The sequence below is a fragment of the Rhamphochromis sp. 'chilingali' genome (assembly GCF_963969265.1).
Source record: "Rhamphochromis sp. 'chilingali' genome assembly, chromosome: 2".
Lineage (NCBI taxonomy): Eukaryota > Metazoa > Chordata > Actinopteri > Cichliformes > Cichlidae > Rhamphochromis > Rhamphochromis sp. 'chilingali'.
In genome coordinates, this window is record NC_137930.1 from 39684070 (window position 1) to 39800773 (window position 116704).

Sequence of the window (116704 nt, forward strand, 5' to 3'; positions counted from 1 at the left end):
CTTGAAATTTGTATTTCATTTGTGAATAAATGGAAACTGTTTCTCAGAGACTTTTCCGTCAGTTTCTGAATTTATTGTCAGGCTTTTGCTTGTATGTCGCAGCACTCTGCAAATTACTTTTGAATAAAGTTACACAGATCAATAACGAGTTTGTTCCTGTTCCATGTGAACTATCCAGATAAAGCTGGAGGTTAAGAATAAAGCATTGGTGATGTTTTCCTCTCATCTCCTTAGTCCTGTTTAGAAATAAAGAGAATCTCAGACAGACGCTTATTTTCACCCCAGTTAAAGTATCTGTATTAAAAGTCAATCCACATGTTTTCTCTGTATTACTGCTTTTAGGAAACTTATATAAATATAATCGAACTGAACTAAGGGCTCTACAGGGAAATGCTTTACCTTACTGTAAACAGCTTCACCTTGTGGAAGAACACAGTTATTACAACCAGTAACGCTGCAGTCTCCACCGGTCAGGTTATTATCTGCAGCTGAAAACATTGAAGCAGACTTTAGAAAGTACCCCTGCTACCTGTGACACGTACAGGATCCTCTGTGATGGTTTTTCTCACGTCTCAAATGTCTGTCCTCCACCTCTGAGCAAGAAACCCTTATCATGCTGAGGGAGATCTCTGCTCCTGACATAAGGAGAGAAGAGGCTGCAGGAGTTTTTACCTTCACAGTGCTTTGACACAGATGCAGTCACATTTTTAAAACTTTCAAAATAAGTCAGAAAAGTTTGAAATTTCTTCTATGAAACTTAAAAGGCTGAATTTCAAAATAATCCAAATGAATCCATTTAAAAAAGTTTCAAAAAGAAGAAAAATGTCAAATTAACATTGATTTATTTCACATTTAAACATTTACAGACGCCATTACACCTTACACCAGCTTAAACAGACACTTATTTTGAAAAGCCAGGCTCATCTCATCCAAGTATCGATTTAGAGACCAATCGATCAGAAATAATTTAGTCTAAATCTACACTGAACTTTTTTTTATTTTTTTACAACTTTATACAAAAACATCTGTTTACATGTTTGTTTGTATATCAGTAGTGGGTGACCAATCAGCTGTCAGAGCTGAACAAAAACACAGGAAGTGATGCTCAGTTTACATGAAGGAAAACAACTGCCACCACTGTTTGTCCAAACATAAGCAGGAAGTGACATCATTGGGGAGGAGGTGACACAATCTGGTGATTCTTAGTGGTTGCTAGGTAACAGGACTCAAGTGCTGATGTCGTCACATGAGCAGGTCTTTTTCGTCTCATTTACAAGATGAGAAATGTCCTGTTGTCATGACAACAGTCTCTGTAGTAACAACCTAGCTGGCCTTGGCATCCAGCAGCAGCACCCTCATCAGCGTCCTGGCGGCGGCCAGCAGCGCTCCGTGCAAAGCATACTGGGCTACCAGCACGCCGAAACCTCGGTAGAAGCCAGCACCACCTTCCTTGCGGCTGATGGCGTGCAGGCAGTCAGAGAAGCCATCATACTGCGTGTTTACGGGCACTACCAGCGGGCTCCCGCCATTTCCCACCGCGACCACTCCATCGGTGGCATCAATGATGGTGCGCGTACCCTGCAGAGCCAGGCGATGTAGCACCGTCTCAAGAGGAAACAACACCACGTCAGCCACCAGAGAACCCGCCCAAGATGCCGCCAGCTCGGGGAAGTAGGCATCCAGTGGATTGGATGGTTCTGCCCGCTGCTTCTTGCTACGCTGGTGCAGCCACAGCACCACCCGCTGGATGGAGGTAGCCACGGCATAGCGCAGGATGGCATGCAGCGCAGCGGGAAGCAGCAGGCATCTGAGAGGAAGCAGGCGACGACTGTGAGGTGCACCGACACCCAGCAGTCGAGCAACACCCTCACGGACGCAGTCCAGCAGGCCAGAGGACGACTCATCCCGCACAATCTCGCTCTGAAGATGGAGAGAGGAACACAGGTCCGATCAAATGATCAATTTAAAACAAACCAAAAAAAGCCCAAAAAAAAAAACCCACACACACACACACACACACACACACACACACATCCAGCTAATCATTGCTCTAAATCAGCGGTCCCCAACCCCCGGGCCTCGGACCGGTACCGGTCCATGAGTCGTTTGGTACCGGGCCACGAGAGTTGAGGCTCAGGTGTGAAATGTATGATTTTCAGGGTTTTTATCGGTTTTCAGCGTTATTTTGTTATCGTTTTTATCGTTAACTCGTTTTCCTTGGTCTCTTCACGTGTGTTATGAATAAATCTTCTTTTTTTCGGTACCGGTACTAGTTTTATTTTATTGTATTTATCCGCGACACCTTAAAGGCCGGTCCATGAAGATATTGTCGGGCATAAACCGGTCCGTGGCGCAAAAAAGGTTGGAGACCGCTGCTCTAAATGACTGAACAGCAGGTCATCTAACAGCTGCTCCTCAGCTTCCTGTTTGTGTGACATCATCATGCTCTCGTTGTTTCAAACAGGAACCGTGTGGCTGATGGCATCATCAATCTCACACAACGCTGGTAAGGTGTTGGAGAGATTATGCACCACTTTATGTGATCTCATGGCAGTGAAGGCATAAACCAACATCAAAAAGCCGCAACAACACCTCACTCTCATTGGTTGCTCTGTGAGTGATGTCATGAACAGAGAAAGAGGTTCTGATCTAGACCACTAGTTGGTAAACCTCATCATGTGATAAAAGGAAAGCTAATGAGCTGCTGCTAACTGACTGCTGTCATAAAAGAGGCATCGCTATTCAATAAACAATAATCAGTGACCTGCACGGTCTCAATGAGGCTGGCACAATAAAATGGAAGAGCGACGACTGCCGTTAATCTGCAAGAGAGAGAGAGAGAGAGAGGAGGCGGGGTCAGTTTGTATCTCAGTCTCTGTTTAACAGCAAAAAAAAAAAGAACTGACAGGTAAGAAGATAAAGAAGAAGAAGAAAAACTGACCCTTTAAGCAGCAAATGCCCAGCCACCTGTTTCCAGCTGCACCTGTGAGGAAGCTCCCTACACACACACACACACACACACACACACACACACACACACACACGTCAGAGTGACGTTGTACAATACTGTATCCATGTGCTAGTGGGAGCAGGTGGTTACCGTGGCAGTGGCGTGAACTCGCTGATGATGCCCTCGGCTCCGAGCGTAACACCATGAACGATGAATGTGCTGCCCATCCCCTTCCACAGAGCCTTCACACCCTGATCAACACAACATATTAATCACCGACAACATAATAACACAATTTATATCCTGAAGTATAAATGCGTGTGGACAGGCCGACTCAGGTTAGTGGGAGGAAGCCGGAGTAGATCAGTAGAAGTCCTCCTTCCTGTGAGGCAACATCACAGTGCCCCCTCCATCATCAATAATTAAGTCTCTATTTTTATTCTTTTAATATTTATCTATGAGTTTTCATATTGTATTTATAATAAATACATTATACTGTATTATTATTTATTTAGATTATTCTGATCAGTTGTAAACCTCCATATTGTATCTGCATTTACTATTTTGCAATATTTAAATTTTTTAAACTTATTTGTAAATAATGTTAAAATACTTTCATTTTCCATTTTAATTTTAATATATTTAACTTTGTATTATTAAAAGAAATATTCTAAATGTCATTATGTCCAAATACATTTAGATTTTCCTATTTGATTAATATTTTTATACTGCTTTTTATACAAATATAATTATCATAATTTATAAGAAACAATCAAACATATTCAAAATGATCTTTTTACATATATTTTTATTCATCTTTGGGTTTTAGTGTGTCCCGTTACCTGAGCTTTGGTGATGCTGTACATTACAGCGACAGCGCTGAATGGAGTCAGGTGATAACACCGGGCGTGGTAGTTCACCTGATGTAAACAGCCAATCAGAGTGCAGCAACAGAAAGAGGAAAATAAAACATTTAATGTCTCAAAACGCACAAAACTGAAATAAAAAAAGTTTCTCCCACGGCGTTAATAAAAGTATTTTAATCCATAGCCATCATTATTTATGGATCATTTATTGATAAGAAGGTGAGGTCATACCTGGCACTGTCTGCGGAACACGATGCAGGGGTGAGAGAGGACGTTCTCTGTGAACAGACTGAGTGCACACACACACACACACACACACACACACACACACACATACGTTTTAGTTAGAAACCCCCTGACTTCTCACACTTCAGCCTGTTTTTGGGATGAAAGTGTCAAAAAGTAAAACATCTCGCTTTTTGGTTGTCACTAATGGCGAGCACTGACACAGTCTCGTCCCTTTTTTGCTCTCATAAATGAAGCTTCAGCTTCAGTGGAAACACTGAGAACAGAAAGATGTGTGATTGTTCCCAACCATGGAGTCCAAACAGTTCAGACTGAATAAACTCATTCAAGCTGAATATTGGTCCACATGCAGTGACTCGGTCCGAGCCTCTGCTCATCTTGAAACCATGAGAAACGATTTCCTCACCTGACGAATCCAACCCCGAAGCCAGCGAATCGATTCAGCTGCTCTGCAACGACAAAAGCAAACACGATAAACTCGCACAGTGCAGGACGTCCATAAATAAAATCAATAACGGCTTTATTCACATAAGCTACCAAACAGTCTGCTGTCTAGTTCATTCATCACCGAGGATGATTCCACTGTTTTAATAACTTTTAACTCCAATAAAGTTAGTTAATAAGTAGTAAACTAAACATAGCACAACAAACACAAATTACAGAAAGCTGCCTTTGAGAGTTCAGGCGGTGCTGCAGAATAAAGCTGCTCATACCAGATATTTACTGTCAAGCTCGTTGGAGTTAGACTCTGTTTTGCGTTACTTACTGTATTTCCAGGTATGTTTGCATGTTTTAACACATCTTTGCATTTTGCGTTTCCCATTTTGGGAAATGATGGGCGAGTCAAAATTTTACTATATTACTGTATTTACTATTTGTGCATTTTGTTAGCCAACTGGCTAATATAATTAGCCTTCTAGTTAACTAGCCGCTAGCCCAGTCCGTTTATTACATAATTACTCTGAGCTTGATTAGCTTGTGCGCTAGCTTCCGGTTAGCATGCATGCTGACAGGTCATCGGCGCCTATCAGACCATTATCTCTTTAGTTGGCCAGCTCTGGCTCCATCCTGTCATTAGCCAGCTAGGCTAGGTGACTCTGAACCTGCACAACAACCTACCAGCGGGGGGCCTGCTGGGATTTGGAGCTTCCCAGCCGCTTGCAGAACCTGCGATCTCTCCCGGGGCGTCATCGAACAGAGGTGTCCGCTCTCCAGGGTGCAGGTTGCGGCTGCCGGGGATGTCGGGCGGCGTGGTGACCCAGTGGTGGAGCTGCGGTTCGGCGGGGGCTCCGGCGCTCCGAACCGGGTAGCCCGCTCCGTACAGCGGGTCATCCCGGCCACGGTACCCGAGCCCGTCGAAGCTGTCCGGCCGCCTGGAGGCCATGTCAGGGTCGGAGCGAGTGAGGGGGGCGACACTGATATCCGGCTAGCAGAGCTCAGGGGAGCGCATCAAAGTGTGCACGGACAGAAGACACGGTTTAATGGAGAACCTGTAACGACCTAATCAACCCGACCCACACCAAAACATCCACCTGCCACCCGGAAACACTTCTTTTTCTATACTTTGTATACCGGCTGACTGCTCGTGCTGCCTCCTACAGGCCATCAGAGAGTGGTGAACCCTAGCTGGGTTATGTCTTTCTGCACGCTCAAACGTTTGTGCTGGTTTGTGTTGCACAAACTTTCGGTTCAAGTGACTTCTTTAGTCTCAGCTGACTGCAGGTTTTCACAACCTTATGGAACTGTCCTCACAGCCCATTGTTCATTTAGTAGGCTAGTTTCACTAATTGGAAATTATTTCACTTGTAGCACATAAGCACAGTGTGTATAAGGAAAGAACACAAACACACAACAAGAGTTGAGCAGATTTGTGAAAATGTGAAATACCTGCAGTGGTGTCAAAATGGAACCTGAAATTTTCCCTTTAAAAAAAATCCTCAGAGAGCTGCAGGAGCTGTACCGTTGTATCTAAAGCTGACAGATTATCATATCCAGGTAAAATAGTTTGATTAATCTGTAAGTTTTTAGCTAGTTTTATGGTTAATTTCAGGAACTGAATCATTGGTGATCAAATATACACATTTATTATAGCTAGAAAAACTAAATATATCTTTCAAATTTAAAATAGAGCATTTTCTAATATTCAGTTGATCTTCTTGTGTGTGTGGAAAAATGTCACAAAACTGAAAACAGACTCTTTAATGTTTGAGTTCACAACAAACCTGATTTGCACAGGTAAGGCGTACAACATTGGAGTCTTTTCACTGTGCGTTAGTATGTTTAATTAAGTGTAAAATTCTGAATGCTTTGATCTCTGAAGATAGCCCATATCGTACCTTAATAGTAAAACTGTTTATGTTGTTCTTTAGCTTTTCCTTAACCAGAGCAGACCTCTGTACTGCAGTGTCCCAGTGCTGGACAGTGTCTTTAACCATGAGGACACCAAGCCTGAATTTCAGCTGAGCTGGTAGTTTCTGGCAGTGCTGCTTAATCCACTGAACCAGAATCGGAAGCATGGATGGGGTGCCCCAATTGAGACTTTTTCTTTGCTAGTTGGCAAGTGGAGCATCCCACAGGCTGCTCTCAGGTGTTAGGGATGCCTCATTCTAGAGTCTTCTACAGTCCACAGACTCACAGAGGAGGTCGTGGACACCAGGTCTTCCAGATCCCCAAGACCGTCAAAGACATGGAGGTAGTGTCCCATACGTTTGCAGGGCTAGTATGCCTCAGAGTTTTTCTGAAAGCAGCTGGTGCAATCGATTGCTGCCACATCTACATTAAGCCTCTGAGGGCCCATCATCTTACAGGCGGCTTGTGACCATCAGGGCTTTATTGACGCGTACCTGACCAGCCTCAGGTCAGTGTACGAGTCCAGACTGCTCCGCCACAGCCCACTGTGCAGGCAGTCAGTCAGTCTACCCTCCTCAAGGGCATTTTATCTTGGCAGATGGAGTGTACCCATGACTCCAATGTCCATTACCCCTCATCACTCCCTACAAAAGGCAAGTACAAGCTGTGGGAGCCCAGCGCGTCAACAGCCAATATTCCAGGGCACATTCTATTATGAAGACCAGATTCTGAGCCATCTTCCTGCAAGTGCTGGAGGTCATAACAGCATATGCTTCTTCTGCTTCCGTGCTGGTGACATCATGGCCCCGCAGAATGAGCCTGAGAAATATGCAGGAGTGGTTGAGAGGATGACTGGTTTGGAGGCAGTCAGGGGTTCTCTCTGTCAGAGCAAACTCTCTGCTGTCCTGGAGGAGGTACACCAGAACATGACTACTTTTAACAGGCAAGCTAAAAATTTTAAGTATAGGTTCCTGTCGCGGGCTCCTTCTCCTAAACTTCCTCCGAACAAATACAGGCGTAGTCGGAAAGCATTCAGTGTGGATAATTTATTTATTTTGCCGGCCTCCCAGGTGCACAAAAAGTTATTTACAAAGAAATAGAACTGACTTAAGTCAGCACAAACAAATATCTATATACAAAACACAGTCTGCATGTTACCCTCTCTGTAACAGCTCACTGGAAAGAAAGCAAAAGCAACAGGTGGGCCCTGACCGCCTTCTCTTATACCCCATAGCCCCTCCCACTAGGCGTAATAGTCATCTCTTTATTATTATCAAACCGTCTTTCCCCCTCAGCTTATTTCCTGCTGTAGTCCTACAATACATATATGTATATACAGACATTTATGGCCACTTCCCGGCAGCCTACAGTGTTTCACAATAACACCAAACAAACCAAAAGAATAATGCAGTTCACGTGACTCTTCAAGCGCGCGCGAACCCACTATTTAAACCCCGGAACCCCATACCATCGGCTTGCATAACCCCCGTATAATTCGGCGATCATAGCGAGTCTCCGCGACCGGCTTTATGGAAGGTAAGTGGGAAAATACGTTGGCCACCTTCTGCGCTGCTCAAACTATACCTCTCACCCCTTTTTGTTTATCTGCCCGGTCGCCGAAAAGCCGCGCAGCCCCGGTAATTGTAAAAACTAATGGTGGTGGTGCGTGTATGCGCCCAGATCAGCAATGTCCATAGCTATCCTACGGAAGGGGGTGGAGATGACTGGAAGTGGCTGTAGCAGAGCCCTGTCAGACTTGCGAGCTGGACATGTTTTCTGGCAGATAGGGCATGTACGGCAATATTTCTGTATATCTGTGTACATTGACGGCCAAAAGAAACGTGAGCTAACTCGCATATAGGTTTTTTGGCGACCCAAATGACCTGCCCAGGGGAGGGTATGTGCTAGGTGCATAATGAGGGGTCTACAACTAGAAGGTATCACAAGCCGTTGGTGGTCACCGTCAACTGCATACAATACATTTTTGTCAACAATGAACTTCTCTTTCCCTCCCCATTTCCCAGTTCCCCCTTCAGTCACATTAGCAAACAAAACTTTCAACGTTTCATCCTCCCTTTGCAACAAAGTGATATTTTCTGGCACATCCCATTTCATGTTCTTAGTGTCCGGCCCCTTTGACCATAGCTGCTTTTCAAAGCGGCGTTGGCGGCGGGATTTTCTTGGCCCCTTAGTGCCACCCTCGCACAGACTACCGTCAAAGTCTGGCAAGGGTTGGCATCCAGCCTTCGCCTGGGCTCTAGTGACCACTGGGCCAGACACATTTAATTTAGCATTCCCCTTATCCCCCATATCAGTCTCGGTCCACTGTTCTTCTTTTTCTTGCAGCAAATCCATGAGTACAGGCAAGTCCATCCCCAGAATAACCTCTACAGGCAAGTTCTGGACCACCCCAACTGATAACAGGTATGGCTGTTCATTAATAGTCACTGTTACCTCCACTTTTGGGTATGGATGTTTATCACCATGCACACATAAAACTTCTTCCTGTCTGCTATAGTCCACACTGTTCACTGGTACCAAACTATGCTTAATTAAAGACATAAAACTACCAGTGTCCAGCAAAGCAGTAGCCTGCTGACCATTGACCTTCACTTTTTTATAGCGTTGCACATCCACTGGCTGGACCCTTGTGGGCTCCATTTCCAGCCGGGGTGCATAGCAGGCACCAGTGACTTTAGCCTTCCGGATAGGGCATACCGAGGCTTTATGACCTGGCTGCTGGCAATAATAACAAAGAAAGTCCTTACCCGGCCCTCGTACGTTGAATACCTTGGGGTTCCCGGGTGGCTCTGGGTTGCTCTCCCTCTTCAGAAGACCCGATGATGGGAGTGGTGGTCGCTGTGGCGTCCCAGATGAGCGTGCAGGTGGTGCTCCTTTACGCGCATTGAAGTACTGTGACACCAGCTTAGCGGCGGTCAGTCCATCTGCTGGCTCATGCTCCCTCACCCAGGTCCTCACCTCCCCTGGAAGTACGCGGATTAACTGCTCCATGATGATAGCTTCTCCCATCTCTTCTTTCGTATGCTGCTCTGGTCGGATCCAGCGCCGATAGAGGCCCTTCAGGCGATAATAGGTCTCTGTGGGGCTCTCACCAGGTGGAACAGTATTGGACCGAAACCTCTGCCGATACGTCTCAGGGGAAATGTCAAATTTGGTTAGCAACGCAGCTTTTAAATCTTCATAACGATGGGCTCTTTCTTCATCCATTGAAGTGTAGGCCTCCAACGCCTTCCCTGATAGCAGTGGAACTAGACGACAGGCCCATTCACTCTCTGGCCATCTCCAGGTTTTGGCAACTCGCTCAAAACGCAACAAATAGTTCTCAATGTCTTCCCCCATCTGATAGGGTGGAATTTTTGGCCCAGCAGATCGCATCCACTCTGGGACTGACTGGTCGAGGCTGTTGGTCACTGCTTGTGACTGACGAGAGGGAACCTCCTCTGGGGAATCCCGGTATCCTCTTTGACGTGCAGGTGTAGGCAGAACCATTCTGGGGCTGCTTGCTGTTGCCGTGCTTGGTGTGGCCGTTGCTGCTGTGGTGCTTGCTCCGGCTGGTGCTTGGACTGGACTTTGCTGACCAGCAAAACCTGAATGCGGCTGAGCATTGGGAGGGGAAACAGTCCTCAGCCCCCTGAGTTCTGCCAAAAAAACCTCCTCTCTCCTTTGCTGTCCCGCCAGGAAGTCCCTCATCATCGCAATCAGCTCTCCATTTGGGTCACGTGCTGCGGTCGCAGCAGTCGGCAATTCTGGACCAATTCTGCCCGAAACCTCCTCCTCCTCCTCTGCTGAAGAAGATGACGGCACTGTGTCCCATGCCAGCTCCTCTGCTGTCTTCCCCGCCGGAAGCTCATGCTGCTGGGACCGCAGCCCTGTGCGCTTAACTGGGAGGCACGTTTTCCTCTTCCGACTAGCCATCCCACTCCTGACACCATATGTCGCGGGCTCCTTCTCCTAAACTTCCTCCGAACAAATACAGGCGTAGTCGGAAAGCATTCAGTGTGGATAATTTATTTATTTTGCCGGCCTCCCAGGTGCACAAAAAGTTATTTACAAAGAAATAGAACTGACTTAAGTCAGCACAAACAAATATCTATATACAAAACACAGTCTGCATGTTACCCTCTCTGTAACAGCTCACTGGAAAGAAAGCAAAAGCAACAGGTGGGCCCTGACCGCCTTCTCTTATACCCCATAGCCCCTCCCACTAGGCGTAATAGTCATCTCTTTATTATTATCAAACCGTCTTTCCCCCTCAGCTTATTTCCTGCTGTAGTCCTACAATACATATATGTATATACAGACATTTATGGCCACTTCCCGGCAGCCTACAGTGTTTCACAATAACACCAAACAAACCAAAAGAATAATGCAGTTCACGTGACTCTTCAAGCGCGCGCGAACCCACTATTTAAACCCCGGAACCCCATACCATCGGCTTGCATAACCCCCGTATAATTCGGCGATCATAGCAAGTCTCCGCGACCGGCTTTATGGAAGGTAAGTGGGAAAATACGTTGGCCACCTTCTGCGCTGCTCAAACTATACCTCTCACCCCTTTTTGTTTATCTGCCCGGTCGCCGAAAAGCCGCGCAGCCCCGGTAATTGTAAAAACTAATGGTGGTGGTGCGTGTATGCGCTCAGATCAGCTGTCGGCGGCTCGGGACGGGGTGACTCCGTCACAGTTCCTCTTATGTTTTTTTTTAGTGCTTTGTTAACCTGTTTTGTTTGTTGAAGAGTGACTAGTATCCACATTTTTTTTGTTTCATCTTAGTGGCAGCCACCGATGGACAATGGAAGGAAGCATCCAAAGCACTCTCTACAGACCACCCGACCAGAAAAGACAAGATACGGGTCTCAGGAGCAGTACAACATCCCTCTCTCTGATCTAGCTTCAGCAGAAACTGCCAGAGACTTCCTGTCCAGGCAAACATCGGGCCTGCTGTGCTATTAAAGTTCAAAGAAACAATCCAGGTACAGGTCAGTCAGATTAATCCTGTGGTCTGCACTATAAATACCTGTACATAGTTGTTTTCTTATCCTGTAAATATTCTTGATTTCTTGTATATATTCTCGTTTTGTTGTTACCTTTTCATTTTCTTCTATTTTATTAATCAGACATTTAAAATGTTCCAAATTATCTTTATGTTATAGATGTAAAAAAAAAAATTAAATAAAATATGCTGATGACAGTTATCTATGCATCCATCCAAATTCATATTATTGATAACACATATACATGTTTTGTATTTGATTTTTTTAAATTGTCCCACTTCTTTTTAGCATGTAAGGGGTGACCTACCCCCATAGGCCCATCTTTTCCAGAATAATAGATAATTTTTTTGACAGCCTGGTAGAAAGAGAAACGATACTGTCCCATATACTGGCTCTCTTGATATCATAAGTTCTGTACAGCATGATAGTTCATAAAATTGTACAAGATATTTAAATGGAAAGATTTATTCTTGTTTATAGATAAATGTAAATCCATGAATTTATCATTTCATCTCAAAGAGGGCTTAAGGATAGAGTAGTCAGGCTCAGAATATTGCGCTATAATTTTGTCCAAAGTCTCCACACGTGTATCAAATGTTTTTTGAATCTACAGTCACTTTCATATTTATATAATTTAAGAGTTAAATATCTCCAACTTTGCAAATGTGTGAAATTTTGTCAAATTTTCCATTTTGTCAGTTTAATCGTTCAATTAACCGTAAAGATATGTGTAATATTGTTTTATTTTATTCAGTTAGTTAAATTTAAGAAACAGCGGAAACAGAGAGAGGAGAAACAGTGGAGAGGACATAAGTTACTAATACAAAAATAAGAATACTAATAGTAAGAAGGTTAATATGAAGAAAAGTTCTTAACGTCTATTAAACAAAAATTTTAAAAATGTAATGTGTAACTATAAAGCTTTTGATAACAATAATTTTAACTGTAATGGAGACATCTATGTTGTCTTTTGGATTTGGCGTCAAACGCATACATGTAACTTTTAAATTAGATAAAGATTTTAAGATAGGTTAATATTTTCCTAATTTTACATTGGTCGTACCACCTGATGTGGAAGGTGTCATGGTCCTAGGTCTTTGACCCAGTGTTTTTGAGTTTGTTGTGGACTCAGGATTTGTTCCTTTGGATTTAACTAGTGGTTTATATTAAAGTTATTTGTCTTTAGAATAGATTATCTATTCCTAGTGCTCCTGAGATTATCTTCCAGTATGTTCCAGTCCTTGGTCCCTTGTTTCATTATATTAGTTCCCTTTCGCGCCTGTCCTGGTCTCATTTTTGTTTTTGTCTCCTGTATGAAGTAATTTGTCTCTCTGTGCTTTTTGTCTCTTTCTGTCTTTGTGTAAAAGTCCGCATGCCCATATTCTGGTATTACCTCTTCTATTTTCATGGTCTCTTGTATTGTGTGTGTTATGTTCAGATGTCTCTTTAGTTAGATTCAGTTCAGCTATCTGCTAGTCTAAGGAGCTTGGAAAGAAAAGTGTCTGGACTTCTTTAGGTTGCTTGAAGACGTTTCACCTCTCATCCGAGAAGCTTCTTCAGTTCTAAGGTCAAATGAAGGAGAGTCCCAGATTTAAACCCTGTGGGAGTTTCCCCCCAAAGAGGGACAAAGGACCCCCTGATGATCCTCTACCTAATCACATGAGCCGAGGTGTGAAAACGGGTGTGGGTCACAATCAGCCAGCTCATTGTGAAACCTGGCCCCACCCTATTATGTGATTTCCTGAGGTCCGATGGCCCAGGATGCGAGTGGGCGTTAAGGCATCTGGGAAGGGTTCTTAAAACTGGATTATAGATGGCAGACAGTTGGTGTCGTAAACCACCGCCTCTGTTCAAAGATGGTCGCTCACTGCTATCTGCTATTCTCTGGCAGGTAGCTCAATGGCCTCCTGGGTTTTAAATGCACCTTAGAACGCACATCCATCAACACTACATATGAGCGGGCGGAGGGAGGTTTGGAGTCTTCACCCCCCACTCTGTTCTCTGTTGCCTGTTGGGACGGAGGGGCTGGGAGGAGGAGTCAGCTGTCCGATTGGGGTCTGGAATGTGGGGCCTCCCTGCTTCTGCGGAGTCGGGGCGGTCTGCTTGTCTCCACCCCACAGAAAAGGGTAACTCCTCCTGGGTCTGGGTGCAGTTTCCCCCTCCAGGGGCAGGGGGACCTAGACCTGGGGTATAGAATACACTTGTGGAGTGTGATTGTGTGTACAGTGTCTATTTATGTCTGTCTCCACGTTGGGTGAGTGCTGAATAATTGCATATGAAAGCATGAGGGTGGGAATGGATGTTCGTATCTGTGTGTGCCTGTTTGTCTGTGTCTGTATGTCACCTCTCTGGGGACATCTCAGGCCCTCCAAGGTATGGAGGCCTATCTCCCACCACCACTTCACCTGCTGGTAGCTGACGCCCTCAGACATCGGTGCATTGGTGGTTCTTGGTGTCCGGGTCTAGGCACTCAGGTATGCACCGGCTCAGTCCCAGTGGCTGCTTGTCGGGGCCTGGCACCTGTTGCTCAGTCGGGCCCCTTCGGGGGGTTGGGTGCCCTTGGCCCCTGGGCCTAGGGCTCAGTCACTCTGGCACAGCTGGCTGCCGTCGGAGCTCACGGGCACGTCACTGCAACCCCATCTGGCTTCTGCTCCGTGGCTGCTGGGTGAGCCCTCATCTGGGACTCTCCTCAGCTCTTTCCGGGATAGTGGCGCGGCTGCCCCTCTGTTAGTCTTCCTTGGACTCTTGTACTCTGAGGGTCTCTGGATGTCTGGAGCCTGGATCTCCTCCATACCTGCTTCATGCCCTGGAGGACGGGGCTATGGCCCCCCACACCCTCTAGCAGATCATTACATGAAGGAACCTTTTGAATACAAGCGCGCTCACGCTCACAGGTGTGCACACGGGTGCTCACACACACAAACTACACCTTTTTTGGCTGCTACCTCAAAGCACACTGTGCGCTGTCGATCCTACGTGCTGCACAATAATATTCCATATTATATATTATATACACATAGATTATCGTGATGATGTTGTTTATTATATCGCTCTCTTTTTTGCTTGTTTTCTCTTCTTTCTTTTTTTTCTCTCTCAACAGGTGATCCAGGTGATATATATATATATATATATATATATATATATATATATATATATATATGTATTTTTTTGTCCCCCCACCTCATTTTCTGTTTTGTGCCCTTTATCACTGTTCCTCTTCCCTGCTGTTTCTTTCTTTCTCCCTTTCCCTTCCACCAGCCATGTATGTCCCATATGTAACACCTGAAAATAAAAAAAAATAGTAAATAGTAAAAAATAGTTTTATTTTACTTTTATTCTTTTTTTTTTTTTTTACCTCATAATGGTATCCTGTCAACGTCACTTTCTTAACACAATGCCTACTAATTTTAATTATTGCAACAACTTGATAATTATTGGTATTTGTACGTTGTTTTTAAGAGAAGTTATTTATTATTCAATGATACTATAAACACATACCTTGTTTTTAATGCTCACAGCTTTGCTCCATATTTAGAGTATGTGGCGCTGTATACTTGACTCACTCCGCAAACAAAACGAAATGTTGGGGCAGCATCGAGGTAAATCCTCTATTGAGCTGCCATGTAACACTAATGTAAAAACAGCTGCAGCAACATTTAGTTTCAAAAAAGAAAATCACATTTGTTAAAAAACCTTTTGATAATTTTGGTTTCTAACATCACTCTTACATTAACAATATATTGTTTTACTATTTTCCTTTTCTTCTTTGTCCAGTCTTTGTTAATGCCTGATTTTGTTCACCTGATCCTTATTAATTTGCTTCTCTCTGAGCATTTGCTGTCTGTAAACTTGGTCTTTCTCTAATTGTTACATACCCCTTTTTTTTTTTAATCAAAAGGCTGTCAGAATCCCCCCTTTTTTCTTTTCTTATATTCGTTTTGCTTTGTCTTCAACTACATCTGAGATATTTCAATTTATTTACAATTTTTCTGTGAAGAACTCTGTTGAAAACATCTTAAATAAATCCAACCAGCACAAACCCGTCTTTTGGTATTAAAAGATTTATTTATTTTTTTGCTAAAAAAAAAGAAAAAAAGAAGAAGCCCGGGGTCAATATTTCCAAATAAAAGGTGTGGTTACACTCATTTTTTACGTTATTGGATATGTAGGTGTTTCCCTCAAAATGCAAATGTTTTGGTATATTAGAGTAGTTAAATTGCACCACATTCAATGCTCAAGAACAGCATGTCTTTTTGTGCACCCCATCAATAAATGTAAATTTGTCTTAATTTATTTGAAATACCACAGGAGATGTTACCAGAAAATGCTGGAAACATGTTCCCAAACTTTGGTTCTTTGCTGTCCTCAACCTGAGATATTTTTGATACTAGAGCTCTGTAACATGTACTGATAACATTACCCGAAAACCTCAGTGCAACACACTTTTTTTTTTTTTACTCTACACAGGAACTGCATTGCCCTAATTAAAATATAAATTATTGCTGATGCCTGCTTATATAGGAAAATATTTATTTTGTACACACAGACACAAATCAGTGTTTTGAGATGACCGTATCACAAACTGCCATGATCCTGTGTTAGATGGATTCTCACACCAATGGGGCAAAAATTTCTGCTGCTGCTTGAGTAATTTTATCATTTCTGTGTGTTTTGAGTTTGAGTTTCACCTTAATATCTTTCTTATTGTCGTATTTATTTGGGTGTGCTGAGTGCATTTTGAGCCTTCACAGGAGAGCACGGTCCATTACAAGAAGCTGTTAAGCAAAGTAACAGGTGGTTTCTGGCTGTATGTTGACTTTTTTTAAAGCAGACACGTCTGGATTGTGTGTGTGAGGAAAAACACTCTCTAAAGGTTTGCTTTAACGACATTAAGTGCTGCTGCAGCACGAGCCTGTGAAGGTGAGTAACTGAAGACTGAAGTCTGTTAGGAGGCACGGAAGAGAGGGAGCCCAGAGGCCAGGACGTGGACGTGGACCCAAACACAGATTTGATCATAGGAAACAGCAGTAAGGTAAACAAGGTAAACGTAGTTTAGAAACAACGAACACGAAGCAGAGGCGACTTGTAACTAATGTGAGGTTAGCTGACGAACGGAGAAGACAGTGAGGGCTCCGACCTATAACGCCACAGTCGCTGGATTCTTGGCTCCCGTGAAGAGATGTTCATTTTCACATCGGAGTTTATTGAAGATTAATGTTGTTGTTTTTTTTTAAGTTTTTGGTTTTTTTAAGTTTGATTCTGTCAGTTATGCCGTGCTGTGATTAAATTAGAACTGGCCTGGTGTGTAAAGTATGCCATGAACACTTTTATGCCTGAGATCATTAAAAGCGATTGAATGATTTATGAAAATATTTTTGTTCCAGCTGTTGCTTCAATTTGACCTTAACACTTAAGCTCACATCTGTGATGGGACACGAGGAGAGGATGTAAAAGTGTGTGCATATGAATGGAGCTCGCTAACTAAGCTAGCTAACATTAGCAGATCTGATGACTCCACTAAATATAATTTTTTTTTTTTTAAATGAATAAATAAATAAACTAAATGGCTTTTCAGGTGATAACTTCTAGACTGCAAACTGCAGTCTAGAAGTTATCACTTGGTTGGTCTAGATTTTACTCAGGTTCAGTGATGATTTCTTTGCTTTGAACTGATTCCAGCTCTGTTTAATTACAACTATTTAAATGTTGAAGATGAATTTTAACTTTTACAGCCAAGGACAACAAAAGACTAGACTGACTTACAAAAAGTGATGCAGACATTTATTAGCAGTACACAAACTCATGCTACACAATCTGTAGTGAGAGTACCAACAGGAAGAGGCGTAGACAAGACTCCCCCATCTGAAATTGGAGGTCATTCAGCTGTAATCAACCAGTAGGTCCTGCACCATTAAACAGCTTAGTAACAACTGTTGGTTTATAATCTACAGTAATACACAGTGTATTTGTTGTCAGTCAGCTCAGTGTCTGTAAGATCTAACGTAGATTAGTTTAGCATGTTCTGTCTGAGAGATTTCTAAAAAATTCAAACGTACAGCTGTGCTATCACTTCCAGCATAAATGAAGACAGAAAATTAAACAGCAGTGACGTTTGCAGGGTTACTGAAGTTGGACTAGCTGGTATATAATTATGTGCTATGTGATCGCTAGCGACACAGCTATGTTAGCATAACATAAACACAGTGAAGCTGGAGGATGAACGCTAACCTTTTTCAACTAAATAAACGATAACACGAGGGTTCCCGATGGTTGGGGGAAAATGCAATCGCATGGCAGGATGCTGTAAACGGACCAAACTTCGGTCAGGAGAACAACTGAGATAATCCATCCACAATACGAGGTTAGTCATTAATATACTGCAACAACATGGGAATAGAGCAGCTGCGAGAGAATTCAACATTATGAATCAATGGTACGGAAGTGAAGGAAGCAAGAAAAATTACATGAATAAAGTCTGACTTATCTGACTGTTTTGTTTTGCTTATTGCGCCTTTTAATTCAGTGCACCTTGTGGTCCGAAAAATACAGTAATGAAAACCCAAAGAAAGTACTGCAGGTGTATAAACACTGAGGATAATAAGAGGCATGTAAAAATCAAACCAAATACTGAGCGTTCAGTCAAGTCTTCAATGTCAACACTGGAAACGGCACCAGGAGGCTTGCACTTCATCCTGTTGTTGCTGCTGAGCCGTGATTCTGTTGCCTTTTAAGTTTTCTGTAAATCAATAGACCACTGACAACAACCACTGTTGTAGAAAAAACTAGCACACCAACTATCAGTCCAACAGATCCATCTTCCTCCCATCTGTCCTCTCTGTGTCCTCCTGGTGGATCTGTAGGTGAGAAATAGGTGTGAGGGACAGGAACGTGATCACTGAAGCACAGACCAGAATCAATTTCCTCTTCAAACTGCACACACTGAACTCAAACTCACCTGAAGGAACAACACTCAGGTTGATGATATTTATGGGGTCAGTCGTCAGCCAAGTTCTCTTCATTCGAGTTGTTCCTGTCCTCTGGATGATACGACACTCATATGTTCCAGCATCACTAATCGTCACATCCTTCAGCACCAATGAGACGTCTCCATCTTTCATCTGGTTATCCTGCAGGTCCACCCGGCCCTTAAAGGATGGATCCTGGTAATCTGGATGAAGTTGGTTGTCCCGGTATAAGATCACATACTCGTCTCTCTTCAGGTCAGGCCTGCTCCACTCTACAACTGAGATCAGGATGTTATTGTTTGGAGCTCGACATGGCAGAGTGACGTTCAGTCCAGACTCAGCTGTGATGTTTTTCAGCTCTAAAAGAGGAAACAACACAAAGTAGAGGGGTTAGAGCAACCATTGTATAACTGCTTGCTTCTACAACAGCCAATCACAGGAGTGAGAGAGACCACTGTTGGGTCAGTGTACCGTGCCTCTGAGACTGTGCTGAGACACAGCAAACTTTGTGGCAGTGGCACATAATGATGAGACATTCTGGACGAGTTGGTTATTGTGGGGTCCAGGTATCGCCTCATGCTACAGGTAATGAAACTGACACTAGCCAAAAGCAAAACTAGTGGGAAAAAACCCAGAAAGGATGAAGAGGGAAAAATGTCCACCTTGTGGTTGCTTCATTGCCTCTCATTCTGTAACAGTCAACCGCAGCAAAACAATACCCGGTGGTTTACGTAAATTATGCATGATGAAGTGTTAAAATTTTGATAGATCAGTCCATAGCACCTTCTTCCAGTCTTCAGTAGTCTATCGGTGGTGTTTCATGCCACAGGCATGTCTCGTTTTCTTATTCTGATGACTTACCAATGGTTTCTTGTTGTAACTCGCTGTGCTTGAAGTTGGGAAGTTGTGTGAGCCGTCTGTCACATAAGCTGTTGACTCCCAGAAACTTGTCTGTTGATTTTTATTGTGGTCTGCCAGACCTCTTCCTGTCTGAGATTCCCCAGGTTCTGAGTGCCCTTTGATGGTGAAGGGAACTGTACCAACTAACACAGTGACTTTCTTTGCAAATTCACTGTAGGAAAGACTTTTAAACCTTATGATGAGTTGTCTGCCATCCATTGTTAATTGCTTTTTTCTTTCTTTTTCTATAGCAACATATAAATTTCTTCAGTACATTACTGCAGTACAACTGAGTACATTAAGGGTATGGTACCTCATTGTGTTCCAACACTGCATTTACAACCCCCTGCCCCCAGCAGACAGAGCAGTTTGTAAGTAATCAAGAAAAATTGGGACACCTGTAGCAATTGGTAGCATCGACTTTGAAGGCTTGATCAATCTCTACTGTTGCAGAACAGCTTTAAGTTGTTAAGCTATTTCTTGTTCCCTGAAAAAGGCTTTTTTGTAGGATTCTGAAATAAAAATTTAAAAACTAGAAGAATTTGTGTTCTAAAACATTTTACTAGTAGTGTAAATCAGTGCATACAGATTACAGAACAAAACCATGCCATGGTACAATTAAATATGCAGTCCCCTCATTATAGGTTACTGTGTCTATTCAGTGCAGCCACTGCTGGCCTTTATTCTTTGAACAAAAAGCTTTATTCAATGGAGACTCATTCTGAAAACTACAGATGCTGCAGGCAGTAAAGTTCTTTGGTCTCTGTGGTCAGACATGGAGTCAAAACGTTACAAGGCCACAGACACCACCCAGCCTCGTGTTGCCTTAGCGTAGCGTAGCCTTGCTTTGTGTGTATAACAACCACCACCAGCCTCGTGTCAACACACAAAGAAACTCAGTCATTATGAAAATAATTCTTCAAGAAACAGTATTTATATGTAAAATGGGCGGATACTACTACTTCTATAAACCAAATGTGAATGTTTAAGAAATAACGCTCACCTGCAGAGACAAGCATGACAATGCTGAAAAACCACAAGAACCAGCGGAACAACGCAGATGACTCGGCAGCCATTCTTGTGCTTTCTAGATCAGCTGACTGTATTTTGTTTTATGAGTATGTTATTGTTTTCTGTTAATGCCACAGGCTACTTTAAAAACTAAAGGAATGCCAAAGTCACAAACCACGTTTTCAGCAGTGCGCCGCCATTACTGTTCAGGAAGAAACTTAGCTGAAAACGTCATCACATGGAATTTAATTTTTTTTATAGACAGCACAAGTTTAGAGCTGATGTATTTCACGTGAAAGGGTGTTTTGGGTGAGAGAAATAGCAGCCCTGAGACCTAAACTATTTTTAATTTTCTCCTAACTATTTGTAATGAGTTTATATTCCTGTCTGGCCCAACTAAGCTTCCTTTATTAACTGGAAGATGTAACACAGTTGTTACTTACTTAAAAAAATAAAAATCCTGAGTTTCAGGAGCTTAAATATTATTCACAGCTCACCTACTTTTCCATCCAGTTTTCAGAAACTGCACTAGCCTTGCATGTTTTCATATTTCTTGTTGTATTCTAATAAGTTAAATAAAAAACAACCTGGCAGGGCAAAAGCTGCTGATAACAATTTGAACCTCTGTAAATGTGAATTCTTACCTTTTTTTAAAAATGTGTATTGTGTTAGTTTGTTCTTTATCTGAAGCTCAGGTGGTCACAACAGGAAAGTATTATCCTGATTAAGCCGGAGTCATGTTAATATATTCATTTAGTGATGGTCACAGAGCGGTCAGTTTACTGAAAATATTGTTTACAGAGATACAGAAGGTTGTTTCAAAACACTAACTGTTGCTCTGAAGAGATCTTCTTAGCTCTTCTAAATGTCACGGTGGAAAAAAACACGGAAAAACCAAAAATCTACAAGAGAATAAATCATTTGGTCATAAAATAAAGCTCATAAAATCAAGACTATAGAACTTGACTACATGCTGAAGTGGCTATTCAGCCATCTGATTCATGTTACAGCAGCTCATGAGTGAATGAACATGGTGCAATAAAAGTACTTTTAAAACTATATTTTTCCAAAAACTTGCATTTACTTGAGTGCAGTTAGGGGTTGGAAGGGTGTGCAGTGGTTTTTGGAGTGTAATCATGGGGTTAGAGTGAGCAGTAATTTTACTAGTGCTCCACACTGTGCTACAACCGCTCTGTCCCCTTGTTTCTTAACTGAACCTTTAGTCTGCCTGGCTCTTGAACAACAAAATATTTTATAAATGTCGCAAGTTTATGTGGTGATATTCTCATGCATGAGGCAACTACGAAAACAGCAAATAAATAGACATCTGCGTCTTTTCTCCGGAAATGAACATTTTGATCCAATATAGGTAATTCATCAACATGGCTGGAGAGAGTTTGTAGTTATATACAGTCTGTATAAATTTGGTTAATTTAACAAACATTTGTAGGGAGATGGTTGTTACTGTGAATTTACAGCAGTTACACAGTGATTAGTAATAAACAGAGCCAGTGAGATTGAGTCGAGCTTGAGTAGATTTAAGAAAGTGAGTGACCTACGTGTGTCAGTTGGTTTGTGGTGTGGTTTTGATTTTTTCGGTGAGTTAGAATTTTTTGGTTTTAAAGCCAAGTTAAGAATATTCATAGTTTAATTTCCAAAACTTGCATATGATCTTCAGTCTGTAGCAGATCTACTGACTATCACCTAGCAGCTGGAGCACTCTCAAATGGAGCTCAGTCCACTACTGCCACCTGTGGCCAGGTGCCATAGCTTACGACCAGATTAACTTGAGACACACATCTGTACCTGGTTCTATCACCACATTGAGTAGAGGCTGAGTGGCTGCACTTGCATCTGGCATGTGAGTGAAGTTGGCCCCCCACCTTCGTCAAATCTAACAAAAGTGGTATCAAACGTTTGTGCTACGTTTGTGCTGCAAAATTTTTCGTTTGGGGGCCAACTTCACTCACATAAATCATGTGCATTCAAATCTACCCACAAGCATGTTGAAATATGCAATGCCAGCAATGTGGATTGTCAAGAATTAAACCAATCATTAAGCAAAGACAACAGCGATCATTTCTTCTGTTTATTTAGCATGCATAACATTTGTAGTAGCCTTCTGTACAGTCCACGCTCACTGTGTGGTATCACTTTCCGTAGCTGTTGCATTCAATCTGAAAGAAAAACTAGATTGTCAGAGTCATTCGTCTAAAGTCAGGCTGTTGAGTGAAGGAACTAAACATATCTGAATGTGCAGGTACTGCAGATTTCTGTGCAAAAGTCTTATCTGTGGATTGCTCGATGTTTTCATGTGTCCTTTAGGTGCTCCGTGTGTTTAAAGTGCAAAGGCATGCAGGTCACCTGAACTATAAGTTTTCTGTTGGTGCATCAAAGTGACATTTTACCCAGTGATGTTGAAGTAAACCATTTAAGGTGCTTCAGTCTTAGGTATTGATTTGGTTATCTTACCCACTGATCTGTTTCTGCACCCGAGCTTCTCTCACCACAGGCATGACAACTTTCTGTGGACCCCTGCCAAACTGATGTCATTAAACATTAGTCCATAATTAATGCAGCATTTTTTCGCCCCACCATTGTCAAATAGGCACAAACATTACACCGTCATTCCCTTCCAATAAGGTGACCACTAATTTGGAAAAGGTTTACATACCTCACTTTACCTCACTTTTCATACAAGTTTCACAAAAGACAGATACAAACTTTATAAGATTTATATACATCCTTTCCATATGGGATAATATTGCCCTGGTTACATTGGCATTGTGGACACTGAGCAACCTAGTGACAAATAGAGTAACATTAAATTCTTAAAAACAGTCTAAATTTCTCCTTGCTTTTCATAATAATCAGCACAATGACTTATAGCTGTAGATAATATGTGTTTGACAAAACCAACAGAGTACAAACAAAGAAAAGCACAGTAAAACACACACCTTTGTTCATGCTCATCTTGAAGAACTGTACTCACACATTTTTGAATGTCCCCTTCCATGCCAGGGAAGTAATAGTGTGCCATGATAGTCTGAGTCTTCTTCCATCCACAGTGTCCACCAAAGTGGCTGTAATGAAATATCCTTAAGCATTTCACTTGCCTCTTTGGCAGAGCAGACCACTTTCGCCAAGTGCTCAGTTTTAGTTTTCTTTCCATCTAGATTAAGCGTGTAAAGGCGAAAAAAAACAAAACAAATGATCACATGAAAGCAGAATAGTACATTCTGATAGTTTACATGAAATAATCAATTGTACTCATCATTTTTCCTGAAGGTCTCAACTCTTCTCTTAATTGTACATCTTTCTCTGCTTCTTGACCCTTCAGCAATTGTGGAGTTTGAACTCCAGAAGCTCCCTCACAAGTTTGGGCTCCATTTCCCCCCACCTACGCCTGTCCATGTATCTATTACACCTGATAACTTACCTACTCCACTGTACCACAAACACACAGAGTCAGAAAGAAAAGAAAGCAAATCAAATGAAACACCCCAGTCACTCACTTTCTTAAATCCACTCACTTTCACAAGCGCTTCTCAATCACCACCTTGGCTATAATTGCTTTCTAACCACTGTAAATTCACTGTAACTACTCTCTCCTCATAAACCCCCAAAGGTTTGTTTTACTCCACTATGTGTGCTCGTATGGGTCTGACCCTTTCACTCCTTTGATTTTTTTCCTCGTACTTTTTTTTTTTGCATTTTCGTCATGTCTGTCTTTGTACGGACCTGCCGTGTTCGCCGTCGTTTTGTATGTAACTGTTTTTGGGGCAAATAAAATGCAAGTAGGGATTAAAACCACAGAATGAATGATTACCGGTGCTGGAAATGCTAGTGCTTGATGCAGTGTTTTGATTCTGTTGACACTCGTACCAAGACTACCCACAATACAATGCGCAAAAGGCGAGTGAAGGTTATCGGGGATGGGAGGGTTGTTGAGTCGGCTTTTGTTCTGCTGCCTTCAGCCGTCCAATCAGCACCGTCTGAGTACAACCGATTTGTGTATATTACCCACAATGCCTCAGTGTGTCTCACGGGCTCAAAGTGAAAGCAGAGAATGAGGAACAGACTCAGACTGGCGCTCTCTGAGCCTCTGTGTCTTCTTACAGATGTATAACCGACCCAGCAGCACCCAGACGTGTTTCTGCTGCAGTTTCCCATCAGTTTAAACGCAGTTTAAGCCTCTTCCTCCTGTAACCGTGACTCAGACAGCTTCCGTGACGGAGGGCTTTAAATAGCTCCCGGGTCCTTGGAGCTGTCGTGTTACTTCGGTAGCACATATACTAAAATTGGAACGATACAGAGAAGATTAGCATGGCCCCTGCGCAAGGATGACACGCAAATTCGTGAAGCGTTCCTCATTTTCCCTTTTAAAAACACGCACAAAATCTGTGTTTAATCATTCTTTAGCTGACTGACTGTAAAGTTAAATCATGCAGGAAGTGCCTCTGACTCCGCCCCCTGGTGGTAGAGAGTCTAATTAGTGTGTGTTATCTGGCTTCATGGATTGATAAAGTTGGGTGTCATCTGCAGATCAGTGAAAATGTATTCTGTACCTTCTAATGATTCTGCCTAAGGGAAGTTTGTCTAAGGCAAAAATTAAAAACATCACAGGAGGCGCCGCTGGAGGTCACACATTAGCTGGACCAACCTGGAGAGTCAGCACTTGCTCCTTTTGTTGGACGTTTTTAGCTCATAATGGATGTCATATTGACAAATGGAGGCTATTCTGAGAGTTGTCAAAGGAGCTTGCAAAGAAAAGCGTCTGGACTTCTTTAAGTTGCTTGAAGACGTTTCACCTCTCATCCGAGAAGCTTCTTCAGTTCTAAGGTCAAATGGTGGAGAGTCCCAGATATAAACCTAGTGGGAGTGACCCCCCACAGAGGGACAAAAGGACCCCCTGATGATCCTCTAAACTACGATGACCTGGATGACTGAGAACCTTCACAGACATATTCTGAGAGTTCACGTGTTTGTCCTGCTACAGCCCTTAATAATGAAAAGTTTATTTCAATTAATGTAATTGTGACACACTGTAATGTGTGGTCACATTATGTGATTTAATTTTTGTATATTGTATAGGTGTAGCCCTGGCTATATAAGTAGCTCATTATTTCAATTTGTTCATTAATATTGATAGTTAATTGCAAATGTTTAATGTGTTCAAGAATGTATACAAATGCCTGCAAAGTATGTGATGTGTGTCAGTTAAATGCACAACCTTTTTATTTGTATTTTGAGGTTTATGTCATTATTTTTGATATGGTATTGATATGTACTACAGCTCCAGTGAACCCTGAAGTAGTCTCAGGTAGAGGGGTGGGAGTAAGTGGGGAGCCGTGTGCACTCTGCAGGAAGCGAGAGAGACGAGAGCTGAACAGTGTCGAGTGAACGCAGAGTTCATAGAAGGGCGACAGACGCATTTTCGGGTTAACGGATAGTTAACTGGAGTCGAGAACTGTTGTACCCTACTGTGAGGTAAAGGTGGATTTTGTCTGACACTTGTACCCAATGTTATTGTGTAAAACGGATTAGCGCTAACACAGCCGCTAGCACAACTGCTAACATAGCCGCTAGCGTAGCCTAGCATATTCGCTAAGCTCTTGTTCTGCTCTGTTTTTATTTATTAAGCTAATGCTGAGATTGAATGTTATCGCATGTGAACTGGCATTTAGCGGAGTTGTGTGATTCAGTAGGAGGAGACGGACGTCTTGCTGGTGGTCAGAGAGGTCCCTTCTGCTGGTGTGCTGAAGTTACCGTAATTGTCGGGCTATAAGCCGCTACTTTTTGCACAAGCTTTGAACCCTGCGGCTTTTAGTCAGGTGCGGCTTTTCTATGGATTGTCCATGATTTTTGTCATATCGTAAGACGATTTGTTTTGTTTGTTCCGCTGTTGTACGGCACTACGTTGCCTGGCGGAAGGATCGGGGTTCAAGAGTGGTATGTTAGTCACATGTCCATCCGCCAGGCAACGTAGTGCCGTACGAAGTAGCGCGAAAAACAAACTTCAAAGTAGCGCTACGCGTTCAGCGGGAGTCGTGGATGATGAGCGGCGATAAACTTGCGAAAAGCAAGTTATGCCCAACTCCACCGGTGGATTCTGACAGCGTGGAAAAGTGTGAAAACATCCACGATCACCAACGGATTTTGAAGGGCTGGACTGCTGCATGATGGAGAGGAGGACTCTGACACTGACAATGAGGATTTCTTTGGTTTTGAAAGTGACAACGAAGGAGAGAAGCGGAGAGTGGATGACGAAGCCATCCTGAGCCTGTTTGTATCCGACACTGGAGAAGAGGACTTTGGTGGTTTTAGTGCGCAGGAAGAAGAGAAAGATGGTGGTGAATGACTGACTTTTCTTCTTGTTAAAGCCGTGTCACTGCACCTGAGCCTAAAAGGTAGTCCGAATCTATTTTTCTGGTGTGCTGTAGGTTACTGTTATGTACTACATGTGCAAATATGTACCCATAACTTGTTTTTCAAGTTATGGGTACAAACAGCCATCTCTTTCCTGACAATTCGCTTTGTGCATATTCTCTTACATATGATAAGTCAACATTGAAACACCTGCGGCTTTTAGTCAGGTGCGGCTAATGTATGTACAAAACAGGATTTTCCCCTGATTTTAGCTTGTGCGGCTAATATTCAGGTGCGCTTTGTAGTCCGGGAAATACGGTATGTGTTCACGTGGGAGCACGTGGAAAGGACGACTGTGAGTGCTGCTGCCGCGGCCTGCTGGTAGCCGTGACCCAGTTTCCCCGCTATCCCCTTGAACTGCCTGGAGGTGTGAGTACTGTTGTTTGCACGTGCTTTTTATTTTTACTGCTTGGCAACAAGTGAAGCGACCATATTGTTTTAGGTCCCAACGCACCCGAGCCACGACTCAGGCCTGCAACGAGGGGTTTGCTAGCAGAAAGACTGTAGCACTTGAGGTGTGTGTGTGTGTGTGTGTGTGTTTGGTGAGAGTGCGTGTGGGCCCACAATATTATTTGATTGTTTTGTTTCTGTTGAGGTAGATACCTTATCATTGTTTAACAAACTTCATTGATAAGATAAGATAAGATAACCTTTATTAGTCCCACACGTGGGAAATTTGTTTTGTCACAGCAGGAAGTGGACAGTGCAAAAGTTATGACGCAAAAATTAGAATACAATAAGAATAAATACAGTACAGTGTTACTTATTTTCTTTGTGTTGTTAATTCAGCATTCACTAAAGTGGAGTTAACTTTATAATTGACCTGCTTGTGTGTGATTTATTTCCACATATTGTAGTTTTATTGCATATTTAATACCATAAGCATTAAAAAGGGAGTATCAATAGGAAAGTAACAACAGGAACCCAGGGCCCCTCTCAATAGAACGTGGGACGTGTGTTACATAAGCTTTTAGGTGTAGTTTTGTTAAGGAAGGGCCTTAATCTTGTGATTTTTGTTGGAGATCCAACATGTGATGTGATCCCTATTTACGCCACAAGGGGGCACTTCCGCCCCAGGGAGATGGTTTAGTGTGACGCTACTGCTCGTCTTCAGATCTGGCAGAAGCGAGAGAGGAAACACACTACCTGTCGTCCATCTCATGATTTATCTGTTTTTTTCAGAACCAGACATGGCCTGGCCTGTATTTATATAGCGCTTTTACTAGTCCCTAAGGACCCCAAAGCGCTTTACATATCCAGTCATCCACCCATTCACACACACATTCACACACTGGTGATGGCAAGCTACATTGTAGCCACAGCCACCCTGGGGCGCACTGACAGAGGCGAGGCTGCCGGACACTGGCGCCACCGGGCCCTCTGACCACCACCAGTAGGCAACGGGTGAAGTGTCTTGCCCAAGGACACAACGACCGAGACTGTCCGAGCCGGGGCTCGAACCGGCAACCTTCCGATTACAAGGCGAACTCCTAACTCTTGAGCCACGATCGCCCCAGACATAATCTGTCAGCCGCCCTCTTGCTTGGGGTGTGTTACAGATTCTTGGGGGCTCGTCCGGGATTGGCTCTCCACATTGCCATGAGCTAATCCCACAACCTACAACACCTCGTGCTGGTAAAGCTGACAGCGTGATGCCGGCTACCCCAATTTGAGACAAGCTGAGACCAAGTGAGGAAGAGGGCTGGACCCAAAAGCAACCTACTACGAGAGACTGGGGAAGACGTCATCATGGCAGACCAGGAGAGGAAAAGCCTGGTATGGGACATCAGGAAAAGCCTACTGTCGCTGTCATTCAACAAACTTTTCCAGATTGCTGCTACAGTTGGCCCTGTTCCAGGCAAAGATGCTGCAGAGCTTTCCAGCGGAGACGCAGAGGGATGTTTCAAGTACATCCACACCTTTATGTACAGTAAGAACTTGTTAGATGCTGAGGATAGGGGCATGGGAGAACTACTAGCCCTAAAAGATGTTGTCGATGAGGTTGTTCAGTCTCAAAGTAGTGTAATTTTACCTGCTGGGTCAAGTGTAAATACAAAGCCAATGTCCCCACTTATCACTGTCCCACTTACTGCATCAGCCCAACCAGCTAACACTGATGTACTATTTTCTGATGTAACAAATGTAACCACTCCTGTAACAGCAAACGCCAAGCTAATCACTGAGACAACTAATGAACTCAGTTGTGACGTTTCACCAGAGAATGTCCAAAAGATGCTGTTAGACTATGAGGATTTGAGCCAAAAGCTTGGTAGGCTGATGCACATTCCCACACCGCAAGCTACAGCACAACCTACACTCTCAGTCCCACCTCACTCTGAGACACAGATGGACGTTTCCAGACACAGAGGACCCGAACAAGTAGTATCATTGAAGGATCTGTCCTACATTCATCGCCGTGAATTCAAAGTTCAAGGAGGCCAAATTGGAGATCACTCATCTGATATCAGCTTTAACAGTGTTTGCAGACAGATAGAGGAGGGGATAAAGGACAATTTCACTGAGTCTGCGATCGTGAGAGGTGTGCTAAGGATAATAAAGCCAGGAGATTTCAAGGACATGCTGGTCAATAAAGAAGACATGACTGTGGCTGAGCTCAAGAGGTTCCTCCAGTCGCACTTAGGTGAGAGGAATGGCACAGAACTATTCCAAGAACTAATGTGTGCCAAACAAAATGAGCATGAAACCCCTCAGCAGTTCCTCTGCCGTGTTATTGGACTGAAGCAAAGAATATTGTTTGGGTCAAAACAGCGAGGGACTGATATCAGGTATCCGGTTGTTCAGTCTGACGTCACTAGCCGTGTCTGGGTCTAAACTCCGCTGCAGGTCCATATATCAAACGATCACTATGGCATTACTGAGAGTTGAAAAACGGTCTAAAGTCTTTCATCTTTAATAAAATGATCAGCGTTCTGCTCTACCAGGTGTAACAATTGAGTTTAACATCCAGGCATCCATGAAAACGGAATTTATGACATTTAACGGAGTTAGAAGTTAGCAGGGAGTTAGCTCGCTAGCTTCTATCTAAATACAATATAGCATGTCCTGACTGCGGGGTTTTGGAAACAAATTAAAACGTACAGCTCTGTTATCACTTCCAGCATAAATGAAGACAGAAAACTAAACAGCAGTGACGTTTGTAGGGTTACTGAAGTTGGGCTAGCTGGTATATAATGATGTGCTACGTGACCGCTAGCGACACAGCTATGTTAGCTTAATATAAACAAGCTAACCTTTTTTCCACTCGATAAAAGTTACCGTGAGTGTTCTCGGTGGTCAGGAACAAATGTAATCGCATGGCAGGATGCTGTAAAAGGACCAAACTTCAGCCAGGAGAACAACTGAGATAATCCATCCACAATACGAGGTTAGTCATTCATATACTGCTGCATGGGCTGGGCTGTAGTTACATGCTAAGGTTTTAAAAACTGAGCTTAAATAAATGATTAGCGGTAATAAAAGACGAGGGAGGTCAACAGTGATCACTGACTGTTTTAGGAGCTTTTTGAGATCAAATAGAAGAAAATACATAACATTAAACATGTTAACAACACAAGCCATATTAAACGCAGACTACTTTAGACCCGGAAGTAGGATTCATCGCGTCATCACTGAACAACCGGATAGCCCAGATACAGTACAAGATGTCTTCCTACACACAGTGTATCAGGGAATACGACACAAGTACAACGATATTCGCAGGGAGCTTAAACCTTTACTTTCAGACAACACAGTTACAGATGAGACAATCCTAAAGCATGTCATGAGGGTAACAAGTGATGAAAGTGAACGACAAAGGCGTTTGGGGTCAACACAACGCTCAAGACAAGCTGCTGCACATAGTCTACAGGTTGAGGGAGAACAGGTTAAGCAGGCAAATATAAAGAAAGACATGACAGAGCATAGAGCTAAATCAGATGAAGTACAGAAGCTTGCAGAGAAAATAGATGTGCTCACCAAATTAGTAGACACCCTAGCAGAGAAAGTGGAGAGGAGCCAGTCATACAGCTGTCTACCCCCCAAGCCACAAGCAACCAGAAGAGGAAGCCGTTATGGTTGTCCAAAATGTGTGCAGGAGGGGTTACAAGATTGTAAACACTGCTTCTCTTGTGGCGAACAGGGGCACAGAGCTGTGGGTTGCCTAAAAAACCCTAAGCAGCAGGGAAACGTGAACCGGTTGCTGTGGGGGGACAAACAGTAACCGGAGTTCTTCCCAAGTCCCAATTCACAGACAGAGGAGCTGAAACAGGCACCACCCACAATGTGACGGGGAACAGCAGGTTCAAAACAACTATCGAAACAGCTGCTGTTAACAAAAAGCATAGCCGTGAGAGAACTGCTGCTGACCCCCTAAAAGATACGACGCCTACCAATGAACCTGTTGCCAAATTAATAGGTAGGAAAGCTTTGACTAAGTGTATTCTCAATGGCCTCGCAGTCGATGCTCTCTTGGACACTGGGGCCCAAGTCAGCATAATAGACCCCCATTGGAGAGACAAGTACCTACCTGATCTTGACATTCGTCCCCTGACTGAACTAATTGAGCTCATGGAGGATAAAAAGACACTGGAAGTGTATGCAGTCAATGGAGGGCTAATCCCCTTTGATGGCTGGGTGATCATAACCCTGAACTTACCAGGAAATGAGGACCCAGATTTATCAGTCAGTGTACCCTTCCTGGTGAGCTCGTTGCCTTTAGAAATGCCACTTTTGGGATTCAATGTGGTTGAAGTAGTGATTCAGGGAAAACCAGAAAGGCTAGCTTCCACTTTAAGTCGCCTCCTAGGTGGGGCAATGTCCATCCCTGATGACACAGCAAAGACCATTGTCCATTTTGTGCGGATAAAAAAACCTGTTTCTGCTCAGTGGCGCCTGTCAACAGGTCCGAAAGACAAAGTCATCCCAGCTGGTAGCGTAACCTGGGTAAAATGTAAACTACCACCACAGTTTGACTCTGGCAACCCACTAGTGCTGTTCGAACCTGAGGAAAATTGCCCACAGTTACAACAGCTAGATGTGGGTGAGGGCCTCTTAGAAGTTCAGATGGGCAGAACTCCACATGTAAATTTGCCTTTAGGAAACCAGACAAAACATGACATTATTCTACCTCGAAAAGCTTTGATTGGCAGTATCCAGCCTATCAAGAAAATTGTTGAGACTGACTCACTCCCAAACAGAGACCTGGAGATTCAGAGTCCTACCACTGCACCACCTACTGCAAGTTGTTCCACTCTATTGTGGCATCCACCCGTTGATGTACATCACCTCACAGAAGAGCAGCAGGGAGTTGTAAAGAAAATGCTGTTTGAGGAGTCAGCTGCTTTTGCAAAGGATGCTAATGATATAGGCTGTATTACAAGTCTAGAGCTGTCACTAAATCTTAAAGATGACATCCCTGTGCAAAAAGCCTACAGCTCAGTTCCAAAGCCATTATTCAGCGAAGTAAAGGAGCACATCCAGGACCTTTTAGCAAAGGGCTGGATAATCAAATCAAAATCTCCTTATGCTGCCCCTGTTGTATGTGTCCGCAAAAAGGATGGCACATTACGCCTGTGCATCGACTACCGGTTACTAAACTAGAAAACCATACCTGATAGGCACCCACTGCCCCGTATCCAAGATCTGATCGATACACTGGGGGGCCACTGCTGGTTCAGTATTCTTGACCAAGGAAAGGCGTACCACCAGGGATTTATGGCAGAGGGCTCAAGGCATCTCACAGCCTTTGTAACTCCCTGGGGGTTGTATGAGTGGGTCAGAATACCCTTCGGCCTCTCCAATGCGCCTGCAGCCTTTCAGAGGAGTATGGAGGAGATGCTGGATGCATTTAGGGATGAATGTTGCATTCCCTACCTAGATGACATCCTCTGCTATGCCAAAACCTTTGAGGAGCATGTTGAGGGCGTCCGCAAAGTTTTGAAAGCACTTCAGCATCACGGTGTGAAGCTAAGGCCTGAAAAGTGTGAACTCTTTCGCAGACAAGTAAGATATTTGGGTCGCCTTGTATCAGCAGAGGGTGTGCAAATTGACCCAAAGGATCTAGAGGCTGTGCAGTCACTCAGGGCCAAAACACCGCAGACTGTTGGCGATGTGAGGCGGCTCCTGGGCTTCCTCAGCTACTACCGTAGCTATATTCAGGACTTCTCACGTATCGCAAAGCCTGTGTATGAGCTTCTCCAAGCCAAGTCTGACATGTCACGAGCACCACCTCACCAGAGGAAACCCAAAGGCAGTCAGCTGTCTTCCAATACTCCTGTGGTGTGGACTGGTGAACACCAGGGGGCACTGGAGCAACTCATTGACATGCTCACTCACCCTCCAGTCCTGGCCTACCCAGACTTCCACTTACCTTTCTTGCTACACACAGATGCCTCAGAGCAAGGCCTTGGCGCTGTACTCTATCAGCAGCAAGATGGTAAGCTAAGGGTTATTGGGTATGGCTCCAGAACGCTGTCTCCAGCCGAGAAAAACTATTGCCTGCACAGTGGGAAATTAGAATTTCTGGCGCTTAAATGGGCGGTGTGTGTGAAAAGTTTAGAGACTACCTCTATTATGCCCCACACTTCACCATCTACAGTGGGGCAAAAAAGTATTTAGTCAGCCACCGATTGTGCAAGTTCCCCCACTTAAAATGATGACAGAGGTCAGTAATTTGCACCAGAGGTACACTTCAACTGTGAGAGACAGAATGTGAAAAAAAAAAAATCCATGAATTCACATGGTAGGATTTGTAAAGAATTTATTCGTAAATCAGGGTGGAAAATAAGTATTTGGTCAATAACAAAAATACAACTCAATACTTTGTAACATAACCTTTGTTGGCAATAACAGAGGTCAAACGTTTACTATAGGTCTTTACCAGGTTTGCACACACAGTAGCTGGTATTTTGGCCCATTCCTCCACGCAGATCAGATTAATTCCACCAGGACCAATTCATTTAAGCACACTTGATATGTTAGGGTACATAATCCCATGTTCAAGAAAATTGCAAACACTGGTTCTTAATATATCTTAATATCTAAAATAATGATAGACAATATTGGAAAAAACACATCTGCGTCTATACGTCACAAAAAGCTGCTTCCCCTTGGCAATTCTTCCTTTTCTCAATGATTAAGTTAAAAATGAGGATAATAAAAAAAATCAACCTCTACATTAAATTTATCTTGATTTCCTGATCCCAACATTTGCAGTGATCTTACCTGTGTTATTTCAGGATGGTCAGTGATGCTGAGGATGCAGAAAGGGGGGTGAGGGGGAGAAACAGCTTTATACCCAAGAGACAATTCAAAACCAAACAGGATAAAAGAAAGTTAAGACAGAAGAGAACATCTCACAGTAACACAAATTGTCACCATAACTTGTTTTAACAACATAAAGCTGTTAAAACAGAATAAGTAAAATGATGATCAATGTTCAGTCTAAATCTCACTGGAGTTTAACCTGCTGTTGCACATCATGATACTTCCTGTGGATACTGTGTGACATAAAACCGCCATGAACTGTCATTCGTCATGTAAAAGGTAAATGGACTGATTGTTATATTTCTACTCTCCCAGAGCACTCAAAGTGCTTTGTACAACATGTGGCACATTAATCAGATTATTTCTGTGTATTTCTGGACTCTAGCTTTTGTTTCCTTTTGTATTTTGGTTTGCATGTTTTTCTTTGGCCAAATAAAAATTTCTCTTTTACTTTAAATCGGCAGCCTTGTTGTCCCAAATTTCAATTCCCTTCACACTCCTTTCCATGCTTCTGCAATTTACATTCAGTATAGACAATGCAGAGCATACAAAAGACAGAGTACAGCTAAAGTGAGAGCAGAAAAGGTACAAAGTTTCTGAGAATAACAAAGAAGTGTAACAGAATAGAGCTTCAGGAGCAGCAGCATCACTTGGTCTCAATAATCTGTTTTCTTCTGCTTTGAGTCTCTCTGCTCTTCTTCCCTCTTGCGTTTCTGGACTTGCTGTGATCCCTTCTCATTAGAGGGAGCTGCACTCATCAAGGACTGAGAGGATCCCTCTCCAGAAGATGGATTACAAGCAGTCTTTAGATTCTCATATAATTCCTTCTTTTCTCCTCTCAGTGTTTTCTGTACTTCTTCAATCTCGTCTTCATCTGCCAGCCGATGAAGGAGAGGTCCACAGTAAAGCCTGACAAAGCAGAAAATCTCAGTTAAAGTTGATGAAGTGTGTTAAACATCTGTGGAGCGCATCATTGGTCTGGTGTTTACCGGGCACACTGAGGTTCTGGTAGAGGGGAACACAGCAGCTGGTTCAGGTGGAGGCTCTGCCTCATGCAGCACAGCCATTGGCTGAAAGCATGAGCCACACGGGGCTGCCAGTTACTCACACCTTCATCCTTTAAAGCTTTCCTCTTCCTCTCAAACTCGTCCTCTACAGACAACATAAGACAAAGTTTCAGTGACACAGAACCAGAGACCAGCAGCAGTTTGTCTTCTTGATCAGGCTGATGTGGAAGCATCAGTGCTGCTGCTGAAGCATCAGTGCTGCTGCTGTCACAGAAACTCTGACTACAGTCCATCTGCTGACTGCTTTCAGAGAGACTAACCTGCTGACAGCTGACCGTGAATAATAAACCGAATAATCAACTTTATGGAGCTGAAACTGTAGAGCTGTCACAAGTGTTCCTAATTAAGTGACTTGTAACTATGCATTTCGTTGTAAATATCCATCATGTTACCCAGTGAGACTCACCTGGACCATGTTGGTCAAACACAAACCCCAACAGGAGGGCGTGGAGGCAGTGGACAGTTTCAGGTTTTGGGTGGTGTTGTAGCCTCTTGAACCAGAAAACAGTCACACAGACTGGCAGCTTCAGCTGGTCGGGGATGTTTTCTAAGGCTGAAGTCTGAACCTGCAGAGCTTCTTCAAACACTCTGCGACGCAAACCCTCAGGAGCCTGCACAGAGAGGTACCACACAGACAAGATGCTCACGTGTACCACGGAAACACATCTATGACCTGTCAGAGTAATTAAACACATATTTCATGATTAACCTCAGTACCTTAGGCAGATGCTCTAGTTGCAGTTGTTTCTGTTCATCACTGCTGAGGAGTATTGATGGGACACGCTTGTCTTTGATCTCTTCTCTATGAAGATGTGCACTGAATATGACTCTATCCCTGTCATATTCAGTGCACATCTTATCTCCAATTAACAGTCCATAGAAGTACTGTCTGATACGGTAAGCAGCTGTGTAACTACTGTGCTGTGAAAAGTCCTCCACAACTGGAGTCAGCATCATTGTCTTCTGATCCACAACACTTGTGACGAAAGTGGTGAGTTCTCCAGACATCATATTTTCATGCATCCACGAAGGCAGATTAGAACTTGTTTTTTCTGGTTGAACATATTTTTGAATGGCAAGTTTGAATGTTTTGTTCTCTTTTTCACCAACATGATTTAAAGCTTGACTCAGAGCACGTTCTCTCTTCTGTGAGTCGTTCAAACCATCCAGATTCACTTTACTTAAAAACCTGAGCATACCATCCAGTCTTTTAATGCTGTACTCACCAGATGAAGATGATTCATTTGCAAAGGTATCTTTGTCTTTTAATATTGAATAATCATTTCCTGCTATTGAAGCAAAGACTGGCATGAGAGCAGGGTCCAATTTAAAATGCTCACAAAACTTTGAACGTGTGTAGAGCTTAGCAGGAATATTTCCATCCTTCTTTCTTTTCCATTCAAAGTTGTCGAGATGAAGGAAACCTTTGTTCACATCATAGATGCAGAAATCTGCGTCATGGGACAGCACAGCACATTGTTTCTGATTTGCAGCAGAAACAACTTCAGGGTCTGCCTCTCCTAAACACTGTTTAAACTCTATGTCTTTCTCCTTCAAGATTTCTATGAAGACATCTTTGACCAGAGGTGGTAAGACGTTACATCCTTTTGGCACAGCGTCAGGCTCACTCTCTGCTATTGTCTTTGCTTTTTTTAGTTTATTTCCAAGGCGAGACACAAGTGTTTTGTGCTTGTCAGGATCTGAGCCTCCATCCAAGATGACGTACGGAGTGACTTCACAGTCCTGCAGAGTCTTAAAAAAGTTACAGACCTCATCTTTGAATCCAGGATAATCTCCTCCACAGCGCTGGTCCAGCTTTGGATCAGAGTTATAATACAAACAATAGTACAGAGCTGCACCATCAATGATGAGACCTGTTTTTTCTACTTTAACCTCTTCACAGAGACACAAATCATCTAGCATTTTCTTTAACTTTGAAACCCCCATGATTCCTTACGGTGTGGTGAAGGTGAGCGGTGGTTATTGTGCTAATGCCTTTGTGTCTGGTGATTAGTCGATGCTAGCAGTGATGTCAGCAGAGGGTGAGGGTGCACCACCAGATGTTCTAATACTATTCAAAGCAGTGGAAAAATGTTGAATCGACCTCCTGACTGATCAACTGGAAACTTTGCAGAAATTTCTACAAAAAAAAGAAAAGATTACTGCCGTTTACAATAGTTCAGTCTGACTAACAAGAAAATGTAACAAAGCATTCAGAGGACAAAGCAAAATGTATTATTAACAGGTGATATACATGGTCTTACAAAAAGTGCCAACAGACGCCATGAAAAACAAAGTAATTCTGAATTCAGGATGATTTGTTAGTTTCCATATAAGATGGGAAATGGAGATGAGCGGGTTATGATGATGTGAGGGGACGATGGAGGTGAAACATTTGTGTGCCCAGACAATATTTCTATTTCTTTGTTTGGTTCAGACGGCACTTTATTAAGACCTGTTATCTGAAAAATTTTCTGCAGGGATTTCTTCATCCTCTTATTGTCTTCACCATCATCACTTCTAACAGAATTGCAACCAAGGAACTTGGCTATGCTTGCTATGCTTTACAGGATCTGAACTTTCAGGGAAATTCTTAGAAAAAAAATCAGTTTTCAGGGCAGCAAAAATTATTACAGCAAAGATCTGTGAATACAGAGCCTGAACATGTTTCTCTTTGTGTACCAGCTCTGAGGTTTCTAACTCTCCTCAGGGCTCGCAAAATTTCAAAATCCCTGGTAGCCCTTCGGGCAGGGACTCTTCAGTTTTTTGTAGCCCAAAATAAATTTAAGTAGCCCGAATAAAAAAGAGCAATTTTTTGATTGATGTTTTGTTTCCTGTTTTGTTTCCTTTACAATATTATACATTAAAGTATAATATTGTAAAGGAAACAAAACATTAATCAAAAAATTGTTGAAAAACAAATTACAACATTGTATAAAAATTACAATCATCAATTCAAATACTTGGTTCTAATTGAACAGAAATTTCTATGAACTTGTAAGAACTGTGTAGGACATGAATCAGTCTGTGTCAGATCCTGAATTTGAAATTTCCACTGAAATCACAGGTAAGAGACAAGTGGAACCAAGATCGAGGCCATTTGCTTTTTGAAGTTTGCAAAGACTGCTAAATTGTGCCAGTGGTAGTTCACTCTTTGCAACATAGTACGCTGTTTTAGACTGATTTTCAGGTTTATTTTTAGTATGTTATTTGCAACTGGTGTTTGTTCTGGGAAAGACATTGCAGACTGAGCAATAATGCATTTCTTGCATTTCTCATGGGTTCTAATGGGGGCCTTTCTTAAAATGACTGGTCCCAGTAACAAAGATGCTTGTCGACTCAGAAATCGAGGGAAAACCAACAACACACCCGGCAGAACATCATGTTATTTACACGGGTGCACATAAGTGGTCTGCATGTGCGCAGCGCATTCGCTGTCAAAATAAAAGATGCGCACCAGATAAGAAGTTGCAACACGCGTTTGCGTCCATATAAAAAGCACTGTTTTTGTCCGCTAGAGTGGGATTTTCACGGCACATTCTGCACCACATCTTTGTGCGTTCATCATTTGTTTGAAGCCAGCTCACCTCCTGCAACTACTTTTTCGAGAATACGTGCTTCTTTTGTGGTTCGGACTCCTTCTGACATTTGTTTGGAGGTGGAGGAAAACCAAAGTAATTGCTTAAAGGAGCTTGCTTCTTCGACATCTTTAAGAGTGCTAAACAAATGTCTGTCCTCCTCCAGAAAATCTTATGTACGCAAACGCGTGTTGCAACTATTTTGACAGCAAATGCGCACCTGCGGACCACTTATGTGCACCACTGGTTATTATATAGCTTGTCATATTGCAGCCACAGAAATTCTTTTGTCCATGAAACCATAAAGCTGCACTTTCTTTTTGCCTTATAGTCTGATTTGTCATAACTTCTCCGTTTTGTGGTAAGCTTTTCTTTGGCTGTCACTTCTTCACCCTGACCTGTCTTATTTGGCTCAGCAGAACTAAAATATAAATCCTGCTGCTTTTACACGCGCACTCACATAACGCTCAGCGATTCTCTGCGCGATCAACCTCTCACATGTTTAAGCTGCGGGAGATTTCACTTGTCATGTTTGCATAGTAAGCTAACGATTAATAAGACGATGTCAGAGGAATTGGTGTGCAAATTATCATCACTCACCAATCAGTACTGTCCCTATCTATACACAGTTCGCGCGATTGCAAAGTGAAAGCAAAAAACAAGCGCGAATTCAATATGTCACATATTGACAGTGGCTCACCGATGCCAATGACATAATTACCCAGCTACATTTCCGAAAGAATGCAAAAGCATTGACATATATTTTTCCTTCCTACATTAGCCCGACAGGCAGGGCAGAGATGGTAGCCCGACTGGAAAAATCGCTAGCCCCGGGACGTCGGGCTAGCGATTTTGCAAGCCCTGCTCCTGCTGTGATGACGCAGATCAAACTCAGATCCCGTACAGATGAATACATCTGTTATGAAACTATTTTCAGTCTCTGAAAACTCTTCAGGAAAAACGTTTTTAAAAAAACTAAAATACTCAAAAAAAAAACACTTGTTGATGCTTAGTTTCACTTTCACTTCGCCACGAACTCCAAACAGAGTTTATCTGAACATTATCTGAGTCCTCCTTCCTTCTTTGGCTCTCTGTCTCTCCAGCCTCTCTCTCCTACCTGCACAATCACTATGACATAACGAGCGGATTCTCACCTTTTTAGTCTGCAGAAGCTGAGAGTCCGAGCAGCTCCGACGAGTCACTCTTCAAAATGTCTGAGCAGTAGTGATGTTCGATTCGTGAACGAATCGTTCAATACTCGAGAATCACTTTACTGACTTGTGAATCATGATTCACAAGCCCAACTGACTCACTGACTCATCCCTGTTGCTGTTAGCAAACTAATTCCATTAGTAGAAATATATCTAGCTTATAATTAAAATTGTGGGGGGAAAAACAACAGCCAGTTTCGTAACAAAAGCATTTCTGCTCTGAACTGAAAGAAAACCCCCTGAGTAGAAGCTCACATCAAGAAAATAGCTCCTCGGTTCACAGTAGCATTGCGCTGCTAACATGCTAACAGCACATTTGAGCTACTCACCCCCTCCCTTCCTGTGCTGAATCGTAAGCATAAGCGAATCACTCAGGACTCACTAACCCGAGAAGGGTCTGGCTGCAGCCACTGTGGAGCTCCATAGTAACCGGATACACGTGACCTCCACACTAACCGGAAACACGTGACCTCCACACTAGCCGTAAACACACATGGATACCATGGAAGTCTTGCAAGTTGATCACAAAGGTTGGTTAAGTCTTTCTTAAATAAATTTGCCGTTAGTGATTTTATAATTCTAGGAATCGTCTAGTTTTCTTACAATGATCATGTTGCCACTTATTTAGCGTTACAATTTATTTTAATGTTTTTTCATCGTGCTCCATGGCAGAGAAACACACAAATATGCTTTTTCCTGGGCCTGATTTAAGTAAGAGAGCTGGATTAATGGCTTCTGTGGGCGAGAAGAAGCAAAAACCACATTTTGCATTAGAGTATGATTTATTGTTGGCGTCAGAGATGCAAAATAACGAATACTTCAATACTGTACTTAAGTAGAATTTTCTGGTATCTTTACTGCTGTACTTTTTTGTGCCTACTGTATACTTCTTTATACTTCTACTTCTCACATTTTAGCACGCGTATCTGTACTTTGTAATCCATACATTTGTAAATCAGCCCCCCGCGCGCATGCTTTGGACGCAAGATTACTTCAAAATTTTGTACATAAATTATATTTTAGACCCTGTACTTCTTACTTCGACTTGACTAAAAAGTCGAGTCAGTGCTTTCTAAACAGAGGTATCTAAACTGTAGTAAGGAACGTGTGTACTTGTGACACCTTTGGTTAGCGTCAACACTGTAAATTTCGTCACAAACAGATTTATATATTTATCAATACTTCTATTCGTTATTCTTTTCTGTACAGCTTTTTTTATTGCCCAGATTTTAGTTAGCCCCTGTTCAATTGACTGTTATATGTCAATAGAAACATGTCTCACAAATTAAAGTGTCTTGTAAAATATTTGTGGGGTTTTTTTCAAGAATTTTCTTCCCAAATCTATTACATGCCAACTGTAAATTGTTATTTCTGCTAAAACCTTAACTTAAATGTGTATATGGTGTTTATCTGTTTCTCTCTCTGTTTTAGATGCACTTATCAATCTGGAATTCGGGCTTAAAGCCAGAATTGCAGGAATGCAACACGTGTTGCAGAGGACTCTTTCACTGCCCTCTGTGCCCCACTTTCAGCCCAACTGTCAGGGCAAAGATTGAGGAGCATCTAAGTGTGCATATAAAAAAATGCTTTGCCTTTCAAAGGTATGTTTGTATTAAATATACGTTATAGTTATAAATATGCACTTTTTTAAGCACTTCTGCAGTATCTTTGTTGACTTAAAAGTTGCTGTTGATATTGTACAGTTCAGTGCATTCATCTGCAACAAAAATAGTGTTTTTATAAAATATATTTTTATTTACTTTTCACAATTTTTCTTGACATAAGTTTTGTGATCCATACCATTTTGCTTTCATTATTGAGGTTGGCTTGGATGTTTTTGTTAACATGTACAATCTGATTGTTAGACAAATTGATTGCATTCTATACAACTACATTTAAATTACATCTGTTTGTTTGTTTGTTTTTTTCTCTTACAGATAAAATGATATGCCGGTGCAGGCTGCCTTGTAGGACAACAGGACACTTTCACTGCCCTGTCTGTAAGATTACAATCATACGGCGTGGGGATATGGCAAGGCATTTATTGTCTTGTCAGCATTCTTCAATACCAAGTCAGCCACCATTATCAGGACTGCTCCCCGCTGAACTCTCCGAGGAGACCCGTATTCCTCCGGCAGTACTCTTCGAGGAGCCCCGTTTCCCCCCCAAGGTTTTGTCTTCGGTATCTGAACCATTTTCTGAGTCTTTGTTAGAACATTCATTGGCTCTACCCTCTGTGTTCAATAAAACTGCAGCTGATGGAAAGTCCTTGAAAATGACATGCCCTCACTGTGGCCTTACTCTTCATAGCTCTGGCAAGCTATTTGCACACTGGAGAGAGGAAGCCAAAGCTGTGCTTGAAGGACAACACGTGCCCATTTTCAGACTGAAAAAGCACAAGTTCCAGGAAGTCAGTCAAGTCAGTATTCACTTTAAACAGTAGTGTAATTACATGGTTAGTGAAATTTGAATAACTGTTAAAAAACTGTTCTGCAACAGAGAAATAACTGTTTTCATCCCCATTTGCCTGACACAGGAGCCAGCAGTTGTTGAAGATCTGCGTCCTGCTGTGCAGTGGGTTGTCCAAAATAAGGCACTTTTCTGTGGACATGTAACAATGCCCAAATATCTGTCCTTAAATCAAGGGGACCAGCAGAGGGTCTTAATAGACATGTCAGAGGAAGAAGACACTGGAGCAAGGGACTTGTTCCTCTTTGTTTTTCAGTTTGCAGAGGACATGGAGCTCTTTTTGAAAGCATGTGCTGATGAGCAGGGGCTAAGGGTCAGTGCTATGTTTGACATGTAATGGACAAATGAAGGCACTGGCTGTGTTTGTTTGTTTGTTTAATATGTTGTTGTTGTTGTTTTTTTGTTTTGTTTTTTGCGTAGTACAAAATTCCAATTAAACTTATTTCAAAATGCTGTTCACTTTATTCTGTGTCCATACTTATAATAAAGGATTACAGTGTAACAGCATTAAATGTAAATGTAACAGCATTTTTTTTTAACTTGTAATTTCAAAATAAAAAGCTTATTGTTGATATTAACAGTAAAGAATTGCAATCAATAATATTTTTATACATTTTAAACATTAACACTCTGGGCTCTATCCTGGCCATCTGTGGACACTTCACTTATTCTTTTTTTTGACTACTGCACTGCAGTGGACCAAAAGAATGACACAGGTTTGATCTTAAGGATCTAATAGTTGTGTGTGTTGTGCATGACATTGCCACACAAATATGTATTTGCAAGATAGAGTAGAATAAATTATGACGCATGAAATATTACATAGGCTGCAGTGAATTTCTGTTGATACAGCCTATTGAGCTTTGAGTTTCCCAGTCAAACTTAGCTTTGAAGCACATGCTAAAAACACTTTTACTCTTGTACATTTCATAACAAGACACCATAGCCAAAATATTAACAAAATATATATTATTAAAAAATTCAAAGCTGCAGCACATACAGCAACAAACACCGTTAGTAAATGTGTCCTGGAGTTTATGCAGGTGCAGAAAGTGCTGCTGCTGTAAGTAAGCCTAACAGCTTCCAGATCAATTATTTTTCTGGAAAGATGGTAGGAAGGGCATCACTGCTCATTTCTACAATCTCCCAGATCTTGGAATACAATCCCTTTGTACCATGAAACCACTTCGCAGTACTAGGAGTCCACTAAAACCTATAAAGAGAGTGATCCCGGAAGAAATGGGGCACACACTAGTGACCTCAACAATTGCAAGACAGCCTTTTCCCCGATGCTCAGATACAATTTTGATTTTGATGAAAAGGACTGGTGCTATTTTAAAGAGTCACGTCGGCAAAAGTAGATAAATGTTTTAAGAAATATACATTTTATAGCATTTTGTGAACATACACAAAAAGTGGCCATTTTTGGCAACAAACAAGCTGAGAGAGAGTTTTATATTTTTTGCTCTCCTTGAACAAAAATAATAGTGCATAATAATCAATGTTGATGTTAATCAATTAGATGTCCCAGACACTACTATTAATAATACAGCAGCCCCTCGTTTATCGCTGGTGTTACGTTCTAAAAATAACCCGCGGTAGGTGAAATCCATGAAGTAGCCAACTTTATTTTTTACAATTATTATAGATGTTAAGACTGTAAAACCCCTCACTACTTGCTTTATACACTTTTCTCAGACAGGCATGAACATTTTCACACTTTTCTCTTTTGTTTAAACACTCTTAGAGTTCAAACCTTCGTAGAAACATAAGTCCGGATTATGGAATGAAACCTAAAGGTGCATTTGAGGGTGCAAAACGTTTCGTCGGCATTGTTGTGTTTGTTTGGGAGAAAACTTACAAACATACAGTACAGCACTTCAGAGTTACATTGCTAGCGATCGAAGATTTATGTAAATTCGACAAGCTAAACGCATTCTGTACTGTACAGCAGGAGTCCCCAAGCTTTTTGCACCACAGACCACTTTAATGTCAGACAATATTTTCAGGGAACGACCTTTAAGGTGTCGCGGATAAATACAACAAAAGAATTAAAAAAAAGAAACTGTGGTATTTTGTAAATATAATAATAAACGTGACTTGAGCTGTGCGCCAGCAACAATGACAGTGACATTCTCCTCTCTGCTTCTTAACGCTCTCTGGTCGCTATGGTAACGCGTAAATAGTTCTTTCAAAATAAGACACACAACTACAACCATACATTTCACACCGGAGGATCAACTCTCGCGGAACGGTACCAAAAGACTTACGGACCGGGAGCGGTCCGTGGGCCTATTAGGGACCGCTCCTGTACAGGAGACACTGGACTAGATTGATTGACAATGGTCTACAGCAATCAGAACGCACAACGCGATGTACTGTAAAAAATTAATAAATCAGCGAAACAGCAAGTGTCACTTTTGGCCACGAACAATTTAGGGGATGGTGAATTTTTTTGAACAAACCCAGAGTGTTAAAAAAAAAACCCCACTTAAAACCATTTTTATTTCTCAGCAGCATCAATAGTAACAAAAACGCAATTTAGTTTTCGCTGTCATAGTCGATTTAACTGAAGTTACGTGTTTCCGGTTACTGTGGAGGTCACGTGTTTCCGGTTACTGTGGAGGTCACGTGTTTCCGGTTACTGTGGAGCTCCACAGTGGCTGCAGCCAGGTGCTCTTGTGACTCACCCCCTCCCTCCTGTGCTGAATCATAGACCGAGCGAACGAATCACTCACTCACTAACCCCCTCCCTCCTGGCTCACAGCTTCTTCTTCTTCTTGGTTGGCAACCAATGTTCTTTGCAAGCTCCTTTGACCAATGTTAAGGCGCATTACCGCCCCCTGGCTCACAGCGCAGTGGACATTTAGATGAGAAAATATATATTTGACACACTTAAGGAAAATACAAATAAAATACAAATAAACAAAATAAATGTTTATTAAGCAATTTTGATAAGAAATTGCTTAATTTTAGAAATGTTTTTGCTCTTTGTTCTCTATAAAATAGTTGTTTGGTTTTTTTGTTGTTTTTTTAATCATTCATCTTAGCAGTGGGATTTACATGAAAAGGGAAACAAATTAAGTTTGAGTGAAAACGTAAAATTTTTGCACTCTCTGGTCAACTGACTCAGTGAATCAAATGACTCAAAACACCTGATTCACTTTGGTGAGTGACTCATTAACACTCGATTCAGTAAAAAGAATCAAATTTACCATCACTACTGAGCAGCTGAGATGTCCTCACTCAGTCCCACCATGAGGTTTGTTTCTGAAATCACATGGTCTCCAGTTAGCGCTTTTTAAAATTAATGTGGACCAATCAGAGTCACAGATGCTGCTCACAAACAGCATGAACTCTGATATCAGAGCATCGCCTAACTTTGAGGTTAAGTTTTCTGAACCAATGAAAGTGTCAGTGTAAAGAACTGAAAATGCACATTAAATGCCTCAATTATCTTAATAGAAGAAAAAGAAGCTCAATTTTAACAGTTCACCTAAATTTCTTTAGATGATAAAAAAGTATTGCTGTATTAAATGACAGAACTCTGTCCGCACGATTATAAGAAATAAATATTTAAAAGTATAGAAAATATTCTGGCAGTTCATATCTAAGGCTGTCCTCTAATTATAAAAGTTTTCTTCATACACAGAAAATCTTCTCTTTCTTTCTGTTTTCTTACTGGGGACCAATTTGCAAAAAAAGAAAAGAAAAAAATCTATTATATAAAATTACTGTTTTATTCTTTATTCTTCTGAAAGCTGTGAGTATGTTTAAAGTAACGAGTACTTTGGAGTATTTTGAAGAACAGAAATATTTAAATTTAAAATAAATACATTAAAATACCTCTGGATGTTTTTCTCTCGTGTTATTTGTGGTGTTTAGAGGTAAAGAGAATCTGAGACAGACGCTCACTTTCACCAGTAAGATATGCTTTAGTCTCCATGAGTCCGGTTATTGATTATCTGCAGCTGGACACATCAAATCAGACATAAAGGGAGTCCTCCTGCTCTGTGTGACACTGATGGGATAATCTGTGAGGGTTTTTCTCCTGTCTGTAACGTCTGTCCTCCTCTGGGCCAGAAACCAGCGTTGGCCCTCCATGCTGAAGAAGGTTTCTATCAAAGTCTCCTCATGTCATGGTCCTGGGCCATGGTGGCCCAGTATTCTTAGTTTTCATGTATTTGTGTATTGTCCCTTATTTAGGCCATGCTTCCTGGGTTGCTCTGTTACGTTGTTCCTTATGTGTTTTTCCCCTTGTGACTCTTACCCCCTGTGTGCCCCTCTGTGTATCTGTGAGCCCTCGTCTCTCCTTGTGTTTTATTCCATGTTTTCCCCAGCCCGTTATGTCTGTGTTCTCCCCGTGCTCTCTCTCCTCCTGTCTGAACCTCTGTGTACTTCCTGTTTTACTTTGACAGTCTCCCGTCAGTGTTGTGTTCACCCCTGCCCTGTCTCATTACGATTATCTGTGTCAGCTGTGTTCCCCATGTGCTCCCACTTCCCTCGTTTACCCTCTGTGCATTTATGTCCATATCTCCCTCAGTTCAGTGTTGCGTTCTCCCTCGTGACTGTGTGCGCATCTGTGTGTTTCCTATTAAGTCAGTTCCTTAGTACTTCCCAGTTTAGTTTCATGTTATTTTGTATTGCTGTTATCTTTTGTCAGCAATAAAGCTGTATTTTGAGTTCAGTCCTGTTTTCCCGTGAGTCTGCGTTTGGGTCCTATTTCCTGCCTGCCACACAGCCTGATCATGACACCTCAAGCTGTAAAAAGACATTCTTGTTTAATTTTATTCATTTGTAAAAACACAAAATTGTTCCAGTTTATTATAAAAACCTTAATCAGAACTGAAAAATGTGAAACACTCAGATGTTGTTCATACAATCTGTTTATTGATCATCATGAATCATTTTAAAGCCTCTGAAGAAGAAACAGAAGAGCAGCTTTTCTAATGAAATGGAGAAATAACTGGTCAGTGTTACAGAGTTCAGTCAGTTTAAATAAGCTGCTAAGCTTCTAACATAGAATTATTTCTCTGTCTGCTCACAGTCTCCTTCTTACATCATTAGACAATAATGATGTCATCATGTATTAAACTGTTTACTAGCTCCTGGTATTTATCAAACCTGTATCTCAAAGCTGCTCTGCTCCCTTCACCCACTCTGCTCCTCATCTCCTCCAGTGTCTCAACCTTCTCCTTCTCCGTTCTGATTTATTCTTCTCAAACTTCTTCACATGTTTTATTGTCTCCTGAACTTGTAGGGTGTATTCCACATAGAACTGGCTGTCTTACACACGAGCATCTGCAGAAGACTTGTTGAGACAAATTGTGCATTTTCCACTTTTGATTTTCTCACAGTCCCTAGGTTTCTTTGCCTTTTTGCATGGCTTGTGACAGTTCTCCTCACGCTTAGTGCACCAGGTAACTCCATAACGTTAACTCAAATCTGCATACTCAAATATTTTTGTATCTTTGTAGAACTTAGCTTCAGGTCCTGTAGGTTGATTGTTCCCCATGTTCCTTCAGAGCTTCTTGATCCTGTTTGATTTCTGCCTGTGTCCCTCAAGCCAGGTTGATTCTGTTTTTTAGGGTTCGGGTGCTGGCAGTGCACTAAGAAATTTGGAGATCAGTCTATAGTTAACCAAGCCAACTGGATCAAGTATTACAGCCAACTTAAAACCCTGCTAATGCAGATAAATTTATCAAATTTAGTATTAAAGCATTAAGTCTTGTTTGATCAGTGTTGTAACTTATGAATGGGACCTGTGCTGGCTCATGTGTTCAAACTGTTATTTAAATAGTTATAACCTGTTACTCTAATGTAAATAACAAAGTCATAATAAAAGTCATCAGTTATACTTTCATGTGCCAGCAAGCTCTTATCAGTCAGTCTGAATAGCTCAACATATTATTGTAATTTTGACCTCCAGATCAGAGGTCAAATGTGACTTTTATTTTCTTCATGTCAATGACACACACCACACGTGTAAAAATTATAGTTCCCAGGTTAAAGGTCTTTTGTCTGTTTTCTTATGTTACACCCCGGCCTAGGCAACCGGGGTGCAACGTAGAAAAACAAAGATAAGGAAAATAAAACCATGAAGGCTCTCCACCAAAATCCCAAAACGAAAATATCCCATGACGAAAGTATTAACAAACCCATTCACAACTATTTACAACACGGGGGAGATCGCGACCATGACACACTGAAACACAGGGTTTAAATACATAGAGGGAGCAATCAGGAAATGGACCACAGGAGGGAAACACAGCTGGGGCAAATTAGAACTGACGAGACAGGGAAAATGTAAATTGAACACACTAAGATAACACAGACTTTCAAAGTAAAGCAGGAAATACATAAGTCATGCAAAAACAAAACACTGACACACCGAAACGTAACATTTCCCCCTACCCAAAAATCAAACATGTAACCCCAAGTGAAAAGTTTGATTCAGACAAACGAAGGCTGAAACGAAGGCAGACGAAGCTGATGGAGGCTGGAGCGGTCCCACTGACCCTCCAGCAGACGACGAAGGCTGGAGCGGTCCCTCGGACCCTCCAGCGAAGGCGGATGAAGGCTGGAGCGGTCCCACGGACCCTCCAGCGACGACAAAGGCTGGGGCGGTCCCACGGACCCTCCCCCCAGCGAAGGCGGATGAAGGCAGACGAAGCTGATGTAGGCTGGAGCGGTCCCACGGACCCTCCAGCAGACGACGAAGGCTGGTGCGGTCCCCCGGACCCTCCAGCAGAGGCGGATGAAGGCTGGAGCGGTCCCTCGGATCCTCCATCGAAGGCGGATGAAGGCTGGAGCGGTCCCTCGGATCCTCCAGCGAAGACAGACGGAGGCTGAAGCGGTCCTCGGACCCTCCAGCGAAGACAGAAGGCCGAAGCTGTCCTTCGGACCCTCCACCGATCCCCTCCACGAAAGTATTAACAAACCCATTCACAACTATTTACAACAGACTATTTATTTATAACAAAACACCAAACTATTTACAACACGGGGGAGATCGCGACCATGACACACTGAAACACAGGGTTTAAATACATAGAGGGAGCAATCAGGAAATGGACCACAGGAGGGAAACACAGCTGGGGCAAATTAGAACTGACGAGACAGGGAAAATGTAAATTGAACACACTAAGATAACACAGACTTTCAAAGTAAAGCAGGAAATACATAAGTCATGCAAAAACAAAACACTGACACACCGAAACGTAACACTACCAATTAATGATTAAGTTGATTCATTTGGTTTATGTTGTCCTGGTAACCTGGATAAGTGACACAAAGTGGAAGGATGAAAGCAAACATGGTTGAAACACTGATGTGACCTCCAAAATGGACCCAGAATAAAACCTGCCTCACACAGAGAAAAAATATCAATCAGATTATTTCAAATAATAAATTAAATGTCTTTAATTAAATGCTACATTTTAATATGAACTGACTTCACTCAGGAGAAATGAGTATACATCTAGATTAGATATAACTCAAAAATGAAACCAGTTCAGTTTCTAATGCGTCTCAGCTCTAATGTAAGATCATCACATTATGCAGAGAACTCTTTTCTGTATTGTTTAAATCTGAAGCTCCTTCACAGTTCGAGCTCCTTCGGCATAAAACCAGGAAAACCAGGCAGAATATTGCAAAGTTTTATTTCTCATCCTGTTCCGACTCTGCGCTCACGGTTCTGTCCTGTTTCCGTCCAGCAGGTGGCGGCACTGAGCCGAAGCGGAACCTTGCTGAGCCGGCGGGATGTGTTTCCTGCCGGACTTGATTCCTCGTGGCTCCTTCGTGTGTGTTTTCTCTGCGGCTCCTCGCGGTGCCTGCTGTTTACCTGTGTCTCCCTGTCTGTTCGGTGCTCTCTTAGGTGTGCTGTTCTCCGGTGAACGGACATGCCGGCCGGCGGCAGCTCTTTGTTCTCCGGTTTCCGGGTCCTGGGACTTTATTCCAACCACGTGCCGCACGCGCTCCGGTACCACTTGAAGCACCGGGAGTCCTATGTGGTGACGGCGGTCGGCCGGAGCTTCCACACGTTCAACGTAAGAACAGCCGCACGTGCTCACACACAGTCTCACACTCAGTGTAAACCTGACTAAGACCGCCTGCAGGACGGGGAAAGGCCGAGACTTTATAACCGCTTATAAACACACACGGGGTTACGGTGGCTTTACTTTAGGTTATGACGTTATGTCCACTCACCGCCCACTTTATTAGGCGCACTTTGCTGGTACCGGGTTGGGCCTCCTTTGGGCTTTAAAATATTTTGGTCCATGTTGACATGATGTCATCACTCAGCTGCTGCAGATGTGTCAGCTGCATCCATGATACAGATGTCTCAGCACGTCCCAAAGGTGCTGAGAGGGATTAAGATCTGGTGACTCTGGAGCTTACTAGAGTGCCGTGAATGCACTGGCATGTTCAAGAAACCAGCTTGGTATTAAATTAGCTTCATAACCATGTTCATCAGAAGATGTTGATCCTCATCTGAGCGTCTGAGCTCCCTCTGTTTATACTCATTACTGATCTATGCTCTGATTGGTGGATTGCTGGTAGGTTTTTTAAAGTGCACCTGCAGCCTGAACACATTTTAAGACCCAGGTTTAATCAGGGTAGTTTGTAAAGAGTTATCCTTCAGTGATATGATAATCTTGTTATGACTGAGACATACAAAGAGGATCAGCGATGAAGGTTTTATTGATACCATCAGGAGTATTGTTTAATTTGCGGATTTCTGATCAGTTTCCTGTGTGGAGTCCATCCTGAGCGCCTGTTACTCTGAAAATAACCTGAATGCTGTGGCTGATATCTGTTGATTATTGATGATCTGTATTGGTCTCCTGCAGGTGAACAGGTTGGGGATCGCTGCTGTCAGTGAGTACTTAGATTTTTATTTTATTTTATTTTATTTCTCTCTGATTGGCTGCTCTGTTGTGATGTACTGTAATGAAATTGTGATGTTGTTGTCCAGGTAACAGCCTACCAGATGAAATCACCTGTTTGGCAGCCGACAGGATGTTGGTGTTCGCCGCCACCGGACGGCTCATCAGCGCCTTTGCCAGGAACAAAGAGGTACCAAAACTGTAACCAAACATTATCATCTTTTTTTTTCTTAATTTTAAATTCTGACTACTTTTTTTTAGTTAAACAAATTATTTAATTTTCAAACATAAAAATAATAAAAATCTTTATAATATTTGGTGCTTTTGCTTTTCTGAAATTCAAATTAGAAAACAAAATATTAAATGTTATTTAAATAACTAATTAAAAAATCTGTTTTATTTCTATTTGAATAATTTTTTTCTTTATGGTCAGATAAATTTAAATTAAATAATAAAATAAAATAATAAAAACAAGCAGAAAATAAAAATGAACCAGTAGTTTGCTCTCCGTACAGGTGGTGATGCATTACAACGGTCATGAACAGGAAGTGCGCCTGCTGCTGCCTCTGGGTGATCAGCTGATCTCTGCTGACAGCGGCGGTGATGTCATCGTGTGGGATGTCCAGAGTGGGGGTGAGTCTGAAGTGGTGTGGCTTGCCCTGCACTCACCTGCTGTAGCATACATGTGCTCTTACCCATCATGCCTCACTCTCTCTGCCTCTCAGAGGTGTACCTGAGGCTGCACTTTGACCCATCAACCTTTGACGTATCAGCCATGATGCACCCGAGCACCTACCTGAACAAGGTGCTCCTGGGGAGCTCCCAGGGTGCACTGCAGCTCTGGAACATCAAGACCAGGTGAGGGTGTAGCGCTCGACTCTGAACACTGACAGAAACACATTCAGAAATCCCCCGAGATTCTGTCTGATTTTAGGTTTCCTTCCATGTCTCTGTGATGGTCGCTGTGTAAAACGTGCATACAAACACCAATGACATGTTTGGCACTGATCACCACCTGCACTCATGTATATATCTTCTACGTAGCACTCTTAATTCTTATTCTCATGTATATATCTCATGTATATATCTTTCTACGTAGCACTTTTACTTCTTATTCTTACTTTTATTTTTTTCATGTCTATTTAAGCGCAACTTATGACACTATGTTTGCACTGAAGCACCGCAGCAATTTCCTGATGTTGTAAACCTGCTCAACATTTGGCAATAAACCCCTTTCTGATTCTGATTCTGATTCTGACACAACTACCATCAGCATGTTCAAAGGAGCCTCGACTGTCTCAGCTTGTGGGCCTTAGTCTCTTACAAAAGTATCTTCTGCTGCAGCATGCTGTCAAAAATAAATTATTTTAAAATCTTAAACGTTTTTTATTCTTTTATAAAAAGTGACACACGTACATGTGTTTTAAATAAATATTTAAATTGTTGATGTTAATACTGTAAGCTACATGTGTATCCATATTCCTGCGTCAGTGTTAATGTTAAAGTGATGAGGTGTTAATAAAGTTGTTTGATCCTCAGTAAGCTGCTCTTCACGTTTGCTGGCTGGTCAGCAGGAGTCACAGTTCTGCAGCAGGTCAGGAACTTCACAGACTTTTATTGTTGGAAGTAAATACACACCTGATTCTTTTATTTTGAAAGATTTGTAAATGAACACTTAACTTTCCAGAGTCCTGCGGTGGATGTGGTTGGTGTTGGCACCGCAACAGGTCGCATCATTATTCACAACATCCGACTGGACGAGACATTGATGAGCTTCACGCAGGACTGGGGACCAATCACATCGCTCTCTTTCAGAACAGGTACACGTGATGATGTCATGCCCATGGCGCTCGCTGCCATTGGCTCCGTCTCTCTTCACGTATTCACCGTATCTTTACCTCTGTCTGTCAGACGGCCCTCCCATTGTGGCGTCCGGCAGTCCTCAGGGCCACATTGCATTCTGGGATTTAGAACGTCACCAGCTCGTCACTCAGCACAGACACGCCCACAGAACGTCCATCGCTGGGGCAACGTTCCTGCAAGGAGAGCCGATATTGGTTACCAACGGCGCCGACAACGCCATCAAGGTAAAAACAAAACAAGCGAGAGAGATTTATGAAAACCCTTTGATAACTTTCTAATGTTTAACTTTATTTTTAAATATTAAAGAAAAATTTAAAAAACACAATCCCACTAACAAACAACAAAAACCACGACAGCAAATAAAATTAAAACAGCTAAAAGTGTAAAAACAAAATAGAATATGAAACTACAAGAATAAACAGGGTTCGTACGGGTGCTTGAAATCCTTGAAAATGCTTGCATTTCAGATGTGGTGCTTAAAAGTGCTTGAAAGTGTAACTGTATTTCATTCACCACAAACAACTATCTGATTGAATAGTTTTCTTATTAGATAGAGAAATAAAATGAGTCGCAAAATGTAAAAGCAAAATTTCTCCGCCTGGGCTGCCTTGCGTCTGTTTCAACGTGTGACCCCGCCCCTCCCTCGGTCAGTCGAGGATGAGTGCGCTAACATACCTGCAGGTTGCTGTTTTAATGAGTGTTTGATGGAAAACGACAGTCGCATGATAGGTGAGTTCTAGTAAATAATTTTCCAGTATGCGTACGTTACACACGCTGTTTTTTAAAATTATGATTATTATTTTGCTATCAAACTCACTGGAGAAATGATTGAAATGAACTGAGTGTGATGCAGTATGGCAGCGCTATTATGGAATATGCTGTGAACTTAGCTAACGTTAGTTAGCAGTGTTAATTTACTCAAGTGAAAGCTTTAAACATTAGCCCGATGCATAACTAGCTAACTTAAGGCTTTCTGATCAACCCTCTGGGGTCGACGGACCCAGAGTCTCCATTTCAACTTGGGTCGAACATGCGGACTTCAAACTATATACCAGTGTTTAAACTGTGTTGATAGGCCACGTAAAACCGATGTGTTTTGAATAAAACAGTGGCGTTTACTCTCGGAGGAAACGGTATAAACGGCGTTTTCTATGGAGAGTGCTAGCAAATAGTGATGGGTCGTTCGCGAACGAAATGGCTCTTAGAGCCGGTTCTTTGACGTGAACGACTAGAGCCGGCTCCTTATCGCGAGCCGTCACGTGGGTTTTTTTTTTTCTTTCTCTCACCCTCTCTCTCGCACTTTTTTCCCGCTTCACTCTGCACGCGAGCCTTGTGCTTTACGCTGGGCAGAGGGGGGAGGGGCGGTAGTTACACTCAGTAGCACAGGAACAGAGCCAGAGGGAGAGAGAGAGAAAGAGAGCCAGGGACAACAACGTCACATTAGAAAGGTATAGTAATCATCCACAACTATTTTCGGTTGCAGATGATAAAGGATTCAGAAAGTGCGGATTCATGCGGGCCCATATGACAGAGAATGTGCATCTTCTTTTTGTTTTCATATTTTAATTTATATTTAATTGTGTTGTGGTTTGCAGTGTTTTGTGTTGTTTTCACTTTAAATTTGTAAAAGGAAACAGCTGAAAATTTAAATAGTTAAAAGTTGAAATGTGAATAGTTGATTTTTGTATTATATGATTTATTTATTACATTTTATGTGGCGTGAATAAATAAAAGTATATTTACAGTGGTCCCTAGAGACAAAGCACATACAAACTTCAAATCACGTACGAACTCTGAAGCATGTACAAACTCCAAAACACGTAAAAACACGAAAAAACTCCAAAACACGAAAAAACTCCAAAACACGAAAAAACTCCAAAACACGTACAAACTCCAAAACACGAAAAAACTCCAAAACACGTACAAACTCCGAAGCACGTAAAAACTCAGAAGCACATAAAAACTCAAAACACGTACAAAAGACAACAGAAGTGCTCCAGGATGCTGGGCGCAGTGTTGAGCTTTTGTTATCTTGTGGCTACACAAGCCAGCAAGTACCAACGACCGGATTTGGTGTGTGATAGTAACAGGTAGATGAACTTTTTTTTTAATTATTTGAATATATTTGAGTGCCTGTGTATAAATACACAAACAATACACACATGCTTTCAGTTGTGTAATTTAAGTGATCTAGTAGCTCTGCTTTGTAAGTTCAGTTCATGCTAGAAATGTGTTTTGGAGTTTGTACGTGTTTTGTCTCTAGGGGCCACCGCATATATTTATATATAAACATATATAAATAAAACCACTTTTTTTACGTTAGTAATTCCTTTTGTGCATAATTTTATATTATTGTGAATAATAAATTAATTAAAGCAACAAAACAACCTGAAGAGCCGGTTCGGAGCCGAAAGAGCCGGCTCATTTTAGTGAGCCGAACCGAAAGAGCCGGATCTCTAAAAAGAGCCGGAAATCCCATCACTACTAGCAAACACGCTTTGCTTGTGAGTGAAAAAAGAAAAAACACTTCTTCCCTATTGGTGGAAAATGTACCATGTCGACAAATCAAAAAATGATATGGCAACATGTGACATCTGGTTGTTTGGGAAGAGGGAGAAGTGAGAGAGCACGAGTGAGCGAAAAAGAGAGAGAGAGTATACGTGAGAGATTTGTGACGTTTGCCGTGTTTGGAGTCTCAAGTTAGTGTGTTGTCTTGTGTAGTTAGTGTATAGTTGTTGTTTTGTTTTGTGTGCCAGTTCTACTAGTGAACGTCACAGTTGCTGCCTTAAAGCCACCAAAGGCAGACTGCAGTGTAAACGCTGAGTGACACACCTGCTGTCAGACCTGCAGGTTTATCCCTGTGCTGTTCTCATCTGTGTTATAGTGGACACACACTATTTTTTGGAGTTGCATAAATAATTTGTGTGCTTTTTTTATTTGATGCAGAGCACCTGAGTGTTCTGTAAATAGTTATAATGGTTATACGAATAACGTCTGAGCCTTGGCTGCGTTTTTAGGTAAATAGTACCATATGACATTGTTGTTTGCAAAACTTGTGCATATTTTTAAAAAATGTACAATTTCAATTTGCATTACAAGTTATGAAAATGATTCCTTAAACATGCCTGTGGTTTTTACAGTCAAAAATATCCCTTTCTACTCGTATTTTAAATTATGTCTGAATTTAGATAAATTGTGCTGACACATTATGTCAAAATGAATAAATAACAGATTGGCAGGATAAACAGTTTTTAAAGGTGAAATATAGAGGCCAAATCAAAATAGTCAGAAACGGCCAATGGACCCCAGAGGGTTAAAGGCTAAAAGCAAAGTTGTCACCAAGTACTGTTTATATTTGTGTGTATTGCTGCAGCTTTTTTGAGTATTAACTTGGTGCCTTTGGGTGAAATAATGGTAATATGAGGGACCGATCCATATGGTCACAAAGAATAGCCACTTGTTTCTGTGCTACCAAAGTTCCCCCGGCTTTCATTCAAAATGTGTTTATCGTCAGCACCGACACATTAATCTACTTAAACATTATAAATGTCTGCAAGCTCACACTGAGGCCTGTGGGACACTATCAGCCACTGAGACAGTACACACATTTATGTGTTTTTGTATATGAATATTTCATACTTTAAGGCTGCCTGTTTATTTAAGGAAGATACAAAATACATTGGAACTGTACATAATAATATCATGGATGATAAATTAAATAGATTTTAAGTAGATACTTGTGCATTCTTAAAGTCTTATATGTTGAATTGAACTATGTTTGTTCAAAGCCTCCCAGTCAGTGCTGTTCTCCATGCCTGTCTGACTGTACATGATGTTATTAGCACAAATTCATCATGATCATGATTCATGATCATTTAGGACTTCAGCATTAATACAGACAGCAATGTAGTTAGCAATAAAACAGTTTTATTGGGAATTAACTTAAAAAACAAACAAACAAACATCTGTCTCCTATTTTCTGTCACACAGGAAAGAAGCATCAATATCTGATGAGAAGACTTATTTATTTCTTTTTTTTGGGGGGGGGGTTTCAACAGGAGAAGAACATCTCAAACAAGCTGATTCGTTCACATTTTCACATCTTAATTTTTAAGGGAAATGTGCATTTTGAGTTTATACACTATGTGTATAAGGCGACCGTTTCCTTTTGCAGTATTTTTGTGTGGTGCTTTTTTCCTATGTCTTAACAAAAGGTGAACAAAGGTGTTTAAGTTCACCCTGATTTTTTTAATTTTCACATGGTCTTACTGAGGTGATGCGAGGTTGTTTTTTTTTTGTTTTTTGTTTTTTTTGGGGGTGGGGGTTTACGGGGGGTGGGGGGATGTGCTTGAAAAGGGACGTTGAAAGTAGGGCTGCTCGATTATGGCAAAAATGATAATCACGATTATTTTCACTGAAATTGAGATCTCGATTATTTGATGATATTTATTTAACAATAACAATGTATTGAATAATGGCTTTAAAGATTGTCAAAAAATAATATAAAATAGTGTGCAAATACTGATAACAGTGCAAATGTTTGCAATATAAAACATAAATGAAAAATGTAAACATCTATGTTTCGTGAACTTTGCAGTGTTGCTCTGTGGTGCAGCTACGACACTGTAGCAAAGTTTACACACTGTGTCTACTTGATCCACGTCTGACTCCGCGAACCCATAATGTTTCCACACCACTGAAGTTTTTTTTTTACCTCTCTTTTCAACCAACGGCAGTCACTCTCCTCTCCAAATAACTTCTGGGGCCCGTTCTTCGTACCTCGCTAAGTAAGTTAGCTGGATTTGATTGTTGACGATTTCGCGTGATCCTGGATCGTTCGGTTCCCCGAAGCTCATCCGGGACTTGCTGTCATAGCAACAGAGCCGTAAGCGTAAACCTGCTCGGGAGCAGGTTTACTTTATGTAAACAGGATTAGATCGCGGCCACGCAGGTATGTCCGCTTCATTTATACGAAAGCAACAGCGATATTTTACCACTGTTTCACCATAAATAAATAACATCAATGTAACTAAAGATAATGCAGCACTTGATCCTTTTATTGATGTCACACAGATACATACAGGTCATTCCCTAAAAAAGGGAAATGTACTATTAACATTCTATTACATGTATGTGATTATTACAGATGTAATTCATATTTCAGAGTAGTAATTGTAAATTACTTCGTGTAATCAAGATGAGAGACCACGGCTATAAAAGCGAAGGTGGATTTGGGAAGCCTGTCGCAGCCATGTCCTGTCCGTATACGCGACCAACCCATTGCGGAAGGTGCAAGATTGATAAGGAGAGTCCTCAGAATTCAGCGTATATTGCGGGATAGACAGGATCCTTTAGCTCAGCGCGACAGTGTGCTCATTGAGAGATATCGATTTTCCCGTGAGGATATTATTTACTTAACCAACTTGTTGACGAGGGGGTGCAGGACCACCACCTGTCTTTTTTTCCTCTGCCCTTTTCTTGGTTGCTGTTATGAACAAACTAAGAGTATTACAGGCCAGTATTACCTTGCCAAGAGACGAAAAGCAATCTAAGAGATAAATATTACCATTCTGTAGAATACTCCTGTATTCCACTTTTACTTGTTCCCATGTTCTTGTGGGTCCTGTTGTGGCTCTAATGTGAAAGGGGATATAATATAACATATTATAATATAATATAATGCCATATGATATTGGACAATATAGTGTCATATGATAGATCTACCCTACCGCCTACTGGTGTTGGCCAGAGGGGCCGATGGCGCGATATGGCAGCCTGGCTACAACCGTAGCTGCCTCCACCAGTGTGTGAATGTGGGAGTGAATGAATAGTGGTATCGTAAAGCGCTTTGGGTGCCTTGGAAAGCGCTATATAAACCCAATCCATTATTATTATTATTATTATTATTATTATTATTATTATTAAATTACCTACGAGTTTAATTTGTCAGCAACTTTCTGCCAGCCCTCTCTCCTTGCTTTTGCAGCCTTTGCAGTGTTCTCTTGCGTTTTAATTAAACTCTGAAACTCCTGAAATCCCTCACTCATGAGTTCTTGCTCTGCTGCCGGAAAATACCGAGCACGCCCCTTCGACATTTTCGCCGACCAATCAGCGGGTTGCCGATCAATGTTTCTACTATCGATGCGTAGCCCCTTTTACGACACCCAGTGATGTCACATTACTGCGTCCAGCTGTACTAATCGTCAACAGCAGGTGTGTTCGGGGAACCGGATTAGCGAGCTCACGGTTAGCGCGATGGTTTGGTCTTGGATGTGTCATTTGATCTTGGATGTAGTGAGCGACGTACGAAGAACGGGCCCCTGCTTAGCTTTCCGAGCTTCCCTTGGGTCCTCTTAATTGTTGTGACACGTGTTCGAAATGCAGAGAGGTGCGCTTGATTTGCCACACGGAGCAGCGCGAGAGTAAAGCACGAGGGAGGTGCTAATAATCGGCTCAGTCATTTTTAATGATCGTTGAAAGCCCAGATCGTAATCGTGATTAAAATTCGATTAATTGAGCAGCCCTAGTTGAAAGTGCTTAAAAAGTGCTTGAATTTGATCCTGAAAAAGGCGTATGAACCCTGAATAAAGTGATTCCATTTAAAAACAACAAAAATACAACTTTTAAAATTAACTACATATAACTAAATAATAACTAAATCTAACTAAAATCAGAGACTACGATGAATAACCCTCTGGGGTCCAGGGTATAATTGGCCATTTTTGGCTACTTTTCATTTTATCTCCATATTTCACCTTTAAAAACTGTTCATCTTGCCTTGTTTGGTATCAGTTTGGTATCAGATTGTAGAGTTATTTTTTCATTTTGACATACTGTATTAACACAGTTGATCTAAATTGAGACAAAAAACATAAAATCCGAGTAGAAAAAAGTTATAATTTTTACTGTAAAAGCCACAAACATGTTTAACTTGAAATGCAAATACAAACTGTACATTGCACAAGTTTTGCAAACAAAGTTATATAGTACTATTTAACTAAAAATGCAGCCAAGGCCTCAGGTGTTTTTTTTTTTTTTTGTTTTTGTTTTTTTGTTTTTTTTGTTGTAAATAACCATTTAAAACTATTTAAGGAACAATCAGGTGTTTTGCATCAAATAAGAAGGGACACAAATTGTGTACTCCAAAAAATAGTTAGTTGGTTGACATGGTAAACTTTAACACCAATAGACGGGGAAGGGGTGTTTTTTCTTTTTTACTCCCAAGCGGAGAGTGTTTGCTAACGCTGTCCATAGAAAACCATTACCATTTCTTCCCGCTGTAAACACCACTGTTTGAAAAAAACATTGCTTGTATTTTTTATGATAACTCTAGTTTTATGTGGCCTATCAACACGATTTAAAAACTGGTATATACCGTATTTCCCGGACTACAAAGCGCACCTAAATATTAGCCGCACAAGCTAAAATCAGGGGAAAATCCTGTTTTGTACATACATTAGCCGCACCTGACCAAAAGCCGCAGGTGTTTCAATGTTGACTTATCATATGTAAGAGAATATGCACAAAGGGAATTGTCAGGAAAGAGATGGCTGTTTGGAGACATCACTTTTATTAATATTTTGAAAAACAAGTTATGGGTACATATTTGCACATGTAGTACATAACAGTAGCCTACAGCACACCAGAAAAATAGATTCGGACTACCTTTTAGGCTCAGGTGCAGTGACACAGCTTTAACAAGAAGAAAAGTCAGTCATTCACCACCATCTTTCTCTTCTTCCTGCGCACTAAAACCACCAAAGTCCTCTTCTCCAGTGTCGGATACAAACAGGCTCAGGATGGCTTCGTCATCCACTCTTCTTCTCTCCTTCGTTGTCACTTTCAAAACCAAAGAAATCCTCATTGTCAGTGTCAGAGTCGAACACCCTCAGAAGGGCCGTGGCGGTGTCCTCCTCTCCATCATGCAGCAGTCCAGCCCTTCAAAATCCGTTGGTGATCGTGGATGTTTTCACACTTTTCCACGCTGTCAGAATCCACCGGTGGAGTTGGGCATAACTTGCTTTTTGGGCATAACTTGCAAGTTTATCGCCGCTCATCATCCACGCCTCCCGCTGAATGCGTAGCGCTACTTTGAAGTTTGTTTTTCGCGCTACTTCGTACGGCACTACGTTGCCTGGCGGACGGACATGTGACTAACATACCACTCTTGAACCCCGATCCTTCCGCCAGGCAACGTAGTGCCGTACAACAGCGGAACACACAAAACAAATCGTCTTACGATATGACAAAAATCATGGACAATCCATAGAAAAGCCGCACCTGACTAAAAGCCGCAGGGTTCAAAGCTTGTGCAAAAAGTAGCGGCTTATAGCCCGACATTTACGGTAGTTTGAAGTCTGTGCATTCGACACAAGTTGAAAATGAGACCCTGAGTCACTGCATCTTGACCAGAGGGTTAAAACCAGAGATCAATAAACAAAAAAAGAAGTATAAACAAGAACTGCAGTAATAATAAAAACAAAGCAAAAAAAAAACTCCCAACAAAAGTCAGACATTGAGGAAAATATAAAAAATAACTTATATTATAAAAAAAATAATGAAAAGCAACATTCTCAATTAAATAATTACAACAAAATATAAAACAGTAGAAAACCTTTTCCCCCCCTCAGGTGTGGATTTTTGATCAGGAAGGAGGCGGAGCCAGACTGTTGAGGATCCGTCAGGGACACAGCGCCCCGCCCACCACCATTCGTCACCATGGCAATGACGGAAAAAACATCCTAAGTGCAGGTAAGATCAGATGATAGTATACATATTTCTTTATTTATTGTGCCATTTTTATTTTTTCTGTGTCCTCCTGTTTTGAACCCGCTGTTTATATTTTCTGATATTTTTTTAACTTCTTTATATTTATGTTTTGTGTTGCTTTTGCCCGCCCTGCAGGTCAGGATGGGACACTGCAGTCTTTCTCCACCGTCCACGAGCGCTTCAACAAGAACCTGGGTCATGGTAAGCTCAGCCCTCCCATCAGACTCTGTTCAAAAAATGTGACATTTTAGAGTCGCTTTCTCAGACTCAGTGTGTCTGTCGGCAGCCTCTTGATAACAATAACACAAAAATGATGACACAGAAAACTGAACTCTTACTGTTCGACCTATTTCCTTTATTGGCTAAGAACATCCTCCTGACTTCACCCACTGCAGTTTCATGTTGGACACTAAATTCTGCTGCTTTAATAAAAATCTTTTTTTTTAATTGAGTGTGGTTTACATTTATTTCTTTTAGGCTCTGTTAACAAAAAAAAGGAAAAGAAGAAGAAGAAAGGACTGACGTATGAGGAACTGCGACTTCCTGCCATCACAGCGTTCTCCTCCTGTGAGCACTATGACAAGCTGTGCAGAAGTCCATACAGAAAACGTTCCATTAAAGCTGACACTGTCCTTTTTCTGTTCACAGCTGTCACTCGTCAGTCAGACTGGGACGGCATCGTCGCATGTCATCGTGATCGCCTAGCAACAACCACATGGAACTACCAGAGGTGCACGATGGGAGCGCACCATCTGCAACCACCAGGCTCACGAAGGGGTGCCATCGCTACGGTAATAGCATCTTTAAACCTGTGTTTCTCTAAGCTCCTCTCCTGGATGGCTCTGAGGGTCACATGACTTCCTGTTTCTGCACCCAGGCTGTTGACATCACTTCCTGTGGTAACTTTGTTGTAATTGGGTCATCTTGTGGCCGCGTGGACGTCTACAACCTGCAGTCCGGACTGCATCGAGGTTGCTACGGTGACGATGAGAAAGGTGTGTTCACCTTTTTTTCCTGTGATTGCAGCACTTTCTCATTTTATTAACCCAAAGCCCCCGGTAACTGCAGTTTAATCTGTCATGCTATCGAGCCCTTTATGCAAATATGAACATGTATACACAGAAATCTTAGAATCTCAGCTAAATGCTCATATAAATCATTTCTACAACTACCAAACACAGCGAAAACAAGCGATGATTAAAAGAGCAGTTGCGTATTTGCTAAAAAGTCCACTAAGCACAAACAATGGAGCCCCAAACCAATCCCACTTCATGTAACACTGTAAACAATGGCTCATTAGCTCTCAGAGACCTCCGTCAATAATTGCACAACGCCTAATAGTGCTGTCATTTTTCACTTTTTGGCTTCAGAAGCATAAATCTTTGCACAGAAGATGTTTATATGTTGATTAATGATTTTCTGGATTAAAATGTGAACTTGGGTGTCATTTTCGAGCAGGAAGCTCAGAAAGCCCTGTAGTAACAGGTTAACGCCGATGTCTTGCTCCTCCAGCTCACAATGGTGTGGTGCGAGGCATCGCCACAGATACCCTGAACCAGCTGACCCTTACCACAGGCTCTGATTGGCTGCTGAAATTCTGGCGCTTCAAATCGAAGAAGCTGGAAGAAGAGATGAAACTAAACGCTGCGCCGGCTAGCATGAAGCTACACAGGGAAAGGTAGCTAGGAGCTAGCATGATGCTAATAAACTGCATGATTAGCTGCAGTGAATGCTAACAATTAGCATTCCCTAACACTGCTCACTCTGTTTCTCTGTTAGTGGGATGCTAGCATTAGCACTGGATGACTTCACTTTGGTGGTTGTCGACATAGAAACCAGAAGAGTCGTTAGGAAATTTGCAGGTCACCACGGCAACATCAACGACATGGTGGGTTGGATGAAGGTGTTAACATACATACACTACGTCACACAGTATGCTAAAAGGAAGCTAAATGTTTTTATTCCTCAGACATTCAGCCCTGATGGCCGATGGCTGGTTACTGTGGCAATGGACTGTACCATCCGTGTCTGGGACCTCCCCTCTGGAAGGTAAGACTGAAAATTTTAATGAGTGACTGGGACAACTAATCAGAGACATTAGCTGATCATCAGATCCATCATTTTCTTCTATCCTCAGTCTAGTCGACTGTTTCCTGGTTGCCACGGCGCCAGTGAGCGTGTCCTTGTCCCCGACAGGTGACTTCCTTGCAACAGCTCACGTTGACAGTCTGGGCCTCTACCTCTGGTATGTACTAATCACAATGCAGCCTTTGCTACAGCAACCAATCAGGGGCTTTTTTTCTTATTCAAAATTGGTCATATGAAAGTCCATTATCAGCCAGTCTCAGTGCAGTTGTCCTCCTTTAGGACTAATAAGAGCCTGTGTGGGCCTGTGGGGCTCCGCCCCCTCCCAGCTGACTACCAACCAGTTGTGGAGACTTTACCAGGCGTCACGGTGGAGGAGACAGAACAGGAGGTGAATTCTGAGGAGGAGGAGGATGTCTATCAGTCAGCTGAACAACTGGGGGTGGAGCTTGTAACTTTGTCTCTGCTGCCAGAGTCTCGGTGGAAGAGTCTGCTGCACCTCGATGAAATCAAGGTGAGGAACTGTCACTTTATTAGGAACACTGTGAGCAGCTGTGGTCCTTGATTTCAAAATCATTTTAGTGGGGAGGACAAAAGAACCAGTGATAGCAGTTAAAACGTGAAGTGAAATGATCACTTTTTCACTTGGGTTGTTGCCAAAAATAAAAACAACATCATAATCCTGTGAAAAAGGAACAAACCTGACTGTGATTGATTCCCAGTCCCATCTTTGTATTTATTAAATCAAATATTTATGTTTTGTTTTTTTCATGTTCAGTCTGCTTCTTTTTAAAACCTCCCTGCAGCACATACTGTTGATTCTTCCACATACCAGCTTCACCTGGGAGTGTGATGAGTCAGCTCATGAACAGATTAATTCTTTACATGATCACAAATCAGCTGATGGTCTCTAAGGATTGAGTACTGATCATGTAACAACCTCTCACCTGTGTGATTTGGTGTTTGTAGAAAAGGAATAAACCCGTGGCGGCCCCTGCTGCTCCAGCTGCTGCTCCCTTCTTCCTGCCGACAGTTCCCGGACTCACGCCTCGATTTGCGACACAAACACAAACCGAGCACGAAACACAGGTAACATATGCCTGGGACCCGCTCACATCGGGACCTGAGTATGTTTTAGTCCAAACTGAGGATGTGCACTTTAATCATGCGTAAATAAAGTCGTGTTTCCTGTGTCTCAGTCTAAGGTGCTGAACTGGGGCGTGCTCTCTCAGAGGTCAGAGTTCATCTGCACTCTGGAGTCAGCTCTGACCACGGGATCATGTGAGTTGGGACAGGATTGGCTCACCTTCGTGCTTTTATTTTTTAATACTAAAATCTAAAGCTGGTATTTAATCAGAATTTCAAAATAAAAGCTGCTTACTGAGCTGACAGAAAAACAAAATTAACGATAAAGAAAGAAAACAGCTTAATTTTTTTATACCTGAGGAGAGTCTGTAATGACAGTAACTGAATCAATTATCCAGTGATTGATTAAGACGTTTTTGTGGTCTTTAGTCCATATCTGATATTGCCCGTAACATCATACTTTTGTATTTTATCAGAGTATAAATAGATGGTTTTCATCAAAGTTTGAAACACAAACCTGAGTTCTGATCAGAGATCAATACTCTCTCTGCAGTTGATCAGCCGCTGCGTCTCCTGAAGGATTGTGGGCCAGCAGCGCTCTCTGTTGAGCTCAACTCTCTGGCTCCAGAGGGGGGTGGAGCCAGAGAGCTCCTGCTAGTGTTCATTCAGATGATTGACAGCATGTTGGCCAGTGGGCGGGACTTTGACCTAGCCCACGCTTACCTGGCGCTCTTCCTAAAGGTTAGCCAATCAGAACACACTCGTCAACTGTGCCATCTTTTATTGTGGAAGTCTCTTCACGATTTCCTGCTAACTTTTTTTGTTTTGTTTTTTTTAGCTCCATCTTCGCTCTTTATCACAGGACGCCACCGCCATGGAAGCTTTGAACCACCTCTTGTCCCGGTTGGAGAAAGGTTGGGCGGAGCTACAAGCATCATTTGACCAATCGTTATGTCTGCTTTCATACGCAAAGAGCGCCCTGCTGTGACACACATACATACACTTTTTGTATTCTAATAAATTTGTTTTGGATTCTTCTTCTGTGTTTTTATTTCAACCATTCAATGAATCTTCTTAATGAAAGATTTCAGTGCTGATATGCTTTTCTTCATCACTTTCCTAATGCATGATCTCAATGGCAACATCTCAAGCTAAAGGAGAATAAATGAGAGGTTTGGTGTTTGAACTACACAGTGGATGTCTGCCTTATAAAAACTACAATATCCAGAAATTGGACTACAAAATGCATACCTTACTTCACTCAAATGTTTTTACTGAGATGTTTGAGCAGTTTTTATAAACGTGACATTCAGAGTTCAGTTGTGGGTTCATCAGCCTTTCAGGAAATAAAAAACACCATTAATGAACATCTTTGTGATCTGAGTCTGTCTCATGAACATTTCTGTGGATTATGGGATGGTATCATCTCCTATTGCAAATAGTATGTAATAATAGAATAAAATAAAAATGGTAAATGGCCTGTATTTGTATAGCGCTTTACTTAGTCCCTAAGGACCCCAAAGCGCTTTACACATCCAGTCATCCACCCATTCACACACACATTCACACACTAGTGATGGTAAGCTACATTGTAGCCACAGCTGCCCTCGGGTGCACTGACAGGCGAGGCTGCCGGACACTAGCGCCACCGGGCCCTCTGACCACCACCAGTAGGCAACGGGTCAAGTGTCTTGCCCAAGGACACAACGACTGAGACTGTTGGAGCCGGGGCTCGAACCGGCAACCTTCCAATTACAAGATAAACTGCCAACTCTTGAGCCACGATCGCCCGAAAACATAAACCTTTAATTGTCCCACAGGGGGAAATTTGGTTGTAACAGCAGCAAAAAAACAAACAAACACATATACGTACAGAACAGGACATAAAATTTTTACATATTTACACAATCTGCACTTTTTGTGTATTGTACCTCTGCATTAAAAAGTGACATGTAACTTCCAATAAGTTATATATATAAACTGAGAAAAGTAATGTGCAATAAAGGGAGAATAGAAGCTGCTTATGTCAGAATTTAGGATTTGAGCATCTCTGATTGAGGCTGCAGAGACTTTGAACCTCAGTTGCTCCACCCGAGAAGTGGAAGTGGCCAAGGATGTGACACCTGCTCTTCTTGTCTAGCTTTTGCTCCTTCTGATAAGCATGTTTTTTTTTAAATGATTCCCGTTCATGCGCACATTTACCATCACGCATACATGACAGGCACCACTGACACCCGACACTTTCACACGTGAAGTACAGTTTCTTTAAACAAAATGTGTTTTCAGGTAAAGAAGGAAATCTTTTCATAGTAGTGTCAGGAACAGTGGATGAATAAACCCCTTTGAGTCTCCACCGTGTACAAACAGAGCATGTGTCTGTATTATCAAGGACATATTTACACACATTTGAGAAGCAGTTCTACCCACCAATATTTGTATGCGAGAGTGAAAACATTCTACATTAAGAGCTCGTTCAGTCCTTTTCTGTGTAAATGCCATTATTGTTCTGGGACTGAGGGATGTTCTGATGGAGGAGTGTTGAATTTTTAAAATCCCAGATTGAAATGCTGTTGTCAGCTGTCATGCTGTAGTTGGTTAACGTTACAGCGTAGTCGCTTAAATCTGATAAATATTTAACTTGAGTGACAGTTACAGTCACCAGGAGCTGTTCATAATTAAAAAGCTGTTCCATAAACATGTTTTCAGACCAATGAAGATGTTTTCTGTGTGTGATGGTAATATTGTTCCATATCAAACATCTGGGAGGAGAACAGCTGTGCTGGTGTAGAACACCAAAGAAAAACATCTGCACACATTGGCATTTCTGGGTAGAGTCACAGGAGTCGCCCCCTGCTGAACACTATTTTCACACATTGGGAACATAAAAAGTTTTTTACATTAGAAAAGTTTCCCGATGAACACAGAAATGTTTTAATTATTCAACAGGTTCCCAACAATCAGAGAACACCTCTGAACAATGAAACGAGCATAAAACAGAGCCACCTTTGTTTTTCTTTCAGAACGTATTAAACAAAGAATGTTACTGAACAAAGATCTGTTCCCAATGTGAGCAGGTGACAATAAACAAAAAACAGATAAACATAAAGTTATAAACAATGATATAAAGTATTTTGGTGATATTCAAGAAAGTTGCAATCTGCTTAGTGAAAAAAGTCAAATATAACAGGGTCACCTTTACACCACGTGACTCAACGGAAGTGACGTCGTGCTGAGTAAGCTCAACCAAGCAGGAAGGAAAACAAAAGGCAGTGCGCAGGCGCAGCAGCAGAAGCAGGGTGGTCTGACTCTGCCAAAAGTCCGAACTTTATTTTTGTTCGATTTTAAGAAACTTTTAATTTATTTATTGTTTTTTATTTGGTTCGTTTTCGCGGGAGGCTGAGGTCACGCAGTGTCGTCATTGCGCACGTAAACTGCGGCACCAGACGCAGGGAGAGCGCGAGACCCGCCAGCGTTTGTACCACCCGGAAGTAAGGAAGGAAAAGTCTGAGTGGAAGTTAGTAAAGTTTGATGAATTTTCTGTCGGAGGTTCTTAGACCTGCAGCGGAAAGCATCAGGTGAGCCGGCAGGTGAAAATATTCTAAATTATTTCTATTGGTCAGTTTTACTTATGCGTGACAAGTTTGACTTGAAGATCAGCTGTTTGGTCTCCGGAGAGCTGACGGGCAGATTTTACTGCAGGAAACGTGTGAAAGTTTCCTGTGAGCAGAAAAATTGTGAAACATCCACAGAAACCCTGGAGACTTGCGCAGTTTATCCGAGCTCGGAAACTCACCTGTTCATCACGTGCTCACCTTTTAATGTCCCACAGAGGGAATGACACTCTGCTGCTGTACACGAGACACGAGGACAGGACATAAAACCAGTGAACACATCAAATAATACAACATAAAACACATGGGAAACCTCAGAGTTTAGACAAATAATGTAAACCTAAAGAAAAAACACACACTTAAACAAACGTAACTTTATGGGTCATGCTCTGTGAGCGCTTCAATACTGTGCTTTCTCCTTCATGTGCACTAAAAAGTGAAAAGTCTGCACATATTAAATTTCTTCAAACGCGCCTTTAAACTCGGAGTTTGGAGCCAGAGGATGTTCTCCAGATGTGCGTCACATGATGCTTCGTTTCCTGTTCGCTAGTAAAGTTTTTGGCAGGAAATTTGTGCTTTTTTAAATGAATCATCTTACAGAAAACACAGAAACCAGACAGCAGCTGACAACATAAAGACTAAATATAACACAGCGAGTCTCACATTTAACTCTTTCCTCCTGAAAGTGTGCTAGGAGGAACCATTGAAGCTTTTTTCTGAAACATCACATTTCAGAACAAAATGACTGGATGTGTACAAGCTACTCTGGGGCGTACAGAGGAGGGCGTCAGATGTCGACTTTATGGGAGAAAAGCTTAAAAACTTTCAAACAGCCGGGTAAACGGTCTGTAATGTGCTGTAACTCACTCTCTGCTTTGGAGTGCACAGCTGGATCCTAGAGGAGGACTTCTGAGAGTCCGGCCTGTTTTTCCTGCACTGTGATTAATGATAATATTTTGATGTAAATGTTTTTATCTGTGTATTAGTGTGTAAAGGAAAATTCAAATGTCAGACAGCAGGCTGTACTTTATATTTAAAGCAGAGATTCTGTGTCATTTACTAATGATTATTAATAAGGTTTCAGTTCATTTTCTGCCTGCTCAGACTCTCTCTGCTCTCCTCTGCATGTTTGCTTTTAAATGTGTAAAGAGTTAAACTTAATACTCATATCAGATGATTTTATTTAATTTAAGTTAAGTTGAGTTTTTACCTCGGTTAAATTTCTTTATTACACTCTGGACTTTATCATCATCATCATTACTGTTTACAGCACAGTTTGTAGAACTAGTAGCAACTTCATGAAGAAAAGTTCCAAGTGTGCAAAAAAGTGAGTGTGTGTGTTTTTTCTTGTTAATAATATCAGCAGCAGTGCAGTAACCCTCCTGAACTCTATTAATGTCTAAAAACTTAGCCTGACTCCTCCCTCAGAGCTAACCTGCTGGTTTTGAGACTGAAAACTTTGCTTTTATGGAAATGACTGATCTTCCTGGACTGAGCAGTGACACAGAAATGAAAAACAGGTTCAGGAAAAGTGAAAAAAAAAAAAAAAGTTATTTCAGCAGAAACTCTGAGTTCACTGTCCTCAGGAAGGAAAGTGCTCACAGCTGCACGGACAGATGGAAACATCCAGATCTCTGAAGGTCTCCGATATTTAAAAGCCCCAGCATGTTTAAAACTGAGTTTTCTTAGATCTTCTGATCATATCTTTTATTTCTTTAAAGATCCCCCCCCCCTTTTTTTTTTTTTTAAAGGGAAAGACTATGAAATTCATCCTGTAACATGACTGACTTCCTGTTGTATGCTATGCAAAGCAGAGGACAAGTAAAGCGAGTCAGGAGTATTGCACAGAATTCATTAACAAGTCAAAAATCGCCTCTGTGAGCTGAGCCGCTCCGTTTGATCCATGGAGGCAGCGTCACTTCCAGACTAAGAAATCATGACTGAGTGTTTTCAGATGCTATCTCGTAGCCTTAGATCTGAACACCTGCAGCTTTCATGTGATTGGTCCTTTTCTTCTTTGTATTTGTGGCCATAAACTCTTTAATTATCGGCTGATAGTCTGTCATCAGTGTCAGCCAGTCAGGAAGTATTCAGCCCTCCTGCAGGAAGAGGTCACGCCAGGTGAAGCGACTGCTTTAACCTCCAGATCTACAGAAGAACAAAAACAGGAACCATGTGTTAGACTGCCAGGTCAGCCTGGGGTTCACCTGTCAGGTGTCCTACCTGTCGGGCAGACCCTGTCCATCTGTTGTGGTCCCATTGGTCACAGGGTCTGTGGAGTCTTTAAAGAGGTCAGACAGTGAATTAACACCTCAAGCCTAAAAGTAGTCTGATTACTCTGCGGCACTAACATAGAGATGATCGTAAACTTCTGGGCCGATGCAGGCGGTTAGAAGATCAGTAATTTATTTTTAGTTTGTTTATTTTAGTCCCTCCGAACTCTTGAGCAGTGAAACATTACAGAAATAAGTCCTTCAGCTCTCTGAACATTTAACCGGTGCAGCTGTGAGAGCAGACAGCTGCTGGGCACTGATAAGAAAACATGAGTCAATAATTCTGATATCAGCTCTGAAATATTTACTTTGACAAACGGACTCTGAGGTTCAAAGTCTCCGCAGTCTGTTTGTGCTGACCTGACTTTAAACTGTGTTTCCTGCTCAGAACGAGCCTCGACTGCACTGCTAAGCATGAACGATCAACCTGTTGTTTTATCAGTGAAGTTAAATTAAATAATTTTATTTGGTCATTTTTAATACATTTCCAGCATCGAGCTCATGAGCCTGATTATTTTTGCACATGCACATTATAAAATAAGTGTAATGTATAAAAATTATTACATGACATACAACTTACAGTTTTCCTAAAAATCAAAGCAGAAATTATTGGAAAAAAAAAAGTTAACTGATAGAAAATGTGTTTCTTTGTTGTCATAGCGATGAAGAGGAGTCGGATGTTGGCGGTTCTGGTGGGCGGAATCTTCTGCGTGGCTGTGATGTCACTGTACCGCATGCTGGACCTCATGCAGGGGTCAGAGTCTAAGCGATATGGGGAGCCACCTGGTGGACAGGTGGATGAGGTGCGTCCATAAGAGTTTTAATTTTTTTCACAATAAGAGCCTGTGGATTTTCAAAATAGTGTCATTTGTGAGAAAGAAAATTTAAACTCTTTTTTCACATTAACTTAAATTTTCTTTTTAGCTGTGATTCTTGTCATTATTCATAATAATAATAATAAAAATAAAATTGGCCCATAATAATAACAATAATAACAATAACAACAACAACAACAACAACAACAACAACAACAATAATAATAATAAGTGGTAGTGGTAACTTTTAAAATTATATAAATATTTCATTACCAAGGAAAGAGAAACGAATTCAAACTAATTATAAAAATTGAACCAATCAGATCTCTGGGGTTTTTTAGGATTTGGCCCACCTCCAGCAGAAGATTGACGGGTTGGAGCGTCTCCTTAGCGACAACAACCGATTGGTTGCCATGCTCCGTGACACTCTGCTCCAAAGCAAAGCATCAGCGTGGAAAAGAGCCAACAACAGTATAGACTCCGCCCTCGGCAGGAGGGGTGAGGCTCTTCCTGGCTGCCGATTGGCTAAAGAGATGAAGGATGGAGTGGACGGAGTTCAGGTCTGCAAAATTTTACATTTATATTTTGTTCTGTCTCAACTTTAGAAGATTTAACTGACAACATTTACTCAAGTTTTGCAGTTTTTAATTTTTTATTACTTTTTATTTAAAGATGCTGATATCAACACTTTATCAAACGGGAACCAGCAGTTTAACGTGTGACTAACATGGTGTTGGCATGGATCGGCTGTAATGTCAAATGAATCAAACACTTATTTAAGATAAAATTTATTGATCTTAAAAGTATTTGACCCTGAACACAGGCAGATATGGTTAGCATGTTTAGCATGTAGCTGCTAAATAAAAAAAAAAAGTAAATCAATGATGTTCAGCATCCAAACACAGGCTCAGGGAATCTTTCAGAACACACTGGTGTGGATGTAAACGAGCAGCTCGCACACACTGTGTCAGTTTCATGGATGTGTTCGTGCTTCCTGTTTACCTTTGGTTCCTTGACGTCACAGTTACGTGATTCTGGTTTGGCACCTCTGGTGAATACACTGTGAAAGTTCATCCTCCTCACATACTGACACATTCTGATCTCTGTAGATTATAATACACTAAACTATGAAAGTTACACTGGCACACATCCAGCCTGTAAGGACAGAAATGTCCTTTTTTCACTCTCTGAATATCTAGAATAACATCCCAGCAAATATTTTTATGCAGAGTAACTGTTGTTTGAGTGTGTCCACCTCTAGTTTGAAAAGTCATGCTGACATCAGAGGGGTTACCTCACCGTCTGCTTGGACTTCCTGTGTTTGAGAATTGTCTCCTTTTATTGATTAGAACAAAATTAAATAAAATAATCTTGATGAGGACAGCTTGAAGGGTTCATAATGCTGGAGTCTGGAGACAGAGAGTTTCTCTTATTGATAAAATCATGATAAAATCATCAAATGGATACATTAATAATGATTTTATTTTTTAGTTTAAATGGGTTTCGTAAGTTTGAATGAAGAACTGAAAGTTACAATAAATATAAATATTCAAAGGAAAACGTGTGTAAATCTTTATTAACATATTCAAAGTTTTTATTAACATAGAAATAAAGTTTTAATAATAACCCCTCCTCCATCAGCTGCTGGATGTTTATGACCTCCTGCCCTTCGATAACCCCGATGGCGGTCCCTGGAAGCAGGGCTTTGAGATCACTTACAAGGGCGACGAGTGGTCGGAGCAACCTCTGGAGCTCTTCCTGATTCCACATTCACACAACGACCCTGGTGAGTGAGACTCTGAGACTCTGATGGCGTGACGGTGGCTGAACTAACACGTGGAGGTGATTTGGTTTTTTTTGTTCTTGTTGTCACAGGCTGGATAAAGACGTTCGACGCGTACTACCACGACCAGACGAGACACATCCTCGACAACATGGTGGTCAAACTGAGCGAGGACAGCAGGTACGCCCACTTCCTGTGCACTGACGCGCCTCACAGACGGCTTCCTAAACCTAACACTAAAGTCAGGTTTAATATTAAAGCAGCATTTATCAGCAGATTTGCATCTTATTATATTAATGTTTTTATTAACCACAGAGAAGGTTTAGAGGTTAAAATCAACCTTCATAACCAGGCTAGCTGAAAACAACCCCACCCAACATTCTGTTCTCTGATGGTGTAAATGTATTTATTTATGTTTTTTTTTCTTTGGTTTTCCCACCATGACACAGAAATTAGATCATTTTAGACACCTGTTAAAAATGTTTGGAGCTTTCAGAGTTTTATAAAAAAGTATGATGTGAATTATGAGTTTTGCCATCATCCAATGAGATCAGGAATAAAATACAGATCAGACTGACGATAAAACAACAACAATAAAACACAAAAACAAACATCATGACGTGAAACAAAGACACAGCAGCACAGACTGATGTTGGTTTGACTCTGAAAAGGAAGAAATGATCTTCATATTTTTCCAAAATAAAACTTATTTACATTAAGTTTATCAGAAGTTTGATTTCTTTATCAGTTTGTGCTTCGTGATGCTGTTTATTGATCGAGTTCCTGACAGATTATCGATCATGTCATGTTTTCTGCTCCTCAGGAGGAAGTTAATCTGGGCTGAAATCAGTTATTTCTCCAAGTGGTGGAATGACATCGACGACCAGAAGAGAGCAGCAGTCAAACGGTAACTTCTCCTCAAGCTTCCTTTCATTTTCATGTTTGTTTGGGGTTTTTTTGTTTGGTTGGTTGGTTGTTTTTTTCCAGTCACTTCTGAACATGTCCAGAAAAACCAAAAGTAATTATTCTTCATTTCTTTTTCTGAAAATTAAACAATTAACCAATGTTGTTTAAATACCAGAAACATCTGGAAAACAGGAGGAAGCACAAAAATAAAATGAAGTGATAAACACAGGCAAGGATGTGCAGAGCTCAGGAGTCGAGCCGCAGACAGTTTTGGTTCATTGAGTCTGTATCTGATGCCATTTCCCCCCTCTCTCTAGTCTGAGCGTCTGCTTTGAGTCTCATCTCTTTATAACATGCTGCAGACACCAGCCTCCATCCAAAAACCCAGCAGTCATCATTCTCGTCCTCTCTAGCTTTTTATCAGCACTGTTCATGTGCAGCTCGTCTGTATGCTCAGTTTTTAAAATCACAGCCCATCACAGCTTCCCAAATATTTGAAGGATTCAGAAGATTTCAGTGGACATGAAGCTCAGGATCAGGACTTTCTAATATAAACATAAAGCGCTCAGCAGCAGATTAATAACAACCTCGTGCTGTGGGGCAATCCTCTCAGACCTTCTCTTTTTTGAACATTGGGTCTGTTTTCAGCAACTACTTCCTGTCTTGTGATGGCGGCTGTTAAAACAGTTTAACCCTCATCCTCTATCTTCATTAATGCTAATGTGTTAATGTTAGTCTAACCAGAGCTCTGTAGCTAACCATCAAGTAGCATAATGTCAGCTAGCATGACTTCACTGACCCTCCAGACATGGCTGCGGTGTAGTTTTCTTCCTCTTTTACAACCAGAGTGATATCAGCGCCATTCAGTTTTGTTGAAATCCTTCAGTCAGACCGTCGTACAAGATGTCATCCTTAGATGGATGTTAACCCCAGAAAATTGTGGCAGTCTGAATGTTAAACTTTATTATAACAGCTGGGAGGAAAAAAACAGAAGCAGACTTTATTTTTTTAAACTATAACTAAAATTGTAAGCTGTTTCTTGCTTATTCTGAATTTTCCTTTCAGTTTAATTTCAATTTTTCTCTTATGTCATATTTCCTTTAAAAGAAAAACTTGTAAGTTTTAACCTGCTTAAATAAATGTAACTAAATTCTTTCTGTTAATTTTTGTAATTAAAAAAATATATATTTTCATCATTTGAAGCCATTTTTTCCCCTGTTTTCTGTTTCCTTTCGTGTGATTGGCCAGCCTGGTGGAGGCGGGGCAGTTGGAGCTGGTAACGGGCGGCTGGGTGATGCCCGATGAGGCAAACTCTCATTACTTCGCTATGCTGGATCAGCTGATGGAGGGACACCAGTGGCTGCAGAAACACCTGGGTCACATGACTCCCCTGTTTGGCACGTTGTTGTGATGATGTGTTTCCTGTTCGCGTGCTTAACCGTGGTGTTTTCTCTGTGCAGGTGTGAAGCCGAGGAGCGGCTGGGCCATTGACCCATTTGGCCACTCCCCCTCTATGGCGTACCTGCTGAAGGGGGCGGGGCTTCACAACATGCTCATCCAGAGAGTTCACTACTCTATCAAGAAGCACTTTGCCCAGCAACAGACCCTCGAGTTTCTATGGCGACAAAGCTGGGGTAAATAATGTTTTTTCAGTGATGGAAAAATTAATCATGAACAATACAAAACATTTGGAATTTTGACAAATATATGAAATAATAATTTAAATGATTAAATATTGTAAGTCATTTAAAAATGTGGATTAAATTCAGATTTTTATTAATTTTTTTAATTTAATGGTGTTACTGAAGAAAATATAGTCAAAAAACTTTATTAATAACCAATGAAATACAAAAAGGAAAAGGGGCAGTTAGAGTGTTTAACTCTGCCCACTTCCTGTCCATCAGACTCCTCCTCCCGTAGTGACATCACATGTCACATGATGCCCTTCTACAGCTATGATGTGCCGCACACGTGCGGTCCAAACCCAGCGGTCTGCTGTCAGTTTGACTTCCAGCGGTTGCCTGGGAGACGGACCTTCTGTCCGTGGAAGATCCCACCAAAGCCAATCACAGACCAGAATGTCCATGAGAGGTGAGCAGGAAGCGGGGCCAAAGAGAATAACAATATTATTATTATTCTGTTATTATTATTATTATTTATTATTATTATTATTATTATTATTATTATTGTTGTTGTTTTGTTATTATTGCTGTTATTATTATTATTATTATTATTATTATTATTATTATTATCATTAGGTGTATTATTGAATTTTGGAGCTTTCTTCTTTTTAAAAGAAGGGTTATTTTATTTTATTTTACTTTCACTTTTAAGGAATTTTTGTGATTCATTTATTTATTTACCATTCAAATTTAGGCAACTTTTAAAATTGTTTTAAACTTTTTTTTTTACATTAAGCAATTTTATTGAAAATAAATTGAAATTTTTTATTCAAAACTGTTTCATGGATGTTTTATGTTTTAACATAATTTCCACCTTTTTAAGTTTTTTATTTTTCTTCCTTTGAACTTTTTTCTTGACATTTTAAATTTTGATTGCTTTTTTAATCTTTTTTAGTTTTATTTTCCTTTTCTTCTTTTAATTTTTCCTTGACATTTTCTTTTTTTTAACCTTTACTTTGAATTTCAGGTATTCTAAGTAGAGTAAAGGTTATTGTATTATCATTGTCATTTTCTAGAATGACAGTGATAATACAAATAGTTTTCTAACAAACTTCATTAATTTAACATAGCAGCTTCTCTTCTTCTTCGGTTACTTTGCTGTATTTCTGCTAGTTTTGTTGTTAATAATCACTCTGATTGATCAGAGCTTCTATTGATCCACCTGTCGTCCTCTCAGGGCACTCCTCCTGCTGGATCAATACCGTCAGAAGTCGCGACTCTTTCGCTCATCTGTCCTTCTTGTTCCTCTTGGCGATGACTTTCGATACGTTGAGTCAAGCGAGTGGGACGTTCAGTTCAACAACTACCAGAAACTCTTTGATTACTTCAACCAGCACCCAGAGCTCCACATCAAGGTGAGCTCCCAGGACACCTGGTTCCCAGGTGGGACCAACTGATTATCAACATTTGGAGACATTATGTTGGTCTTTGCTGTTCTTGAAGAGGCCCGAGTATGCAGCCATGTGGAACTCCACGTGTGATTTTTGCCTGCTAATATTTATCATTACTGCCTGACAAATAGGTTTCTCTTTGCAAAAATGACTCAGACAAACTTGACGCAGTTCCACAGGGTCTCGATCACTTTTCTAGAATATTTTATTTTATTTTCCATTTGTTGAATGTCACACTAATATCCAGTAAATACCCATGCAAAAGAGTTTTTTAAAATTATTATTATAATGAATCACAACTCTGGCCATTGTTGTTTCAAAAATTGATGTGATTAAAAACTATCAGTGTGTTTATGTCTCATGTGAAAAATGGCAAACACAAATATGATTCATGATATCTAAAATATTTTGAAACAACATCTGGACATGCAATACAAAAGTGACAAAGAAAGCAAATGAGGTTGTTATCAGTGCAAACAGTCAGGTCAGCAATATCAGCTCTTCGCTGATCGACAGCTTTCCTCTTCTCTTATTTTCAGGCTCGTTTCGGGACGCTTTCTGATTACTTCCAGGCTCTTCATCGGCGTCTGAGCACCACGAGAATGACTCTGCCAAAGCTCCGAGGAGACTTCTTCTCGTATGCCGACCGAGACGATCACTACTGGACCGGGTACTTCACATCCCGGCCATTTTACAAACGCCTCGACAGGAAGCTGGAGGCCACGCTGAGGTACCGCCGCTCTGTGTGGTTACACGATACACATCATGATGTTGTCTTTATTTTTATGGTGACTGTCTGAGTCTTCTTTCTGTGTCAGAGCAACAGAAATCCTCTTCAGCCTGACACTGGCTGAGATGCGTCGTTCCCATAGCGATGGTCGTCTGGCTGAAAATTTTCCAGCACGTGAGTACTTCCAGTGGCTGACAACGGGGAGGAGGAACCTGGCGCTCTTCCAACACCATGACGCCGTCGCTGGCACCGAACGGGAGCATGTGGTGGTTGACTATGGTACCAGGTAGTTACTTCATGTTAGCAAAGTAGCATGTTAAGATAATCGGGAAATAAAAGCAATACATTTAACTTATTAAAAGGTCAATCAAACACAAACAGAGCATTAATCTCTGCCGTGTGAAAGAACAGCCAGGTAAACGTTGAAGCTTGCAGTAGACACATTAGCAAGGAGGGTGGAACAATAGAAGAAAATATGTACAGCACTTTCTTTAGTGAATTGCTTTTATAACTTTTTTAAACTGACAAAAATGACCTGAGAAAATACAAAATACGGTGTTTAAATAATGATATCTAAATGATTTCATTTATTAAGGGAAAACTGCTGATCTGTTCCTGTGTTTATAAAAAAAAAAAAAAAAAAAAAGTGAAACAATTGCTCCCTAAACCTAATAACTGATTCTGCCAGCCTTGGCAGCAAGAACTGGAATGTAGCATTTGAAATAAAGTCTTGTTTTTCCCTTTTATCATAAGAAGTGATAGTGTTGGCCCATTCCTCTTTGCAGAATTGTAATAATTCAGCTACACTGCAGGGTTTCCTAACATGAACGGTCACCCTAAAAATTAGATTTTGTTTTGAGTCAGAGGGGTGAGTTGCTAGCGTGTTTTGGATCATTGTCTTGCTGCATAACCCACAAATGTGTGGTTTTATTAATTACAGCAACTCGTACGGGTCCCAAAGGACCAAAGCAGCCCAGACCGTCACACTACCACCCCCATCTGTTGCTCTGATGATCTTTTTATGAAGTGCTGTTAGTTTGATGCCAGATGTAATGGAACGGAATGAAGGTGCAGCTTTTTTCCCCCCACAGAGTATTTTCCCAGCAATCTCAATTCAATTCAGTTTTATTTATATAGCGCCAAATCACAACATAAGTCGCCTCAAGGCGCTTCATAGATACAGAGAAAAACCCAACAATCACAAGACCCCCTATGAGCAAGCACTTTGGCAACAGTGGGAAGGAAAAACTCCCTTTTAACAGGAAGAAACCTCCGGCAGAACCAGGCTCAGGGAGGGGCGGGGCCATCTGCTGCGACCGGTTGGGGTGAGAGAAGGAAGACAGGATAAAAGACATGCTGTGGAAGAGAGACAGAGGTTAATAACAGATATGATTCAATGCAGAGAGGTCTATTAATACATAGTGAGTGAGAAAGGTGACTGGAAAGGAAAAACTCAATGCATCATGGGAATCCCCCCCGGCAGCCTACGTCTATTGCAGCATAACTAAGGGAGGATTCAGGGTCACCTGGTCCAGCCCTAACTATATGCTTTAGCAAAAAGGAAAGTTTTAAGCCTAATCTTAAAAGTAGAGATAGTGTCTGTCTCCCGAATCCAAACTGGAAGCTGGTTCCACAGAAGAGGGGCCTGAAAACTGAAGGCTCTGCCTCCCATTCTACTTTTAAATACTCTAGGAACAACAAGTAGGCCTGCAGTGCGAGAGCGAAGTGCTCTAATAGGGTGATATGGTACTACAAGGTCATTAAGATAAGATGGGGCCTGATTATTTAAGACCTTGTATGTGAGGAGCAGGATTTTGAATTCAATTCTGGATTTAACAGGAAGCCAGTGAAGGGAAGCCAAAACAGGAGAAATATGCTCTCTCTTTCTAGTCCCTGTCAGTACTCTTGCTGCAGCATTTTGGATTAGCTGAAGGTTTTTCAGTGAGTTTTTTGGACATCCTGATAATAATGAATTACAGTAGTCCAGCCTGGAAGTAATAAATGCATGAACTAGTTTTTCAGCGTCACTCTCGGAAATCACATATGGATGATCTCGGGATCATCCATATGTTTTCTGGCATATGTGAGACAAGCCTTTTTGGTAGCAGTGGTTTTCCTCTAGAATTCTCCTGTGAGATCCTTTAGCCTGCTTCAGTTTGTAAAACAGTTTCTGTTTAAGTGAGTTCTGATTCAGCAGGTCTACCAGGAGTCAGGTCTGCGAGTGGCAGTGAAACTGAGCTCAACTTTCCAAAAAATGTGCTCAATCACAGTTACTTCATAATTAAACAAGAGGGATAATTACTTTTTCACACAGGATAACATTTTTTCTTAATAAATAAAGTTATAATTTAAACAGATTCATTTTCTATTTAAACAAATTGCCTAATATCAAAATTTGTTAGACATGTAAATGTAACAAAACTGCAAAGAAATATCAGGTATGGGGGAAAAAATACCTTTTCACAGCACATCAGTGTTAGCATCACCTGTATCTGTGTATTATTTTTAGCATTAGCCTGTTTTTTTTGTCTCATTTGTTTCCTCCATGCTTTCTGTTGAAGGACGGCGTCGCCACTGGCAACGGTAACAGGTACCACCACATCTAGTGTGTGCAGTTAGCATTTAGCATTAGCCTCCCATGACACCCATTCATCTAGATTTAGCATCTAACACTAATAGTCCATCACTCCTGTTAAATAAGCGTGTTGCTGGCATGTTTTTGCCGTGTAGACTCTCAGTTGTCGTGTGTTTGGAGACTTTAAATATTGAACTGTTTCCTGAATTTAAAATTAAAGGAAAAAACATAAAGAAACAGAAATTTTTAGCTAATGTTTGTTTGTTTTCCAGGTTATTCCAGTCGATCCTGAATCTACACCAGGTGTTGCAGAGCTCCGCTCATTGGCTGCTCCTATTGGACAAGAGCCAATATCACCACGACCAATCAAAGCCCTTCTTACAAATGGTGACTTTTAACTTTCCTCTGGACTTCATATATTTATGAAGAATGTTTTTAATGCTTTCATCCTTTAACGTGATTTATATCCAAGTCCATGTTTTTATTCTTGGTGGAGCAGCTTAGTTCCCAATAATCCTTCTTTATGTCATACTGGGCCTTGGTGCAGATCCTCAGGCCATCCTCCATGTCTTTACTCCTTAAAGAGGCTTCACTGACTTTAGTAACTTTTGAAGTTAAAAGATGAGTTTAGAAAGTTTTAATGTTAGAAACGATAAACTGTTTTAATGTTGTGACTTTCCTCCAGGACGAAGTGATCTCGGCGCAGGACGCTCTGCCTCAGAAGACCACGCTCTCACTCAGTTATGAGCCGAGGTATGTGGGTGGAACTGAAGAGGCCTTTTTTTTCCCTTTTTTTAAAAAAATTTTAAGGTGTGAATTTAATAATGAAATAATCCGGTTATTTTATTATTTTACTACTGCTGTTTAAACTGAGCTTTATTAATACTTTTCATATTGTGAATGTGTAAATTGAACAAAGGGGGGAAAGAGCAGATATAATCTCAATTTTGTATTTACAGTTCAGATTTTAGACGATCGTCTTTATGTCAAAACACAAAACAATAAAGTAGAAAAAGTGTCTTTAAAAAGTAATAAAATTAGTGAGAAAAAAATGGCGGGCCTCTGGGAGTGTAAATGTCAGTAACTCCTGTTAGCGACTGACTTCAATCACAATCACTTCTATTGATTATTGGATTCTGCTTCAGGTCATTGATCATCTTTAACCCCACCGAGCAGCTCCGTACCTCTGTCATCAGCGTCGTCGTTGACTCTCCGGACGCACAGGTTATTGACGCTGAAACGGGCCGACAAATGTCCACTCAGATCTCTGCGGTGTGGGCGGAGCCAAGCCGGCCATCCACAGACACTTTCCAGGTGAGAACCAGCTCACTGATCAGGTTATTGATCACTGCGGTTTGCTTTAGCTTCCTCTTCTCTCACTCTAGCTCTCCTTCGTGGCTGAACTTCCTCCTCTGTCACTCGTCGTGTACCATGTGACCAAAGCATCCTCTGGCTCCACCCCTCGGGTACGCTACACAGTCCATCGTCGTGGCAACCCGCTAGATATCCACACCGAGCACTTCCAGGTGTCCAGCCTTCAAGGATCTGAGGCAGACGCACCCCTGTCACTTAGCAACAAACACGTCCAGATATGGAGCTCACCTGAAACGGGCCTGCTGGAGGTCAGGATTTTCAAACTAAAAGTCTGTTGTGTGAATGTTGTTGGCAGACTTCCATGTTCTTAGTAACAAACTGTAAGAACTGATACATTCAGTAAAAGGGATTAAAAATAATGAAAATTCAAAAACATGACTATAAAATGTAAAAATCTGAGTCAAGATTGCTTCAGTCTCTGTACGATTACACCTTCAAAACCAGCAAAGAAGAAAACAAAATGTGAATAAAATCATGTGTGGTTAGATATCATCTTATTTTCAAAATAAGGTTTCTTTTTCACTAAAGCATCTTGTTGACCTGCTTTTACTTTGAAATCCAGAAGCTCCGCCTGCAGTCTGGTCTAGTCCGTAAGATCCAGGTTCAGTTCCTGTGGTACGGAACCAGAACCGGATCCCGGGACAAGAGCGGGGCCTACCTGTTCCTGCCCGCGGATGAGGGGGCTCAGGTGAGACCAGCATGAACACACCTGAAACTCTCGCTCTCTCTCTCGCTCTGTCCTCTGACTTGTTGTTAATGTCTCCTGCAGCTCTATACATCCTCTGAACCTCCATTGGTCCGCATCTCCAGAGGTCCCATCTTCTCTGACATCACTTCCCATTTCCCACACTTTACACACACAGTGCGACTCTTCCACCTGGATGGTAATGACTTCATTCATAAATTTATAAAATAAATTATAAATGATTGTAAATATGAATTTGCTTTGAATAATTCTTAAGCATCTGCTCTGCCTGCCTGTCCCAGGGCATGCTGGGAAATCCCTGGAGATTTCAAACTTGGTGGACATTCGGTCTCAGGTCAATCGTGAGCTCGTCATGAAGATTGTTAGTGACGTTGCCAGTGGCAACCGCTTCTACTCTGACCTCAACGGTTTCCAGGTTTTTACACAATTCTGCTGCTTTTATTTTGAAATGCAGTCCCTTCTGTGATTCCTTACTGAGTCTTGATCTGTTATCGGTATAGATGCAGCAGCGTCGAACGCTGGCGAAGCTCCCCCTGCAGGCTAACTTCTACCCGATGACATCAGCGGTATTCCTGCAGGACTCGACGAGTCGCCTGTCGCTGCTGTCGGCTCAGAGTCAGGGTGTCGCGTCACTCAAACCAGGTGAGCCCACAGTTTACATCACATTTCTATTCTGTTTTAATAGTAGCAAAATTATCAGATCAGTAACGTTGCTGTTTAAAGAGTCACTGCAGTTGGTGGACCTTTGACCTGTGGGACTCCTTAACTGTGCAGGTGAACTGGAGCTGGTGTTGGACCGGCGCCTGCAACAGGACGATAACCGCGGCCTTGGGCAGGGTGTCACCGACAACAAGCTGACAGCGAGCCTGTACCACTTGCTGCTGGAGGACCGTGGGGGCGGGGCTAAGGTAAGGGACAGAAATAATAGTTGGCAGAAATAATAGCTAGATTTGTCGGTGGGGCCTAGTCTCACGGCACAGTGTTTTGTGAGATCAACGCTCATCACTTTTTCGCTTTTGTTTTTAAATCAAAGGTGACTTGATTACTTTGAGCAGAAAATACTCAGAGTAAAGTTTTCGATATGACACAGAAACAAACCGCCGTCGGAGCTTCGACAATAACAACAAATATTTTTTCTCACTCTGGTTTTATTGTGTTTTTGTTCTGACAGGAAGTGGGAGGAGCCTCAGTTGATCACCTGTCGCTGCTTGCCCACCTGGCCTCCCTCTCCCTCTGCCACCCGCCCATGACCATGGTTGCTACCAGCAACAGCCAGCTGCTAAAGCTCCGCCCTTTCCAGCCACTCCACTCGTCGCTGCCGTGCGACATCCACCTGCTGAACCTGAGGACGCTGGAGGACACGCAGGTGAGAGATGCACCTGGAGTACAGGTATAAAATAAATGATGAGATAATAACCTGTGTGATGTCACTGCGGTAACGGTAAGGAAACACCTGTGGCTCAAACTTCCTGTCAAGGTTCTCGATCAGCGCGAATCGATCACCTGTCAGAAACGAGGTCATTTTTTTGTGTTTGTGTAAACAGGAAGCAGATACACCATCACAGGAAACCGCCCTGTTCCTCCACAGGAAGGGGTTTGACTGTAGCACCGCCCCCGAGCCGGCGCCTCAGTGCACGTGGAGCGAGCATGAAGAGGTGATGACACGCTCGCCATTTATTTAAGATTTAAAATGACATTAAAAGATTGTATGACTTAATTTTCTTCTTGTTGTGTTTCCAGGTGAACCTGGACGACCTTTTCTCTCCGCTTCAGTTCCAATCAGTCCGTCGGTCGGGTCTCACGCTGCTGCGAGCTGACGACGAGCCAGAGTCTGCCCAACAACGGCATCCGCCGCGCATCGCACAGCTGCGGCCAATGGAAATCAGCGCTTTCCGCGTACAAATGGACTGAAATGCTGACGCTGCTGCAGCCACTGAGCAGAGATTGGTACTTATGGTTCTCACAATCAGAGAGCAGACAAACAGGGACTGAAAAAAGTCACATTTAAGGTGAAAAGAAGCAGAAAATTAAAAGATTTAACAGAGAATTTTTTTTTTTATCTCAGATGATTGTCAGACTCGGAGAGAAAATCTTTCAGGGACCAAAACAAAACAGGAAACAAATAGTAAGAAAGGATTCTTTCAAAATAAAAGCCATGATGTTTTCTAGTTTTAGTCCAATCAAAGGTCACATTATTTATTCAAATGAAGAAACACTGAAACTGTGACCAGTTGGTTTGTCCGTTCGGTGTCCAATGAGCGTGTGCGAGAGTGTTTCTATGGTGATGGTCTGTTACTGCTGTTTTACCTGTGAGAGTGGAAGTGTGTGTAATTTTGTCTCATTGCTCTGCTTCTAAATGCACATATTGATTATTTTTTTTTTTATGATTTAGTTTGTTGTCGCTGTGAAAAGAGAAGTTGCAGGGAATTCTGGGAAAGCTTTTTTTTAATGTAGAGAGATTCTCTCGGGTGAAAGAAAAAAACAGAAACGATTTGTTAAAATGCTTTTACTGCTGGATAAATTTGTGTTAATATAAATAAAAAAAGTTTTTTATATTTCTGAATAATTTTTTACAATAAGGTTCAGAGTTTCCTGTTTAAGGACTCAGTGATGCTTTGTGTTTGAAGGCTTCAGTCTGGTCACACAGGTTCATTTTTAAGGTGGTAATTGTAAATATCTTTAAAAATAGTTTCAAACCTTCAAAATTAAAAATAACAAAATTCAGGGTGGAAACAAAAAGTTGCATTTTCTTAAACGACTCTTTCCTTTTTTCTGCTTATCTCTTCCTGTGCCCGCCTCTCTGGTTTGAGGGGCCACAAATACAGATACACAAGAACTGAACTAAAAATCAGTGAAAACAGGTCTAATGGAGCGATGAGTCCAAATTTGAAAGTTTTGGTTCAAATTATTGTCAGCATGTACAAGAGAAGTCCAACAGTGAGTGTCTAGCCCTCTGTAAAACACAGTGGCGGCTCAGTCATGGTTTGTGTCTGCGTTTGAGCCCGTGGTGGGAGATCTTTGGTAAAATTGGTGGAGTTATGAACACAGATTTTGATTCACCATGTTAAACCATCTGGAAAGAATCTGATTGGCAAACGCTTCATGTTTCAGTGTGACAGCGACCCTAAAACACACCGACAGTGCAGTAAAAGCAAATCTGAACAGAAAAAACACACAGTGGAACACAATCGGTCAAGAATCGGCCTCCCAGAGCTGCTTCATTAAACACATTTGGCAGTTTATCTGGATACAGATTAAGACCAGTTAATATTTACAGTTACACTGAGGCTGAATTTGCAGCTTAAGGGCCCCCTAGTGGCTGTGGGATAGTCTGAAAATCGGGGAAAAAACGGCTCAAAAACTAAGTATGAAAATAACAGGTTGGCTATGGTTTATTTATTTATATATGGCAGATCTGTGTGAGCTCTTTAGATAACTGTAAATTGTAAGCTTGGATCTTCTTAACTTGACTTAAAATAATAACATTTCTTCATTACATAACAACTAAAAATCAGAAAAAAGGTACAAACAAGGAAGACAACATGAAACATTAGAAAGCAATTTCAGGTTAATCCACCCCCATACATGCCAACCCTCCCGATTTTTTCAGGAGAATCCTGAATTTCAGTGTCCCTTCCGAAAATCTCCCAGAGTCACCATTCTCCCGAATTTCTCCTGATTTTCCACCCGGACAGCAAAATTGAAAAACCATGTCTCAGATTAGCCCAGCCACTTCCAGTTTCCAACAATGGCTACTACTACTGCAGCTACTTAGTTTTAATATTACTCTTCTTACTCTTTCTGGGTCGCAAAATAAACTTTTAACATATTTTCATGCAAGAATGTAGCTGTGTAAACTTCAAATATAATCGGTTTATCAAGACCACATATTTTCAAAAGTGCTCTGACGGCGAGAACAGCGGACTCCCGGCACAATGTTTTCAACCCCTCCCCCCCCGCGCGGTCTTTCTCGCTACTCAGGTTAAACATGATATATAACCCACATAGCAAAATTGGTATGGCCCGGATCTGGCCCACACAATGTGCTTACACATGGCCCACATACCGCAAAGAATGACGGCCCTTTGGTGGCCCAGATCTGGTTTGCCAGAGTTGGCCCACACATGGGCCAGCACAAGGCCAGTTGCAGACACACTGGTGGTCCTGTGCTGAGCCACGTGTGGATTACCTGGCAAACCTGATCTGGGTCACCAAAGGGCTGTCATTCTTTGCGGTATGTGGGCCATGTGTAAGTTGTGTGCAGCCATGGGCCAGTTGCAAACACACTGCTGGCCCTGTGCTGGCTCAGAACAGTTTCAGCTCTGGCCCCAGATGTCAGCCTAATGTGTACCTTCATCAAACAATGTAATAAAAATTTGCTGGAACATGATAGTGCAAAAGAAACATGATGAAACTCTGTTCAGACAGTGAATAGACTGATTCTTATATAGCACTTTTCTACTCTCCCGGATTACTCAAAGTGCTCTCTACAACATGCCATGTTCACCCACTGTCTTTAAACTGAGTGCTTCCTAACTACATTCATACACGTTCACACTTTTGACATGCAGACTGGAGGAGCCAGGGATTGAATCACTAACCTTCTGTTCAATAGGTGACCTGCTCTACCTCCTGAGCTACAGCCACCCAGTGGTAAACATCAGTAAACCCTAACTAGGTTTTGGATAAAGTGTACACTCACAAACCTGTCAAACCTGCATTTGAAACGTTGGCCACCATAGCAGTATAGTATTGCAATATGGCATTTGGGTCTTCTAACTAAAATAGGAACATAAATAGTGCCATTATTGCCAGACCTTGCCCACATCTGGTTGACATACACCCTGCCATGACAGGCATCAGGCAACAGGTGTGGCCCGGATCCGACATCAAGTGATGTTTTCTATGAGCCTGGGCCACATAAACCAAAAACCAATCGAACCAGATATGGCATGCCATCACATAAACAGTGCTATCATTGCCAGGCCTGGCTCATCTCTGGATGACATGCCACTTACCATGCCAGAAGTCAGCCAGCAGTGCTGGCTATAGTTTTCACACAGCTGAATAAACGTCAAACAGAAAACTGATTAAACAAAAGTGTGAGATGGTCGAGAATTTACTCCAATGCTGTGTTATATATTAGCGAGAGAGGAGCAGATGGCTGAGTTTATTAAACTGCACCGAGACAGCTGATGACGAAAATCTGGCTAGACCGTCCCATTTCACAGCCTCACACTTCCGCCCTTCTCGGTCTTCAAAGGACCTGGCCCATGTAGACTGCAAAGGCCCAGTCCTCCGATGGATACAGCCTATGAATTAGGACAAAGCTAGGATTTAATCACTTGACTATCATAAGACTCCTTACTGATTAATTATTTGAATAAATAAATCTTTGATTTGATATATTTCAGTTGGTGTTTACTGAAAATATTGCTTCATGTTTATGAGAGCAAGGAATAATTTTGGGAGTTATGGTGACTTTTACAAAGAGGCAAGTGGAAACATAAAAGCATCTTAAATGTAATAAATGAAATCTAATCAATTGCTATACAATATTTAGATTTAACATTAAATGTCATATTTAAATTTAACAGTTCACACTGTTAAGACTTTTAAATGTAGCAGAATTAATACTTTGATCAGTGTCACTTTGCTATGCTTTATGGCTGATAAATAGTAGCTGCCATCTGAACATCTCTCTCTCTCTCTTTTGCTCTCCTGTTGCTGACTCTGCATCCGGGTTTCTGCTCACCTGACTCTCATACCTGTCGCAGGTAGGAGTCTTGTTTATGCCCCGTCCCCTCGGCCTGATCAGGTTGTTCCTGATTTGTATTTATGTTGGATTCTTACTTTCCTGGAAGCTGTCCCTCTGAGGTTTGTTGGTATGTCGTTTATTATTTTGTGCTGAAAGCTGAATTCTTTCCCTCAGGTGTAAACAGGTGTTCTGATTGTAGGCTGTAGCTGGGGAAGTCTGGCACTGGCTGCTTCTTCCTATGACCAAGCGACGCTGCTTCATCAATGAGAAACTTCAACTTGGATTTATTTCTGTTATCATCGCTCCCAGGTAGGCTAAATGCGCTGTGTGCGGGGTGGTAGCCGCTTTGTACCTTAAACGTGTGTTTAAGGTACGAAGAGGCTGTCGTCATGCCTACGTGCTACTTCTCTTTGCGCCATCCACACAGAGAGGGATTCCGACGCCTTTTCTTTCTGAGCGATCCTTTTCCCACTGAGAAGCTGGAGCGTCAACGTCACATAGCGCTGCTTCAGCGGCTTCCAGCTGCTCTTTGTGCGACGTTCACGAGCCACACGCTGATGTTCCTTGTGGGCTATGTCAGCGTTATGTATATCGCTATTGCTGGTGCCTTTAGGTGCAAATTCAGCAAACCATTCTCCCGAAGACATATGGTTGTTTAAAAGGCTGCTTTGGTTCATTTTCCTTAGTTGGAATAAACATATCTGTAATCACTTTGATGTTCTTTTTGATGTAGCTACTTAAAACAGCTCAAAGCACATCTGTTTAGACAGGCATTTAGGTAATATTGATGTGTAGTAAACTGTTTTATTGGATATGCTATTATTCCCATGTGAAGCACTAAGACTCACCTGAGAGGTGTTATATGTGTTGAGACGAGACGCGTAACTGTGATGCGTAAGTGACTGAATAAAAATATTGGTGGCGGCCAGTTGTACACCTCAGCCTCCTAGGAGATGCACCTATGGTATCAATTAAAAAAAATCATATATAGCCGTATTCTCAAATTATTGCATTTACAAGTTTTAAAAAAACTTGACCTCTGACCTTCAACCTTGAGGACAAGGTTACTTACATTCAAACTCTGAGATCTGAGATTTTTAATAGTCACACCTGTGGTATCAATTTGAAAAAGCTACATCGCTTCATCCTCGAGTTATCGCATTCACACACTCGGGTGTCAATGTTTCCCACCTGGCAGGGTTGTGATAACACTCCATCAAAGGCTTCAGCTTTCTGAAGACTCAGTGTTCCTCAGGCACACAGCTTCTACAGCCAAACAGGTAAGAATCAGCACACAATATCAAACTAACAGCTGACAGCAGGATGGAGACAAAGGGCTGGTTGGCAGACAGTACATAAACTGTGGAACTGAAACCAAATGTTACCCAAAAGGTAAATCTGTGTTTCTCTGCAGGACTTTGGCAGTAACTCATATGGCCAACACTCATAAACATCAGTTTGAGAACTGATACTGACGCTGTTATTGTGATACCTGTGGGTGTGAATGATTTTCTGTTTCTGTTTTACAACAAAGGGAGGGAGAGGAGTCTTCCAGTACCGATGTTTTTTGTTTCATGGAGATGTTATAAAGTGGGTGATCAGGGTTGTTCAGGGTGGCTTCAAAGGTCTCTAGTGTGCATCTTTCCATCTCCACTTCACCTTAGTTATTAGGATAACAGGATCATTAAAAAAGATGAAGTTTCTGAGCAGTTATGAATGTGATTCTTGGTCTAATGGTGAATGTCTTTTACAGTGTTAGTCAGTAGTTGGTTCATCCACTCTGTCTTTTCCCTTTTCTGTTGTGTCATTGCAGCTGTAACCTTGAGTCTAGTTTCAAAACATATTTATATTGTCTGGAGTGTTTCCCTTTGCAAAACTCTATTAAAAGTTGCAGTACTGCCTCAGGGTTGTACATCTCCAACTGGTTCAACTGCAGTTTCCATCCGTCTGTCAGACTGCCTGCAATAAATACAGTAACGAGTCTGCAGGAATTTAACAGGTGGGTCCCAAAGATTATAGTATCCATTCGGTTTTCAGGTCAAATATAAATTATAGTCACAGTTTAACTTGGAGCTGGACATTAAGCTGGACATACAGCTTAATGTTTGCATCAGTTAATGATTGTGACAGCAAAGAAAGTGATGCTAAAAGTTTCTGGGTGTTGGCTCAGGAATGTTGAGTTGAATGCAGCTTCTAGAGGTTTGCCCTTCTTTCATAATGACAAACTGTCATTTTCAGTGTTGTTGTGTAACCGAAGAATGCTCTTTGGTGTTCAGAATCAGAATCAGAAAGGGTTTTATTGCCAAATGTTGAGTAGGTTTACAACATTAGGAAATTGCTGCGGTACTTAGTGCAACCATACTGTCAGATAACGCTTAAATAGACATAAAAATAAGAATTAAAAGTGCTAAGTAGATAGATATATATATGATATATACATGAGTGCAGGTGGTGATCAGTGCAAACATGGAATGATGCAGTGAACACAGCGTAGGGTCATGTGTTAGTGGCGGGTACAGTCATACGGTTATTGTTCATGTGTCCAACAGCAGAGGGGAAGAAACTGTTCTTATGGCGAGAGGTTCTGGTGCGAATGGACCGGAGCCTCCTGCCTGAGGGGAGCAGGTCAAACAGACTGTGTCCAGGGTGAGAAGGGTCAGCTGAGATCCGAGCTGCACGCCCCAGTGTCCTGGTGGTGTACAGGTCCTGCAGAGATGGGAGTCTGCAGCCAATCACCTTCTCAGCAGAGCGCACAACACGCTGCAGTCTCTGTTTGTCCCTGATAGTGGCTCCAGCGTACCACACGGTGATGGAGGAGGTGAGGATGGACTCGATGATTGCAGTGTAGAATTGCATCATCGTCCGTGTTGGCAGGTTGAATTTCTTCAGCTGCCTCAGGAAGTACATCCTCTGCTGGGCTTTCTTAATGACGGAGGTGATGGTGGGCTCCCACTTCAGGTCCTGGGTGATGGTGGTACCCAGGAAGCGGAATGAGTCCACAGAGGTGATGGGGGTGTCAGTCAGGATGATGGGGGGGAGTGGGGCTGTGTGCTTCCTGAAGTCCACAATAATCTCCACTGTCTTCTGGGCGTTCAGCACCAGGTTGTTGTGGCTGCACCAGGACACCAGACGTTCAACCTCCCTCCTGTAGGCAGACTCATCCCCGTCCGAGATGAGTCCAGTAACGGTGGTGTCATCTGCAAACTTGATTAGCTTGACAGACTGGTGGGTGGAGGTGCAGCAGTTGGTGTACAGGGAGAAGAGCAGAGGAGAAAGAACACAGCCCTGAGGGGAGCCGGTGCTGATGGTCCGGGAGTCCGAGACATTCTTTCCCAGCCTCACATGCTGCTTCCTGTCCGTCAGGAAGTCAGTGATCCACCGGCAGATGGGATCAGGCACATTCATCTGGGAAAGCTTGGAGATGGTCTGGAAGGATGGTGTTGAAGGCAGAGCTGAAGTCCACAAACAGGATCCTGGCGTAGGTTCCTGGGGAGTCCAGATGCTGCAGGATGAAGTGTAGAGTCATGTTGATAGCATGTTGTCATTACATCTTGAACTATTCCCATTGGCTTGTTGGGTTTCTCAGAGTAATGCTGTAGACTTTTTACCAGTGTCCACTGGAGAAATGTCCTGTGTAGGTTAACAAATTACTTTTGCCGGCGAGTGATTAAGTAACATACTAAATTACTTTTATGAAAAGTAACAAGTAATGTATAAAACATTACTTTTTTCAAGTAACTACGCCAACACTGGTCTTTGCTTTACAATATAAAGTGTCTTGACTTTCTTTGACTGGGTTTTTCCAGTCTTGAATGTGTTTAACTCACCTGCATCAACGCTTATCCACAGTTAACCTGTCAGACGTGAAGCTGTTCACCAGACTGGGCAGAGAAAAACTTATCAGTACATCCAGCTTGGAGGAAACTGCAGAAAATGGCCTTGGCTCCAGAAACAGCAGAAGGCACAGACCTGCAATGCTTATCTACAGTAATGGAAAAACTTATTAAAGATGCAGATTCATTCTTCCAACAATTTAACAGTCGTCAGTCAAGGATGAGAGAGATTGTAGAAAAGCTTAAGGGGATTTCTGAAGAAGTACAAAAGATGCAGCAGGTAGGATGCAGACAGAAAACTGCACCTACTGCTGAAGAAAGAGGAGCTGCAGCCATACGAACAGGAGTTGTTTTAGGAGCAACTGCTTTGGTTACAGCCAGGGGCGGAGCGTGGGGGTGGCTTACTGGGCTTAAGCCCGGGTTGTTTTGTCAGAAGCCCGGGGTCTTCCATCCATCCATCCATCTTCATCCGCTTTGTCCGGGGCCGGGTCGCGGGGGCAGCAGCCTAAGCAAAGAGGCCCAGACCTCCCTCTCCCCAGCCACCTCCTCCAGCTTATCCGGGGGAATACCAAGGCGTTCCCAGGCCAGCCGAGAGATATAATCTCTCCAGCGTGTCCTGGGTCTGCCCCGGGGCCTCCTCCCGGGGTCTTTTGGAGTGTAATTTTTCATAGTTAGATGCCTGGCTGACAACTGTATAAAACAAAAAGTACACACAATATTCGAAGCACATAGTGCACACTGTGGGAATTTACGACTGTGCGTGAATCCCCCCTGATATTGGTATGATCCGAGCTCAGGCACTAAGCGACTGAGCGAGGGGGCGGGGCAGCTGCTGCCAGCAGTGAGTGCGCTGTTGGAGAAACGGAGTCAGCCATACTAAGGAGAGCTTAAGTTTGACCAGGTACCAAAGAAAATCATTCGTACTGTACAAATAATGTAAATATGACGGTGCATCACGAAAGATTGATATCAAACTGATCACTTGACCAATATTATTTTACTTGCTCTTCAAGTGAATCAACAAATGGCGAAATGAAAAGCCGAACAAATGCTATTTTTTTAGAGAGTCTTAGCTTACGTGTGTTTATTTCATATTTTCAGTTCGTACCCTCCCCGACTAATTCGGTTTCAGTTATGTAGCCTACTGAAATATAAGAATGGACATTAGAGGCTTCTTTCAAAGAAAAAACTCAGGTAAATGTTATTTTATATATTATGCTTACTATGTTGTTCAGTATATTTCTATGCAAAACAAGAGGGATTTCAGTACACAGCAGGATATTCACATTTGTAACCAGATATTTACACTTTAGGGAGAAAACATAAAACATTTTTACTGTTAAACATCAATTTAGAGTAAACTTTTGTTTTAGATAAATATTGAAATATCTTTTGAATTAGTTAAATGTCAGAATAAAGAGAGAGGGATCTGTCTATTTTTATCACTTTCATCAAATTTAGGAGTACATATACACTAAGTTTATTGTTAATTAATAAGAAAACTCCAGACGATTCCATTCTGAGCTGAAGAAGCTTCTGATAGGTTCGTAGAATCCATGTGAGTAAATTGGTGGCACACCTGTGGATGCATATAAGGCAAAACACAGAGCCTGTTTCTGTGACATGGGAAAATCAAGAGATATCAACCAAAACACCAGGAAAAGAATTGTGGAGCTCCATAAGTGTGGCTCAGTTTGAATACAATTTGGTGCCATTTGCTATTAAGAAATACAGATAGTTTCTCTCTTTACTCTTAAAGTTAACAAATATGTTTTTATATTTATCTAAAAAAAATAAACATTTAGTCTGATTTGATGTTACAATTAAAAAAGTGTTTGTGTTTTTATCTGAAGAGTAAATATCTGGTTTCAACTGTATATTTGATGATTGTCAGCACAAAGAGGGAGAGAGAGGGACAGAGATGGAACAAGAGCAGGTGAGACACATGTTAGTCAAATGGTTGTTTACCAAAAGTATCACCGTATCATAGGTCCTCATGTATCTCGTACCTAGTGTTTCTTTTTAGGTTTGTTATTTTTCAAATTCTATATTTATTAAGTTTTGCAGGCTTGTTTGCACAACAAGGCTAAATAATTATATAAACTTTTCTCAATCTAAATATTGTACTTTGGTAGAATTAAAAAATAAGTGTAGTGCAGGTCTATGATGATTTTTAGTGCTACTATCATCTAGTTCTGATTCTGGTTCTGTCTTGGTTAAGTCCTCAGTAGTCCTGATTTTGAACTGTTGTAGTCCTGTTTTAATTCTGGATCAGTTCTGGGTCTGGTTGAATTGGGGTTTAGTCCTCGTGTCTTGATACAGCCCCGACTTTGTTAAAACTAGTTTAAGGTGTCCTGCACATGTGATATATATTTTTCCCTATATGAAGTCATTCTTTTTTGAACAGAGCCTATTAATCTTTCAGTCATTTCTTCCCCCCCCCCCCCCCCCCCCCCCAAAAAAAAATAAAATAAAATCCCACATGCATACTACTCTTTGGGCTAAGCCCCGGGTGTTTCAAATGTCTGGCTCCGCCTCTGGTTACAGCACCAATTTCTTTACCTTTAGCGGCAGGTTCTGTTGTTCTTACAGGTACTATGTTTAAAATCGCTAAGTATGTGGCTGGAAGAGGAGCTCCTCCTGCTGCTGGTGCCCCTGGTGCAAAAATAAAGCCAAAGAGAAGATTTGCAGAGGAAGTGGAAAAATTAGGAAAAGAATTAATGGCTATTGTTGAACCAATGAAGAAGAATGTGGAAGGAATAAAGACGGCATGTGAAAAGTTGGAAAAGGAATCAGCTGAAGCTCAGGCTAAAAATATTTTGACCGATATGGAGGAGCTTCAGAGGCTCCTCAGAAGAGTGTCTAAACTGAAGAGAATGAGTGCGTGAGTTTTGGATGACTTGGGAGAATTGAAACAGGCAATAGATGGGATAAGAGAACACATGCAAAAGGTCTTAATAAACAATACAACCCCTGAAGAAGATGAAAAGTTAAGAAATTGTATCATCCAGTCATTTAACAAGACTCAGAGCCTGGTTGATGAGTGTGCTGTAATGGAGACTGACCTCAGCGAGGTAAGTAAAAGCAGAGTTTCCCATCACACAGTAATCACTAGTAATCTCTAATCACAGTGTAACACTATGTAGCTTTGTGTTCACATTTTTTTAAATGATGAGTTCCATCAAGAGGAAGACCAAAATGTTGGACACTTAAGAAAACAAAAGACACACTACAAGTAACACAACAAGAGAAATATGACAAAGATGTAAAACTGAACACTAGATTCTGTGAACACAGACAACATGATGACTGACAGAGAGAAAACTCACAGACCAAACCCCCTCTAGACTCTTTTCATTAAGGAAACTTAATTTTCTTCCTGTGATAATTCACAAGGTGAAGCGCTGCGTTGCTTGTCCTGCTTCCTTGCATCTCTTCTCTCTCTACCTTACACCCTCACTGGAAAGATCTAAGATGTGTGGAAGATACATAAATTAAATTCTGTGCTATATCAAAGTAATGATAACAGCAACATTAACACTTACACAGACATCTATGAGGCTGACATGTTTTATAAAATGATCACCATAAAAGTCTTAATATTTCTGCTTCTAAATAAGCTAGAAAATTAATTTTAACTAGTAAATCTACACGTTTAAAGGCCAAGTAATTCAGTTTTGTAGTAATTAACCTAAAGAGACTATAATGCACTGACTGTACAGTACTGAAAAACATTTATTAAACCACCATCCAAGGTTTATGCCACAGCTGTCCTGACATAACATCATCAGTAAATACCAAAATCATCTTGTTTCTATGAGCTACATATAAATATATATGTTTCTATTACCAATATGTTTATCAGTGTTAAATACAGAAAGGTTAAAAGGTAGAACTAACACAAAGCTTACAGAAAATTGAAAAATCTCAGTTTCAACAATTTATTCTGATCATTTCTAGCACAATGTGAAACTGAAGATGAGAGTATGATTAAGAAACCTCAGTCCATGTGTCATAATCATAATGTGCGTGCATCACTGCTAGAAAACTGTCATCATTTTGCACTAGAGCAAAATATTAATAACAAATATTTTCAATAACTCATTCACATTGAATTCTTCAGTAGTTTTTCTTGTAAAAATAAAAGAAAAACTTTAATTTCAAACAACTGTTTGCATCACTATACTGCTACATCAGTCTTCCCTTTTCTTTTTTTAAAAACCAGTGACAAATTAAATAGACGGGGTCCTTTATCAGAAATGCAACAATAAAGTTCAGCCTTATAAAAAAGAGCAAATCCGGAAACTTGTGAGGAAAGATGGAAAAATTGTTTAGTGAGAGTTTAAAACGTTTCACTCTTGGTGGCTGCAGTGAGCCTGTTTTTCACTGCGCAGCTTTTCAAAACGTGGTTGGAGGCTTAATACTGCTGCTCTCAAGTCATGTTCAGTATTCAGCCTCAGTCTATATTTTGTTTTTTAGTGAGGCAACAGCAGAAAATCCCATCTCACAGAGATAGGATGTTGTACATAGAAGCAGAATGCCCACAGCTCTCTGTCCTATGAGTAGATGCTCCCTCTACACACCAAGGCAGAATTCACTTAGTGTCTGAGCTGAAAAGCTCAGCCTGAGTGTGTGTCAGAGGTGATCTCAATAAACTGTTTTCTTCAGCAAAAGTAAAATCAGCAGGTGCAGGTTCTGAAAAAATGCTCTCAGGGAAAAGATGTGCTCTTTAAGAAATGAGATCAGTGTGCAAGCTCCCAACTCACTGGCTACATTTAGATACCCAGAGGAATCAACATTTCCTTCATCAAGTTGCCTGCTGTTCATCTCAAGTTTTAGAGTGCATGCATTGATTTTGTCTGCTATGAGGAAGATTTTTGTCTCTGCCTTGAAGCTGAAGATTTAAATCATTTAGCTTTCCAAATATATCGCTAAGATCGGCCAGCTTCATCATCATTAAGCTCCACCTCCAAAAACATCTGAATCTCCTCACCAAGTGCAATGAACAGTCACGCCTTAAGGGGCCTTGTTTATTGAAATTCACTGTGGCAACAACGTCAGTCTAAATTCTGGGCTAATCTGCAGAGTGCTTCTCTGTGTATGAAGCAGTGCGTCCATTGCACATTTGGTGAGACTTGTTCTGTAAGATAACAGTCAAGAAGCTTAAAGAGCTCATCAGCTGTTGCTGTACTTGGGACATACTTGCAAAGCAACACATCCTCACACAGGGCCTCAGACATGACAAAGCAAACACAAGCAATCAAAAGACAGTCTTTATTGCTGTCTGTAGCCTCGTCCACCTGTAAGATGAAAACTTTGTCCTTCAGCGCATCCGTAGTTGTTCACTTAAAACATCACATATCCATCTTCCAACTGTGTCACTGGACAGAGAGAGAGCCTTTAATTTTGAAGCGCTTGTCTCATTGAGCATCGATGACACCATATCTAAAGTTGCTGTATGAGCTTCTCTGCTATCCTGTGAGGTTTCTTGCTCTGGGCAATTTCGTATGTGACTTTGTATGATGCCATTAGTGCTTTGCTGTTTACTGATGCAGATTTTAGAAAGCATCTTCCTGCTGAAGATTCTCTCCAAATAGAGTGGATTGTTCATGTCACTGGGGTGTAATGTCCCTAAGTGTCTTCCTAATTTGTTGGGCCTCATACTGTCAGCTGGCAGACTGTTCAATCATAAGATACACTCGCGTCTCTCCTCATCATCTACCACACTCACCATGAAACCAAGAGAAAGATAAGATTCATCATCTTTCCTTTTTGGCTTATTTCTTTTGCTTACTATTGGCACTTGTTTGTCTCAGATGCAACACCTATTTTTCTTTTCGTAACTGCCAGATATCTCTTGATTTTGATGTCCATCTACAGTGAATGACCAGATTACTATACCTGAGATTAATTTCTTTGTTCTGCTGTAGAAACTATGTCGATATTAAACATTAATTCCCACATAACTTTTTGTCATGTAGCTCACACTTTAAGAATCACAGCACTAGCTTTAATATCTGCCAAAAGAACCGCTAGACTGATATTTGCATCAGACCTTCTCACTGATCATGGAGGTGCTGTGGTTGATGTTTCAACTCAGCATCTGAATGATTGACATCTCTATTTACAGGTGAACCACAAATGGAGTGGGTGTGGTTTTCAGATTCATGTAAACACAGTAGACTGAGTGTGCTCCATGCTATCTTACTTGTTCATTTTGTGGCTCTTTTCTCAGTTTTTATACAACACAGACAAAATGTTTCGATCTTAAAATGCTCAGTCCTGTGGCAAATGTGTTTCTGACTCAGTAATCTCGCAGCGGAGTAAAACAGTAAAACAGTAAGTGGCCCTGAAAGCGAAATCCCTGACAGTCTGGGAGGTCAGCTGCAAACTCCCAGACTTGATAACATTCAAAAATCCACCAGCTATAATCAGTGGGTATGACTGAGCTTTTAGCTTAAACCTCAGTGTGTGACTGAAAAAGTTTGGATTCCCTGATATGTTTGATGGACATGTTTAGTCAGGTGGTAACTCTGTAAAAATTATGTCTCTCTTTGTGTGTCCACAGATACTAACTGAACATGAGGATTTTTACAGCCGTCACACAGCTTCATTTATCCAGCACACAGCTTCATATTTCCAGTATTCAGCATCATTTATTCTACAAGCAGCTTCTTTCCTCCAACATGGAAATTCAATCATCAAACAATTTTCCAGCCAAGACACAAAGGCCAGAGAGATTTTATCCAAGAGGATTTTTGAAGACATAAAAGAAATGCAGAGAAATACAGAAAGTCTGAAATCAGCAGGAGTTTGTACTGAGAAATAGGAGCTAAAGTCTTACTGGCAGCCGCCCTTGCAGCTCCACCAAATCGAGGACTAAGTTTAGTTGCTGCTGCTGCTGGTGGAGCTGCTGCTCTAGATGTAAATATACTAATTTCAGAGGATAGAAATTTCATAGAAAATTGTGAACTACTGAAAAAGAGCCTAGAAGAAATAAAGAGTACATTTAAAAAGCTGGAGAAAGAATCAGCTGAAGCTCGGGTTGAAATTACTCCTTTGGATATCACACATCTACGTGTTTAAACTGAAGGAGATGAATGAAGGATTGATTGAATTTGAAAAACTGATACAAGTCATGGATAAACTAGTCACACTTACTGGAAGAACCATCAGAGACCATCCAACACATGAAGTGGTCAAAGAGTTAAAACAGTCTATCCTGCTGTCAGCTGATCAATGTCAGGTTGTTGTCAGCGAGTGTAATAAGGTGAAGATTCAACTTCTAGAGGTACGTAAAACAATACCTACGACCACACAATCATTCATACAACCATACTACATAACCCCTGTTGGAGTTTGAAGTGATTTAACAATTTAAAGATGGATCAAAATGTCCCAAATTTAGAATTATAAATGAAAAACTGCATCACACAAAGCAGCAGTTTTGACTCTTAACTTTATGTTTACAACAAAATCCCAAGCCAGCTCACAGCCAGTGATGAAGGGAGAGACGACTGTTGCAATGCTAATTATATTTATTACCAAGAAGTCAGTAAGAGCAAATGATGAGCATGTGTGGAATCAGAAGGAATCAAAAATGCATACTGAGCCTTTGTTTGGATGAGTGTAATGGTCTGGTGTGTTGTCACTGGAACACAAGAGTTAAAACAAACCAGCCTACAAGTGTGGAAACCAATAGGGAGTGAGAGAGCGTATTTGACCAGGGCTTTGGCTGAATAGTCCAGTTTGCTTAACCCTCTCAGGCTCAAATTAAGTTTTTTGTTGCTAATGCACAACCAAGTCCTGCAGTGGTACTTCTGAGTAAAATAAACTCATAAAATATGTATGTGGGGTAATCAGGTTGTTAGTTTCTAACTGTTGCAAATCGGCAACGTCTGCCTTGAGAGGGTTAAGAAGGCAACACACATACATTATCTCTCACCCTTTCCTTGACCTTCTGATGGTGTCTTGGTGGAGTTACAACACTGAGGATGCTAACTCATGGCTGACAGTTGAGCTTCCAGACATCATATATTCGGAAACTGTGATCATTTATCATTTTTGATAAATGGGATAAATTTGGACTACTCCAGTCTCAGATTTTTTTAGATGCACTTATTTAGTTTGGTGGTTATTCTGTAAAAATGTTCTTCTGTTCATAGGTTGCTTCTTTCGTCCGACATGCAACTTCATTCATCCAACAGTTCAACAGCAGCGAGTCACGGATGAGACAGATTGTGAGAGAGTTCCTGAAGATTGCAGAGGAACTCAGAGAAATGCAGAGTAAAACTGACACCGCGAGAAAAATGGGAGTTGGATTTCTTATTGGCGGGATCTTAGAAGCTCCATTCACTACAGGAGTGAGTGCAGGTGCAGCTGCAACTGCAGCTGCAGCCACTGTTGTTACTACCAGTGTAATAAAAATTCTGTCAGACAAAGATAAAGCAAAAGAAGTAAAAACATGGGGAGAAGAATTCATGGCCAAAGTCAGACCAATGAAAGAGAACCTGGAGGACATAAAGACGATATGTGAAAAGCTGGAAACGGAATCAGCTGAAGCTCAGGCCAGAGACACTCAGACTGATGTGGACGAGTTTCAGAGGACCCTCAGACGAGTGTCTCACCTGAAAGCGATGAGTTCAGGACTTCTGGTTGTAACTGAAACCCTGCTGGATGTTATGGATGACGTGGTGAAGCTCATCCAGAAAGACTTCAGAGTGACTGCGACTCCTGAAGAGGATCAAAAGTTAAGCAACGCCATCCTGCAGTCAGCTGCTCAGAGTCAGAGGGTCGTTACTGAGTTTGATAAGATGAGAAAAGAACTGAGAGAGTTCACATGAACTTACAGACAGCAGTAACATCAACTCTGCTTCTAACCTCTGAACCTGTACTGTGTTCACACTAACTAACAAATTAAGTTTTATGAATAATGTATTATGTCATTGCGACGCTACACTATCCGGTCGACTGCTGTCTGCTTATTTCTACTCGTCTGTTTTACTTTGTTTCTACTTGAATAACTGAATGATTAATACATGAAAAATACATCTAACATATAATGTATTTGTAATCAGATATCTCTGATGATCAGGGCATAAAAAAGTCGAAAAAGTGTCGTCTATGAATTACTAGATAGTGGAAAGGGAGTGGGATTAAATAAGGTTATGCTTCTTCCTGCTCCTTTTTGAACATGAAAGTTGTTGTTGTTTTGTTTTTTTGGGGGGGGGGATTGTAGTTGTGGTCCTTTTGTTTCGGTTTGTTTGTTTCTCTCTTTTTATTTCTATGTTGTTGTACTTTTTCAACATGTTCAAGATAAAGATTCAATTCAATTTTGAGCAAACCCACAGGACCCGTGGCTCAGGCTTGGGGCCAAAGCCAAAGTGCTGACCTGCTCCACACCTGCTCATTCTGAACTCTGAATTGTTAGAAAGGAGAGAAAAACGAAGAAGAAAATCCACTCACACTCCACCATCATGATCCATCGCCCTGACCTGTGGCAGGTTTGATGTTTTCATCAAGGTCAGGAAAACATAGCGAGAGAAAAGAGTTTATGAAGACACCTCTCCAAGGTATTCAGGCTGTCCTGAGCACCTTTTAAAGCTTCTGGGTGGAACCAAAGTGTAATGAAGGCAGTGGTAAAATTTGCTTTTCTTTTAGATGACAGGCTAAAGGTTGAGGTGATATATTTAGATTAGAGATTTAGATTAAATACATTTAATCTCTTTGTTTAGTTCATTAGTTCAGCTGATCAGGCCTGCCTGTATAACAACATGACTTACCAGTAGCAGTTTGTAAAGGGCCGTAAGCAGGAGTTTAGTTCAAAGGAGAAGACAGAGACTGAGTTTGTTTTTTTAAACTTTTGCAAGTTGCACTAACCCTAAAAATACAACATCAAAAATTCAGATTAGCAGCCGGAATCAAATAACCTGAAAAGAGGCATGAAGAAGACCACGGCTGCTTACAAGAGGAAGACTGGGAACTACTTCTACAGCAGTAACACGGCAAATGTGGCAGTACAGATGTGATTCAAAGCTGCTAATGGTTACGCTTTGCTAGCGGATGAGTTGAACCACTTCTTTGCACGAATGCTTGGAGCTACAAAACAGGTCGTCACTATTGGCTGACATCACTGTAGCTACATCCGTCTTTTATACTGCCTGGGGTTACAGGTACAGGTATTCATCAACATTGAGATTGTTTAGAGGGTCACATGTGGACAGAGAGGACAGACAGTACATGTGGAGAGACACAGCGATGCTTCTAGTGACAGCACATATGGAGGAGCTGGGGGCTGCAGGTACTATCTCATACTAACCTCTCCCTGTTTGTTGGTTGATGTGTCTTCAGTGCACCTGTTATTACTGTCAGTGGCAACAAAGCAGGTGAAATGGAGTCCCAGCGGTTTATGATTTCTAACCCGACAGACTGATAACTGTCACTGATGTTTTAAATGTTATATACCTATGTGGTATGTGACTTTTGTTGCTATGATGCCAGGTCTCTCTTGGAAATGAGATTTTTAATCTCAATGAGATTTTTTTACCTGGATAAATAAAGGATTAATAAAAATATGTCTGAAGTTTGTTTCCTAGACTGATGATTGAGAGTTCCCATGATAGCTCTCAGCAGCAGCGACTGGAAAGTGTTAAATCCAAAAGTTGAAAAAGGTGATCCTGCAGCTATATGTACTGTTAAATATCAACACCTCACCAAGTTTTTTTGATTCCTCATAGGCATCTGATGGAAGACAACACACGGCTCAGTAGATCATTTAAACACTTTTATTACTTCCGGAAGGGAGATGCGTCCTGCATGAGACTCTGACGCAAATCTCGAAAAGGCGGTGTGCGCTTAACAGTTTTATTGCAAGCTGTCCCACTCTAGTCGAAACAACAGTGTTACACATGCATTCAGTAGTCACGTTGCATGGAGTACTCAGAGGTTATTGTCTATTAGCTGCAAAACATCTTCACTCAGCTCCAGCGAGGCTGCATCCTTGCCCTACTCCCTTCTAGTAAATTTCCACTGGCAGATGGTTCCCTGTTATCAACTCCTGCAGACAAGCGTGGGCGAGAGTCTCCTACATTTCTATCACTAAAGGACACGTAGTCTAAGCCCTTTAATATCAGGACCGCTTCCATTCAATACTACACTATGTAATTATATGACACTTTGGTAAATATAAAGCACAGCATTGAGGCGCCTCAGCAATCTCATCTCAACAGTACATACATACAAATGTAAAGTGTACTTCTGATCACAGACAGCTTATCAAAGCCAGTCTTTCCCTCCCTCGTGTGTCTGCGCCTCATTAATAACCTCTCAGAAACCCACCAATACCATATGAACAGCTTTATCACTGTTTAAAGAACTGGGAAATACAGATTTCAATCATGGTCAAACTTTAAACTGGATTCCAGCAGTCCAGCATATCAGATCAAAGTTAATCACTGTTGTAACTGAACACAAACACCGATGCAGACTGAAGGCTGACAGAGGGGATACCGGGTCATGTGACTGATGAAGCAAGGTGGAGAAGTTAATAATTCACCTCGCAGCTTATTCCTGAAGTCAGACCACTCAAAAGCATCCTGACTAACTCTCTGCCATCAATCCACAAGCTCTGCTGTCCAAGTAAGTGCAGAATTTTCTCGAAGTTCTTCATTAAAAAAGAAATCTTTTCAGTGTTTTAGCTTTTCCTTTGCATTTCTATTTCTCTTCCGGATGAGCTGTGAGAGTTTGAGTTTGACTACTGCTCAGTCATTAAACAAGGTACAGCCAGTGCACCTGAACCTAAACTCATCTTTTTCTAATCCTAACCAAGGAGTTTGCTTTGATGCCTAAACGTGAGCAGTGAATTATTTATTTATTTAAGTCTGTCAAATTATGAACTCAACAATTTGTGAACAAGAGTGATCAAACATTTTCACGAGCATTTCAGACCATGTGAAAGGTAAACATGACTCAACACACCTGTCCGCCTTTGTGTGTAAAGCAACCTTAGTTCTTCTTGAAAGACGCTGTATAAATAGTTGTTGTTAGTGTTATTACTACTATTGTTTTTATTGCTATTTCCAATGTAAGTCTATGCGTATATGCATTTTTTTACTTGTTGATGAAAAATATTTTAAAATCTAGTCCTAGTGTGTTTTAATCGTTGTTTAATTGTTATTGTCACTGCATGATGGTTTCATTTTATATTTTTATTTATTTTCTTGGAGAAAAAGTGGTGGAGGATCACTGTGACAGAGAAACGTGAAGGTGAAGTACTGAATAGAAACGGGAAAACATTAATTTACAGCCTTCCTAATAAAAAAAATGCCAGCAAAGTAGGGCTGTACGATATGACCAAAATCTCATATCCCGTTATAAGACATTTCTCATCCCGATAACGACATATATCACAAAATAGTTCTTTTTCTGTAATTTCTGTGAGCCTTGGCCAACTTGACTTGTGTGAAGTGTTTTCAGCTGGGCGTTGTGTCCCTGCAGTGTTTTGAGATAAAAGTTGTAACGGCTGCCATTTACTTTGTATTTATTACACGGTTTGCTGCGGGGAAAGCCTGTTCTAAAGTTTGAGTCTAAGGTTTATTTTGAGCACCTGACAGCTCTTTTTTGCTTCTCATCCGTAAACTCTCTCCATACTCTTTCACATGATTCTTGCGTGGATGGTAGAAGAGGTTTGTTTGAGTCTGTGGTGGGGACCTGTTTGCAGCACAACCAAATCATGTGCATGCTACAGAGGTCCTTCTGTTTGGAGCTACTTGGTTCTTCCTCATCTTCACTGGCCATGCTGGTATTCTCTGTGCCTGCATCAACACGGTGACGATCCAAACGATGAAAAAATATTGCTGTAAACAGTGTATTTTGCAACACCACGAAATGAACAATAGTGTATAATATGAAACGATAGACGTTTTAATTTCATCATCTGATATATTTCGTCATATCGCACAGCCCTACAGCAAAGTCCAAGAATGTGTGAGATTAAATGTCATAAATCCATATCAAACCAGATTAAATATTAAAAGAGAAAACACAAAGCTCTATTGTTGTTACAAACTGAAGAAACACTGAGGTTTAGCTTCTTTTAGATGTGAAATGTTCGTCTTACTGTCGCTGACATGCTCATTGACTGGAATGAAGCTGCTCGTCATCACTCACAGAACAGCAGAGTTTGTTTAACTGTGAAATCTCTGCAGTGATGTGCAGAATGTTTGGAGCTCACTGATAAAAGAGTGAGTGTCTTGCCTTCGTGTTTCCTACTCAAGCTGTTTGAGTTAAAAGAGTCCCAAGCTGGCCTGTGCACCTTTTGCACGTTGTGGATGGAGTCCATGAACCTTCTCTGTAATCTTCCACCTGCCTGACACCTCCACTCTCCCTCCTCTGCACGCGTCTAAGTCATGTCAGACTCACCTCTCTAACTTTGTCTCCAAACTGCTCCCTGAGCTGTCCCTCTGATGTCCTCTAAGCCTCCAGTTTTTGCCCTGAGACCTGGATAGCTCCCTGTGTTCCTTTTGTTCTGATCCTTGTATCAGGTCCTTCTTGTCTCGTCTTCAGTGATTATCTCAGCATCTCATTAGCTCTCATGTATTTATTATGTAAATCTTCCTCTGTTAGTTGTCGCATCCTCCCTCGTGGTAGTGTGTTTCATTGCTCTGTGTTTCCTGTGGTCTCCTTTGAATCAGCTCAGCAGATATTTTTTTGTCTTCCGGCGGGCTTTCAGCAGTAAAGCTATATTTTTGAGTTCATTCCTGGTTTCCAGAATCCTGCCTGATCCTCCTGCTGAACCTTGACAGTGTTTGTATTTCTATCATCATCAGTGAGAAAGATTAATCAATCAAGCAACGCAAAGAAGATCTGCTGTTGTTTAAAATTTATTTTCAGGTAAATGTCAAAAAATATTTTATTTACTATTGACTTTTATTTTCTTGCAGCAAGAAGGCCGTGAGTTGAATTCCACCATTTGCATTGTGTTTGCATGTTCTCCCTGTGTCTGTGTGGGTTCTCGCCGGGTACACCAGCTTCCTCCCACAGATGAAGATCAAGAAGATTTGGCCTGCCTCATTTCTGTCTGCCGTTTATTTACTTTCCGGCTCTTTGAGACGTCGCGGCAAAAGGTCGAGGAAAAGCACCGGGTATTTAAATGGACTAACAATGAGGTGGCATTGTTGCTGCGAGTAACACAAAAGTACAAAGTTGCAAAAGCGAGTGAGAATTACAGAATTTGAAGAAAAGCTTTCCAGAGCATGTACAAACTGATATTAATCTCTAATAGGGCTGTCAAAATTGAGAGCAAACAAAGCAACTGCTGTATAATGCCCTCCGCTATCTTTGTTTAACTGGTCACGTGACTGCATCACATGACTAAAATGCATCATCGTTTTTGAAAAGGCTCCGGGTTCGCTGTCCACACTGCAACACGAAAATGGCGTTTTCAAATCTATCCGCTTTGGAGAGCGTTTTCAAAATGCTGCATTTTCCTTGACAGAAAACGTTGTCTCAGTGTGGACAGGAAGCCAAAACGGAGAGAAAAAGATGCGTTTACAAACGAAAACACATTAGTGTGGACGTACCCTCTGTGTTAGCTCTGCCGCAGACTGGTGACCTGCCTTGTAGCAGCTGTAATAAGCTCCAGCCCCCCTCTGTGACCCTGAATTGGATAAGTGGAAGGAAATGAATACATTTAAATCAGTGCATACGGGGTAACAGCTGCTGGCTGTCAGCTAACAGCAGAGGTGAGCATCAGTGTTTTAACGTTTTTGAAAATGACCTGTTTCTGTTTCTGTTTGTGTCCACAGAGTCTTGCTGAACAGTTTGATTTACAATCCAAACCAAAGGTCAGAGTTCAAGCTGCTTCCCATAAGACTGCTTACCTACTTACCCATGGTAAAACTTTCACCACACGTCCACTTCAGAGGAAGCTGTGCAAAATGGCCTCAGCTCCAAAAAATGCAAGAATTAGCAATGACCCGCCTCCTGAATTGCATAAATTAAAGAACAAACTTGAAGATTCTGCAAAGTCATTCACTGCAGAGTTTGACAGGAGTGAATCAAGCATGAGAGAGATTATGAGAGAGTTTAGGAGGATTTCTGATGAAGTAGATGAAATGCAGAGAAAAACTAACACTGCGAGAAAAGTGGGAGTTGGATTTCTTATTGGTGGGATCTTAGCAGCTCCGTTTACTGCAGGAGTGAGTTTAGCTGCAGCTGCCGGAGGTGGAGCCACTGTTGTTACTACCAATGTAATAAAAATTCTGTCAGAGGAAGGAAAAGCAAAGAAAGTAGAAAAGTGGGGAGAAGAATTCATGGCCAAAGTCAGACCAATGATGAAGAACCTGGAAGAAATAAAGACGATATGTGAAAAGCTGGAAAAGGAATCAGCTGAAGCTCAGGCCAGAGACTCTCAGATTGATGTGGACGAGTTTCAGAGGACCCTCAGACAGGTGTCGCACCTGAAAGAGATGAGTTCAGGACTTCTGGTTATAACTGAAACCCTGCTGGATGTTATGGGTGGTCTGGTAATGCTCATCAAGGAAGTCTTCAGAGTGACTGCGACTCCTGAAGAAGATCAAAAGTTAAGAGACGCCATCAAAAAGGCAGCTGATCAGAGTCAGAAGATCATTGAGGAGTTTCATAAGATGAGAACAAAACTGAAAGAGTTTACATCAAATAAAAGAAAAGTCACCTCCACCCATCCCCCCCTCCATCACCCTGTGAGCCTTACTGTTCACACTGACTAACCAATAAAGTTTTATTAATAAAGGATCATCAGACTTTGACCTGGACTGTATAACGGACTTGTAGAGTTTGAGTCTGAAGCTTCCCCATGTCCTCTGTTCATAGACAGGATGTTGTTGTATATTCATATAAAGCTGATCCACAGCAGCCTGATGTCACAGAGAGGTCGTATGAAGAGGATCCACAGCCTCACAAAGAGCTGCTTTCCTCCATGTTCTCTGCTGATCTCACCCGGGACGTCAAACTCATTTCACAGTGTGGGCCACTTACAGCCCACTTTGATCTTAGTGGGTTGGACCAGTGAAACCCTCCTTTCTGTCAATGTAAAGAAGCTTAACTGAACATTTAATCACTGAGATATATTAACATAAGAAAAAAAGGGTAATTTCAACATTATGTCTTTTTGATTTTCGTCCTAAAAAAAGAATTCTGCTGTATTAAAAAAAGATATCCGCCAGCATGACTCTTTGGACTTAAATTGTAAGAAATAAATCTGTAAAATTACAAGTTCTGGTAGCTCATTGTTGTTTATTATTATAACGGGGGAGGCTGGAAAAGCTGTAAAACTAAAACAAACAAACAAAACAAAAACATTTTGTTGTGGTCTTTTTTCATAAAGTTAAAAGTCCAAAAACTATGCCCTCCCTCATGTTTTCCATAACCATACAGTGTTGGCTGATTCTGGCCCCTCCCAGCCTGATGTTGACACCCCTAATCAACACCATTTATCTGACAGTTTAAGAAAAGATTCATTCTTATATCTGGAGGAAGATTTTTTTTTCAATAAATATTAACGTTAGCCCGCGACTTTGTTCCAGTTTTGAATTTTGGCCCACTGTGTATTTGAGTTTGACACCCCTGCTTTATAGAATCACAGATTAATATTTGGGCTGAAATATGTTTTGGGTGTTGTTACAGTTTCCAAAGGGAGAGTTACTACTTCTTGCAGCTTTAATGTATCTGTTATGAGAGCTTTATTACTCTTATTTTTAATGAATCATGGTGACAGTTTGTGTTTCTATATTTGATTTTTCCTTTTGTCTTTGTGTTTGAGGTTAGTGTTCAGATCTCTGCTCTTATTTCAGAGCTCTTTGTAAACTTTGTTTAAAAAAAAGTTATATAGACCAATAATCATTAATCAGAAGCTTTTATCCTGTTCTATGTGAACTATTCAGATGAAGCTGAATCCCAGCTGGAAGTGAAGAACAAAACAGTGTGTGTGTCAGTGCTAATGCTTTCCTCTCATTTTGTTTGTCCTGGTAAGAAATAACGAGAATCTGAGACAGGAGGCCTGACAAAGGTTCACTTTCACCTCAGTTAAAGTCTCTTTATTACAAGTTCATCAGCTAATGACTCTGCACGGAAATGTCCTTAAACTTTACTGTGTGGAGCTCCACCCTTTGGATAAACAACTATTACAACCAATAAGAGACTTTTCAGTCTCCATAAGTCAGGTTATTGATTGTCTGAACCTGAACACATTAGACATCAGGGTTTTTGTCCTGTCTCTAATTTGTGCCTTAATCTTCCCTCCTGAGAGAGGTGTAGGTGCTCCATGTTGAAAGATGTCTCTGTTCCTAAAATGAATCGGGATTAGAGAAGAGGCAGCAGGACGACCTTTGTTGATGGTGACTCAAGTAAAGACTCAACACTGAATTTTATCAAGGTATTATTGTAACTAACCAAGACTTTATGCAGCTTATTCCTGTGCACGACAGATTACTCTATACAGGTTATGGAGCACGCCTCCGAGCGTGCCCATCACTAACGCTACTGCACACAGAGCTCCAAACAACTCCAGTATTGGCAATTTATGGAACAGACCGGTGGTTCATTACAAGCTTTACTACAGTGTGCTGGGATGGTTAAATGGCTGTATCGATGGCTTTGACCAGTCATGTGATTTAATCAGAGCTTCCTACTTCAGATGTCATCAGTCACTTGTAATGATCCATACCGAAGCAAGCTTTGAAGCAGTAGTAGTTTGAAGCCTCTAGAGATCGCCTGGGGATTATTTTCCTCCATGGATTATTGATATATTTTTATTCTGTGCCATACTCTCATTTATTCTCCTCGGTAGTAAACAGGTGAGCAGAACTCCTATTAGCCGCTGTCCCCGAGAATCAGGCCTTTTGATCAGTGTGAAACTTTGACTTTTCATGATCTTAGCATTACTGTCCCCATCATTTTTACTTTACATGAAGCTTGGTTGGGTGGGCGCTTGATGGCTTTACAGCGGGGGCTAGTCTGTACAAGGAATGTTTGGGCCATAAAACATGTTTGCATCTGTATGATGACAAAACTCTAAAGAACAAATTTTTAAAAAAGTATCAGTATTTTTTTGAAGAGACTTACTAAATGAAATTTTGCTGTTGAAACAGCATCAGGTTGTCTGTGGTGCCTTTCTACATAATGGTGGTCATTTTACAACATTCCTCGATAGAAGTCAAACTGGGCAAAGGCCAAAATAGCTATAAAAATTCAATGTAAAGAAAAATGACCAAAGTATGACACAGACCAGTTAAACAAAAACAGGAAAAATAAGAGACCAAGCCCACAACATCACACAAACCAACAAAATCCGCATCCCTAAATGGACGTGTCGGTACTTGTTTGGACTGGAGAGAGATGAATGCGTGTAGGTTTATCATCACTGAAAGCACGAGTCCTGTGTTAGCTGGTAAAATGATGTCAGTTTGAAGTTTGAGGGGAGATTAGTGTAAGGACAAGAAAGGCATTATTGACAAAAACAAGACACCCCACATAATCTTTTATTTACAATATAATATTTGGTTAAAATGTTTTGATTGTTCAAATACTTTTGTCACGGTCATTGGTCGGCGATTTTTGTATTATTTATTGTGTTTTGATTTCATCATGATTTATCACTACTAGTCTTTTGGTTTATGATTCTGTATTTGTAAGCTCTAGTAGTTCCTTTTGCTTCTGTGATAGTTTGATAGTTCCTGTCCTGTGTGCATGTGTCTGGTTTTTCTTCCCTTGTCTCGTCTGGTCTGATTACTCCCAGCTGTGCTCTCCTTCTGTGTCTCATTCCCTCGTCATCCCTCACTGTATTTAGGTGCAGCGTTTCTCTCTGTCAGTGTTGTGTTGCACCCTCTTCATGCTGTGTGTGTTTCTCCCTGGGCTCCGTTTCCATGTGTCTAGCATTAGCTTCTAGTTTGTTTGTTTTTTGCGTGTTTATTTTTGTGGAGTTTTTGCACCGCAATAAAGCAGCCTCTTTAAGTCTATTCCTCCATTTGAGTGACATGTGTTTGGGTCCTACATGCTGCCTACCACACAGCCGTACCATAACAATTTTCATTAGCTGTTGTAAAATAATGCAGTTAGTGGGGATAGGTTAATTGGTTAATCCAAATTGCCCATAGGTGTGAATGTGGGAGTGAATGTGAGCGTGAATGGTTGTCTGTCCCTGTGTGTTGGCCCTACGACAGACTGGCGACCTGTCCAGGGTGTACCCCGCCTCTCGCCCTATGACAGCTGGGATAGGCTCCAGCGCCCCCCGCGACCCTGAAAAGGATAAGCGGAAGTGAATGGATGGATGTTGTAAAATAATGTGTGCCCCAATCTCCAATGAGACATAGGCTGCCTCCCAATTCAGGGTCTGCAGCCTTAAAGTACGCATTTCAAGGCCGATTACGTTACTGTCATGGTCCTGGGTCGTTGACCCAGCGTTTTGCGTTTTTTCTGATCTGTATTAGTTAGGGTTAACCTGAAGTTTGGTGTATTGTCAGCCCTACCTGTGTCTGTCCTTGGTGCTCTGTTCATGTCCCCGTGTTGTGTTGTACATCAGTCTGTTTCCTGTTTTATTTTGAAGGCTCGTGTTCTGGATTTCCTGTTCTGTTCTGAAGGTCTGTGTCTGTTGTTATTGTGTTCAGCTTGTCTCCTCCGGTCCCCAGGTGTATTAGGTTCAGCTGTTCTTCCCTCCTGTGTGTGATTACCTGATTACCTTGTGTGTGTATATTTAGTGGGTGTCGGTCTGTGTTTGTTGTCGGCTCGTCTGCGTTCATCCATGTGTCACTGCATTCATCCGTCTACCTCTGCGGTCTATGGTGTTCCTGTCTCTGCGTCTCTCTGCCCCGCACCCCTTTTGTATGGTCTCAGGTTTGTCACTTAGTTTCTCCCAGTTTAGGTTTCCGTTTGTAAAGTACTCATACCTCGTTGCCTGTTTTTGTCACCACCACCTTTGTAAATAAAACATCACTCGTATCATCAGTTTGCTGCATCTTGGGTCCTCCTTTTCCTCCACACCACACGGCTCCCTCCGCCAGCCGTGACAGTTACAGCGGCGCGCCGAAGGCTGTCCCAATTCAAAGGCTGCTCGAAATGCGGCCCTGAAATGCGTCCTTCATTTCCCTGAATTTTAAGGCTGTGGCAGTGTAGACTTCGTGGTCCCATATATCCCAAAATTCATAGCACGGCAGTCGGTGTGGAGAATTCTGCCGCAGAAGGCAGAAGCGGAGCGGCCGAAGAGTAAACTGTGAAAAGTAAGTACTGAATATTATGTCACTTATTTATGTGCAAATGTTTAATAACGAAGAACATTAAACATTACTGTTGGCCACATGTCGGCAAAGTTATGTGACATTAGTGACGTTTGTACTAACTTGGTTTTAAAGCCTTTACTTTAAAATATACGCCGTTCAATAGCTGAGCTTAATCTTACAGAGAATGATCAAAGCTCATGTAGAAACAAACAAACAAATGAACAAAATATTTTCTCCTTCATTTCTGTCAAACAAAGCTGTATGACACGTTTCCAGTGGTTAGTATCATGGTTGCTAGGCAACCTGGGCAGCGCAACGGAGGCTTTTTTTTTTAAACTTTATTGACAAACAACAGTATCAGCGCAACGGAGGCTAGACCGTCCCATTACACAAGCCTCGCACTTCCGGCCTTAGCGGTCTTTGAGTACGCGGCCCTTGAGGATCGTTGAAGCTGCGTACTTTAAGGCTGCAGACCCTGAATTGGGAGACAGCCAGTGTGCTGGAAGTGTACTTATTCCTCTGTTACACCACAAGAGGGAGTATCTCCTGAAATGAATAGCAGGAGCAGTGGGAGCAAACAAGCCAGGCCACTCATACAGTACGACTAACAAGAGCTGTGTGAGACTGTGTACAAATGTGTAACGATGTACTATATCTATATATTTGCAGGTAAGCAGATACAAAATACTAAATAACTTGACTTTGGTCTAAAGATAAGTCCACAGGGTTGCAGAGAATGTGGGAAAGTTGGCTGTTAATTCCCATTATGTGTAGTGTTTATTTATTGTGTATTTTTAGTGCATTTTATTGTATATTTAATGTTTATTTGGTAGCGATGCAGATTAGCCATGAAGCCAGTTTGTGTGGTAACCTCAAGGAGCTGTGGTGGATCTATATTCAATTTCAATTCAATTTTATTTATATAGCGCCAAATCAAACAACAGTCGCCTCAAGGCGCTTTATATTGTACAGTAGATCGTACAATAATAGATACAGAGAAAAGCCCAACAATCATATGACCCCCTATGAGCAAGCACTTTGGCGACAGTGGGAAGGAAAAACTCCCTTTTAACAGGAAGAAACCTCCGGCAGAACCAGGCTCAGGGAGGGGCGGCCATCTGCTGCGACCAGTTGGGGTGAGAGAATGAAGACAGGATAAAGACATGCTGTGGAAGAGAGACAGAGGTTAAGAACAGATATGATTCAATGCAGAGAGGTCTATTAACACATAGTGAGTGAGAAAGGTGACTGACAAAGAAATATTCAGTGCATCATGGGAATCCCCGGCAGCCTACGTCTACTGCAGTATAACTAAGGGAGGATTCAGGGTCACCTGGTCCAGCCCTAACTATATGCTTTAGCAAAAAGTTTTAAGCCTAATCTTAAAAGTAGAGATAGTGTCTGTCTCCCGACTCCAAACTGGAAGCTGGTTCCACAGAAGAGGGGCCTGAAAATTGAAGGCTCTCCCTCCCATTCTACTTTTAAATACTCTAGGAACAACAAGTAGGCCTGCAGTGCGAGAGCGAAGTGCTCTAATAGGGTGATATGGTACTACAAGGTCATTAAGATAAGATGGGGCCTGATATGTTAAGCAGTTCTTTTTCAATCTGTGCATATCTTGTCTCTGCATCTGTCATGGATCGCGATGCATATGCAACAGGCTGCCACTCATCATACCTCTGCAGAAGAACAGCTCCAAGCCCACTCTCTGATGCATCTGATGAGATCTTAATAGGTCTCATTGGATCATAAAACTTCAGAACTGGTTCCTTTGTAAGCAGATCTTTCAAGTCACGCCATGCTTTCTCATGTTCATGATTCCACTCCCATGCAATTCTCTTTTCAGTTAGCTGTCTCAGTGGTGCCATTTTTTCCCGAGAGATTCGGTATGAATTTTCCCATGTAGTTTATCATGTCATTAAATCCCTGCACATCTTTCTTGCATTGGGGCTTCAGCATGTTTTCAATTGCAGACACCTTTTGAGGATCTGGTCTGATGCCTTCACTGCTCAGGATATCTCCAACGAATGTCAGTTCCTTCGCCCCAAGCTGACATTTCTCTTTGTTCAGCTTCAGATTGGCTTTTCTGGTTGCTTCAAGAACATTTCTCAGTCTCATGTCATGTTCAGCTTTTGTGCTACCCCACACAATGATGTCATCCATTGACGTGTCGACTCCTTCCAGGTGTTCATAGATCATGTGTATTGTCTTGTGATACACCTCAGGTGCTGAAGCAATGCCAAATGGCAGTCGCCGGAATCTGTACCTGCCAAGTTTTGAACTTGCTTCGTCCAGCTTCAGTTGCCAAAATCCTGATGAAGCGTCTAGCTTGCTAAAGTACTTCGCTTTTGCAAACTGTGACATTATCTCTTCTCTTGTAGGTTGAAATGTTCTCTATTTATTGCTCTATTCAGATCTCTAGGATCCATGCAAATTCTGAGCTTTCCAGTCTTTTTCTCCACAATAACAAGAGAACTCACCCACTCCGTTGGTTCATCGATCTTTTCAATCACTTCCAGGTTTTCCATCCTGTCCAACCTGGCTTTCAGTGGCTTTTGTAGAGCAAATGGTACTTTGCGGCATGGATGAATGGCTGGTCTTACACTTTCATCGACTCTGATTGTGTGTTCTCCAGCAAGGCAACCAAGTCCCTGAAATAGGTTACCATATTCCTTCATCAACTCATTATAGTCCATGTCATCATCCGTTTCCACAACGAGCATTCTTTTCACTAGGTTCAGACTCTCACAGGCATGTAACCCTAGTATAGGCTGCACATTCATGGGCACCGCAATGAATGTTAGTGTGTGCTCCTTGTCTTTGTGTGTCATTTTAACCATGCATTTTCCTTTCACAGGTATTTCTGCACCTGAGTATCCACTCACTTTAACCTTTGTTGGATGTATTTTAGGGCTAGGTCGGATTTTCTTGAACTCTGCTTCTGATATCACATTCACTTGAGCTCCAGTATCCAGCTTGACTTTCATGAGTGTGTCATTCACTTTGAGTGTCATTATCCAGTCCTTTTCACCTGTCTTATTGTCTGTCACTGCCGCTACATAGAGCTCCTCTGTGTCTTCTTCATCCACAGTATGTACTGTACTCTGTTTCGAGGTTTGAGCTTTGCAGCACCTAGCATAATGGTTATTTTTGTTACAATTATTGCATCTTTTCCCATATGCTGGACATTTTTAGGAGGATGTTGCATTCCGCAGCGACCACAAGTAGGGCTGGGCTATATCATACCGTTCACGGTAATACCGGTGTAATGTTGGGCAACGATAGGAAAATGAAATATCGTGATAGAATATAGGTAAAATGCGCATGCGCAGTGCCTTTATTTACATACGCACATGGCGGCGACGCAGAATGAGAAGAGCAAAAGTTGATCGCTAAATGAAACGGATGAACCAGAATTGGTTTGTAAAAATGCTGCAACTTAAGTGGTGTGGAACTGGTTTAGCTTTCGTCCATCAGATACACAACAAAGCACTATTTTTGGTAGAGCATGCTAGTGGGCCATCGTTATTACTGTGTATTTTGGAAAATACGGCACACTTAAAATCAATCCTTTGATTTTTCTGAAAATCGACAGTGCCCCTTATAATCCCGTGTGCCTTATGTATGAATTCTGTTTGTGTTTACTGACCTCGAAACGATTTTATGTGGTACACGGCGTTCAAAAATCTGTCAAATGTTTCAGTACAATTTTGTTAAGCTACAAACCCAGCTTAATGCTGGGCAGACACTGTGCGATTTTTTTTATTTTTTATTTTTTTTTTTTTATTTTTTTTTTTTTTTCAGCCGCGCGATTCAGCTCCTGCTCAAACTGTACGATTGACTCGCAGGGATCAACTCAAGTTGATAGGATGCAGGGTCTCACACTTTATGGCCCGATGCTCTGATGCGACCTGAATGCTCAAACTGTGCGTCCATAAAATTAAGGTTATAACAGAAATTCTGTCGCTCACTCTCGCTCTCTCTCTCTCTCTGTCTTTCACTCACACAGA

At 41.6% G+C, this 116704-nt stretch overlaps 6 protein-coding genes and 2 long non-coding RNA genes across 10 annotated transcripts; 4 read left to right on the plus strand and 4 right to left on the minus strand.

Annotated features, from left to right (window-relative positions):
• Positions 1–825: 825 nt before the first annotated feature.
• slc25a46 (solute carrier family 25 member 46) lies at positions 826–5603 on the minus strand. The gene is made up of 8 exons (XM_080876696.1): positions 5182–5603; positions 4469–4511; positions 4048–4105; positions 3793–3870; positions 3101–3201; positions 2942–2998; positions 2765–2822; positions 826–1920 (listed from the first exon to the last, which is right to left on the minus strand). Exons 1-8 carry the CDS (start codon positions 5444–5446, stop codon positions 1324–1326), a joined length of 1257 nt encoding a protein of 418 aa, XP_080732822.1. The 5' UTR covers positions 5447–5603; the 3' UTR covers positions 826–1323.
• Positions 5604–17267: 11664 nt separating this feature from the next.
• LOC308384181 (programmed cell death 1 ligand 1-like) lies at positions 17268–20365 on the minus strand (the record flags this gene model as incomplete). Its single annotated transcript, XM_080862587.1, has 4 exons — positions 17268–18278; positions 18380–18748; positions 19251–19340; positions 20293–20365. The coding sequence occupies 4 exons, from the start codon at positions 20363–20365 to the stop codon at positions 18112–18114; spliced, it is 699 nt and encodes a 232-aa protein (XP_080718713.1). The 3' UTR covers positions 17268–18111.
• A 2017-nt stretch (positions 20366–22382) lies between these two features.
• Positions 22383–24195, minus strand: LOC308392295. Its single transcript, XR_013970790.1, has 4 exons — positions 24130–24195; positions 23293–23472; positions 22773–22843; positions 22383–22477 (listed from the first exon to the last, which is right to left on the minus strand). It is a non-coding gene; the product is annotated as an uncharacterized lncRNA (long non-coding RNA).
• A 10439-nt stretch (positions 24196–34634) lies between these two features.
• Positions 34635–37011, minus strand: LOC308392734 (single-strand DNA endonuclease ASTE1-like). The gene is made up of 4 exons (XM_080875939.1): positions 35777–37011; positions 35466–35670; positions 34982–35144; positions 34635–34901 (listed from the first exon to the last, which is right to left on the minus strand). Exons 1-4 carry the CDS (start codon positions 37004–37006, stop codon positions 34649–34651), a joined length of 1851 nt encoding a protein of 616 aa, XP_080732065.1. The 5' UTR covers positions 37007–37011; the 3' UTR covers positions 34635–34648.
• Positions 37012–41313: 4302 nt separating this feature from the next.
• Positions 41314–42835, plus strand: LOC308392735. 2 transcript variants are annotated; one of them, XR_013970858.1, is made up of 4 exons: positions 41314–41449; positions 41786–42030; positions 42159–42267; positions 42385–42835. It is a non-coding gene; the product is annotated as an uncharacterized lncRNA (long non-coding RNA). The 2 variants fall into 2 exon arrangements; XR_013970859.1 differs by having other exon boundaries at positions 41786–42018.
• Positions 42836–50066: 7231 nt separating this feature from the next.
• wdr36 (WD repeat domain 36) lies at positions 50067–66045 on the plus strand. The gene is made up of 22 exons (XM_080875470.1): positions 50067–50365; positions 51170–51197; positions 51295–51395; positions 51721–51838; positions 51931–52063; positions 52745–52799; positions 52893–53025; positions 53117–53292; positions 61699–61819; positions 61973–62038; positions 62315–62404; positions 62486–62628; positions 62715–62832; positions 63350–63515; positions 63617–63725; positions 63807–63886; positions 63975–64082; positions 64205–64436; positions 64892–65011; positions 65122–65203; positions 65562–65749; positions 65847–66045. The coding sequence occupies exons 1-22, from the start codon at positions 50219–50221 to the stop codon at positions 65994–65996; spliced, it is 2664 nt and encodes an 887-aa protein (XP_080731596.1). The 5' UTR covers positions 50067–50218; the 3' UTR covers positions 65997–66045.
• A 2206-nt stretch (positions 66046–68251) lies between these two features.
• On the plus strand, positions 68252–85409 carry LOC308392958 (alpha-mannosidase 2-like). Of its 2 annotated transcripts, none has more exons than XM_080876363.1 (24): positions 68252–68595; positions 71553–71695; positions 72049–72267; positions 73349–73493; positions 73583–73670; positions 74314–74397; positions 75645–75772; positions 75857–76030; positions 76301–76487; positions 77256–77433; positions 78009–78199; positions 78288–78485; positions 81047–81161; positions 81460–81527; positions 81920–82088; positions 82160–82396; positions 82711–82836; positions 82918–83032; positions 83136–83269; positions 83355–83496; positions 83629–83762; positions 84026–84220; positions 84399–84509; positions 84595–85409. In XM_080876363.1, the coding sequence occupies exons 2-24, from the start codon at positions 71555–71557 to the stop codon at positions 84763–84765; spliced, it is 3450 nt and encodes a 1149-aa protein (XP_080732489.1). In that variant the 5' UTR covers positions 68252–68595; positions 71553–71554; the 3' UTR covers positions 84766–85409. The 2 variants fall into 2 exon arrangements, with proteins under 2 accessions (XP_080732489.1, XP_080732488.1); XM_080876362.1 differs by having other exon boundaries at positions 68252–68583.
• Positions 85410–99357: 13948 nt separating this feature from the next.
• On the plus strand, positions 99358–101454 carry LOC308391625 (uncharacterized protein). The gene is made up of 2 exons (XM_080874279.1): positions 99358–99736; positions 100611–101454. Exons 1-2 carry the CDS (start codon positions 99542–99544, stop codon positions 101286–101288), a joined length of 873 nt encoding a protein of 290 aa, XP_080730405.1. The 5' UTR covers positions 99358–99541; the 3' UTR covers positions 101289–101454.
• The last annotated feature ends 15250 nt before the right edge of the window (positions 101455–116704 follow it).

Bases quoted from the DNA above. Each gene is read 5' to 3' on its own strand.
- slc25a46 (XM_080876696.1), bottom strand. From the start codon at position 5,446: ATGGCCTCCAGGCGGCCGGACAGCTTCGACGGGCTCGGGTACCGTGGC. The intron at 3,871-4,047 runs GTATGACCTCAC...TGTTTACATCAG, and splicing joins TGTTCCGCAGACAGTGCCAG to GTGAACTACCACGCCCGGTG. The intron at 2,823-2,941 runs GTCAGTTTTTCT...TCTCTCTTGCAG, and splicing joins GGGCATTTGCTGCTTAAAGG to ATTAACGGCAGTCGTCGCTC.
- LOC308392734 (XM_080875939.1), bottom strand. From the start codon at position 37,006: ATGGGGGTTTCAAAGTTAAAGAAAATGCTAGATGATTTGTGTCTCTGT. The intron at 35,671-35,776 runs GTACTGAGGTTA...CTCTCTGTGCAG, and splicing joins AACTAGAGCATCTGCCTAAG to GCTCCTGAGGGTTTGCGTCG. The intron at 35,145-35,465 runs GTGAGTCTCACT...TGTTGTCTGTAG, and splicing joins GTTTGACCAACATGGTCCAG to AGGACGAGTTTGAGAGGAAG.
- wdr36 (XM_080875470.1), top strand. From the start codon at position 50,219: ATGCCGGCCGGCGGCAGCTCTTTGTTCTCCGGTTTCCGGGTCCTGGGA. The intron at 50,366-51,169 runs GTAAGAACAGCC...GGTCTCCTGCAG, and splicing joins GGAGCTTCCACACGTTCAAC to GTGAACAGGTTGGGGATCGC. The intron at 51,396-51,720 runs GTACCAAAACTG...CTCTCCGTACAG, and splicing joins CCTTTGCCAGGAACAAAGAG to GTGGTGATGCATTACAACGG.
- LOC308392958 (XM_080876363.1), top strand. From the start codon at position 71,555: ATGAAGAGGAGTCGGATGTTGGCGGTTCTGGTGGGCGGAATCTTCTGC. The intron at 83,270-83,354 runs GTTTTTACACAA...TTATCGGTATAG, and splicing joins CTGACCTCAACGGTTTCCAG to ATGCAGCAGCGTCGAACGCT. The intron at 84,221-84,398 runs GTGAGAGATGCA...TTGTGTAAACAG, and splicing joins GGACGCTGGAGGACACGCAG to GAAGCAGATACACCATCACA.
- LOC308391625 (XM_080874279.1), top strand. From the start codon at position 99,542: ATGAATGAAGGATTGATTGAATTTGAAAAACTGATACAAGTCATGGAT. The intron at 99,737-100,610 runs GTACGTAAAACA...TTCTGTTCATAG, and splicing joins TGAAGATTCAACTTCTAGAG to GTTGCTTCTTTCGTCCGACA.